This window comes from Leucoraja erinacea, chromosome 3 (assembly GCF_028641065.1).
Source record: "Leucoraja erinacea ecotype New England chromosome 3, Leri_hhj_1, whole genome shotgun sequence".
Lineage (NCBI taxonomy): Eukaryota > Metazoa > Chordata > Chondrichthyes > Rajiformes > Rajidae > Leucoraja > Leucoraja erinaceus.
The window spans coordinates 21,793,185-21,937,363 of record NC_073379.1 but is presented as its reverse complement, the minus strand read 5'-3'; the positions used below and the strand labels follow the sequence as shown (position 1 = coordinate 21,937,363).

General features: G+C 43.4%; 2 protein-coding genes across 3 annotated transcripts; one reads left to right on the top strand and one right to left on the bottom strand.

Moving 5' to 3' along the window:
• Positions 1-4,665: 4,665 nt before the first annotated feature.
• LOC129695365 (sialic acid-binding Ig-like lectin 15) lies at positions 4,666-20,892 on the bottom strand. The gene is made up of 6 exons (XM_055632251.1): positions 20,407-20,892; positions 16,013-16,420; positions 13,467-13,850; positions 11,818-11,848; positions 9,412-9,476; positions 4,666-9,018 (listed from the first exon to the last, which is right to left on the bottom strand). Exons 1-6 carry the CDS (start codon positions 20,714-20,716, stop codon positions 8,948-8,950), a joined length of 1,269 nt encoding a protein of 422 aa, XP_055488226.1. The 5' UTR covers positions 20,717-20,892; the 3' UTR covers positions 4,666-8,947.
• A 19,003-nt stretch (positions 20,893-39,895) lies between these two features.
• uba6 (ubiquitin like modifier activating enzyme 6) lies at positions 39,896-125,138 on the top strand. Of its 2 annotated transcripts, none has more exons than XM_055632250.1 (33): positions 39,896-40,091; positions 43,603-43,666; positions 45,273-45,367; positions 56,243-56,271; positions 57,129-57,223; positions 62,713-62,824; positions 65,609-65,689; positions 68,293-68,415; positions 70,152-70,275; positions 71,726-71,829; positions 73,770-73,832; positions 75,592-75,668; positions 76,881-76,947; positions 77,951-78,094; positions 78,173-78,240; positions 80,896-80,974; positions 84,554-84,634; positions 87,395-87,472; positions 89,954-90,135; positions 91,224-91,329; positions 92,445-92,534; positions 92,628-92,708; positions 95,114-95,242; positions 100,686-100,737; positions 102,000-102,063; positions 102,880-102,949; positions 107,355-107,426; positions 110,114-110,234; positions 113,586-113,779; positions 116,735-116,862; positions 119,136-119,223; positions 122,988-123,082; positions 124,846-125,138. In XM_055632250.1, exons 2-33 carry the CDS (start codon positions 43,626-43,628, stop codon positions 124,979-124,981), a joined length of 3,069 nt encoding a protein of 1,022 aa, XP_055488225.1. In that variant the 5' UTR covers positions 39,896-40,091; positions 43,603-43,625; the 3' UTR covers positions 124,982-125,138. The 2 variants fall into 2 exon arrangements, with proteins under 2 accessions (XP_055488225.1, XP_055488224.1); XM_055632249.1 differs by having other exon boundaries at positions 110,111-110,234.
• Positions 125,139-144,179: the final 19,041 nt, after the last annotated feature.

Here is a 144,179-nt window from a genome sequence, read left to right as displayed (position 1 = left end):
AGAACGATTTATTCATAGATATTCCCTCTAATTTTAAAACAAAGGTTAAAGGAGAGTGATCTGAAATCGCATTAATGTGGTATTTAGGATTCATAGTGTGTGTAATTAATTTTGTATCCACAAGAAAATAATCTATCCGTGAATATGTTTTATGCACTGTTGAATAGAACGAGTAGTCCCTTCCCGTCGGATTTGCAATCCTCCATACATCTGCTATATTTGTGTTTTCCATATATGTATGTAAGAGTTCACTGGTTTTAGATTTCATATTACCTTTTTGTTTTTGCATCGATTTATCTAAATAAGGGTCTAAAACACAGTTGAAGTCTCCTCCGATTATAACATTTTGATAATTAAATTCGGCAATTTTATTCAAAATTTTATTAAAAAATTGAGGGTTATCAAAGTTGGGCGCATATATATTTACCAGCGTAATTGGCATATTATTGATCTCTCCTGCTACTATAAGATATCTCCCTTCCTTATCTGAAATAATATTCTTTGATTTAAATGGAATTCCTTTACGGATAATAATTGCAGTACCTCTAGATTTAGAAGTGAATGAAGAGTGAAATGTTTGGCCTATCCAGTTAGCCCTCAATCTCGTCTGATCTTGATGTTTAAGATGAGTTTCCTGTAGGAACGAAATGTCCGTGTTGTATGCTTTCAACTGAGCTAGTATCTTGCCCCTTTTAATAGGTTCATTAATACCCCTTATATTCCAACTACATAGTGTGACTCCTCCCATTTTCCTTTGATTGTCGTCATACATTTTTACCAATTTTAATGACCGTACTTATTATGGTGCATCCATACCTCAGGACTCTGGTTATTTTGGAAGCATTTATATTATAGACTTTCTTGGTAGTTCCCCTCTGCGATTGTCCTTGAAAAAAAAACACATAAATGTGACATATTGTAGTAAAAAAAAAAAGTATATAAAATAAATGTACGGTGTCTGGATTTCCGACACCGTAGTGAGTGGCCCACTCGTCTGTGGGATATGACATCAATATTGCTTCCGGCGTAGCTGTTATGAGGTTAGCCCCGCTGAATTTATTGCTCATAACCTAGGGGGTAGGTACCGTTTCCAAATCAGTTCTATTTCACCCCATTGCAGTATATATATATATATATGTTTCATTCCGACTTATCAAATCTAATCAATTATTCAGTTACACATATTCCTCTCTCTTTATCTCTTAACTATTTGTAATTGGTTTTAGTATTGTTAAAAGTGAGCTGTTCGTTGAAAGGGTTAACCAGAGTCAGGCTCCTGGAATTAAGCCAGGTGTCTGAGTTTCTTCCCCTCCCCACTCGAGCTGCGGAACCTGTGAGATTACAATGTTATCTACGTTATAACACATATTTATCAATAACAGTTTATGTATTATGTATTAGTATTGTTAGTAATTAATTAGTAATAATTCTCTATATTTTGTAACAGTCTGTGAAAATATGTAGGCCATGTGATGTTTTTCACTCTCTCTCAGCTTCGGCAGATCTGCATACTTCTGTTATCCTGGCTTAAACATCGCATGTCCTTGAATTAAATTCGAGAGAAGATTATAATGTCTAGACAAGTCTCATGGAAAATCTGTTGCAAATAGCCATTTTTAAATCTTGATGTTATTCACTTTTTACATTTTCTACTAATATTCTTGTTGGGGGAATAAGCACATTAATTAGTTCATGACGTCTGGTGATCAATCTTCTTCTGCAGCTGCCTTAGCAACGATTTCTTTAGCGTATTTAAGGGATTCTACCGGATTAGTAAATGTTTTTGAGATTCCCTTAAAAGTGATACGCATCCTAGCCGGATAAAACACTCCAGATATGACGCCCTTGACACCGTAGAGAGCTTCTCTGGTCTGTGAGAACTTTCTTCTCTTTAGCACAATCTCATAAGGGTAGTCCCGTAGAAGTTTAATAGAATCATTTCCATATATCATCTTCTCTCCGTATTTAATTTTTTTCAACAGCGCTTCCACTGTTGGGATATCCCGAAGTTTGACTATAATCTGTCGTGGGTAGGCTTGTTCTCCTTGGAATCTTGGTTTAAATCTAGGTAGTCGATGTGCTTCTTCAATTACTGGTGCTTCAGGTAAATTGAGTACATGTTTAATTAAATTGGCAGTGTACTCACGAGCGTTTTCCCCCTCAGCTCCCTCTTTCACTCCACGTATTCGTATATTTTGACGTCTTGAGCGAGCTTCTAGTTCAACACATTTATCAGATATTTTTGTAAATTGGCTCTTAAGGCTGTGTAATTCTGACTTCATTGCCTCCATTTCTCCAGCCATCTCTTCCACAACAGCTTCCAAATCTTTCACTGCATTTGCATTTGCGGAAATAGTTTCATGCACAGCCTCAAACATCTTTGTGGACTCTTCTGCCACCTTAGTAATTTTCCCCGTTAGCTCTTCTTGCACATCATCAACTTTTTTTTGCAGAGCGCCAATGCCCGCGAGTATTTTTTCATTACCAGCAATCAAGTTTAAATTTCCAGCTTTCACATCCTCTTTCAAATCTCTTACCGAGTTCCTTAATTCCTCCATTTCAGTTTTCTCTTTTGTGATCAACTCAGTCTTAGATCGTGTAGCCATTCCAGAATCCACTCCAGAGGTTAGTGTTGCAGTTTCTTGGTGTTCCTTAGTCTTCAGAAGTTGTTTTATCACTTTCCTCTGAGGGCTCTGACCTGTAGCTGTATTTTTCATTTAAAATCGGTTTCCCTCCGTTAAATCCACGGCACTTACTAATGACGTCATCAGCACCGCGACATGAAACTCCGGTAAGTCTTTAAGATCGGTCCCGACCTCCAGACCCGATTTAACGCGAAAAATCGCGATTTTTTCAGCGGAGCTAAAAGGTTTGCGACTGCTAGCAAAGCATGCCGCCACCGGAAGTCGTGCTTGACTTGTATTAACCTTCTGGTGTTGGAATAAGATTAACATAAGCAAAACGTATGTTATGTCTAATGAAATAATTGATCTCCATGAGGTAGATAATATATTTTCATATGGCTGAATATAACAAAATACAAACATTGTTTATTGCACAGTATAACTGTCGGCCATTTCTGCTGTGAAGTCAGACATTTCTGCCACCGTCTCTCCATGATATCATGCAATAAGGTCTCTTGAAGCAAACCTGCAAAGTCTATAACTTTGTGTTTTTCCTTTTATTTCCCTCTAAATTAATCTGCCACAGGTATGAATCGTGAATTCTCCAATTTTAGCTAACACCCCCCCCCCACCCCTCTTTTTACCCTCTCTTTGCCCTATCCCAGTGCGCACACATATTTCCCATTTCCACCCACCGTCCCCTTCCACATACATCCCTTCCTCTGGCTTCACGTTGCACTTTTCTTCTCTCCTCATCTGCCATCCTATTGTTTCCTTTTCCTCTCTAGCCATTGTCACTTATACCCACCTGTCAATGAACCCGACCTCTCACCTGTATCCACCTCTCATTTACCAGGTGTAGAAACAAAGAACTGCAAATCTCGTGAATACGCAAAAAGGACCCAAGTACTGGAGTAAGTCAGGTAGTATCGCTGGAATTCATGGATAGGTGACGTTTCGGTCTGAAAAAAATGTCCCGACCTGAAACATTATCTGTCCATGTTCTCCAGAGATGCTGTCTGACCTGCTGAGTTTCACCGGCACTTTGTCTCGCTTACCATACTTATCCTGCCTCTTTATCCTGCCCTTCCAGCTTTCTCTCCCACCCACACAAGATACAAGATACAATTTGTTTGTCATTTGGACCCCTTGAGGTCCAAACGAAATGACGTTTCTGCAGCCAAACATTACAAACAAATAGACCCAAGACACAACATAATTTACATAAACATCCATCACATTGCTGTGATGGAAGGTCAAATAAACTTATCTCTCCACTGCACTCTCTCCCCCCCCATGTCAGAGTCAAAGACAAAGCCCCCGGCTGGCGATGGCGATTGTCCCGCGACCATTAAAGCCACGCCGGGTGATGCAAGGTCGCACGCCGGGTTCTTGATGTTAGAGCCCCCGGCGTGCGCTCGCAGAGTCCCGCGGCCATTCCAAGCCGCGCGGGGCGGTGATGTCAGGCCCCGCTCCAGGAGCTCTTCGACCCCGCAACTCGGGCGGGAGAAGTGGCCGTTGCGAGAGCCCTGAAAAGCGGTCTCCCTCCAGGGACCCGCGGGCTCCCGGTGCTGCCGTCCGCCAGACCCGCAGTTGCAGCCTCCGAATCTCCGGAGGTCGGGCCGCAGCAGCAGCAGCGCCCCACCACCGCTACACCCGCTCTGGACTCGACCAGCTCCGCGACGCGTCGGCACCAGAGCCCCCGGTCTTCCTGTTGGAGGCCACTCCTCGTTGCAGCCCCAACGACAACGGAGACCCGACAAAGAAAAGGTCGGGTCTCCCGTGAAGGGAGAGATTAAAGGTTACCCCCTCCCTCCCACCCCACCCCAACCCCCCCACACACATACCCCAACAAAAAATAACAAAAACTACATAAAAACATAGACAAAAAATAATAAAAATTCAGACGGGTTGCAGAGGCCGCTGCTGACGAGAGTCGCGCCGCCAACCGTCTACCCACACCCACACCAATCAGTCTGAAGATGGTTCCCAACCTGAAACGTCATCTATCCGTGTTCACCAGAGATGCTGCCTGACTTGCTTACTCCAGCACTGTGTTCTTTTAGTAAACCAGCATCCATAGTGTGCTGATTCCTCAAAAAAAAGTGTAATTTCCTTCTCTTCACGTGTCTTTTAGTACTAACTCGCCTTTACATATCGGTTAATGTTTTACACAGTGTGAACCAATAGCATTCTTTATTTATGTTAACCGATGATTGTTGACATAACAACGATACTCTGGCATGACCCATTCCCGGCAGCAATGCATTCACTCAGTAAAGTGGGCAGTGAGTGCAACGAGTTTAAAGTGCAACTGTGCATTACACTGTAGTGGATAAATCATCCACTGTGAATCACAGGACAGGAAACAAAAACAGAAAATAGGTGCAGGAGTAGGCCATTCGGCCCTTTGAGCCAGTACCACCATTCAATATGACCATGGCTGATCATCCAGTATCAGTACCCTGTTCCTGCTTTCCCCCCATATCCCTTGATTCCGTTAGCCCAAAGAGCTATATCCAACTCTCTCTTGAACACATCTAATGAATTTGCCTCCACTGCCTTCTGTGGCAGAGAATTCCACAGATTCACAATGGTCTGGATGAAAAAGATTTTCCCCATCTCAATCCTAAATGGCCAACCCCTTATTCTTAAACTGTGACCCCTGGTTCTGGACTCCCCCAACATCGGGGTTTTATTTTCCTGCATCTAGCATGTCCAATCCTTTAAGAATTTTATGTTTCTATAAGATCCCCTCTCATGCTTCTAAATTCCAGTGAATATAAGCCCAATCGATCCATTCTTTCATCATATGCCAGTCCCGCCGTCCCGTGAATTAACCTGGTGAACCTTTGCTGCACTCCCTCAATAGCAAGAATGTCCTTCCTCAAACTAGGAGATCAAAACTGCACACAATACTCCAGGTGCGGTCTCACCAGGGCCCTGTACAACTACAGAAGGACCTCCTTGCTGCTATATTCAAATCCTCTCGCTATGAAATTTGGATTTCATATGAAATATGAATTTCGATTCTGCACAAAGGATAGGCCTCTAAACAGAGATTCCATATTGTGCATTGCTTGGGAAGTCTTTTGTGAAAAGCTGAAAATCGCTCTGATTTTTATCCTCAATGCTGACTTACTGGAGTAAAGCAACAGTTGGAATACATGAAGGTAGATAAAAAACTCAGCGGGTGAGGCAGCATCTATGGAGCGAAGGAAATAGGCGTTTTGGGTCAAGACTCTTCTTCAGAATACTTAAATGCCATTCAACAGAAACATTAAAGAAAGGTTGCTGGAAATAATTTAATTCAATATCTTTCAATATCGTAGCTGATACAGTTATGACTGCCGAAAGACATTTGGATAGATACATGGGTAAGAAGGATTTGGAGGGCCATGTGTCAAATGCAGACAAATGTGAGCAGCTCAGTAAGCCAACTAGTTTGGCATGGACGAGGTTGTCCCAAGGATCTATTCCCATGCTGTACTCCTCTATGACTCTATTTTCACCACAGACTGACAGAACCCAAGAGAGGTAACGTTTATGGGTAGAGGGTGTAACAGTGGAGTTGACTCCAATATTGGATCATCGCTGAGTTTATTTACTGGTGATCCAGGCTTGAGAGGCCGACTGGCCAACTCCCATGTCTTAATCCCGTCCCACTTACGTGTCCTTGGCATGCTAATTACATGACCTTGTGGTCGCGTTGAGGCGTGACAGCCCCGCGCGACTTCATGCGCCCACACAGCCGTCTGGAGCGCATGACGTCAGTTGAAGATGGACACATAATGCAGGAGTAACTCAGCGGGACCGGCAGCATCTCTGGAGAAAAGCAATGGGTGATGTTTCGTGTCGAAACTCTTCTTCAGTCTGACCCGAAACGTCACCCATTCCTTCTCTCCAGAGATGCTGCCGGTCCTGCTGAGTTACTCCTGCATTTTGTGTCTATCTTCAATTTTCTTGGCCCTGCTCTGGGAGTAGTAGTGGGGGCGGATCCGGATCTGCAACGGCCGTGAGCCGCAGGCTGAGTTCGATGATCGTTTGCCTGCTTCTGCTGCTGTTGGAGGTGAGACGTTGCATCCCCCCAGGGTCTTGGGCCTGTCCCACTTTGGCCGTTAGTTACACATCAGGCCGGTGGCGTGCGAAGATTTTGTTTGCCACAAAATTTCGGAGCGCCTCGCGATACCGCGCACAACTCCATACCACTCTGCGCTTCTCAGTGGGACTGGCCCCGCGCAGCCATACGTTGCCCGTGTGCCTCAACGTGTAATTTGCTTGCCAATTTCACTTAAGTGGGACAGGGCCTTTAATATGAATCCCAAAGCACCAGTTCCACTGGTGGTTGCAAAGCATCCAGCGACTGGCGGGAATGTCCACCGAGGCTGGGGGAATCTGGGCTGTTGGAGTGACCAGACCATGGTGAACCTGCATCTCAACTCATCCCCCCCAAACCTAGCTCTGTCGATGCCATCACATGGCGATTGGGTCCCTGTGTAGCCCTGCGTTGATACCCATGTAGTGGTTACGTTTAGTTTAGAAATACAGTGTGAAAACAGGCCCTTCGGCCCACCGAGTCAGCACTGACCAGCGATCACCCTGTTCACGAGGGACAATTTACAGATGCTGATTAACCTGCTAACTCCCATGTCTTTGGAAGGCTGCTTTGATGGTTCTGCTGCCGTACCCTAGCAGGCCGCGGGGCCTGGTTCGCCTGCCGCGGGATCGTGAAACCCAGCCTAGAGTGGAAGGCTCATCTCCCGTTCGCCCCCGAAGACAGGGAAGCGTAGAGGTGGGTGGAAGGACGGCGACGTGGCGGATGCTGGAAAAAGGGCCAGTAAGAGAACTGGGGGAGGGGGGATCTTACCTTCCGCGCCCATAAGGTCGACTGCGGGAGATGCCCCCTTGGGCCATAAAGGCTAAAGATGGCTGGGCGAGGAGAGGGGCGACGGTTTGCTGGACTAGCTGGATGGAGGCCTTTATGGCCAGCTGCAGCTGGGACTTTGAAAGTAGCGCCAAAACCTGGCAACTCTTGCATACGGGCTATGTGGGCTGATTCCATGCATTATGTGAGTAATCGGGGATTTTACTTATGTGTGGGTATATGGTTACTAATCTATATGCAAAAAAAAAGAATGTCACTGCACCTTGACACCATGTGATGGTATAATGAACCATTGACTGCCTGCAGCCCAGTCTATTATCTTCAGAACTGAAGCCCTGAGCCCTATTCTTGCTATTGAGGGAGTTCACAAGGTTAATTCCCAGGATGCCGGGACTGTCATATGTTGATAGATTAGAGCGGCTGATTAGATTAAAACATAGAACATGATAGATTAGAACAGCCCTTCATGACCTCCAGTCCTGCCCCGCTGCACAAGGGGGCACGACCCCACAGTCTGAAGGCTCGCCGGCGTCTTCCCACCGGGACCAGGGGCTGCTGATCCCGTTGACTTTCGGCGCTGCAGATTGGTGCTTCCTTGTCCATGCGACACTGAGAGCAGGCGGCTGAAGCGGGGAGCGGAGCACACGGGAGCATGCGTTGTCGCTCCAAGCCTCCCTGTGTGCTGGACACATCGGCGGAATCTTTAAAGGCAGCAATTCATCCCGGGCACTCACTGCATTTCCACACACTCAAACTTACACACACCAGCATTCACACACGTAAACACTCACTGGCACGCACACACTTACTTGCGCACAGACAGACTAACACAGTCTGACACAGTAAACACTTTCACTGACAGATACACAGACATACACATTGACACACACTGTACATGGTGTTTGTCAGTAAGCACAATGACTCTCTCACTCAGACACACGTCACCCGTCCATATTCTCCACAGATGCTTCCTGGCCTGCTGAGTTACTCCAGCACTTTGTGTCTTTCCTTGGTAAACTGGCATCAGCAGTTCCTTGTTGCTACACATACACATGCACTGGTAAAACACACTCCTTGGAATATTTTCACTCTCTCACTCTCTCTCTCTCTCTCTCTCTCTCTCTCTCTCTCTCTCTCTCTCCCTCTTTGCCATCTCTCACGCATACTGACGCAAATGCTGGTAAAAACACACACTCCGCACAAACACACTCCTCACCTACACACACATTTAGACACACTAACACATACACACAGTGACATACAGACACACACTCAGTTGTATTCACACAATCACAACCTCTCGCCCGTACGCTCATCACTCAAACACTCAGTGGCCCCACACACACACACACACACTCAGACTCACACAAGACCGTTTGTTCTGAAAGTGAGTCTGTCCGATGAAGTGGGTTCCGAGCTGTGTTTCTCTGCTGCTGTGTTAACTCACGGTGCCAGCCTCTGGTACTTTATCGCTGCCCTCAGTGTCCTGCACTGACGCGCAGGGCACCACTGAAAGAGAGGCGTTCATTCCAGATCAACATCTTGAGCCCAGCAGCGATCACCACACCCCGCCCCCCCCCCTCCCCCTTGCCCCCGACACCCCTGAACCTCAGCTCCGGCCCCACCTCTGCCACCGAGTCCCAAAGTCCCAACCACCCTACTCCCAGTGGAACACACAAAACCAACAAGAACCCTGGTCAGTCCACCCTAAATCTCCCTGACTTATTGTGCCCCCCACCCGGGAACTCCCGTCCGCAATCCGCCCCTTCTTTGGAAATCTCTCGAGTGCACTCCGCTCGCCACGCAATTGCCCGCACGCATCCCAGCCAAATATTGTCCCTGTAGTTTCCGCCCCTGTAGTTTCTGCCCCAGTTCCGGTGGTTCCATTGATGGCCCAGTTACCTGATGGTATTTGCTGCTGCTGGCACAAGCTAACTGTTGAATACTGCTGCGAACTGCGCTGGGCCCTGTGGGAGGATAGCAAGAGATTGAGTTAGACAACTGTGATAACTAACACTGCAGCTCACTCATCACCCATCACCCCGAACCCAGTGCTAATTTGGGCTCATATAACCCACAGTTGGTCAACTCTCACCCCGTCAGTGGTGAGGACACATAACCATCTAAATAAGAAGGATCATAGCGCTATACAGCACGGAAACAAGCCCTTTGGCCCACCTTATCCTTGCCGACCACCAGTTTCAATTTATTGGCAGGTGTACCGATGTACAGTGCAAAGCTTTTGTTGCGTGCTGACCAGTCAGTGGAAAGGCTATACATTACAATCGCACCATTCCCAAAGAGCCATCAAGGATCACGCCATTCCCGAGAGTTAGATTTAGCTCTTAGGGCTACACGAATCAAGGGATATGGGGACAAAGCATGAACCGGGTACTGGTTTTAGATGATCAGCCATGATCTTATTGAATGGTGGTACTGGCTCGAAGGGTCGAATGGCCTACTCCTGCATCTGTTTTTCTATGTTTCCATTCACAGTGTACAGATACATGATAAGGGAATGATATTTAGTGCAAGATAAAGCCAGTAAAGTCTGATCAAAGATAGTCTGAGGGTCACCATTGAGGTAGATAGTGGTTTAGGACTGCTCTCTAGTTGTGGTAGGATGGGTCAGTCGCCAGACAACAGCTGGGAACTATTATCATACTTCTCTACCTTTTGCCCGATGGGAAAGGGGAGAAGAGGGAGATTTTGTCAGGGTGTGAATCATCATTGATTATGCTGCTGCCTTTCCTGAGGCAGCGTGAGGTATAAATGGATTCAATGGAAAGGAGGTAGGTTTGTTTGATTGTCCGGGCTACGTCCACAATTTGCTGAAATGTCCTGAGGTCTTGGACGGAGCTGTTCCCAAACCAAGCTGTGATGCATCCTGATACAATGCTTTACATACCAAGCTGGTATTCTGGGTTAGTCCCATTTGCCTGCATTGGACCCATAGCCCTTCAAAGCTTTCATATCCAATGTGCCCAAATGTCCTTTAAAAATCCAATTTGTATCCGCATTTATAGCTTCCTCTATCCCCAGGAAAGGGACGTGAAAGGATTGCCCATAAGCTCCCTACTCTCTCTCTCTCTCTCTCTCTCTCTCTCTCTCTCTCTCTCTCTCTCTCTCTCTCTCTCTCTCTCTCTCTCTCTCTCTCTCTCCCTCTCTCTCTCTCGGAGATGGACCATGCCATTTAGTTTAAGAATCCTCTACCGTGGGGAAAATACAGTCAACTTTCACTTCATCCATGCTCATGGTCTTCTACACCTCAACAAGGTTTCCACTCAGCCTCCTATGCTCCAAAGAAAACAGTCTTAACCTATCCAATCTTTCCCTATAACTCAACCCTGCAAATCTGGGGAACATCTTCATGAATGTATTCTCCACCCTTTCCAAAAACGACATCCTTCCAGTAGTTGGATGACCAAAGCTCCCAAGTGCGGTCTCACTAATGATTTGTACATCTGCATCATGACGTCCCAACATTTGCACTCATTTCGAAGGAAGGTGATTTAGATTCTGTGGAAGGCCAATGGTGACATTGGGAGATGATTGCTCCATTAACAACCCAACTGGTCGCTATTACGGAACAAGCAAGTATCGAAGGGCTCTTTCACCATGCTTCTACTTAGTGTCTCTACTTCTACATTTATCCTCTAGTTAGAGTCATGGAGCCATTCAGAATGGAAACAGGCCCTTCAGCCCAACTTGTTCATGCCAACTAATGGCATTAGTCCCATTGGCCACCGTTTGACCTATATCCCATTAACCATTTCCTATCAATGTACCTGTCCAAATGTATTTTTTCCACCCGCAGTCATGTGTGGCCTCATCACACTTATGTATGCTCTCCATTATTCCCACCAATTTTGCCCTGTAAGGCAAGGTTCCCAATCTGGGGTAAATTTACCCCCAGGGGATAAATTTGTTGATTCTGGATTTGTACATACTTTTTCTCATTGACTGATTGTGTTTGGTTCTGTTATACCGGTATCTGTTCATCATTAGTTGTTCATAAATAAATGAAATAACATTGTTATGTGCTATTAAAGATTCCAGGGGTGAACAGGACAGAAAAGGTTGGGAACCCCTGCTGTAAGATATTCTCCACATGATTTGTCCATTTCCCTTAGTGTGCTGATCCCACCAACATGCCCCTTTCCTGATCCTGCGAGGCAGTATTTCCCATTCCCATAAAGCTTGTAGTTTAAGAGGTTATTCTGGCAAAATCATAATAAAGTATATTAATTTAGCATTAAGATCAGTTTGGTGTGCTGAGATGGGAGAGACTGTAGGGTTGCGTCATACCTTTTGCTGGTTGGGTTAAACTCTGCCTTTCCTAAAAGAAGAAAGAAAAAAGAGATGTATTGTGAGAATCGTTCCATTGTTGATCAGGCATTTCAGTCACAGGTAGTACTGCTATAACAGTTGCATTCCAGTTGCCTCAGGTGGATGGAGTTTCCATCCAAGTTATGAGGCATACTGATCGATCACTCAGCATCATTTTATAGTCTCCTCCACCCTTACCCCTTTATCCCTCCCTTCCATCACTGCCACTGCCATCTCCCATTTCCTCCAGATCTTCGCCCACCACTGCGGCTCTGTCTCCTACTTATTCCCCCTCTGGGTCTTTCCAGTTCTTGAAACATAGAAACATAGAAAATGGGTGCAGGAGTAGGCCATTCGGCCCTTCGAGCCTGCACCGCCATTCAATATGATCATGGCTGATCATCCAACTCAGTATCCCATCCCTTCCTTCTCTCCATACCCCCTGACCCCTTTAGCCACAAGGGCCGCATCTAACTCCCTCTTAAATATAGCCAATGAACTTGCCTCAACTACCTTCTGTGGCAGAGTATTCCACAGATTCACCGTGTAAAAAATGATTTTCTCATCTAGGTCCTAAAAGACTTCCCTCTTATCCTTAAACTGTGACCCCTAGTTTTGGACTTTCCCAACATCAGGAACAATCTTCCTGCATCTAGCCTGTCCAACCCCTTAAAAATGTTGTAAGTTTCCATAAGAAACCTAGTGATAATTCCTCCCTCTAACTCCTGCACATTCATCTCCACCTTTCTTCCTGTTGGTGGTCAACTATTTCTCATCCCCATTCATGCCTCTGTTCCCAACCATCCCAAGACCTTTCCTTAGTTTACTTTAGAGCAACAGAGTGGAAACAGGCCCTTCAGCCCACATAGTCGCCACTGACCAGCGATCCCCGTAAACAAGTTCTCTCCTCCACACAAGGGACAATTTATAGAAGCCAATTAACCTACAAACCTGTAAGTCATCGCAATGTGGGAGGAAATCCATGTAGTCACAGGGAGTTCGTACACACTCTGTACAGACAGTACCTGTTGTCAGGATTGAATCCGGGTCTCTGGCGCTATGAGGCAGCAACTCTACCGCTGCGCCCTCACTTGGTCTCTCCCTCCCATCTCTCATCCCTGGATCTCCTCCTCCCAATCGCCATTTTGTCTATTCCTCCCCAGTCTCTTCTTTCCACATCCTCCAACCAAAGAATCATACAGCATGTAAACAGGCCCTTCGGCCCAACTCATCCAAGCTGACTAAGAAGCTCCAACATAACATGTCCATTTGCCCGCATTTGGCATATACCTCTTTAAACCTATCCTATCCTTGTAGTGTCTTTTAAATGTCATTAATGTACTTGTCCGAATGCCCCTCTGCATGAATAAGTTGCCCCTCACGTTCCTATTAAGCCTCCCCACCCCCCCCCTCTCACCTTAATCACAGAACATAAACATAGAGATGCACACCTTCACTTTGACTTCAACTACTACAGTAACTTGGGGTTGTGAGATTTTCTCCTTTCTAAACCTTATGTGGCATCTAAAATGTATCTTTGTAATAAATGCAATATAACTTGATAACATTTATCTACTCCACCAGTGACCCCCCCCACTTCCTCCCTCTTCCCTCACAAAGAAACTCACCTCTCTTTCTCCTCTGCATCAGTAAGAGAATAACAACCAGGATAACCAGAATGACACTTCCAACTAGGATCCCAATGATGTAAAGCAGCAGATGCCGGACTTGCCCCTTGCTGGGCAGATAGATAGATCGGCTGCTGTTTCCTTGGTCACTGACCACCACACATGTGTAGGTCCCCCCAAACTTTGGGTTACGCAGTTCTCCCAAGATCTGATACTTCCCCGGCCCCGACGTTACTGAGGTGTCGCTGCTGTTCGCAGGAAGCTTGTTATTTTGGGGATCAATCCATATGATTTTCGGGAAGGGTTGTCCCTCTGCCAGGCACTGCACAATAGGCTGCGTGGTATTAATGGCTTTAACAGATACCCGGAGGATGATGGGTGAGCCTGGGAACAAAGAATCAAAGCAAAGGTTAAAGGAAGTTGCAATGTTCTGTGGTGGGGTTGGTTTATTAAACAGGAACCCGTGGATGTGGGAACAAGCAAGTGACCAAAACTAGAGCTCAAAGAAAGGGAAGTTACAGAACACAAGAGAATTAAGCTCATTATTGAGGCTGACACTTCAGCACAGAAGTGTGGCAGATGCAGCATACAACTGATGCCTCATCCACCATCAGTTTAAGGTTACAGGGGAACGATTTAATAGGAACCTGAGGGGCAACTTATGTACACAGAGGGAGGTGGGTGTATGGAACGTGCTGGTAGTTATCTCTGACCTCCCTCCCCTTTCTGGATCTCACCGTCTCCATTACTGGAGCCAGACAGTCGACTGACATCTATTATAAACCCACCATCTCCCACAACGATCTGAACTACACTTCTTCCCACCCTGCCTCCTCCAAAGACTCTATCCAATTCCTCTGTCTATGTCGCATATGTGCCCAAGATGAGGTGTTCCATACCAGGACGTCCGAGGTCCTCATTCTTCAGGGAACAGGGATTCTCCTCTTCCATCATAGATGAGGCCATCACATGTGTCTCTTCATTATCCCGCAGCTCCACTCTTGCTCCCCCTCCCCCCCCAGTCGCAACAGGGACAGTGTCCCCATAGTCCTCACCTTTCACCCCATCCTTTTGGAGGAGCCGGCATGCTTTGTAACTTGGTCAGTGTATTTACATTCATTGGTTATGCAGCAAAGATTCTCACTGTGCCTAGTCACATGTAACAATAAAGTATTCCTATTCCATATATTGATAAGGTTATGGAACCACAAACATTCCTGTGTGAGTGACTAGATACAAGACGGGGGAAGTTAGTGAGGTGGACATCACTGATGCAGAAGCAAAGGATCAGAGACTTGCTCTACTGAGAGACAAAGTGTTGCAGTGGCTCAGTGGGTCAGACCATCTGACCTGGGGATTTACTCCAGTGATCTGTGTCTTCTTTTGTAAACCAGCATCTGCAACTCCTTATTTCTATATTTCACTGCTCCACTGTGAAATCTCCTCGGGGTATGTCTATGAAGAAATTCTCCTCCTCTATCCAACAGTTCTGTGATTCCTTCTCTCACGGCTCCCTCCTGTGATGTTCTCCACAGATGCCGCCTGACCCGCTGAGCTACTCCAGCCCCCTGTCTTCACTGGCTCTATTGACATTAGTTCAACATCACCCTGGCTGCTGAGAAATTGAAATTGTTAATTAATTAAATCTGGACTAAAAAGCCATTTATGACCATGAAACAAATGGATTGTTGATGAACTCAGTCTAGATTACTAATGTCTGATGGTGGAGGAAGCGTTCTTTCCATTCTCAGCTTTGAGGAGCTCATGTGGAGCCTTTAAAGACTTTGGGCCTGTACTTGCTGGATTTTTAGAAGGGTGAGGTGGTGCCTCATTGATATCTAACATATAATGAAATTCCTAGATAGAGTGGACATGGAATGGATGTTTCCGATAAGGGGAGAGGCCAGAACCAGAGGACACAGCCTCAGAATAAAAAGTGGTACCTTTAGGATGGAGGTGAGGAGGAACTTCTTCAAGTTGAAGTTCAAGTTCAAGTTCACATTTATTGTCACATGCACCACTGTCTTTAGCCAGACGGTGGTGAATCTGTGGAATTCATTGCTTGTGGAGGCCAAGTTATTGGGTAGCTGATTGATAGCTTCTTGATTAGGAAGGGCATCAGAGGTTTTGTGGCGAAGGCAGGAGAATGAGGTTGAGAGGGAAAAACATACCATGGACAATTTACAATTTAACCAAAGTGGCACATCTTTGGAGTGTGGTAGGAGCATCCGGAGAAAACCCACATGGTCAATGTTATGATTGAATGGCGCAGTAGACCGGATGGGCCGAATGGCCTACTTCTAATTGTATGTCTTATGCAATTCCTTCTTACACAGATGGGAAAGCGAGTCTGAAAGCAGGAGAGACTTATAGGAGCAGTATAAGAAAGGGTAAGAGAGAGCGAAAAGAGGATGGGGACAATACAACAGAAATAGAGAGAGGGACCAACAGAGAGACTGACAAGAGGAGAGACAAAAGCAATAAATAGAGGGGAGAGATAAACTGACAGAGACAGTGGTAAACTGAGTGGTGCTTGTGGTTTTTACCTATAATTTCCAGGGTGACTCCAGGGTTGGACTCGTGCATGAACGCGCGTAATCCCTGGCGTTTGATTTCGACGCGGCAGAAGTATTGATCGCTGTCACCCAGTGTAACATTCTCCACCTCCAGCGAGGCGACCCTCTGCCTCGGGTCCCCGGCCAGTTTGTAGCGGCCATTGACATTTGTGTGAACTTCGTCCACGAAGTCCTTGCCGCCATTGCTCCTGTTGGTCACGTTGAACAAAACCGAGCCGGTGTAAAACACCTTCACCTTCCAGATGACAGTAATGTCCATGGTCGTGTAGTCGGAGTAGTCGGATTTGAAATTGCAGGGCAATACCACGGAGCTTCCGACAGTACTGGTCACCCTGTCCCGGACATGCACTAACACGGCCACCGGCTCCCCCATGCCTCCTGCGGGAAGAGAGAGAGTCAAAGAATGGTCTATCCGACAATCTACATCACTGTATCAAATCCGTCTGGAAATCAAAAGCCTCCAACGCAAAAGAGAATACAATGCCAGTGGCGACATAGGGGTCGGTGGTAGATTTGCTGCATGGCAGTGCCAGAGACCCGGGTTCAATCCTGACTACGGGTGCTGTCTGTATGAAGTTTGTACGTTTTACCCGTGACCTGCGTGGGTATTCTCCATGTGCTCCGGTTTTCTCCCACACTCCAAAGACGTACCACTTTGGTGAAATTGTAAATTGCCCCTGGTGTGTAGGATAGTGCTAGTGTACGGGGTGATCGCGGGTCGACGCAGACTTGGCGGGCCAAAGTCTGAAGAAGGATCTGCCTTACAGCGCAAGTTTGATCCTGAGTATGGACGCTGTCAGTGTGGAGTTTTTACATTCTACCTGTGACCCCGTGGGTTTTTCCCGGGTGCTCCAGGTTTCTCGCATATTCAAAAGACTTGTAGGTTAATTGCCTTCTGTAAATTGTCCCTAGTATGTGGGATAAAACTAGCGTACCTTTGATAGCTCGTTGGAGTTGGACTTGGTGGACCAATGGGCCTGTTTCCACACTGTATCACTAAACTAAACTAAACAATCACCCTTTATCTTAACGGTATGAGCCCAATGCACCAAGATCAATGATGCATTATTGTCACATGTACCAAGGTACAGTGAAATTCTTTGTTTGTGCATACAATACATAGGTATGTTACAAAACTTACCTTCAGCGGCGCTGCAATTCTGCCGCTGGCCGTGTGCGCGATTTGGGCGCGTTTAAGGGGGGGGGGGGGGGGGACGGGCGGGGTTAAAACGGGGTTTTTTTCCGACCTGGTCCTGAATTACATTTTTGTTGGAGTGCAAGATGTTGCTAAAGAATTGTTCCTACAGCCATTCTGTGTGTTTTTTAAAAAAAATTCACCCGACAAGTTAATCGCTGGAATGATTTTAAAATCAGCTTCTGAAGCCATCAATGCCGACAACTGGGACGGATTTTATGGAGGACCAGGTAAAAAGAAAGTAGTTTATTTTTATGTATAAAAGTGTTTCTTAAGATGTATTTAATTCACATTTTATGTTGCAAAACGGTATTTTTCTCCCCGAAGAACTGGCAGTGTATTTGCTGCCGATATGGGGGCTAAATTCACCGCATCCTGAACGTTCCAAATGGTCCCGTTCCAGAAAATCCTACTCGCAAGCTGATTTAAATGGCCATTAATTTACAGGTATTAAACATTAAATTCTTTCCATTTGGCCTATAAACCCATGACAATGAGATTTAAAAATTATGTTATATTCTGAATTATTGTGTGAATGTTATTTGGACACTTAGGCTATTTAAAAATGTTAATCTATTCTTAAGAAATGGATAGATGTTTAGATCTAGTAATTGAATTTTGTAATTAGCTACAATTAGGCAACTAACTAATTATATGCTTTAATTTCAAGTCATCTAAGTAAGATTGTTTCATATTTGTTTCAGAATGGATCAATCTACAATAACTGAAAATTTCTTTCAGTTCTCTTAAATTTTAAGAAAGTTATCGGCTTTTAAATGTTCTCGATCACAGCTTTTGTGTTAAGCCAATGGAAAATCAATAGGGAACAAGATGCTTATTTCCGAGTATGAAAATGGCCATAACCTTTTTAATACAGAAGATATATATATATACGAGAGGGTGTGATCTATAGGGAGAGGTTGAGGAGGCTGGGTCTCTATTCCATGGAGTGCAGGAGGATGAGGGGAGATCTTATAGAGACATACAAAATCGTGAGAGGAAGAGATCGGATAGATGCACAGAGTCTTTTGCCCAGCGTATGAGAATCGAAGACCAGAGGACCAAGGTTCAAGGTGAAGGGGAAAAGATTTAATAGGAACCTGAGGGGTAACCTTTTCACACAAAAGTGGTGGGTGAATGGAACAAGCTGCCAGATGAGGTAGTTGAGGCTGGGACTATCCCATCGTTTAAGAAACAGTTACACAATTACATGGATAGGACAGTTTTGGGGGGTTATGGACTAAGCGCAGGGAAGTGAGACTAGTGTAGCTGGGACATTGTTGGCCGGTGTGGGCGAGTTGGGCCGAAGGGGCCGTTTCCACACTGTGTCACTCCATGACTCTCCATGACTCTCCATATGCAAGTGAATTAGGTGTCAAATTAAACTTCTTTTTATGCTTTATCTGATGGGATAACTTAAAGACTTGATTTTTTTTATCTCAAAATTTTGTAACATTGCTACAATACACATAGCGCGCAAATAGTCACCACGTATCCAGTGCCAACAAGGTTACAAAGTACTAATTAGAGTCCCGGTTGACCCTGTTTGTTCTCGGCGGCAAAGGATTGAGTGTAGATAGGCAATGTGGACAACATGGACTCGGTAGGTCAATGGGTCTGTTTCTGGGCTGTCGCATTGTACACGAGTCATAAACGACACAGTGAAAGAATGAATCAAAGGGAAGTTGTGATGATCTCATGATGGACAGCTGACGCCACATGTAGTGCACTTTACTCATCAGCCAGCCCCGGTGAATGACTGGGAGTCAGTTATCACAAGGTATGTACAGGCGGGAACCCCCCACAAATTCCAATCCACATCATCACCGCCCACCCGGGGGGACTGAAATCATTCGGCCAGCGACTCTCTTGAGGAAAGGATTTTCCCTCCGGCTCTCACCATAATTCCCCTCACAAACCATTTAGATCTTAGAACACAGAACACTGGAACAGCACAGCACCACTGAGCCCCATTTCAGCACAGCGGGGGAAAGAAACAGAGAGAGAGAGAGAAAGAAACAAAAAAACAGAAACAGGGGGATAAACAGAGACAGAGAAAAAACGAGAGAATGACGGGGAGACAGCGGGAGAGAGAAAGAAAAGAGAGACATAAAGGGAAGACAATAATGAGCAAAAAGCAGAGAGAGATACAGAGGGAGATGACAGAGGGAAGAGACTTCGAATTTTGCAACACTTTTAACAGAGAACAGAAGGGCACAGAAACGGACCCTTATATTCACAATGTCTGTGGTGAACATGTTGCTGTTAAATTAATCTCCTCTGTCTGCACATCATTCATATCCCTCCACTCCCTGCCTCTCCATGTGTCTATCCTGTCAAAAAAAAAAGTATCTTAACCACCACTACCGCATCTACCTCCACCACCACCCCCAGCAGTGTGATCCAGGCACTCATCACCCTCAGTATAAAAAAAAACTTGCCCCACACATCTCCTTTAAACTTTGCTCCTCTCACCTCTAGTCTTTGATATTTCCACCCTGGGGGAAAAAAACACGTTCTGACTGTCTGATCCCTTCAATGCATAATTTTGGAATTCTTGTTTCTCAACTGAACTTACTTTTTCACCTCTCCAAAGCCAGAGGATACATAATTTCTCGCTGTCTACCTTCCTGTCTCAGAAGGAACAGGAAACGCGGTGAGGTGAGATCTTAAAGGAGTTTAAAGTAGTATAACTCAGCGGTTCAGGCAGCATCGCTGGCAGACGTGGATAGGTGACATTTCGGGTCAGGGCCCTTGTTCAGACTGATGGTAGTAAGAGATGAGTGATGCAGTGTTTAATTGCCACGGGACTGACACTGGAGCAATAACAATTCTTAAAAAAGACACCAAGTGCTGGAATAACTCAGCAGGCCAGACAGCATCTCTGGAGAACATGAATAGGTGAGGTTTCGGGTAGAGACCCTTCTTCAGACCCATGGCACACTTTTTAAGCCGCCGAAAGTTTGCAGCGTTTACTAATACATTGAACTCGGTACAGTCCTCTAAATGGAAAACGATATGACAGGATTGTAAAATGGTTGAGCGTCTGAGAGAGAGAGAGAGAGAGAGGTAGCTAGCCAAGGATCCCCTAGTCTTGTGGGTCGGTTGACCTAACCCGGACCGAGCCCAGCCGTTAGCCTGCGATGGAGAGAAGGGAACGGGACATTACCGGAGACAGCGACCGCCGATAACAGCAACAAGAAGACCAAGAGGGAGCGGGACACCATCCTCACGCCGGGCACGCTGCCTCGAAGGCCGGATCGAGCAGAAAAACGCATCGCTTCCTCCTTAGTCGCAGAAGTGAAAGTGAGACTGTTGTACTTTCCGCGCCAGCAGTACCAAATCTCGGGGAACCATAGAAGGCTCCGCCCCGCACTGGTTCCGGGGGGGAGCTGGAGGTGAGGGCCGAGGGTGGAGGGAGGGAGGTGAGTGCCGAGCCTTCTCCTCAGAGATCGCCTAGATACAATCTCCCTCCACATTCGCCACTGGCGGAGGATCGGCGCCTCTTCCCGGTCCGCGGCTCGTTGTAGTTATATTATAATACCCAGGGGGTGGTGTGCAGTCACTTTCATTGGACACAGAACAGTACTGACTGAGGAAGGGTCCCGACCCGAAACGTCACCTTATCCATGTCGCCCAGAGATGCTGCCTGGCCCGCTGAGTTACGTTGTGTTCAGCATAGAACAGCACAGCACTAGAACGGGTCAAGCTGTCAAGTCAATTTTATTTCCATAGCACGTTTAAAACAACTCTCGTTGACCAAAGTGCTTTACATTGGTGCAGACACTAACGTGCTACAAACAGCGGTACATGGATCAACAATACATACATAGATACATACATACACCGCTCCCTAAGAGGACCTCAAGAAAGGCTTGAGAGTAGAAATAAGTTTTAAGTCTAGACTTAAAAGAGTCGATGGAGGGGGCAGTTCTGATGGGAAGAGGGATGCTGTTCCGTAATTTAGGAGCTGCAACCGCAAAAGCGCGGTCGCCCTGAGCTTATGTCTGGACCTGGGATGGACAGTAACCCCAAGTCGGCCGATCTGAGGGACCTGGAGGTGGTGTGGTGGGTTAGCAGATTTTTCATGTAGGTGGGGGCAAGCCCGTTGAGGGCTTTGTTTACATAGAAGGAGCTTGAAATTGATTCGGAACCGCACAGGGAGCCAGTGGAGAGAGGCCAGAATCGGTGTGATGTGGTCCCTTTTTCGGGTGCCCGTCAGGAGTTTTGCTGCGGCGTTTTGGACCATTGCAGGGAAGATTGGCTGATGCCAGTGTAATGGGAATTGCAGTAATCAAGGTGGGAGGAGATAAATGTGAGGATGATACAAACATAGAAACATAGAAAATAGGTGCAGGAGTAGGCCATTCGGCCCTTCGAGCCTGTACCACCATTCAATATGATCATGGCTGATCATCCAACTCAGTATCCTGTACCTGCCTTCTCTCCATACCCCCTGATCCATTTAGCCACAAGGGCCACATCTAACTCCCTCTTAAATATAGCCAATGAACTGGCTGCAACTACCTTCTGTGGCAGAGAATTCCAGAGATTCCATGATCTTTTTGAGGTCATCAAATTGGAGAAATTGTTTTATTTTAGCTATCGTCGAAAGCTGGAAGAAGCTAGCTTTTACCACAGCATTGACTTGTTTGTCAAATTTCATCACGGAGTCAAATACCACGCCAAGGTTTTCGACATGAGGTTTGAGTAATGGGGTAAGGCTTCCAAGGCTGCCTGCTATCGTTTTGATTGAGTCAGAGGGGCCGAGTAGGATGACCTCAGACTTACTCTCGTTTAGTTGGAGGAAGTTCTGAGCCATCCAACACTTTATATCCTCGAGGCAGTGGATAAGGCTGAGTAGATTAGAACGGTTGTTGGGCTTCAGGGGGAGATAGAGTTGGGTATCGTCTGCATAGCAGTGGAAAGAAATGCTGTGCCTTTGAATGACTTGGCCGAAGGGGAACATATACAGAGAGAAGAGAATGGGGCCTAGGATGGAGCCTTGTGGAACCCCACAGCAAAGGCTAGCTAGGGAGGAGAAAGAGTTGCCTATGTTTGTACAGAAACTCCTATCTTTGAGGTAGGAGACGAACCAGCTCAGGGCAATGCCATCAATACCAATCCCGTACCGGAGAAGGCCAATTAGGATGGTGTGGTCCACTTTATCAAATGCTGTGCTGAGGTCGATAAGGAGCCGGAGTCAATGGTGGGAAGTAGTTCATTATGTACCTTCAACAAGGTAGACTCTGTGCTGTGGTGGGCCCTGAAACCTGATTGGAAAGTTTCAAGGATGGTATTTTGGTGAAGATAAGGCATGTTGACAAAATTGTCTTTTCAAGGACTTTTTGAAAAAAATGCAGTTTGGAAATAGGTCTGTAGTTGCTGGGCAAGGTGGGGTCTAGGTTAGGTTTTTTCAGGAGAGGCTGGACCACCGCATGCTTGAAGCAGGTAGGAACAGTGCCAGTGGCCAGAGAATTGTTGATGATGGCGAGGATGCTGGGACCGGCTATTGCAATGATATCCATCAGAAGGGCAGAGGGGACAGTGACCTTCGGCCCACAATGTCTGCTCTGAAAATGATACATAAAGTCATGAGGAATAAGGGTACTTAGGCCATTCGGCCCATCTATCTCTCCCTCCTAACCCCATTATCCTGCTTTCTCCCCTTAACCTCTGATACCTGTCCCATTCAAGATACCAAGATAACGGAAACTACTCTGTCCGCACGTGATTCATATCACACCATTCCCTGTATATTCATGTGCCATCTAAAAGCCCCTTCATTGTCAATATCGTATTTGGCTTCACCACCACCCCTTCAACGCACGCACCACTCTCTTTGCAAAAACAAAACAAAATCTCGCCCTGCACATCTGTTTACCCCCCACCCCCCACACCGCATCCAATTGACATTACCCGACTGGGGAAACAAAGTTCAGACTCTATTTATGCCTCTCATAATTTTATACTTCTTTCGGCTCGACGGGGTAATCTGGCCGTCTATAGACACAAAATGCCAGAGTATCTGAGCGGGTCAGGCAGCATCTCTGGAGAGAAAGAATGGGTGACGTTTTTGTGTCGAAACCCTTCTTCAGACTAGCTCGCCTCAGCTATCTACCCCTTCTGATGGGAAATATACCCTATCTCCCACGAGTGGTAAATCCGAGTGGAAGATCCTTCTTCCCTGTGGCTATCAAACTTTACATCTCCTCCCCCTTATGTCGTGGGGTAGACTGAGACTGACCCCCCCCCCCCCCCCCCCTTCCAATCTTTGCACATCCCCCAAGCCTTTCCAATCGTCACTTTAATTTCATGTTTCGTGTATCTTGTGTTTTAATGACTGTTGGCAGATCAATTTCCCTCCTGGGATAAATAAAGTTCTATCGTATGGTATCGTCATCTAGCCAGACCGAGAGTCAATGTGATCCCCATTTCATCTGTCCCCTCGGCAACTCCCAGGGAATAATATTCTTCAAAGACACGAGGCCAACAAGCGTTAGCAGAGGAATGGAGAAACATATCCCCGGTAATATTCGCTCACTTTGTTCTGTGGAACTTGGTGTCGTGGGGAGAATCCCTCGGAAGATAGTGAATGTTGGAGGAAGGGCATTTTTGTGTCATTGGAGACTGGATAGATAGGCTGGGGTTTTCTACATGGGAGGCTGAGGGGTGACCTAATGGAGGTTTATAAAATCATGAGGGGTATACATAACATGGACGCCCACAGTCCACCCCTCAGGGCAAAATATTAAGGTAATGGGGATAATGGCATTCCGCGTTATCAGGAGACGTGGACGTGTTAAGTTTGGTCAGCAGATTCCCGTCTATTATCGCTTGGCGTTGGAAAGCAGAATCAGACGCGTGTGCTGTGACTCGGGCACTTTGGCCGAATCCCCAGAGGGGAATTCCGTTCTCCGCGGGCTCCAGGAAGCTGAGCTGCGTGCAATCCCCGCCCTGCCAAACAAAGATCCGCTCTAAGATCTTTGCTGCCAAACATCACAAAGCAAAGATCCTATAGCAAAGCTTTGCTATAGGATCTTTGTCACAAAGCGCTGGAGTAATTCAGCGGAAGCAGCATCTCTGGAGAACGTGAATATGTGACATTTGGGATTGGGACTTCTGAATAGGCTGTTTGATGACGGGTCCTGGCCCGAAATGCCACATATCCATGCACCGCAGGGATGCTGCCTGACCCGCATTATTACTTCAGCACTTTGTGGCTTCTTTTTGTAAACCAGCATCTGCAGTTCCTTGTCTTTACAGCCCCGAAACATCGTCTGTCCATCCCTCCACAGATGCTGTCTGACCCGCTGAGTTCCTCCTGCATTTTGTGCTTTGCTCTGTGAATAAAGATAGGAAGGATGCAACAGAGCTAGGGCTTTTAGTCCACGTCTAGTTCACCTCGGTCAACTAATTGTAACCTGGAGATTTCAGCTTCTGGCAACATAATTGCTGTGGTCACCATCTGCTTATTTTTTCTGAAAGTTGTTGAGTCATAGAGTGATACAGTGTAGAAACAGGCCCTTCGGCCAACTTGCCCACATCGGCCAACATGTCCCAGCTACACTATTCCCACCTGCCTGAGTTTGGTCCAAATCCCTCCAATCCTGTCCTATCCATGTACCTGTCTGTTTCTTAAACATTGCAATAGACTCAGCCTCAACTACCTCCTCTGGCAGCTCATTCCATACATCCACCACCCTTTGTGTGAAAAGGTTACCCCTCAGATTCCTATTAAATCTTTTCCCCTTCACCTTAAACCTATGTCATCTGGTCCCAGAGTCACTTACTTGGTCCTCGATTCACCTAATATCTATTCATCAGGGGTGCCGGGGCGATGGCTGCCTTGCCGGCAGTCTGTTTGTTTTTTCATTCTTCTTGTTATTTTTTAGTGTGTTAAAAGTTTGTTTTAATGTTCTTCGGTTTGTTTTATGTGGGGGGGAGAGGGAGGGGATCGGGGGAAACTTTTTTTCAAGTTCTTACCTTGCCGGAGTTGTGATTAATTTTCGGATCACATTCTCCGGGCGCTCTGCGGCCTACCATCGATGGAGCTGGAAGCCTCCTCCGACTGACTTTGAGCCCTATCGTGGGGTGTGGACTTAACATCGGAGCTGATCCCTTGCCTGGGATCACTCCCACCGCGGCCACCGCAGACTTTACCATCTCAGTTGGGAGAGGCTAGTCGGGAAGCTCCAACGTTGCGGAAGGTTCGACCAGTCTTGAGGCGAGGTTTGATCGCCCGGCGCGGGGAGCTGACATCCCCCCGATGCGGGAGCTGATTGCCTCGATGTGGAGGGCCCGAACGCCGCCGGCTATGGGAGTCAAGATCGTCCCGTCAATGGGGGCTCGAGGCCCACGACCGAGGAAGAACTAAGGGAAGGACTTGAACTTTATTTCGCCTTCCATCACAGTGAGGAATGTGAGGAGTCAAGGGCCTGTCCCACTTGGGCGTCATTTGCGCGTTACGCAGATGTCGCGCAAAGATTTTGTACATCCCAAAATCCTGGGGCAGCACGCGTGACCGCACGTCACTGCTTACGTCACCACACACCATGCACGTGTAATGCACGCGTTGTGTGTCGTGACGCGCAAATTACGCCCAAGTGGGACAGGCCCTTCACTGTGGTTGATGTTCATGTTAAAATGTGTTTTTGAGTGATCTGTTGCTTTTAATTGTATGACTGACCTGGCCAATGAAATTCCTTGTATGTTACATACTTGTTTGGAAACTAGCAAAACTAGTTTTAAATTTGAGGTTAAATGTGGGGGAAGTTCATGCAAGCGCAGGGAACTTCCTGAAATGTAATGACTCACGGACTAATACCTAAAGGAATTAACTGTCTGTGGAGGAATTGTTTATAGATTTATAAATTTCACAATGAGCTCATGTAACAGATGAAAGGGGCAAAGTTCAAACGTGATGTACAGGGCAAGTTTTTTTTAACACCGCAGAGGGTGGTGAGTGCCTGGAACACATTGCCAAGGGTGGTGGTTGAGGCATATAGTGGCGTTTGTGAAGTTTTCACATAGGCACAAGGATATGCAGGGAATGGAAGAATGTGAAATACGTGCAGGCAGAGGGAATTAGTTTAACTACTCAAGTCCGTTATTGGACATTATGTGTGTACTGTGCTGCACTGTTCCATGTTTTATGTGTCACATCATGACAATGAGGGAATTTGCTCAACCTAGAACTGCATCAGTACCAAAGCGGGAAGTTCTACCACTGTGTAAGAAGGAACCACAGATGCTGGTTTATACTGAAGATAGACACAAAATGCTGGAGTAACTCAGCCGGTCAAGCAAAAGGAGAAAATGAAAAGGTGAAACGTTTCAGATCGAGAGCCTTCATTAGACATGGTCAGGGAGGGTGAAACTAGAGGTATGGGAAGGTACAGAACCTGTTTTGGGTCGAGACCCTTCATCAGACTGAGAGTCAGGGAGGGGGAAATGAGGTATGTGAAGTTACCTCCTCCATACCTCTAGCTCCCCCCTCCCTGACTCTCAGTCTGATGAAGGGTCTCGACCCGAAACGTCACCTATTCCTTTTCTCCAGAGATGCTGCCTGACCCGCTGAGTTACTCCAGTATTTTGTGTCTATCTTTAGTGCTAGCACTGATTTGGGAAGTCCCTGCCCACAAAAGGTAGTCGTGCGCTGGTGCCTTATGGAAATGGTAATACAGTGGCCTGGACTAAAATAGAGAACTGAATCTGACTTACACCACAGCAGCTGCAAAATTTGCATTCAGTTAATTAACTTGAATTTACTAGTCAACAGCATTGATAACTTCAAGAAATGTTTGTTGTAAAATCCATCTGGTTCACTTAACACCTTCAGTAGAGGACATCTGCCCAGCATTACCTAATGGGGTAGAATTTATTTAGTCATAGGGTGGTGATTCATTGCCACAAAAGGCTGTGGAGGCCAAGTCAATGGATATTTTTAAGGTGGACTGACAGATTTTTTATTAGTATGAGTGTCAGAGGTTATGAGGAAAAGACGAAAGAATGGGGTTGAGAGGGAAAGATAGATCAGCCATGATTTAATGATGGAGTAGTAGACTTGATGGGCTGAATGGCTTAAGTCTGCTCCTAGAACTTATGAACCCGGGCAGAGGTTCTTGTGTCTCCAAACCTACTTCTTCTTCTTGCGTATGGCGTGCACAGACTAAAGTTGTAGGACAACTTGTTCTATTTGATCTTATTTGATTGTGCACACCAGGCTGATTGCATTCATTGAAACAGGGTGGACCACGTGAAGGTTGCAATCTCCCAACCCTCCAAACCTACTCAATGCTGTTGAAAGGCACAACGTGCCGGAATAATTTAACACATCAGGCAGCATCTCTGGAGAAAGAAGAAATGTCCCAACCTGAAACGTCATCTCTTCTTTTTCTTGAGAGATGCCGCCTAACCCAGTGAGTTACTCCTACACTGTGTCTATATCTGGTATAAACCACAATCTACAGTTCTTTGTTTCTACACCAATGCTGTTGACTGTTAAATACCATATGACTGACTAGCAATTCCCTCTTGGAGAGCAATAAGGAAGGGACAATATTTGCCAGGCTTTGTGATGATGCCAAGGTCCTGAAGAATGGGTAAATAAAATGTGGGGCTTCATACGTAGGCTCAGTATCGTAGGGGATCGAGAGGGGCGGTGGCGGTGTAGAAGGCAGTCTTCGTAATACATATTGACATTGGTTTATAGCTGTCAGGTATGGCAAGATACAGTGAATAGCTTTGTTTACATCTAATCACACCATACATGCGTTCAATCAAGCCATATACAAGTACAAGCATTCAAAAAAGTTCTGCATGGTTGGCTGTCCCGAAAGGTTAGATCGCATGGGATCAAAACAGAGTTAGCTGAATGGATAGAAAATTGGCTTAATGGAAGGAATGGTGGAAGGTTGCTTTTCAGGGGCCTGTGACTAGTGGTGTTCCTCACGGTTCAATGTTGGGCCCATTACTGCTTGTCTTCTATACCAATTATTTGGATGAGAACGTACAAGGCATGATCAGCAAGTTTGCTGATGGCACAAAAGTGGGTGGAAATGTAGATAATAAAAATGGTTGTCAAAAATTACAGCAAGATCTTGATCGGATGGGCTGAGGAATGGTTAATAGAATTTATTACAGAAAAGGGAGAGGTGTTGCAGTTTACATGATGTAAACTCACTTATTTAATGTATCTCATGAAGTTGAATCAATTGGATTAATTTATTTGATTGTACTACCTTGCCCTGAAAAGTTATTGCAAGATTTATGGAAGTGAATGTTGTTTACTGCAAACAGACTTATTTAGTGTTTCCAAAACTGTAGTTATGTTCCATATTTAGACCTCTAGTTAGAGATATATTAAAGTTATATAGTTAGTAATAACCTGTTGAAAACAAACTTTTCTAATGTATCAAATGAAGGTGAATCGATTGGAGTCATTTCTTTGATTGTCGCACCTTGCCTTGAAAAGTCACTACTAAATTCATGGAAGTGAATGCTGCTTTCTGCAAAGAGATTCATTCAGCGTTTCCAACGCTCAAGAGATATTTTCCATATATCAACTGCTAACTAAATAGTTAGTCATACCATGTTGTAAACCAACATTTTTAATGTATCTCATGAGGCTGAATCGATTGGTGGCATTTAGTTATAGTAGCAACTTGTAAATTTATTGCAGGATTCATAGAAATTAATGCTGCCTGCTGAAAATAGACTCATTCAGTGTTTCGAATGGAATGCGAAACCTAGGTTTGAACGAAATTACATTTACTAGTTTTTTACATTACAAAAAAACCCAAGGCCCACACTTAACACAGGTTACATAAACATCCATCACAGTGAGTCTCCAACACCTCCTCACTGTGATGGAAGGCAAAGCCTTATCTCTTCCCTTTATTCTTCACCCGCGGTCTAACTGCAGTGTCTAGGCGAACTGGGGCTCCGATGTTAAAGACGATGGCAAGTCCTGTGGCCATTTAGCCACGCCAGGCGATGTTAGGCCCCAGCCTCGTGTCCTTTAAACCCCGCGGATCAAGCAGACCAACCAGTCCAGCAGTCCAACTGTAGCGTCTAGGAGAACCGGCGGGTGATGGTAAGTCCCGTGGCCACTAATCAGCACCGGGCGATGTTAGGCCACGCTTCGTGTCCTTTCAACCCCGCGATTCCAGCGGGAGAAGCTGCCGTTGCGGGAGCTCCGAAAAGCCGTCTCCCCCCAGGGACCTGGAGCTCCCGATGTTCCTGTCCATCGGGCCTGCAGCCGGAGCTTCCGACGCTCCAAAGTCGGGTCGCAACCACGCATCACCACAGCTCTCCCCGCTCTGAAGTTGGCCAGCTTTGCGTTGTCTGGTCCACAGGCTCCGCGACTGGATCCCCCGGTTGGTCCCGGCCGGAGTCCGCCGACGGCTCCTCAGTGTTAGGCCCAACGACACCGGAGACCCGACAGGGAAAAGTCAGGTCCCCGTACAGGGAAGAGATTAAACGGTTTCCCCCACATCCCCCCCTTCCGCCCCACCTCACCCCACTCACATATACACAGCTAAATGTATGTTTTGAGCTTAGTTTTTATTAAGCTCAAAACATCCATTTAACAAGACAAAAATAAAAAAAAGATGGACGACTGTAGTCGAGCCGCTGCCGTTAGGCGCCGCCACCAACCAATGCTGTTGTTATTTTCCATATATAGGCTTCGACATAAAATGCAATTAGTAATAACATGTTGTACCTTAACGTTTCTGACGTATCTCATCAAGCTGACTCGATTGGTGTTATTTCTTTGATTGCAGCAACTTGCCTTGAAAAGTTATTGCCAGATTCATGGAAGTGAATACTACTTCAGCAAACAGACACATTCAGTATTTACAAAGCTGTAGACTTATTTTCCATATATATCAGCTTCTAACTAAAATTAAGTTAGTAATAACATGTTGTAAACTAACTTTTTTTAATGTATCTGATGAGGCTGAATTTATTAGTGTAATTTATTTGATTGTAGCACATTGCCTTGAAAAGGTATTGCAGGATTTATGGAAGTGAACATTGCTTGCTGTAGAGCGTGTCTTTTTTGGTAAACCAGAATCTGCAGTTCCTTCTGTCTCTCTCTTAATTAAGCATTAATTATAATATTGATATAATATCAAGGAGGTGGGGGGGAGGGGGGTTAGTGTGTGTGTGTGTGTGTTGGGGGTGGTTAGTGTGTGTGTATGCTCCAACAGGCTGCCCCCCCCCTGCAACTGCGCGTTGACAGGACGGGACCCAATAGGCCCCACTTGGCCTAGTTTTCTATATATCTGCCTCAAAATAAAATATAGTTAGTAATAATGTTGTAAACTAACTTTTCTAATGTATCTCATGAGGCTGAATTGATTGGAGTAAGTTCTTTAATTGTAGCACCTTACTTGGTTATTGCTGGTATAATGAAGAGAATGTTGCTTCCTGCAGACTAATTCAGTTTCTAAAGCAGCAGTTATTTCCCATATATCTGCTTGAACAAGCATAGTTAGTTATAACGTTGTAAAGTAACCTTTTTTTTAATGTATGTCATGAAGCTGAACTGATTGGTGTCATTTATTTGATTGTAACAACCTGCTTGTTATTGCCCAAGACTAATTCAGTGTTTGCAAAGCTCTAGAAGTATTTAGACAATAGACAATAGGCGCAGTAGTGGGCCATTCGGCCCTTCGAGCCAGCACTGCCATTCAATGGCTGATCATCCCCAATCAGTACCCCTTTCCTGCCTTCTCCCCATATCCCCGACTCCACTATATTTAACAGCCCCATCTAGCTCTCTCTTGAAAGTATCCAGAGAACTGGCCTCCACCTCCTCTGAGGCAGAGAATTCCACACACAACTCAATCGGCTTCTAAATAAAAATTTAGTTAGTAACAACATCTTGTAATCTTAGTTTTCCGATATATCTCGTGAAGCTACATTGAATGGTGTTATTCATTTGATGGTAGCCCCTTGCCCTGCAAGGTTACTGCATGATTCATGGAAGTGAATGCTGCTTTCTGCTAACAGACTAATTCGGTGTTTCCAACGCCGTAGAAGTATTTTCCATATATCGCCCGCTAACTAAAACGTAGTTAGTAATAACCTGTCGTAAACTAATCTTTCTGATGTATCTCATGAAGCTGACTCGACTGGTGTTATTTCTTTGATTGTAGCTCCTTCCCTTGAACTGCAAGGTTCATAGAAGTGAGTGTACACAAAAATGCTGGAGAAACTCAGCGGGTGCAGCAGCATCTATGGAGCGAAGGAAATAGGCAACGTTTCGGGCAGAAACCCTTCTTCAGACTTGAAGTGAGTGTTGTTTTCTGCAGACTAATTCAGTATTTCCAAAGCTGTAGTTATTTTCCATATATCGGCCTCTAACTAAAATGTAGTTAGTAATAACATATTGTAATCTTACTTTTCAAATGAAGCTGAATTGATCGGTGACATTTATTTGATTGTAACTCCTTGCCCAAGGTTATTGGAAGTCAATGCTGCTTTCCACAAACAGACTAATTCAGTCTTTCCAAAGCTGCAGAGGTATTTTCCATTAATCGGTTTCTAACTGAAATGTAGTTAGTAATAACATGTTGTAAACCAACCTTTCTAATGTATCTCATGAGGCTGAATTGATTGGTCATTTAGTTATTGTCGCTCTTTGCCCTGAAAAGTTATTTCAGGAGTAATGGTAGCGAATGCGTTATCTGCAAACAGACAAATCCAGTATTTCCAAAGCTGTAGTTATTTACATATGTCTCCGGTCCACCCAGGTCGGGACCCCCTTTGTTCTCGGCGATATGTCCCGACCTCCAGGATCCGACCCGATCTCGACTGCGGGGACTCCGCCTCAACCTCGAGGCTCCGTCTTGACGATCTCACTTCGACCACTCGCTCTGCGCCAGCTTCTCTGTCGGCAGCGGCGCCCTGTGGGGCGAATCCTCCTCTACAGTCTGACTGCGGCTGGTGTCCCGGCCCGCTGCTGGCATGGAAGCGAATGCTGCTTCTTGCAAATAGACTGAGGCAGTGTTGCCAAAGCTATAGAGTGCTTTTCCATATATCGACCTCTAACTAACATGTAGTTAGTAATAACGTGGTGTGAACTAACTTTTCTGATGTATCTTAGGCAGCTGAATAGATTGGAGTCATTTATTTGATTGTAGCACCTTGCACTGAAAAGTTGTTGCAAGATTCATGGAAGTGAACGTTGCTTGTTGCAAACAGACTAATTCAGATTTTCCAAAGCTGTATTATTTTCCATACATCATCCTCTATCGCACATGCTGTCAGTAATACTGGGTTGTAAACTAAATTTTCAGAGAACTCATGAAGCCGAATCATTGGATTCATCTATTTTATTATAGCACCTTGCCCTGAAAAGTGATTGCAAGATTCAAAGAAGTGAATGCTACTTGCTGCAAACAGACTAATTCAGTGATTTCTAAGCAGTAGTGTTATTTTTCATACATTGGCCTTGGATTACCATGTAGTTAGTAATAACGTGTTGTAAACTAACCATTCTGATGTATCTCATGAAGCTGAATCGATTGGAGTCAACAAAATAGAGAGAGTACAGAGGAGATTTACTAGAATGTTGTGTTCAAGAAGGAACTGCAGATGCTGGAAGATCGAAGGTACACAAAATTGCTGGAGAAACTCAGCGGGTGCAGCAGCATCTATGGAGCGAAGGAAATAGACGGCGTTTTGGGCCAAAACCCTTCTTCAGACTGACGTGTTGATGATGCAACAGTCTGAAGAAGGGTTTCGGCCCAAAACGTCGCCTATTTCCTTCGCTCCATAGATGCTGCTGCACCCGCTGAGTTTCTTCAGCAAATTTGTGTACCTTTTTACTAGAATGTTGCCTGGGTTTCAGCAACTAAGTTACAGAGAAAGGTTGAACAAGTTAGGGCTTTATTCTTTGGAGCGCAGAAGGTTAAGGGGGACTTGATAGAGGTCTTTAAAATGATGAAAGGGATAGACTGAGTTGACGTGGATAAGCTTTTCCCACTGAGAGTAGGGAAGATTCAAACAAGGGGATATGACTTGAGAATTAAGGGACAGAAGTTTAGGGGTAACATGAGGGGGAACTTCTTTACTCAGAGAGTGGTGGCTGTGTGGAATGAGCTTCCAGTGAAGGTGGTGGAGGCAGGTTCGTTTTTATCATTTAAAAATAAATTGGATAGTTATATGGACGGGAAAGGAATGGAGGGTTATGGTCTGAGCGCAGGTATATGGGACTAGGGGAGAATACGTGTTCGGCACGGAATAGAAGGGTCGAGATGGCCTGTTTCCGTGCTGTAATTGTTAATATGGTTATATGGAGTCGTTTATTTGATTGCAGCACATTGCCCTGAAAAGTTATTGGAAGATTCATGGAAGTGAACGCTGCTTGCTGTAAACAGAGTAAGTCAGTGTTTCCAAAGCTGTTATATTTCAAATTATTGATAGACAATGTGAAGAGTAGCTGAACCAACACTAACCCTTGCAGAACACCACTAGTAACTGGCAGCCAACAAGGAAAAAGCCCCCTTTATTGCCAATCTTTGCCTTCTGCCATTCAGCCAACCTGCTATCCATACTAGTACCTTCCCTCTCATACCACGGGCTCTCATCTTCTTTAGCTGCCTCACGTGCAGCACCTTATTAAAGGCATGAAAATCTAGGTAAAGCACATCCACCGACTCTCCTTTGTCTATCCTTGTCTACACTTAGTGCATGCAGACTGGTTAGTCATAGCAATACAAAGTAGCTATACCACATGCAATTGGCTTTATTTCATTAGACCTTCTAAATAACCTCTTGCAAACAAGTTTAGTTGATGTAATGCATGGTGCAGAATGGATTGTAACATTTATTTGATTGTACACCATTCTGCCCTTAGTCTCAACAATATATAGGAGTCCACACTTGGAACAACGGATCCAGTAGATGCTCAGTCCGCCTTGGCCTACGCCATCTCCCTGTTGCTTTTTTTTAACTTCCTTTCCCTTTTCTATAGTGACCTTTCTGTCCTGGGCCTCCTCCACAGAGAGATGCCACCCTCAGTTTTTAAGAGGGAACTGCAGATGCTGGAGAATCGAAGGTTACACAAAAAAGCTGGAGAAACTCAGCGGGTGCAGCAGCATCTATGGAGCGAAGGAAATAGGCAACGTTTCGGGCCGAAACCCTTCTAGATGCCACACTCAAATTGGAGGAACAGCACCTCATATTTCGCTTGGGTAGCTTACAACCCAGTGGTGTGAATATTGATTTCTCTGATTGCATTCACGCTCTCTCAGTCCCTCCCCCGTCCTAGTTGTCCTGCTAATTTAACTGCTCATGTCCCCTCATTATCACCTCTTCCGCAGCCAACAAAGGACCATTATGGGCTCTTTGGTCATCGGTGCCGCCTCTGACCTATTCATGTACCTTTTCATACCTCTAGTTTCCCTCTCAGTCTGATGAAGGGTGGCGACCCAAAACGTCACCTATTCCTTTTTTCCAGAGATGCTGCCTGAGTTACTCTAGCATTTTGCATCTACCTCTTGCAAACATGTCTATTTGATGTCGCCCATGCTGCGTATTCGACTCCTAACATGTATTTGGTTGTATGGTTATTGCCTGCCGTATGGAAACATTTTCTACTTAGTGCAAGCAGTCTAGTCAGCCATTTCCAAAACTGTGAAGCTATGTCACATTCAATTGCCTTTATTTCAGCAGACTTTCACAAAAAACTCTGCAACTTACCTGCCTGGTGTAATTCATGGTTCCGAATTGAATTGTAACTTGTATAGTACAACCTTCCTAGAAAAAGTTATTGCCAACTGTATGGAAAAGTTTTCTATTTAGTGCAAGCAGTTAGGTATTTCCCCATACAGTGTAATATTTCACATTCAATTGCCTTTATTTAATCAGACCTTCACAATAATCTGTTGCAAACATGTTTACTTGATGTCATTCATGATCCTTAATCAAATGGTATTATTTATTTAGACAATAGACAATAGGTGCAGTAGTAGGCCATTCGGCCCTTCAAGACACCACCGCCATTCAATGTGATCATGGCTGATTTGGTGTACAACCTTCCAAGGAAAAGTTATTGCTATACCGTATGGAAAAGCGTTCTACTCGGTCCAAGCAGTTTAGGCATTTCCAATAGGCAGTAGCTGCGTCACATTCAATCACCTTATTTCAGCAGACTTTCACAATACCCTGTTGCAAACAATTGTAGTTGATGTAATTCATCGTGCTGAGTCGATTGGTAACATTTATTTGTAACATTTAAGGTAAGCTTCCTTGGAAAAATGATTGCCAACCGTATGGAAAAATGTTTTACTTACTGCAAGAAGTCTATGCAGGCATTGCCAATATAGAGTGTCTTTGTCACATTCAATAGTCCCAGCGGCCGTTCCAGGGTTCCCAGGCCGCTGGGAGGACTCTTCCGATGCCGGAGCAACATCACCCGGCGAGAACGGCCAGGAACATCGGGCCTCCGTAGAGGCAACTGTGGAGGCCTCAATAGGCCCGACCATGGGTGAACTGGGGTTGGGGACTGGACTTTGTGCCTTCCCTCATGGTGGGAGCCATTGTGGGGGGATGTTCTATGTGTTTAAGACTCCCATTGGTGTTATGTCTGTATTCTTTTTGTGTGTGCTGCAAAATGGCAAAAAGCATTTCACTTCACTACTCCTGGGCTCCACAGCTGTCTGTGGCAATGGATTCCACAGATTCACCACCCTCTGCCAAAATAAATTCCTCCTCATCTCTTTTCTAAAGGCGCGTCCTTTTATTCTGAGGCTATGTCCTCTGGTCCTAGTATGTGAATGTGACTATTAAAAAAAATACCTTTGATTATTTCAGTAGGGCATCATAATAATGTGGTGGAAGGGGAATAATTCGGCTGAAGGTCTTAACGTGGATGGGTTAGTTAGAAAGTTTGCAAACGGCACCAATATTGTCGGGGTTGAGAATTGTGAAAAATGCTGACAAAAATGTACAGTGGGATAATGATCAGCTACCGAAACGGGTGGAGAAATGGCAGATGGGAGTTTAATCCGAGCAAATGTGAGGTGTTGCACTTTGGAAGGTCGAATGCAGGGGGAAAATATACAATTAATGGTAAGTTCTTTGACAGCAGCATTGATGTACAGAGGGATCTTGGGTCCCAAGTCCATTACTCCATGAAGGTGCCAACCCAGGTATAGTGATGAAACCAAGGCAGATGTTATGCTTGCTTTTAAAGGTCTGGGCATCGAGTATAAGAGCCAGGAAGACTTGAATGCACCTTTATAGGCCATTCGCCCCATCAAATCCCACTCTCCAGCCTTCTCTCCATAACCCTTGACACCCTTACTAATGAAGAATCCGTTATTCTTCAGCCTAAAAATACCTAATGATTTGGGCTCCACAGCTGTCTGTGGCAATGGATTCCACAGATACACCACCCTCTGCCAAAATAAATTCTTCCTCATCTCTTTTCTAAAGGCACGTCCTTTTATTCTGAGGCTATGTCCTCTGGTCCTAGACTCTCCCGCTAGTAGAAAAATCCTCTCAGCAACCACTCAATCCAGGCATTTCACGATTCAGTACGTTTCAATGAGGTCTCCCCCCCCCCCTTATCCTTCTAAACGTCAGCAAGTACAGGCCCAGTGCAGTCAAAAGCTCATCATATGTTAACCCAATTATCCTCGGGATCATTCTCATAAACCATACCTGGACCCTCTCCAACACCAGCACATCCTTCCTCAGATATGGGGACCAAAACAGCTCACCATACTCCAGATGTGGCCTGACCAGCACCTTGTAGAGGCTCAGCATCACATCCCTGTTTTTATACTCTGTCCTCTCGAAATAAATATTAACATTGCATTTGCCTTCCTTACTACCGATTCATCTTGCAAATTAACCTTTTGGTAATCCTGCACCAGCACTCTCAAGTCCCTTTGCACCTCCGATTTCTGAATCCTCTCCCCATTTTAAAAAGTCTATGCCTTTAGTCCTACTACCAAAACGCACAACTCCACACTTTGCTAGATTATATTCCATCTGCCACTTCTTAGCCCATTCTCCCAACCTGTCCAAGTTCTTCTGCAGAGTCCCTGCTTTCGCTACACTACTCGCCCTCCCCCTATCTTTGTATAATCCATAAACATGGCCACAAAGCCTTCAATTCCCTCATTCAAATCACTGATATATAACGTGAAGAGTAGTGGCCTCAGAACCGACCCGTTGCAGAACACCGCTAGTCACTGGCAGCCATCCAGGAAAAGCCCTCACTCAGTAACAATCCAAACTTGTGGACAAGTATCATTTTAATATGGCAGGCTGACCATTAGAGGCCAGATGCCAACTGTCAGACATCTCTTCATAACTACTACTGGACTATGACCCTACAGACAAAATAGATACATTCTTTCTGCTTGCTCCTGTCCCATAGAACTCGTATCCAAATAGCTTGATTCCATCTTGTTCCCCATGTCCAGAATCTTCCGACCTACATTCGAGACACCTCACATGTCTTCAACAATTTAATATCTTTCAATTCTTAGGCCCCCATTGATTCATCTATACCATGGAAGTAGCCATGGGCATGGGTCACAGCTATGCCTTTTTGTTGGTTACGTGGCAGTCCATGTTCCAAATGTAAACGAGCACCACCCCCAAATCAACTATGTCAATGGCTGCATCAGGGCTGCCTCCTGTACCCATGCAGAATTCATTCACATTTTCACTAATTTTTACCCTGCCTTCAAATTCTCTTGGAGCATCCTTGGCACATCTCTCCCATTTTTTTCTCTCTCTCCAACAAAGGGGACAGACTATTGATGGACGTCCACTGTAATCCCACTGACTCCCACAGATAGCATTATCTGACACCACCCCCTTCCTATTTCTCCGCTAGTTTAATGATTGCGTTGGGGCTCATCCGGGCAGAACTAGTTTATTTCATTAACTTTACCACAAACTTCCACCCAGTCCTCAGATTCACTTGGGCTATCTCTGACACTGGGGACAGAATATCAACTGACGTCTACCATAAATCCACTGAATCCTACAATTATCTGGACTATACCTTCTCCCAACCTACCTCTTGCAAAGATGCCATTCCCTACTCTCAGTTCTAGGTCTCTTCTGCATTTGCTCCCAAGGTGACCCTTTCACCTCGAGGACATCTGAGATGTTTCTTTAGCAAACATGAATTCCCCTCTGCTGTTGAAGATGGATCCCTCATTCACATGTCTTCTGTATCTTGTAGCTCAGCTCTCGCTCCCCCTCCCCCAGACAGAACAAGGATAAAGCTTTCATTTACCCCCACCAGCTTCTGCATCCTACATCATTCTGTTATTTTCACCACCTTCAATGTGATCCCACTACCAGTTACATCTTCCCATCACCATACGTTTCCGCTTCCCACAGAGACCATTTACTCCGCCACTCCTTGGTTCACTCATCCCTTCCCACCCAAAGCACTCTCTCGCAGGTACTTTCCCATGCAACTGGAGGAGACCTACCACCTGTTCTTACCCACCTCCCTCACATCCATCCATGTACCCCAGCAGCCCTTCCAGGTGAGACAGAAGTTCACAAGTGGCTCTTCTTACACATCTAGTGCATTAGATGCTCTCAAAGTGGCCTATTTTACATTGGCAAGACCAAGCTTACCTTAGGCCACTGTTTGGATGAATACTTGTGCTCTATCTGCCAAGGCCTCCTCCCATCCTTGAGGTGAGCCCGAGGAAAAGTAGTTTGAAAGACCAGAGTTGTGTAGGAATGAACTGCAAATGCTGGTTTACACCATACACACAAAATACTGGAGTAACTCAACGGGACAGATAGCATCTCTGGAGCGAAGGAGTGGGTGATGTTTTGGGTCAACACCCTTCTTCAGACTCCTAGGTTAAAACGTGGTGGTGGAGCTTAAGAACAGGAGGAATCACAGAGGGGAAGCAGCGAGAGAGGGAGTTGCAGAAGTCTGGACTGAGAGAGGAGGAGAACCTCTTTGAAATAGGTTTGCCCTGAGGAGAGACGCAGACAAAATGTATAGGAAGGACACATTTTCACCCAGAGTTGGGAATCTGTGAAATTCTCTGTCTCAGAAGGCAGCGGAGGCCGATTCTCTGGATGCTTTCAAGAGAGAGTTTTATAGCTCTTAAAGATAGCGGAGTCAGGGGATATGGGGAGAAGGCAGGAACAGGGTACTGAAGGGGATGATCACAGTGAATGGCGGTGCTGGCTCGAAGGGCCGAATGGCCTACTCCTGCCCCTATTGTCTATTAAGACAGACACAAAATGCTGGAGTAACTCTGGGCCAGGCAGCATCTCTGGAGAGAAGGACCGACGTTTCTGGGGTCGAGACCCTTCTTCAGACTAAATGTGTAGGAAGGAACTGCGGATGTTGGTCCGGCATTTTGTGTCTATCTTCTGCAGACTGTCTGCAAGACAGGGAACACCAGCAGGTCAAAGTGTCGCCACTTCAGGCCAAAGATTATAAAGGAGCATCTCTAGTATATTTGCTTCAGGCCCCGCTCCCCGCCGCCATTGAACGTCGCTCACCCTTTGGTCACCCCGGCCTCGTAACACGTCCGGGTCAATGGCGGAGGGGGCGGGACAGGCACGGCACGACAGGAGAGGAGAAGACCGGCTCGGCTGCAGCAGTGCGGGGCACGACACGACAGGACAGGACAGGACCAAAGATTATCCGGCTCCTCTGTAATCTTCGGACAGGACAGACCAGGACCGGACCGGACCGGCTGCAGCAGCAACAGCAGCAGCAACAAGCGGCGGGACACCACACCACACGACAGGCCGGGCCGGGCCGGGCCTCGCCTCTGCGGGCGGCGACTACACTGTCGCTGGGCTCCTTCGTGGTGTCACCGTCGTCCGGTGAGTTGGGGTTGGTGGAGCACGAGTGGGCCCGGAATGGAGAGGAAAGGAGAGATGGCAGGGGAGAGGAGAGGAGGGGAGGGAGGAAACTGGAAGGAGAGGGGGAAGGAAAGAAGAGGAGGAGGAAGACTGGAAGGAGAGGGGGAAGGAAAGGAGAGGAGGGAGGGGGAAAAGAAGGAGAGGGAGTGGGGGAAGGGGAAAGGAGAGGAGGGAGGGAGAAAATGAGGAAAGGAGGGAGAGGAGGAAGGAAGGAGACTAGAGGGAGGAGAGGGAAGATCCACGCTCTCCAGAGATGCTGAATAACCTGCTGAATCACTCCAGCACTTTGAGTAATTGTGTGTCCATACACTTGGGGACAAGGAGACAGACGCAGAGACAGAGGCATGTCGTCAGGTGCACACTCAGAAGGGTAGATGGAGAGTGCAGACTCATTCACATCAATATCCCTGGTGTTGCTCGGTCCCGTCATTTTGGTGCAAACCCACCCACGGACGTGACAGATTTCCGTGTGGTCTCGCCGTTATCATAAGGTTGAACGGTTGGCGGCGTCAATGCCGGCGAACGAGTGAGGCCAAACGCAAATTGGAGGAACGGTACCTCGTATTTCATTTCAGTTTACAACCCAGCGATATGACATGGTTTCTTTAACTTCAAGTAACCCTCCCTACATCACCTCTCCCTCTGTCCCTCCTCCATCCTAGTTCTCTTCCCAGTTTCACTGTCTTCCTGATTATTTTTACTGTTTGTATACCTGGTTGTCACCTTCCTCTCGGCCAACAATACATTTCCTAGATCGTCGTCTGCTTTGATCTGTTCTTTTCACACCTTACATTCACTTTGTACCCTTCCATATCTCCAGTTTTCCCCTTCTCTGACTCAGTCTGAAAAAAACACCATTCCTTCTCTCCAGAGATGCTGCCTGATCTGCTGAGTTACTCCAACATTGTGTCCATCTTTGGTATAACCCAGTATCTGCAGTTCCTTGCCATTGACATCACTGGTGTCAGTGAAATTGCATCTTTGGGATATGGGACAAACCAGTACACCATGAGGAAGCCCGCACACCCACAGCAAAAATGTATAAACTACAATCACCAGAGGTCTGGATTGAACCCAGGTTACGAGAGTTGTGCGTGAGTTATTCTGTGGAGTCAGTTGCAAAGGTTCTCCTTTGAAAGGTCAGATAGAGGCGCATAGAGAACTAAAAGATTATAGGACATAGCATATTTTCAATAATAATCCTCAGCAGCAATCCTATGTGCTTCTTTAAGATGGTATGTAAGTTGATTGGCCTGTGTAAATTGCCCCTAGTGTGTCAGGAGTGGATGAGAAATTGGAATAACATAGAACTAGTATGAACTAGTGATGGTTGGTGTCGATTCGGTGGACCGAGGGACCTATTTCCATCCTGCATCTTTCAATTCAACAGTTACTCTGAATTTTATTTTCAGCTCAATGGTGAATCCTTTTGTTAAATGTTATTGCTAACCATACAAATATTTTCTGTTGAACATAGAACAGTATTGCACAAGAACAGACTTTTTGGCCCATAATCACTGGGCCGAACATGATGCCAAGACAACTCTTATCTGCCTGCACATAACCCATATACCGCCATTGTACTCCTAGGATTATAGGTATATAGTTAGTTGAAAGTGGCATCACAGGTAGATAGGGTAGTCAAAAAGGCTTTTTGCATATTGGCCTTTATCAGACAGAGCATAGAGGTTGGGAGGTCGTGTTGCAGTTGTATAAGACGTTGGTGAGGCTGCATTTAGAGTATTGTGTTCAGGTTTGGGCATCATTTTATAGGAAAGATGTTGTCAAGCTGGAAAGGGTTTGGCTAAGATTTATGAGGATGTTGCCAGGACTCGAGGACCTGAGCTATAGGGAGAGGCTTGGCAGGCTCGGGCTATTCCTTGGAGTGTAGGAGGATGAAGGGTGTATAAAATCATGAGAGGAATAGATTGAGTAGACGCACAGAGTCTCTTACCCATAGTAGGGTAATCGAGAACCAGACGACATAGGTTTAAAGTGAGAGGGGAAAGATTTTATAGCAATCTGAGGAGTCACTTTTTCATGTAAAGGGTGGTAGGTGTATGGAATGAGCTGCCGGAGGAAGTAGTTGAAAAACTCTATGGCATAGCTTTCAAGATGAGAGTCATAGTCATACAGCATGGAAACAGGCCCTTTGGCCCAACTTGCCCATATCCGTTAACTTGTCCCATCTACACTAGTCCCGCATGCCTGCGTTTGGCCCACATCTCTGCAAACCTGCCCTATTCATGTACCTGGTTAATTGTTTCTTAAACATTGCAATAGTCCCTGGCTCAACTACCCCCATGGCAGCTCGTTACATACACCCAGTGGTATATATGCCTTTGGCAGCCCAGGGACAAATTTGAAAATCTCCTCCCAACACTTTTGTCTTTCCCCTCTCACTCGCACACTGTAACTTTTAGTTTTTGACTATTTGTCCAAGGATATCCCTTCAAAGAGTGATTACTGGTAGAAACGTGCATGTCATAAATCTTTGGTTAAGCCACCAATGGAGTATTGTGTGCAGTTCCGGTTGGCACAGGATCGGAAGGACATGATTACTACAAAAAGTAGTAAACACTGCCCAGTCCATCATCGGCTCTGACCTCCCTTCCATCGAGGGGATCTATCGCAGTCGCTGTCTCAAAAAGGCTAGCAGTATCATCAAGGACCCACACCATCCTGGCCATACACTCATCTCCCCGCTACCTTCAGGTAGAAGGTACAGGAGCCTGAAAACTGCAACAACCAGGGTCAGGAATAGCTACTTCCCCTCAGCCATCAGGCTATTAACTTTGGTTCGGACAAAACTCTGAACATTAATAACCCATTATCTGTTTATTTGCACTTTATCAGTTTATTTATTCATGTGTATATATATTTATATAATGGTATATGGCCACACTGATCTCTTCTGTAGTCATGCCTACTATGTTCTGTTGTGCTGAAGCAAAGCAATAATTTAATTGTCCTATCAGGGACACATGACAATAAACTCTTTAAATCTTGATTGCATTGGAAATGGTGTAAAGGAGATTTACTTGGATGCTGCCTGGGATAGAATGTTTCAGTTTTGAGGTTTGAATGTTTGTCTTGCAGCAGAGGAGTCCATGCATACCATTCCCATCTCTTCCATTGATACCCTCTAAATATCATGTCCCTTAACATGAGCCTATGGCCTCTAATTATCGACACCTCTGCTCTGGGGGAAAAAAATGTTTCTTACTATCCTTTCTAAAAGAGCTCATAATTCTATAACCGTGTGAAATATAAAATTGACATGCTTTTCTATTTTAATTTTTGTTTTTGTTTGCAGTTCTTATTTCCTTTTCTCTGAACTGAGTGTGTTATTTGAGAATATTTGTTCTAAGTTCTGAAAATTTAAAGGCTGGGGAGACTAAGCTAGGGAAGTAGATTATTTTAAAAGAGCAGAAAATAGGGATTAATTATTTTTAAATTTCTTATTTTGCAGATTTTGATAAACATCAACAGAAAATGGCAACTGACAATATGGAAATTGATGATTCCTTATACAGGTAAATCTTGAACATTCGACACTGAGGAAGCAAAATATTCCTGATTTGGTGAATTAGTAATGGGTATTTTCCCACTAGGTATATTGTGATTCTGGTTCCTCCAATTAAACAGAGGAACTCAAAATGCAGGAGGAACTTAGTGGGTCAGACAGCATCTTTGAAGGACATGGTTAGGCAATATTTCATGGGAGAGGAAAGGTGGGGTGAGATTGTAGGAGAAATGGGTATGCATTGAGGTGAGGGACACAGGGAGAGAGAGTGTGGGGATACCCTTCACCTTCTGGCTATTACCCAGAGGCTCCTGCACATCTGGGCCTCGCTCATCTCCATCAACTCCAGTTCATGCTCTGTCAGATCCACACCTCCAATCAATGCTTTAACCTGATCATCAGCAGGTACAGTGGCGCAGCGGTAAAGTTGCTGCCTTGCAGCACCAGGGTTTTGAGTTCGATCCTGACAATGGGTACTTGTCTGTAGGGAGTTTTCACGTTCTCCCTGTGACCCTTTTCTCAATGTCAGCAAGACAAAGGGAAAAGTGATTGACTTAAGGAAGCGAAGTGGTAGACGTTTACAGTGCCGAAGTAGAGATGGGTGAAAGCTTCAAGTTCCTAGCAGCAAATATCACCCGCAACCTGTCCTGGTCTAGCCATATCGAAGCAATGGCCAAGAAAACCCATCAATGCCTCTACTTCCTTAGAAGGCTTACGAAGTTCGACATGTCCCAAACAACTCGCATCAACTTTGACAGATGCATCGTAGAAAGCATTTTATCAGGATGCATCACAGCATGGTTTGGGAACAGCTCCATCTAAGACAGGAAGAATTTGCAGCGAATTGTGAATGCAACCCAGAGCATCACACAAACCAACCTCCCTTCCATTGACTCATCTACACTTCATGCTGCCATCAGCATAATCAAGGACAAGTCTCAACCCTGGCCATTCCCTCTTCTCCCCACTCCAATCAGGCAAGAGGTACAGAAGTGTACAAATGCTTACCTCCAGATTCAGGGACAGTTTCTTCCCAGCTGTTATCAGCAGACTGAACCATTCTATCACCAACTACTGAGTGGTTCTGACCTACCAGCTACCCAATTGTAGACCCTCTGAATATCTTCATTCAGACTTTTCTGGTCTTTATCTTGCACTGAACGTTATTCCCTTTATCCTGTATCTGTTCACTGTGGGTGGCTTGATAGTAATCATGTATAGTCTTTCCACTGATTGGATAGCACACAACAACAAAAAGCTTTTCACTGTACCTTGGTACACGTGACAATAAACTAAACTAAACTATGTTGAGAGCTGTTTTCCCTGGAAAGTCTTAACTAGACAAACATATTTGCAGTTTAAGAATCTGCCAAATGATACTAAAATGAAAAATGTCTTCTCTAAGGTAGGTGAGGAATCTTAAGAATTCTCTGCCCTAGTGGTCGGTGGATGTTCAGTCATTTAGTTTTATTGTACATATCATAGACTTTGGACTTGAGGAAGATCAGGGAACATGGGAATTGAGTAGGAAATTTAATTTCAATGCAGCATTTTATCAAGTGACAAGGATCTTTATGGCCTGGGCCTGTTTCTTATGTTCTTCCTTTTTATTGCAGTCGTCAACGCTATGTCCTCGGAGACCATGCAATGTGTCAGATGGCTCAGTCTTATGTTTTCCTAAGTGGTATTGGTGGACTAGGCATTGAGATTGGTAAGTAACATTTTGATGGATTAAAAAAATATATATTGGAAGCTTAATTTCAAAATGTTTATATCAAGATAAGCCAGCTTTTTCTACTACATCTGAAAATTGCAGTTCTTGGCTGCCCATGTATAGCTTACTGGTCATTGACTTCTTCTAATTCATTCATTTGATGGGTAGCAAGACCCATTTATCGGCCATAACCAATTTCCCACAATGATTGGCACTCACTGTGAGCCTTTGGTAAATATATTTCTGTTCCACTAATGTCTCGAGTTCTAGGATTTAAAAGCAGCAGATCGTTGATGCATTTCTAAATGATATATAATTTAGTTGGGGATCTGCAGCTAGTTGTTTTTCCATATTAATGTGGCCCTCCTTGGATGTAAGAGTTCTTGGATTTGGAGGGTGGGGTTAGGTGTTGGTTATTTGTTGAGCTAGTGTGGATGAGTAACTTGTGCATGAGGTAGATGCAACATGTGGTAGATGCAACATGTGGTGGCAACCGCATGCCTGTGCTGAAGTGATGTTTTGTGGACGCCAGTCTAATTAGTCTGCTCTGTTTTGGATGCTATTGCATTTCTTGAGTTCTTCTAGCGTATGGCGTGCACAGCCTAAAGTTGTAGGTCAACTTGTTCTATTTGATCTATTTGTTTGTGCATGTTGGGTTGATGTCATTAGTCGAAACAGGGTGGACCATGTGAAGGTTGCAATCTCCCACCCCATTTCTTGAGTTATAGAATCGTAGAATTCATACAGCCTGGAAATAGGCCCGTCGGCCCAACTTGCCCACACTGGCCAATATGTCCCAGCTACACCAGTCCCACATGCCTGCATTTGGCTCGTATCCCTCCAAACCTGTCCTATCCATGTACCTGTTTAATTATTTCCTAAACATTGGGATAGTCCCTGCCTCTGACAGCTTGTTCCATGCACCCACTACCCTTTTAGTGAAAAAGTTACCCCTCCGATTCCTATTGAATCTTTTCCCCCTTCACTTTATGTTGGAGGTGCACTTTTCACATGCTTTTTGATGGGAGAAGAAAATGGTGGTGAATCACTTGCTGCAAGATGCCTAACTTCTGACTTGTTCTTGTAGCCATAGAACCTCTGTGTCTAGCTCAGTTGAGTTTCTAGTCAATAGTGACCACCAGGATGTTGCTGATAGGAATCTTGGAGATGCTAATGCTGTTGAATATGGAACATCTACGGGGCTGGCTGGTCGACGTGGACCTCGTTGGGCCAAAGGGCCTGTGTCCACGCTGTATCTCTAATCCTAAATATGGAAATATTGTTAGGCACTCTCTTGTTGGAGATGTTTAAGAGAGAACTGCAGATGCTGGAAAAATCGAAGGTACGAAGGACGAAAATCTGGAGAAACTCAGCGGGTGAGGCAGCATCTATGGAGCAAATGAATGGGTGACGTTTTGGGTCGAGACCCTTCTTCAGACTGATATTCTCCAACCTCTTGTTGGAGATGATCACTGGCTGAGACTTGTGTGACATGAATGTTAGTTGGCACCCAGATCCATTTTCCAAGATGTTGCAGGTTATGCAAATTATCAGCAGTAGGAAAGGTGCGATTTAGCTGAAAAGAGTGAAGATAAGTTTTATATTGTCAGGATACAAGGGCCCAAGTTAAATGAAGTGGCGCAGCGGTGGAGCTGCTGCCTACAGCACCAGAGACCCGAGTTCGATCCTGACTAAGGGTGCTATCTCTGTGGAGTTTGTACATTCTCCCTGTGACCGCGTGGGTCTTTGGGTGCTCCATTTTCCTCAAACATTCGAAAGATGTGAAAGTTTGTAGGTTAATTGGCTTCTACAAATTCACCCTAGAGTGTAGGAATTCAAAGTGGGATAACATGGTATATGGGTGATTGATGGGCGACGTGGACACAATGAGCTGAAGAGCCTGTTTCTATGCTGTATCACTAAATTTCTTAGAGTCCACATCACAAGATTAGAAATTGTTCAGCCAGAGCTGAACACACTTCTTGGCAAATGCATGCAGTTGCGTCTTGCGCTTCTTGTGCGTGGTGGTGGAAAGCTTGGTGGAAACAGGACCGCGACATGAACACTCTTTCCTTGACCCCATCACTAAACTAAATAAGAGATTGCACAGGCTAGATTTAATTCCTTGCATTACATGAGGCTGAGAAGAGGTTCATAAAATTATGAGGGGAATAGATATGAACATCCTCTTTTTTGCATGGTAGGACAATAAAGAGGACAAAAGGGCATAAGTTTAAGGTCAAAGGGGAAATAATTAATAGGAGCGTGTGGGGCAACGTTTTCACACAGAGTGGTGGGTATATGGTATAAGCTACCAGAGGAAATAGTTGAAGCACGTTAAATAAGACCATTCAAAAGATATTTGGACAGATATATTGAATGGAAAGGCTTATGGGGCTGTCCCACTGTACGAGCTAATTCAAGTTCTCCCAAGTTTCCCCTGATTCGAACTCGGAGAATTACGGTAATAGCTGCTCGTAGGTACTCGGGGCTCTCATGGACATTTTCCAACATGTTGAAAAAATCTTCACGAGTCTTCCCGAGCTTACCGCGTTTCCAGAGTACCTGCCGTTAGCGTTACGAGCCGCTAAGAGATGTCCCGGGCTCCGACGTACCTGCAACGTACATTATACGTGCTTACCATGAGTTTGATTTTTTTTTTAAACTTGGGAAAGCTCTTGAATTAGCTTGTAGTGGGACAGCCCCATAAGAGGGATAAGGGGCCAATGTGAGTAAATGCAACAAGCTGAGATGGGGCATTTTGTTTGCATGATGAGTTGGGTTGAAAGGTCTGCTACGTGCTATGTGGCGCTATGACTCTATTAGTTGAATTGTATGAATTTCAAAATATTCTGTGGATAGTATTAAACAGTTTTGTGGATTGGATAAACTAGTCTTAAATATTATACATTATCAACCTGTAGAATAGTGCAGTATGTGTTGTAGTGAAAAGGTTGCAGCATTTGCACCATAGATTATTCTGATGTCGAAATTCAAAGGACAAAAATGCTGGAAACTCTGATAGTCAGATTTAGTTGTAGACTAAATCTGTTTTTATAGAGTAGGGTTGCCATGGTGATGAGCTATGGATATGGAATTCTTCAGTTGACAGATTAATGAGGGCATCAGAGAGAAAGGAACATAAACACCATGAAATGAAGCAAGGGGGAGAGGAGGGGGTGGGGAGTGGGTTAAATTGAGATAGAGATATATTTAATCTGTAAAATGCCGAGCTAAAGGAAACATCCAGCAGGTCACTTTCAGATAATGGAGGGAGTACTTCTGAAGCAGTAAACTAGGTAAATAACCAAGAGGAAAACAGGCTTTGGTAATGGGGAGTTAGATCGGCTGGGACTGTTTTCTTTAGAGTGTAGAAGACCATGAGTGCATGGATAAAGTGAACGCTCGCAGTCTTTTTTCCAGGGTAGAGGATTCTAAAATTAAAGGGCATAGGCTTAAGGTGAGCCGAGAGAGATGGGACCTCCGCTCGGTTTTTACTCAGGGTGGTCCGTATCTGGAATGAGCTGCCAGAGGACACGGTTACGACCTTTAAAAAAACATTTCAACAGAAATATGGATACAAAGGTTTTAGTGGTCTATTGGCCAAATGCAGACAAATAGGACTAGTCTGCAATGTTAACGGTTGGCATGGGCAAGGTGAGCCGAAAAGCATGTTTCCCTGCTTTAATGCGCCAATGCCTCTGATTCCGTAAAAGGTAGTTACATAAGATATTGGAATCGGATATTGAGCCTGGAAGGTTAGAACTTCCCCTGGTGAACGATAAGATGCTGTTCCTGAAGCTTTCATTGGGCCATTTCATGACATTGCAGGAATCCATCGACAAATGGGTCAGAGTGGCAATGAGATGGGGAATGAATGTGGCAAACACAGGTAGCACAGATCACAGGTATTCCATCAATTATTGCCACACTCTCTGATAAATATTCTCTTTGATTTGTCCTTCCCTCCCCACACTCTCTGTAATTGTTTTTTTCTCTTCCACAGTTTGGGAGTAGAGTATTCAGCATGAAGCATTAATCCTGTTGAGAAACAAGGAACTGCAATTGCTGAAAACATGAGCAAAACATAAAGTGGTGGATTAACTCAATGGGATAGGAGCATTTCTGAAGCATGTGGCAAGATAATAATAATAATAATAAATTTAATTTTTATAGCACTTTTCTAAGACTCAAAGTCGCTTTACAATAGTAACAGACAATAGCAAACGGAGAAGCGGCGAACAAACAGCGATAGCGTCCTCTCCGTGCAGCACATGAAGAAAGAATACAGACATAACAATAAAAAAGACATTTAAACATAAAAACATCCTCCCACAATGGTTCCCATTATGAGGGAAGGCACAAAGTCCAGTCCCCATCCCCAGTTCACCCATGGTCGGGCCCATTCAGGCCTCCACAGTTGCCTCCACGGAGGCCCGATGTTCCAGGCCGTTCTCGCCGGGTGATGGCGTCGGGAGAATCCTCTCAGCGGCATGTGAATCCTGGAACGGCCGCTTCCGTACTGGAGACTGCGGCATCCGAAGCCAACAAGGCTGCGCCGGATGGAGCTCCACAACTGGTGATCTCGTCGAGAGATCCCAGGCTCCCGATGTAAAGTCAGCGCCACCGCCCGCAGCTGGCCACTCCTCAGACCCGCAGCTCCGCGATGTTTTTTATCGCCGGTCCCAGCTGGTTCCAGCGTGGCGACCTGTGTTTATAAAGCCTATTTCGCCATGACGCACACCGCGATACTCGCTGTGCCGCCGCTGGTTCTCTTAAGAGAGCTCTCAGCCGTGATACGTTGGGCTGTTTATCCCCGACAGTGCCAATGAACGCCGACTCCAGAAACCCGCTGGTAGGACATCAGAGGACCGGGTACCAAAGCTGGAACATCCCGGAGAAAGAGAGCTGAGCCTCTCCGACTGCAAAACACCAAGGAAGACACTCAACCCCCAACAAAAATCAGGTAGGGAGGAAGATCTCCTGAAGGACAGTTCTCTCTAAAAAAAAAAGTAAATCCCCAAACACCTGTCCGACAGATCAGAAACATTCTTCAGGGGTCAGGTGCGGATTTGTCAATGGCCACTGTCCGCAGAAGACTTCATGAACAGAAATACAGAGGCTACACTGCAAGATGCAAACTGCTGGTTAGCTGCAAAAATAGGATGGCCAAGTTACAGTTTGCCAAGAAGTATGTAAAAGAGCAATCATAGTTTTGGAAAAAGATTTTGTGAACTGATGAGATGAAGATTAACTTATATCAGAGTGATGGCAAGAGCAAAGTATGGAGGAGAGAAGGATCCAAAGCATACCACCTGATCTGTGAAACCCAGTGGTGGGGGTGGTATGGCCTGGGCTTGTATAGCTGCTGAAGGAACTTGCTTATTGTCATTGATGATACAACTGCTGATGGTAGTAGTATAATGAATTCTGAAGTGTATAGACACATCCTATCTGCTCAAGTTCAAACAAATGCCTTAAAACATTGGCTGGCGATTAACTCTACAGCAAGCCAATGAGCCCAAACGTACTGCTCAAGCAACAAAGGAGTTTTTCAAAGCTAAGAAATGGTCAATTCTTGTGCGGCCAAGGCAATCACCCAATCTGAACCCAATTGAGCATGCCTTTTATATGCTGAAGAGAAAACTGGAGAGGACTAGCCCCCAAAACAAGCTGAAGCTAAAGATGGCTGCAATACAGGCCTGGCAGAGCATCACCAGAGAAGACACCCAGCAACTGGTGATGTCCATGAATCACAGACTTCAAGCAGTCATTGCATACAAAGGATATGCAGCAAAATACTAAACCTGTCTACTTTCATTTACATGACATTGCTGTGTTCCAAACATTATGGTGTCTTGAAATGGGGGGACTATGTATAAACACAGCTGTAATTTCTACATGGTGAAACCAAACTATCAAAATGGCCTTTATTAAAATCTGACAATGTGAACTTTAACCACATGTGTTTTTTTTAATTACAATTCTCAAATTGTGGAGTACAGAGGCAAATAAATAAATGATGGGTCTTTGTCCCAAACATTATGGAGGGCATTGTGTGCATGTCCTCCAGAGATGCTGCCTAACCAGCGTAGTAGTTACTCCAGCACTTTATGCTTTGGACATTAATTTTGTTTCTCTTTCCATAGATTGACCTGTTGAGTGTTCCCAGCATTTACTGTTTTCATTTCAGATTTCCATTGGTTACAGTTTTGACAGATTTTTAAGTGTAATACTGTAAGCATAAACATTGATTGTGAATAGGACAGTGTTTTTTAGTATCATAATAAATATTGTGACTAATAACAGGTTATTGTGACCTTGACCGTTCTTGGTTAAGTTACGATCATTTATGCTGATATGCTTTGCATGAGAACATGGAACAGTGCAACATAGCAACGGGTCCTACAACCCACAATATTTACTAGACTAAGTGGAACCCGTTGGGTCCCAACATCACACAGGAGGGCTGGTCATCCAACGCAATATTCCACCTCTCCACCAATTCTAATATTGGTGGCCAGTTGTGGGGGAGGGGGGCTTTCTGGAGCACTAGTATGGGTGTTGTGGGCTGAAGGGACTGGTTTCCAGAGGGTTAGTATGCAAATTGTGTGCCAAATGGATTCTTAGGCTGGCGTCTTAGTCAATCAAGCTTGTTGTGCTGGCAACTCACTCACTCACTCACGGCTGCTGGGCTGCTAGTTGACTCGCGGCTAATTCTTGAAATTCTATTTCAATCGGGGTATAAGGCCACCAAATTCAAGTGCAGTTTCTTACCACTTCTAGCAGGGTGCAAGGCCACCAAATTCAAGTGCAGTTTCATACCATTTGAAGTAGGGTGCAAAGCCACTAAAGACAGCGAGTTGTGTCCTCTCCCTCCTCCATTTTGCAGAGACTGAGCCACACCCACATTTCTGGGTTTTATAACCCCTCCCCCCCCCACCAGAAAAGGTGTGGCTTTCATGGATTGATTGACAGGAGAGAGATTCTCAACATTTAAAAAAAAACTAATAACACTTTTATTTTTCATTGATGGGAAGAATTCTCTGCACCTGCTCAGCGGAGGGGGGACTGAGTAAGATGGCCAAAAATCACAGCTGTAAGTGGTAGCGTTTTATCTAAAATCAATATACAGTGCAAACAGGAAGTAAATGCATTTACAGTAGTGCCTTTCAACTTCAAGCCAATGCACCCACGCCACCATTTGCAGTAAGTAGTGCATTTCAACATCATGCCACCATTTGCAGTAAGTGGTTCCTTTCAACTTCAAGCCAATGCACCCACACCACCATTTGCAGTAAGTAGTGCCTTTTAACTTCAAGCCATTGCATCCAAGCCACACCAAGCCACCATTTGCAGCAAGGGGTGCCTTTTAACTTCAAGCCATTGCATCCAAGCCACCATTTGCAGTAAGTAGTGCCTTTCAACTCCAAACCACACCCAAGCCACCATTAGCAGTAAGAGGTGCCTTTCAACTTCAAGTCAAAGCTCCCAAGCCACCATTTGCAGTAAGTAGTGCCTTCAAACTTCATGCCACCATTTGCAGTGCCTTTCAACTTAATGCCAAAGCACCCAAGCTACAATTTGCAGTAAGTAGTGCCTTTCAACTTCAAGCCACAACAATGCCAAAGCACCCAAGCCACCATTTGCAGTAAGTAGTGCCTTTCAAAGTCAAACCTCAATTTGCAGTAAGTAGTGCCTTTCAACTTCAAGCCACAGCTCCCAAGCCACCATTTGCAGTAGATAATGTCTTTCAACTTCAAGCCAAAGCACCAATCCACCATTTGCAGTAAGTAGTGCATTTCAACTTAATGCCACCATTTGCAGTTAGTGGTGTTTTTCAACTTCAAGCCACACCCAAGCCACCATTTGCAGTAAGTAGTCCCTTTCAACTTCAAGCCACCATTTGCAGTAAGTAATGCCTTTCAACTTCAAGCCAATGCACCCACGCCCCCCATTTGCAGTAATTAGTGCCTTTCAACTTCAAGCCACACCCATGCCAACATTTGCAGAAAGTAGTGCCTTTCAACTTCAAGCCACAATTTGCAGTAAGTAGTGCCTTTCAATTTCAAGACACACACAAGCCAAGCCAACCAGGGGAGGGGAGGGGGGCACTTTCTGGAGCGCTAGTATGAACCATTTTAGAACCAATAGACATTTTTTTTGCAAGCTTTAGAACCAATGAACATTTTTGCAAGCTTTAGAACATTTTTTTGCAAGCTTGAGAACCAATAGACATTTTTTTTGCAAGCTTGAGAACCAATAGACATTTTTTTGCAAGCTTGAGAACCAATAGTCATTTTTTGCAAGCTTTAGAACCAATAGACATTTTTTTGCAAGCTTTAGAACCAATAGACATTTTTTGCAAGCTTTAGAACCAATAGACATTTTTTTTGCAAGCTATAGAACCAATAGACATTTTTTTTGCAAGCTTTAGAACCAATAGACATTTTTTTTGCAAGCTTTAGAACCAATAGACATTTTTTTGGCAAGCTTTAGAACCAATAGACATTTTTTGCAAGCTTTAGAACCAATAGAGACATTTTTTGCAAGCTTTAGAACCAATAGATATTTTTTTTGCAAGCTTTAGAACCAATAGAGACATTTTTTGCAAGCTTTAGAACCAATAGAGACATTTTTTGCAAGCTTTAGAACCAATAGACTTTTTTTCCAACCTTTAGAACCAATAGACATTTTTTGCAAGCTTTTGAACCAATAGGCACTTGTTTGCAAGTTTAGAACCAATAGACACATTATGCAAGCATTTTAGAACCACTAAGGGCACTTACATTTGAGTAGACATGTGTTCAGTGTTATTCACAGCTCGGAGAAACGTGACCCACTGCCTTCCTCCATCTTGAAGAGACTGTGTGGCGCACCACTTCCTGGTTTTATAGTCCCTCCCCCTGCCTCCAGCGGGGGCAGCAGAGAGAATGGGGAATTTTGTAAAAACATTAATATCTCTGTCATTTTTAATCGACGGGAAAAATCCTTGGCACACATGCGGCGGAGGGGGGCTCTGAGCAAGGTGGCCATAAATGACGGCCGTAGGTGGCGGCGTTCTCGGAAATCGCAGCACAGATGACCAAAACCGGACAAGAACAGACTTTTAGTAATATTGATGCCGAACATGATGCAAATGTTAAACTGATCTCATCTGCCTGTGCATGATTCATCTCCCTCTTCCTTGCACTTCCATGTGCTTATCTAAACACCACTATCGTATCTGCCTCCACCACCATCCCTGGCAATGTGTTCCAGGCCTCTGCTTAAAGAAACCCTACCCAGTACATCTCCATTAAACATTCCCCCTCTCGCCAATAACTAGTGTTGGACATCTCCACCCTGGGGAAAAAGGTTCTGACTGTCTACCTTATCAATGTCTCTCATAATTTTATATACTATCAAATCTCCCCTCAACCTCAGACGTTCCAGAGAAAACAAAGCAAGCCTGTCCAATCTCTCCCTGAAGCTGAAATCATCCAGCAGCATTATGGTAAACTTCCTCTGCATCCTCTTCAAAGCTTCCACATCTTTCCTGTAATGGGGTGAAATAAAACTGCACGCTGTACTCCAAATGTGGCCCAACCAAAGTCCTATAGAGCTGCATCATGACTTTCTGACCCTTGTATTCAATGCCATTAGCAATGAAGGCAAGCATACCACATGCCTTCTTTACCACCCTATCTACATGTGCTGCCTATCTCCAAATTCTTCCACCGCAACATCAGTCACCTGGCCAGGCTTGTTTCCCAATACAAGGTCCAGTATTGTCCATCTTCGAGTTGGACTAGCCACATACTACTTAAGGAAACCTTGGATACACCTAATAACTTTTGCCTCATCTACATCTCTGGCCCTCAGTAGGTCCCTGTCAATATTGGGGAAGTTAAAGTCACCCACTACAAAAACTGCAGATCTTGTGTCCTTCTGTAATCTGTCTACATATCTGATCCTCCATCTCTGGCTGGATATTGGGTGGCCTATAATATCATCCCATTAGAGTAATAGCTCCTTTCTTATTTTTTAGCTCAGCCCATGTTGCCCTTCATCTGATCACACCCAGCAAATGTTGCCCCATCTAATCCTCTTGCCCTGAGTAAGTCCCAGTCAATGTTGGGGAAGTTAGACCCGCTACAACTCTGTAGGTTCTTGCATCTTTCTGTAATCTGTCTACATGTTTGATCCTGTATATCCTGCTGGCTTTAGGGTGGCTATAATATAATTCCATTAAAGTAATTGCTCCTTTCTTTTTTTGAGGTCAGTAGACGTATCCTCTAACCGTGACTGTCCTCGATTAGCAAAACAAATCTTCCATTTTTACCCCTTCCCCCCCATCTCATCTGAAACATCAAAACTTGGGTATGTTGAGCGGCCAGTCATATCCCTCTCGCAACCTAGTTTCCCTAAAGGCCACAACATCATAATCCTAAATCTGAGTAGATGGGGTGGGCAAAAAAGGTCACAGGTAGATGGGGTGGTAAAAAAATGCAATCAAATGATGAGAGGACTAGATTGGGTGGATGTACAGAATTTCTTGAATTCAAACAAAATGTATTCTCTTAGCATGGAAGTACTGATCATATTGAACCCAGCTATTCAAACATTTTGGATTTGGTCTCTCTTGCCAAGGGATATTGATGGGGATGTGTAAATTGAGATTTCAAATTCAATTGAATTATTTGGAGGATGTGTTACAAGATTGAAAAAAAGATAGGGAGAAGTAATCTAAGTGTATGCTTTACCATCAATTTTTCAATTAAATATTATTTGTGCATTACAATTGCTACATATTATTGTCAAAATAAATCCACTGACCTGTTGTGTTAAAATTATTTAAGACAAAATAACGGATCTCTTTTCTTTTGGCAGCAAAGAACATTATTCTTGCGGGTATAAAGGTAGGGTCAATCTCAGTAATTTATAAACACTCTCTTCATTCAGTGAATACATAAATTATTTGTTTGAATTATTAGGTGCCTGTGTTGCAAATATTATTGTGCAGTTCCAATAAATTGCATGTCAGATCAATGATATGTAAATTTAATATTAAGGTGAAAAAAACACTACATTTTCCATTTGATTATTCACCTGTCACTTGCCAGGCTTTGTTCTGTGCCCACCTCCCTTTTCCAGTTGTCTTCCCTCACTACTATTGGTCTGAGTAGAGTCCTGACTTGAAACGTCACTTGCCCATTCTCTCTGCAGGTGTTGCCTGACCTATTGAGTTGCAGCATTTTGTGTTTCTTTAAGGCAGTAAAAGAAGCTATTGCAACGAGATATGAGCGGGTTTTGAGGATTTCGAAGAATGATGATGGAAGAACACACAAACAATATAAAGTTCATAGAAAAAAATGACTAAAACTATTGTAACATTTCAATTCAAACAATGATTTAACAAAGCAACAAATAAACACATTCAACTGCAAAAGTTCGTAAAAGCTTGTTGAGAACTTGTAACAATTTATAGTCTGTAGGCCCTGGCGTCATTCAGAAATCATGGGCATGATCCACATGACCGGATTCTATGTGCCTTTCTAAAAGCCTCTTGAACACCATTATCGTATGCTTCTACCACCACCCTATGCCTTCCAGGCACCCACATAATTTCTACAGCTCAAGTTTTTTTTGGAACACGTATTACATTAGAGCAGATCTGTTTGTACTGATAACATAGAAAATATAAATAATTCATAGTAATTTTTTTTATTTATACTGCTGATTATATAATGACATTTTTTTTTCCACTCTGTACCAGGCACTTACCATCCATGATACCAAACTATCTGAAACTTGGGATCTAGGGTCTAATTTCTTTTTGCATGAGGATGACATTGCCAGTCAAAGAAACAGGTGAGAATTGTGAGCGTGATATAAAATCTCTGAACTTAGCAAAAATAAACATTCATTTAATTTCAGCAACACACAATTTATTTTGGAATATGTGTCCTAATGCATAAAATGTGATTTTCCAAAATCATTGTATACAATTTTATATTCACATTTTCTCATGAGACAAGAAGTTATCCATCTCATGAAGTATGTGCAAGTTTGCAAAGCACCCCCATCAGCCCTCCCTTCACTTATCTCCTAGCAACCATTTCTCTCTTACCATCCGATCAACTAGAAAAATAGTTAAATTACTCAATAAGGGCAAGGCCTTTGATAAGGTTCCACACGGTAGGCTGATTTGGAAGGGAGAATCGCATGGGAACCAGGGAGAGCGAACTAACTGGATTCCCGATGGCTCAGCACCAACTCCCCCTCCCATTCCTAATCTGACCTTTCTGTCCTGGCCCCCATCCATTGTCAGAATGAGTCCCAGCACAAATTGGAGGAACAGCGTCTCATATTTCACTTGGGTAGTTTACACCCCAGAGTTATGAACATTCTCTAACTTCAGATAGCCCTTGCTTTCTCTCTCCATCCCCTCCCCTTCCATGTTCTCCCATTAGCCTTACTGTCTCCGACTACATTCTATCTTTGTCCTGCCCTCTCTCCTGACATCAGTCTGATGAAGGTTCTCGACCCGAAAGGTCACCAATTCCTTCTCTCCAGAGATGCTGCCTGTCCCGCTGAGTTACTCTAGTATTTTGTGTCTAACTGGACACAGAACTGGCTTCATGTAAGGAAGTGGAAGGTGGTGGTGAAGGGTGTTTTTCAGACAGGAGGCTGTGGTGTGCCTCAAATCGGTGTTAGTCCCATTGCTATTTGTGGTTTATTTCAACACTTTGGATGAGAACATACATGGTATGATTAGTAAGTTTAGTAAGTACATTAAATAGGTAGATTCGTAGACAGTGAAGATGGTTATCACAAATTACAGAAGGATCTTGATCATAGAAACAAAGAAAAATAGGTGCAGGAGAAGACTATTTGGCCCTTCGAGCCAGCATTGCCATACAATATGATCATGGCTGATCATCTAAAATCAGTCCCCCATTCTGGCTTTTTCCCCATAACCCTTGATTCCTTTAGCCCTAAGAGCTATATCGAACTCTCCCGAATACATCAAGTGAATTGGCCTCCACTGCCTTGTGTTGGAGAATTCCACAGATTCACATCTCTGCGTGATAACGTTTTTCCTCATCTCAGTCCTAAATGGCCTACCGCTTATTCTTAAACTGTGACCCCGGTTCTGGACTACCCTAACATTGGGAACAATTTTCCCTACATCTCATCTGTCCAATCCTTTAAGAATTTTATGTTTCTATAAGATTGCCTCTCATCCTTCTAAATTCGAGTGAATACAAGCCAAGTCTACCCATTCTTTCCTCATGTCTGTTCCGCCATCCCAGGAATTAACCTGGTGAATCTATACTGCACTCCCTCAATAGCAATAACGCCTTCCTCAAATAAGGAGACCAAAATTGCACACAATACTCCAGGTGCGATCTCACCAGGGCCCTATACAACTGCAGCAGGACCTCCTTGTTCCTAAACTCAAATCCTCTTGCAATAGCAATCAACGTACCTTGCTTACTTTCAGTGAAATAAGGACTGATGTACAAGTTGCACTTCCCCCTTTCCAAATTGCACCACAGATAATATCTCCATGTGCTAATTTAAATCTTTTATTTGAATTTTCTTCACCAGCAATTTGGCATACCTATACAACTCAGGCATAATTAGCAGTATGTAAACGACCCTCAATCCTTTGCTCCTCGATAAATCAGGTCGGGACCAAACGGGGAGAAACAACACTTCGTTCACAAAATCCCTAATAAACTACGGGGGGAAAAAAAAAAAATCACGCAATAAGAAAGCAGTGATAGAGGGCACTCAGTTTAGGAGGAAACTATAGTTGGACGAAAGCTCATGTATCTAGGAATGTCTTGGTAAGCCTTTGAAGAGAACCTAGTTTTTCAAGCTTTAAATTGTAGAGAAAAATGCGGGGGACATCCATAAGCAAGATCTTAAGCTTAGCCGATGAGGTTTGGTGTTACCAAAAATGACGGTAATAGGCTTTGCTTCACGTTTTTTGGTAGTTAAGTTTATAACCAGAGTACGCACCGAACCGTTCTAAAATATTCGTAATCACAGGGAGAGAGCAAACTGGATTCGAGATGTACAGGAGCAGGTCATCCGCATACAATGAGACTTTATGAATTGTGTCAAACCGTGTGATACCTTTAAAGCCCTTCTCTGAGCGTAACCAAACCGCCAAGGGCTCTATCGCGACAGCAAACAGGAGTGGTGATAATGGGCAACCAAATCTGACACCATTCAGATAATAATCTGCCTTCATGTTCTTACCAAAATGGATAACCTCACATTTATCCACGTTATACTGCATCTGCCCACTCGCCCAACCTATCCAAGTCACCCTGCAACCCCATAGCATCCTCCTCGCAGCTCACACTGCCACCCAGCTTTGTGTCATCCGCAAACTTGGAGATGTTACATATAATTCCCTCGCCAAAATCGTTAATATATGTTGTAAATAACTGGGGTCCCAGCACCAAGTCGTGCTGCACCCCACTAGTCACTGCCTGCCATTCTGAAAAGGAGCTGTTAATTCCTACCATTTGCTTCCGGTCTGCCACCCAGTTCTCTATTCATATCAATACCCTACCCCCAATACCATGTGCTCTAATTTTGTACACTAATCTCTTGTGTGGGACCTTGTCAAAGGCTTTTTGATAATCCAGATACATCACACCCATTGGCTCTTCCTTATCCATTCTACTTGTTACATCCTCAAAACATTCCAGACGATTAGTCAAGCATGATTTCCCCATCATAAATCCATGCTGACTGACCAATCCTGTCACTCCTTTACAAATGCGCTGCTAAACATCTTTAATAATCGACTCCAGCATCTTCCCCATGACTGATGTAAGGCTAATTGGCCTATAATTCCCCATGTTTTCTACAAGGGCACCACATTCCATCAGCAGGGCAAGTGGGCTGAGGAATGGCTGATGGAGCTTAATGCAAATAAATGTGAGGCATTGCATTTTGGGAAGTCAAACCAGGACAGGGCCTTCACAGTGAATGTCAGGGCCCTGCTGAGTGTTGTAGTGCAAGGGGATATGTGAGTGCAGGTACATAGTACCTTGAAAGTTGCGTCACTGGTAGACTTGGTCATCAACATCATCATCGTTGAAAACATCAACGGGCGCGGTGCCTTACAATGCTATGTACGACAGTGATCGCAACTTCTACTGAAGTGTGGCTGGCCGTTGGCTCGCTAGGAGCTCATCCGCCCTTTGACAGGTCTTGTTTTCGGTCCTGCTGAGGGTCCACAGCCCCCTCCTCACCTGGCAAACCAGGTGGGGAGACGATTTAGTCGCCGACTATCCGACCATTGAGCAGGTAGCACGGGATTACATAGTACCCGTGGCGGGGGGGATCTCCCCCGACCTGAGATGGTGGTCAAGGCTTTCAGTACATTGGCCTTCATTTGTAAGGGTATTGATTTTACAAGTTGTAATGTTATGTTACAGTTGTACAAAACATTGGCGAGGCCACATTTGGAGTATTGTGTTCAGTTTTAGTCACCCTCCTATGCGAGGGATGTTGTTAAGATGGAAAGATTGCAGGGAACATTTATTGCCTTTACTTAAAGGCCTGAGCTATTGGGAGAGGTTGTGCAGGCTAGAACTTTATTCCTTGGTGCAGGAGGATTTTGAGGCAGGTACTCTAACAGCATTAAAAAGACACATGGATAGGAAATGTTTAGAAGGATTTGGGCTAACCATAGGCAAATTAACTGGTTTCGATGGTACATCTTGGCGGGCATGAACAAGTTGGGCCGAAAGGCCTGTTATTATTCTGTGTGACTCTATGACCAGTACTTGCCCTGTGGCCATCTATGTCTTGGTAAAGCAGATGCTCATGTGGATACTTGTTCAGTGTTGTTAATCTCTGCCAGTCAGGTTGTGTGTTCCACAGTCCCAACACTCTCCAAGTAAGGTTCTACCTCTGATCTTTTCAAAACTTCCTGCTCCTTGACTTAAACCTATTCCCTCTGTATTCAGACATCTCTGTTAAGGGGAAGAGTATCTTACTGACTTATCATATCCATGCTCATCACAATGTTGTATGTCTATTAGTTTACTTTAGTTTAGAGATACAGAGCGGAAACAGGCCCTTTGGCCCACCGAGTCCGCGCCGATAAGCGATGGGGGAAAATAGTCTGACTATCCCTCAGCCTACTTGCTACCAGTGGAAACTAGGCCAACCTATTCAATCCCTCACCATAACTAAAGTCCTATGATCTAAGCAAGGGAGAACCTCCTTTCACCCTCTCCGTTTGTCTTGCTCCGTAACATCCAGAATAGTCGAAGTACAACATGATAAGTCTGAAGAAGGGTCTCGGCCCGAAATGTCACCCATTCCTTCTCTCCAGAGATGCTGCCTGACCCCCTGAGTTTTGATTTAAACCAGCATCTGTAGTTTTTTCATACACATGATAAGTCCTGAACTATGAAGGCAAGACAGCTCACATTTAGAGGAGTGTGGGCTAATTAGGGACAGTAAGCTAATTAGTCATGGTCAGCAGGTCATGTCTTACTAACTTGTGGGCACCGTGTTATAGGAAAGATGTTTGACAGGCTGGAAATGGTACAAAGAAGATTTACGAGGATGTTGCCAGGACGAGAGGGTCTGAGCTATAGGGAGAGGTTGAGTAGGCTGGGACTATTCCGTGGAGCGCAGGAGGATGAGGGGGTGATCTTATAGAGGTGTATAAGACCATGCGAGGAAAAGATCGGGTAGATGCACAGTCTCTTGTCCAGAGTAGGTGAATCGAGGACCAGAGGACATAGGTTTAAGATGAAGGGGAAAAGATTTAATAGGAATCTGAGGGGTAACCTTTTCACACAAAAGGTAGTGGATGTATGGAACAAGCTGCCAGAGGAGGTAGTTGAGGCAGAGACTATCCCAACATTTATGAAGCAGTTAGACAAATACATGGATAGGACAAGTTTGGAGGGATATGGACTAAATGCTGGCAGGTGGGACTAGTGTAGCTGGGGCATGTTGGCCAGTGTGGGCAAGTTGGGCCGAAGGACCTGTTTCTACACTGCATCACCCTCTGTGACTCTATCACCCTAACCTGTAAGTAAGACTTTCATTGTTCAGTTTTGGTACGGATGACAATGAAACATTCAGATACATGTTTCTTTTCCTTCCAGTGAATGTTTTTTTAATTGAATGATTGTGAAGCTGATTATTCTTGTTCTTTTGCTCTGGATCAAGATCATATTTTGTATTCATTCCTGTCTTAATGTGTTAATATCGTTTTGCATATTAGAAATACAACAAAAGTGCAAGCAAAAAAAAAAAGTTAATTAATTTGTTCTGAAAGGTAATGAGTTTCTTTATTTTATTTGTAGAGCCAAGGCCAGCATGTTACAACTTGCTGAGCTGAATCCTTACGTCCAGGTCAATTCTTCCAACATCCTTTTGGATGAAAATACAGATCTTAGTTTTCTGCAGCATTATCAGGTAATTCAGGCAATTTTTAACATGTTTAGACAGTTAGCCAATCATAGTTATACATCAGGGAAAAGGGCCCTTTGGCTCAAGTCATTCATTCCAACCAAAATGTAAATACAAAACAGAGAATTCACTGTGATATGTCACATTGTGATAAAACAGTTTCATTCATTCTGAGCTTGTTACATTTCAATCAGCATTTTCACAAAAAGACTGTAGTTCATTTCTTACCTTGACCCCACTTTAGACAATTCGGAATTTTACTTTACTGGCTTCTATCTAAGATGATCTAGGACTTTATGCTATTCCAACATAGATAGTATTGTTAAAAGAAAGACACATGCTATGTATGGCCACCGTGAAAATGTAGTGGGCAGATACCCTTTCAGTGTACCAGACACAAATTTGTGTTTGAGATGGACACAAACTGCTGGAGTAACAGCAGGACAGGCAGCATCTCTGGAGAGAAGGAATGGCTGACGTTTCAGGTCGAGTCCCTTCTTCAAACTGAAGTCAGGGGAGTGGGCTGTACAGAGATAAAATCTAGTCGGAGAGAGTAAGACTGGTGGGAGAACTGGGAAGGCGGACGGGATGGAGAGAGAAGGAAAGCAAAGGCTACTTGAAGTTAGAGAAGTAAATGTTCATACCGTTGGGGTGTGAGCTGCCCAAGCGAAAATATGAGGTGCTGTTCCTCTAATTTGCGCTGGGCCTCATTCTGACAATGGAGGGGGCCCAGAGCGGAGGTGTTCAGTGAAACTATTGCCGAGCCTTCGTTGGATCTCACCGATTTACAGGAGTTGACACCTGGAACAGCGGATACAGTAGATGAGGTTGGAGGAGGTGCAAGTGAACCTCTGTGTTACCTGTAAAGACTGTCGGGGTCCTTGGACGGAGTCGAGGTGGGAGGTAAAGGGACAGGTGTTGCATCTCCTGCGTTTGCAGGGAAAGTACCTGGGTGGAGATGGGAAGATGTGGCTAGTAGTGGGATCCTTTTAGAGGTGGCCAAAATGTCGGAGGATTATGTGCTGTATGCGATGGCTGATGGGGTGGAAGGTGAGGACAAGGGGGACTCTGTTACGAATGGAGGGAGCGGGAGCAAGAGTGGAGCTGCGGGATATTGGGGAGACACTAGTGAGGGCCTCATCTATGATGGAAGAGGTGAACCCCCATCCCCTAAAGAATGAGGACATCTCAGATGACCTGGTATGGAAAACCTCATCCTGGGTGCAGATGCGGCGTAGACGGAGGAATTGGGAATGGGGCGGATAGAGTCTTTACAGGAAGCAGGGTGGGAAGAAGTGTAATCTAGATAGCTATGGGAGTCATTGGGTTTGTAATAGATGTCAGTCGATGGTCTGTCTCCTGTGATGGAGACGGTGAGACCTAGAAACGGTAAGGAGATGTCGCAGATGGTCCAAGTGAATTTAATGTCTGAGATCTTGGATTTCATCATGCTTTATCCACAAAAGAATTTATGTGGACAATGATGAATTGGAAAATGCGGATAAGATTCAACTTATCTCTTGTCTTCGATTGCAAGGAGCAGTGCAAAAATGTGGAATCAATAGGAGTACAGGAGAGTTATTTGAGGTGTTCTGAAGTACTTGTGTGGATGCAGGAATGGAAGTGTGAGGATAACCGAGGAAGAGATGTGTGGTCAACCGTATTAAGGATTGTGCGTAAGCCAAATAGGATGTAGATGGTTTGTGTAGCTAATTTAGGGATTAGAAATGGGCCGTAACAAATCATCTTAATTATCACAACAAATAAATCCCATGAGTTCTTTGAAGACTAGAAATTGTGAGAAAGCCTAAGAGTAACTAAATGGCCAAAGATTATTTTGCACTTCTGGATGTCGAGAACATAAGAAATTTTACCCCAAAAGTTCAGAATCCAGTTAACTACATTAGAGTCATGGCAAAACACTTTTTCATATGGCTATTTTAAAATAAGTTATGAAGAGGCACTGTGATTGATTGACTTGCAAGGCAACTTCAAAGTGTCTTCAGTGTGATCAGGTGATCAGGATGTGAACAATAGCCCGATAATATTTGCAAGCTGGGAACATCATTGAGAAAAGAGGGTGGTGCTATTGCGATTCCTACATATACAGAAAATATTAAGAAGCAAAAATTAGACACTTGCTCAGATCAAACTCCCACCTGCCATTTCTGCAGCTGATCGATATCCCCTGTATCTTCTAATAGCCTTCCTTACTGTCTGCAACTCCTCCCATGTTAGTGTTGTCTGCAAACTCACTCACCAACACATCTTTCTTTACATCCAGGTCATTTATATTTGTCACAACAGCAGAGGTCTAAGCACTGATCACTGTGGAACTCCACTGGGTCACAGCCCATCACAACCCTCTATCTAATGCATAAGCCAGATCTGAATCCATACAACCAAGTCACCGTGAATCTTATGCATCTTAACCTCCTAGATCAGCCTACCATGTGGAATTTTATCAAAAGCTTTACTAAAATCCATATATGCAACATCTACTGCCTTCTATTCATCAATCCCCTTCATCACTTCCTCAAAAATCTCAATCAATATAGTAAAGCACGACCTGTTGTGTATGAAGCCATGCTGGCTATGGAGGGATGTGGATTTCAGATAAGAGTGGTCTTGCTACGACATTGTGGACCAAATAGCTAGCCCCTTTGCTGTATTCTATTTTCTAAGCATGTCACAGTGTCTGAAGTGCCTGTTTCTGTGCTGTATGACTCTTACTGTGGCATTGTACCTTGTGGTAATTATATTAATTGGAGCCTTTTATTTCATTTGTAGTGTGTGGTATTAACAGAGACTAGACTATCGCTTCAAAAGAAGATTAATAACTTTTGCCGTTCTCATCAGCCACCCATCAAGGTATGTTTTGCTCGTGATTCAATTCAATTCAATTCAACTTTAATGTCATCGCACAAATACAAGTATGAGTATAACGAAATGCAGTTTTGATGTACAGGGCGTGAACTTTCCATCAACCTTTAATTGATCACTGTAAATTTGCAACTGGTCTTAATGTTGTAGTCTAAGTGTGCAATATTGCAAGACAAGAAATAATTATTCCTCACCTTTTGTTGGATAACAGAACCAAGCAGAATATCTATTTGCTTTTGGATACTATTCTGCTGTAAACTAATATAAAAATAGTACATGCAGTGAGCATGAATTGTTTCTAAACTGTATTGTACCTACCAGGTTATTCCAGATGTCACACTATTGGTTTGCTGTTTCCTGATTCTTGTATTCAATACTCCTAGCAAAGAAGGCATACACCCTTCTTTACCACCCTGTCTACTTGTGCTGCCACCTTCAGTGATCTGTGAACTTGAGCATGAAGATCCCTCTCCACAACAACACTGTCAAAGGTCTTGCCATTAACTACATTCTCTCCTTGCATTCAATCTGTAAAAGTGCAACACCTCGCACTTGCTCAGGTTAAACTCCATCTGCCATTTCTCTGCCCATTTTTGCAGCTGAGCTATATCCCGTTGTATCTTCTGACTGGCTTCCTCACTGTCTGCAACTCCTCCAATTTTGATGTCGTCAGCAAACTTACTCACCAACCCATCTACTTTTGCGTCTTGGTCATTTATATATGTCCCAAACAGCAGAGTTGCAGCACAGACCCCTGTGGAACTGCACTGGTCACAGACCTCCAACCAGAATATCTACCTTCCACCACAACCCCATGTCTTCTGTGAATAAGCCAGTTCCAAATCCATAAAACCAAGTCATCATGGATCCTATACATCTTAATTTACTGGATTGGCCTACCATGAAGGACCTTATCACTAGCCTTACTAAAATCCATGTTTTTAAATTCCACCACCCTACCTTCATCAATCTCCTTTGTCACCTCCTCAAAAAACTGATTCAAGTTAGTGAACGACAACTTGCCACGTACAATTCTGTGCTGCCTATCGCTAATTATCCCATTCGCTTCCAAATGGGAGTAAATCCTATCTCAATGAATTCTCTCCAATAGTTACCCTATCACTGGCATGAGGCTCTCCGGACTATAGTTCCCTGGATTCTCTCCTAAACAAAGGATTGACATTGGTCACACTCCAGTCCTTTGGGACCTTGCCTGTAGCTAGATTCATTCATTCATCAGCGTTGAAAACATTAGCGACGCAATGGTTTCCGATGTGAACGGTGACGGACGCACCACACATCTCTGTCCTCCAGTTCCTACGGTTTTTCGCCGCTGGAAGTATAGGATTTTGGTGTGTGTGTGCTTTATCATCACTCCTTACAATGCTCTGCACGACAGTGATCGCAACTTCCACTGAAGTGTGGATGGCCGTTGGCTCGCTAGAAGCTCATTCGCCCTTTGACGGGTCTGGTTTTTGGTCCTGCTGGTGGTCCACAGCCCCCTCCTCAGATGGTTTAGTCGCCGACTATCCGACCATGGAGCAGGTAGCGCGGGATTACATGGTACCCGAGGTGGGGGGAACCCCCCCTCCCCTGACCTGATAAGAGGCTAGAGAAGAATCAAAAATCCTTGTCAAGACCCCCGCAATTTATTTTCTTGCCTCCCTCACTATTCACGATGTGCCTGAAGCCTCACATTGCAAAATGCACCTTTATTTGTCCAATATTCAGTGTGATGCTTTGGGAAAGTTATGTTAATCTGCCAATAAATGCATGATGTAATAAGAACCATTAAAAACACAGATCAATATTGCATTTCTGTTCTAACAAGAAAACCAACGAGCACGTGTTCTTTTGTACTAAAATGCATCAAAGAAGTTAAATTGAAGAGATTTTATTCAAAAAATGATTCTAGCAGTTCTCAATCAGGCTTGCAGAGATTTTATGATGCAATCTTATCATTTCTGGCTTAACAGTCATGATTGTCTACTGAGATTCATGGAGAAGGCTTGGGGTGCGAGATTGCAATCTTCACGCAGTCCGCCCTGTTTCGATGAATGCAATTAATCTGGCGTGCACAATCAAATAAGATCAAATAAAACAAGTTGTCCTACAACTTTAGGCTGTGCACGCCATACGCAAGAAGAAGATGGAGAAGGTTAAACAGCATCTGCTCACGACAACCCAAGATGCTCTCTTGTTAGGATTGTTCATACTCTAAGAGCTATTTTAATACAAACTCATTTGAATTTGCTTCCTTTTATCCCTTACTTCTGTCGTTGTGCATGGATTTTCTTTACTTCTCCTTCCCATTTTCCTACAGTGTTGTCTCAATATCTCAAATTATTGTTGCCACTAACAAATTTGTGATTTGTTGGGTTAAGACTCAAAATTGGACTTTATTCCTTGAATTAAAGAAACTCGGGCTGCAAAAAAAAAAAAAGGCCAATGAAACAACTTTATGTGGGGCCCATGGTGTATCACCTGCTCACAATTTCAAGGAGATCTTTCCTTTTCAGCTCTGTTGCATCCCCTGAAGATACATGTATGGAAGATGTAGGGTTGTTAACTTTATGTATCTCCATTTCCAGTTCATTAGTGCTGATGTCTATGGAGTGTTCTGTCGCGTATTCTGTGATTTTGGAGACCATTTTGATGTATCGGACCCAAGTGGAGAAGAACCTAAGGAAATCTTCATTCAGAGTATCACACAGGTAATATCCACAGATGATAATCACTTTCATTGGTATTTCACATTATCTAGCAACAACCTCAATTTATTCTGGAATCATAGAATGTTCACAGCTCAAGTCTATAGAGCCCTTACCAGCTCCATGTATGAGATCCATTTAATCCCAATATATCCCGCCATCACCCTCTACTCCCGCATTATGGGAAATACTGTGCAAAAATGATTGTGCATGCTCAACACACGCATATCACAATCTGCTCTGTGAGTGAATTAAGTTAAACCCATTGGTAAATAACAAAGAGAGGATTTTAGATATTAGTATATCAAACACTTTTAAGGTCGGGTGTATCGGAGGCTGAGCAGAGACCTAATAGAAATATATACAACTATGAGTGGCAGATCAAGTAGACGGAACCATTTTTCCAGGCTGGAAATGTCAAAGTCGAGAAGGCAGAGCTTTAAGTTCTGAGGGAAAAGTTTAAAGGAGATGTGCACGGTATCTTTCTTTATACAAAGAGTGGTGGGTGGCTGGAATGTGCTGCCAGGCGTGGCAGTGAAAGCAGATAAGATACTGCCATTTAAGAAGCTGTTAGATTGGCACAGGGATATGCAGGGAATGGACGGATGAAATGAAATGAAATGAAATGATTCAATTTATTGTCATTGTCAGTGTACAGTACAGAGACAACGAAATGCATTTTTAGCATCTCCCTTGAAAGGGAGACACAGGGCGTCGCGGTGTGCCCGCGCCTGCCGCCGTAATTACAATGAATGAATTACAATGGATGACGGATGTGGATCACATGCAATTAGAGGAGATTAGTTTAACTTGGTATGTGTTCATCACATTGTGGGCCAAATGGCCTGTTCCTCTGTTACATGTTACATAGAAACATAGAACTTAGGTGCAGGAGTAGGCCATTTGACCCTTCGAGCCTGCACCGCCATTCAATATGATCATGGCTGATCATCCCACTCAGTATCCCGTACCTGCCTTTCTCTCCAAACCCCCTGATCCCCTTAGCCACAAGGGCCACATCTAACTCCCTCAATATAGCCAATGACTGGCCTCAACTACCCTCTGTGGCAGAGAGTTCCAGAGATGTCACCACTCTCTGTGTGAAAAAAGTTCTTCTCATCTCGGTTTTAAAGGATTTCCCCCTTATCCTTAAGCTGTGACCCCTTGTCCTGGACTTCCCTAACATCGGGAACAATCTTCCCGCAAATGTTTCCACTGGGTAAATGTAGTTAACTGCAAGTAAATGCTCCCAATCTATCTTTGCCTTCCCCAACTTAAGACCTCCATCCCTATCTTTTCTCATAACAACTTTAAAATGTACTGAGCTTTTGTTACTACCTCCAAAATGGTTCCGTACCAATGCTCCCTCCAACTGACCAGATACATTCCCAACCAGGCTCCAGTAATGCTCCTTCCCTTGACGGTCTATCTACAGACTGCAACAAAGCTCTTCTGGACAGGCCTCAAAAATTCCACCCCTCCGAGCCTTTACCACAGTTTTTCACTTTATTTGAATGGAATAAGTTATGCTTTTCAAGTGCCAGATTCTTACATTTTATTAATCGCTCTTGTTTATATGTAGTAAATTCATTCGTGCTTGAGACCAACAGCTTGTTTCAAACAAGACGCAGCTGTCTTGTTCTTAAACTCCCCGGAGAATGAGGCTGTCAAAATATAAACTATGGATGACCTAACTGGATACATACATGATTAAATGCCTGTAATCTATTCATTTACAGTCTAATCCTGGAATCGTAACATGCATGGATAACGCTAACCATGGATTGGAAACAGGACAATTTGTAACGTTTCGGGAAATCAACGGGATGACAGAGTTAAATGGATCTGTTCTGCAAGTAACAGGTATGCTCTTTATTTTGAGTGATCCATCTTCAAATATTTCAGTGCAAAATAGAGAATAAATAACTTTTATCGTAAAATGAGTAACATGAATCGCAGATGTTGGTTTACAAAATTACAAGGAACTGCAGCTGCTGGTTTATAAAAATGTCCCCAGCAGTTCGTCCATGTTTTACCAGGGACTCCAGCAGTCCTTCCAGGTGAGACAAAGGTTCACGTGCTTCCCTGTAAACCTCATGCGGTGCATCTGGTGTTCCTGATATGCCCTCCTTTACATTGGTTAGTCCAAGCATAGACTCGGCGATGGTTTTGATGAACACTTGTGCTCGGTCTGCTAAGCCCTACTGGATCTCCCCGTTACTAACCATTTTAACTCTCCTTCCCATTCCCATACTGACCTTCTGTTCTGGGCCTCCTCCACATGCAAACTGGAGGAACAGCACCTCATGTGTTAGTTTACAACCCAACAGTGTGACCATTGAATTTTCCAATTTTGGTGAAGGGGTTGTAGGTTAGCTGACTAACCTACAACCACCCCCACCCCCCAACACTTCCACCTCTCCTCATGCAACCCCTACTCCCTTTCCTCTGCCTTCATAATTCACACTTTTTCTACCTTAATCTCACACCATTTGCTGTTTCTTCTCGGGCTATAGTCCAACCACCACCACCTGCTTATTAAACCTTCCCCTCACCTGCATCCACCTGTCACCTGCCAGGCTTTTCCCTGTCCCTCCCCTCATCCTGCTTTCTCCCCCCTTCCCCCTTCTTCCCACTGTCAGTCTGAAGAGGGTTCTCGACCCAAAGCATCGCAATCCATGTTCTCCAGAGATGCTGCCTGACATCGCTGAGTTACTTCAGCACTTTGCGTCCTATTTATGCAACATTGCCTTCTGGTGGCAATAAATGTAACACTTGGATGAGCATAATGGTGCTACCTATCAAGATGCAATACAGTTTGGATTTAGCCCAATCCATGAGACAACCCAACATTGATAACATTGATTTCTCCAATTTTAGCTGACTAACCTGCAACCCCGCTCCCCCACCAACACTTCTCGCCGACTTTCTCCCTCCCGCCTCTCCTCTGTGCCCCACCAGGACACACAACTATTTCTCCCCTCCTCCTCCTCCACCCTTTCCTCTCGCTTCCCCCCCCTCCCTCTTTGACTCCATTTGCTCTTCACGTTGCCTCGAGAAAGTAGCCAACATAATCATGGACCATTCACACACTGGCCATTCCTCCTCCTCCTCCTCCCTCTTCCGTTTGGCAGTAGATACAAAAGCGTGAGAGCAGATGACGCTGTAATTGATGGTTCTGTGGACAGTTTAGTTTTAGTTTGTGAAACAATTTTAACCAATTTTGTTACCATTAAAGTGTGCTTTTTTGTAAAGTTAGTGTAGTATTGCATTCAAGTTTCTTGGTGCTTTTATTTGCCTTTGCCTTTTCCAGTTTTATCCCTATATTCATTCAGTATTGGAGATACTTCAAGCCTCGGCCCATATTTGCATGGAGGAATCGCTGTGCAGCTGAAAATGCCCAAAACCTTTACATTTGTGAGTATTTTTGTGTGATGCACCATGTATAGTATACAACTTAATATTGCTAGATCTGTAAGCCTCTATATTCTTGCGAGACCCATATAAAATGCCTACATTATCCAGCCCATCTTCCTATGTGTAAGTATTTGTTCTACTGATTATCAAAATAGACGTGTACTCGATCCTTTGAGATAAGGATGTAACTTGCCTGATTATAGACAATATTGATTGTATCCTAAACGGGAATTGCAATAATTCAAAACAGGAGCTTGTCACCTTCTCATGGGCCCCTTGAAGTCGGTAATAAATCCCAACCGAGCTGGTGATCCCATGACTGTATTTAAAAATTACAAATCTCAGCTGAAAACAATCTTGAGTGTACATTGGCATATCTGTATGAATCTTTCTTGTTTTTCTGGCCATTTTAATTTCCGTCGTCTTCTGCATCCGCTGCTCCCAATGTGGCCTCCTGTACATCCGCGAGACCAAGCATGACCATTTCTTCAAACATTGCGCTCGGTCCATCAAGGCCTAATGGATCTCCCACTTTATAACCATATTAACTCCTCTTCCCATACCCATCCTGACCTTTCTGTCCTGGGCCTCCTTCTTTGCTTGAATGAAGCCACACGTAAACTGGAGGAACAACACCTCCTATTCTGCCAGGGTAGCTTAAAACCTAATGTTATGAACATTGAATTCTCTAATTTTAGGTAAACAAACTCCCCCTCTCCTTCCCCCACCCATCCTTTCTACCCCCCCCCCCCCAACCCCCCCTCCCACCTCCATGCCCCACCTGGATTCACTGGTTTCCCTCCCCTCCCACCTACATTCTCTCCTTAAGCTTCACCATTCGCAACTCTTCATTCCTTTCTTTTCTCATCTTCTGTCTTTTCATCGCTAGTCTTTGTCCAACTATCAGCCTACCAAACCCCTCCTCATATCCACCTATTACTTGCCAGGCTTTGTCCTGCCTCTCTCTCTCTTTCTTCTTTCTTCCCCCCCCCCCCCCACCTTCCCCCCCCCCCCCCCCCACCACAATTAGTGTGAAGAAAGGTCCTTACATGAAACGTCACCTTTCCATGTTTTCCAGAGATGCTTCCTGACCCGCTGAGTGACTTCAGCACTTTGTGTCTTTTTAATAAATTATTCTTGATTATCACATTAAAGTATATAATTTACAATTACAGGCTATCCCAAGGTAATGAGTGCCAGACTTATGGGCATCCCTATAGAGGAAACAATTCCTGTATCTATCATTAAAGTTGAGTCATTTTTGTCCATATGCTCATTTATACAAATGACAGAACCAGTTTCTACTCTCTCCACTTTTTATAATTGTTCTTTCTGAATAGTCAAATATCCACTGGTACTTTAAGGCCATCACAACCAGCTATTGACTGTGTGTCTTCCTAATTTTATGCCATTATAACCCAGCAGTGGAAATCAATTAAAAAAAAAAAAACATTTTAATTGGCATCCATCCACATAATTGATTACAATACTGTGGCGGTATGGTTATCGTATCAGCCGACTTTATATATTTTCCAGCTTCTGGAAAGAATTGTCTTCTAGATTTCATAACCATATATGTTTAATTTTGACCATGTGTGGAGAGAAAGACTTAGCTGCACCATTTGAAGCAGAAATTTGGTTCAAAGAAGAAATAGATGTTAATGACCACCAAATAGTCGATCGACAAAAAGCAACATCTGGATTTTTGTTGTGCGCTCTTTACATTAAAAGTGCTGAATAATTGATTGTTTCTTGGGAATCTCCTCAATGCATGATTTTACAGCAAACAATTGAGCTGTTCTATTTAGTTAAACAATATTGTTAAAATTGCTTCAGCTTGTTTGGTTTGATTGAATTTGTTTCGCAGTTCCAATTAGTTGAACTTTTGCTATATTTTTGTAACTTGCATTGTTTTTGTTTAATTACCGTTCTGGTTGTAGGAAAATTTGGAGACTCAACTTTTAAATCCTCGATGCTTTAATGTGGACTTCAGCAAACCTGAGGTAAGATTTGTTTTATGTCTGAGATTTTGTTTCCATGTTGCACAGATACCTTTGTAAGATTCTGATTGTCTGACGAACCTTTGAGCTTATTTGGCTAGCTCTAAATTTAGATACATGAAAACAGTGAAATGGAAATACAGATAGTATTTGTTGAAATTCTGTTAGAGCCAGTGATTGATGAAACTGGGAAGATTAAAATATTATTTTGTTGAGTTGATGCATGCATGCAAGTGAGAAAATCAATGTGTTTACAATAAACAGCCCTGCCGTAGTTATACAGCATGGAAACAGGCCATTAGACCCAACTACCCACACTGACCAACGTGCCCCATCTGCACTAGTCTTGTATCCATCTAAAACTATCCTCTCTATGTACCCATCCAAATGTTTTTTTTAATTGTTATGACAGCACCTGTCTCACCTCTGTCCTCTGGCAGCTTGTTCCACACACCTACCAACCTTTGTTTAAAAAATGGTACTCCATAGGGTCTTGTTAAATCTTTCCCCCCTCACCTTAAACCGTCCACTGAATTATCTACTTTTCAGATATGCTTGCATTTTACTCCTCTTAACTCCAATATATGTTTAACATCATCTTTATTATTGCCTGTGGCGCTTTTTGTTCTGAAATTATTAGTTTGCATCTGGTTATAGTTCTATAGCTGCTGGAAGTCATTTGTTCAATGCCATGTTGCATTTTTCATCTGTGAAAGCATGTCCATTAACAATGGAGAATTTTATGTCCGAGTCATGTATTTTCCTCACGGGTACATTTACTGACAGGAGGGATAAGACCTTTTCTAATCCTTTTATTTTTGTTTACGAAAATCAAATGGTGTTCCTACCACTATATCCTTTGCTGAAATGTCCTGTGGTCGAAAGTTACTAGAGTGTATTCTGAGGGATAAGATATGCATACATTTAGATGGACAAAGGGTGATTAGGGATAGTCAGTGTGGCTTTGTACTGAAGATAGACACAAAATGGTGTAACTCAGCATGTCAGGCTGCATCTCAGGAGAAAGGAATAGGTGATGTTTTGAGTCGGAACTCTTCTTCAGACTTTCCTCCATTTTTCCTTCCTACACAGCATGGGTTTGTATGTGGGAGGTCATATCTCACAAATCTGGTTTTTGAAGATGTGACCTAAAAGGTTGATGAGGGCAGAGCTGTAAATGTTGTATATATGGATTTCAGCAAGGCATTTGCCAAGATTCCACATGGTAGGCTACTCTGGAAAGTTAGATCGCATAGGATCCAAGGAGAGATATGGATAGAAAATTGGCTTCATGGAAGGAAGCAGAGGATGATGGCGGAACGTTGCTTTTTGGACAGAGGGCCTGTGACTAGTGATGTGCCTCAGGGTTCAGTGCTGAACCCATTGCTGTTTGTCATCTATACTAATTATTTGGATGAGAACATACATGGCATGATTAGCAAGTTTGCAGATGACACAAGAGGGTAGTTTTGTAGATGGTGAAGATTGTTGTCAAAAATAGCAGCAGGATATTGATCAGTTGGGCATAAATGGGAGGTGTTACATCTTGGGAAGTCTAACATGGGCAGGACCTACATAGTGAATGGCTGGGCTCTGGTGAGTGTTGGAGAGCAGACGGATCTAGGAGTAAAGGAAAGTTATTTGATGAGCTGAGAGATTGTGGTTTCTTTATGTTTGACATAGATCAGTTTCACCCAAAAGTACTAAATTTTCTCTTGCACTATACAAAATAGACACCAATCCTATTTTTTTTTTTAAACAGGCACCCTTGCAGATTCACACAGCAATGCTGAGCTTGGATACATTTCAGGAGCAGCACAAACGCCTGCCGAACATAGGGTGATTATTTACTTTATCATCTTATATGAACAAATATAGAAATGTTAATAATGTGACAAATATAGGAAAAATTGAGAGAGATATGTGCCAAATATAGCCAAATAGGACTATCAGTTATAAAACCTGGTTGGCATAGAGTAGTTGGTCCGAATGGCCTGTTTCTGTGCTATATGACTATGGCACTATGGCCTGGTGAAATGAGAATCACAGGCTTCTGTGTGAGGCAAGGGGAGATTTTGCTGAGGCCCTGATGGAGATATTTTTTTTTAAATGAAGCAAAGTGCTGGAGTAACTCAGCGATTCAGGCAGCATCTCTGAATAGAATGGATAGGTGTCTTTTCGGGTCGGGACCCTTCAGACTGATTGTGGTGGAGGGAGAAAGCTGGAAGAGAAGAATGGCAGGACAAATTCTGACAAGCGATGGGTAGGTATAGGTGATGAGGGGGAGGGGGGGGGTAGGGTTGAAAAGCAGATGGTTGGACGGAGGTCAGAAATGGGAAGATAAAACGTGTGAGATAACATTAGAAGAAGTGTAAATTGTGAAACCAGAGAAGGAATTTTGGTGGAGGGGGACAAGAGAAATTGCTGCGTGTCTAGGTGGGGTACAGGGAAGGTAGGGTGAGGGGTGGGGGAAGGATGTTGGAAAAGGGAAAACGAGTCACCTAAATGTTCAATTCAATGTTCGCACCATTAGGTTATTAGCTACCCAAGGGGGAAATGAGTTGTGGTTCCTCCAGTTTGCCTGTGGTCTATCTTCAGTTTAAACCAGCATCTGCAGTTTCTTCCTACACATGATAATGAGAATTTGGTAGTGAGGAATATGAAAGTTAGTTGAATAGGTAAGTAGAAAATTACACTTGGTCAAGGCTAACAAAGTTACAGGAAAGGAAGTGGTTGAATTAAGCCAATAGCTGTGGAAACGTTTTAATGAATTGAGTGTCAAAGTTAGGAAGTTTAGAATTTGAAACAGTAGAACAGTGATTTTGTTTCTTACAAGGAAATGTGATTTGAAGGTTCCAGGAATGTGGATGGTGAAGAACAACAAGATTTGTTCAGCAATAATTTTGAAGGTATCTCTCTCTCTGTACTCTTCTATGTTCTATTTAATTTTTGATGTATGTTGACTATAACTGACTGCTTTTTGCATTATAATGTCGTTATGTTGATAGTAGCAGACTTAACAAAGCTGGATTATTATATATTTGCAAAAAGGTGTCTTCAGGATGCAGAGGAAGTGATGAAATTGGCTGTAACTTTAAATGAAACACTGAAAAATAAGGTGAGTGATTATTTTCAACAGGAGCATCTTTTTTGCTTAATTAACACCAAAATATAGTTTGTGTAGTCTAAGCCATTGGTTTTTATGCCAACATTATTTACACCTTCCATTGCTGACCCTACTGTATACAACATGGACACTCTTCTGTCTGACCACATGCACCTGTACCCCTAGATATCTCTGTACCACAACACTCTCCAGGGCTTTGTAATTGGTTTGCCATGCGAAGGTGCAACACCACTCACTAGCTATGCCTTGAGATACCTTCCCAACTGACCTAGATCCCATTGTAAGCTAAGATATTTTTCCATTTACTAACAATGTTAATTACATTGTCATCCCAAGTGTTAATGTAGATAACTAACAACAGTGGACCTAGCACAAGCCCTGCGGCACACCACTAGTCATAGACTTCCAATCGGGAGAAATGAATGCTCCACATGCTTCCTTTGATTCCTTCCTCCATGTCAATTTGAATCCAATTACTGGCTTACCCTGGATTCCATTTGATTTAACCTTCCAGACCATCCCACCATGGGGGACCATGTTATAAGCTTTGCGAAAGTCCACATAGACAATGTCCACAGCCCAGTCCTCATTGCAGTTTTGACAAAGTGATCATGATGCTTATCTGTGAGACGTTTTGCTAGATTTCAGTGACTTCTGAACTAGAAACGGAAAGAGAATTAAATTGTCAACATAAAGACTCAAAGCGCTGGAGTAACTCAGCGGGTCAAGCAGCATCTCTGGAGAACACGGCTAGATGGCATTTCAGAGCGGGACCCTACTTCATCCTATCCACGTTCTCCAGAGATGTTGCCTGACCTGCTGAGTTGCTCCAACACTTTTTGCCTTTATTTGTAAACCAGCATCTGCAGTTCCGTTCATCCCGTAACTTTTCAACATGATTGGCAGCATCTGCAGAGAGCGAGAAGCAATCTTGGCATTTACTGTAAGTGTCTGGCAATAATGAATATTTTACTTGCATTTTTCTGTATTGCAGACTACAGTTAATCAGGCTGTTGTAAAGTGGCTCTCGTGGACAGCAAGAGGATGTCTGGCCCCTCTTACTGCTGCTTTTGGCGGAATTGTTAGTCAGGAAGTCTTGAAAGCCCTAACAGGAAAATTTTCTCCTCTTCAGCAGTGGGTTAGTTTTTCACTGATTACTTTAAAAAAAAACATTTCAAGGGAGTTTATTGATTAACAAAATGTTACCTTTTTTTAGCTATATTTTGATACAATGGAGATATTTGAGACTCTAGACAGCACGAACAGTGATCAGTTCCAACCACGGTAGGTGTGACATATTAGTTTGTACTCGTATGTATAATTGATGGATTGGTAAATTCAAGATAAATGTGTTTTTGGAAATTAAAGATCCAACCCTTACTTGGAAATGTTGAATGATTTAAAGCCAATTTAGCAGGTGTGACTGAAAGTTGGAAGTGTGCAGATGACACAAAGCTGGAGTAACTCAGCGGGGTCTATGGAGAGAAGGAATGGGTGACTTTTTGGGATGAGACACTTCATCAGACTCGACCCGAAACGTCACCCATTCCTTCTCTCCAGAGATGCTGCTGGCCCCGCTGATTTACTCCAGCATTTTGTGTCTATCTTCGGTTTATACCAGCATCTACAGTTCATTCCTACACAGTATGCAGATGATATTTGTTTTATGATAGAGAGTGTGGTCATTGTAGGCAAAATCTATATTTATTTCCCCTTCCAAACTTCCCTTGAGAAAATGGTGACGAGTCGCCTTTGCATTGAAAGTGTTCCATGAAACACCAAGGACTGGAGCTGTTAGTATCTGGTTAGTTTTACAGTGAGTACACAGCTGAGTGGGTGCAGCGTGGGAGATTTAAAAGGGAACCATTATGAAAGGAAGTCTGATACTAGCAGAACGGCATTTTTGGGAGTGGCGGTGCCTGACATCCAAGTTCTGTGATTGAGGGTAAATGCCAAGGTTTTGACTGGAAAGGCTTCAGCGAAGAGGCTGAGTGGTAAAAAGTAAGATTCGGCTAAGTATTTTTTTCTCTTTAGTCTCCGTGCAGTGAAAATGACAATTAGGGCGGTGGAATGTTTATAAGTGATGGGAGCAGAATTAGGCCATTCGGCCCATCAAATCTACCCCGTCATAAAATCATGGTTGATCTCGCTTGCCCTCTCAAACCCATTCTCCTGCCTTCGCCCCATAACCTCTGACACCCTTACAAATCAAGAATCCGTCAATCTTAGCCTTAAAAATGTGAATTAACTTGGCTTACACAACCGTCTGCGGCAATGAGTGGCACAGATTCATCACCCTCTGAATAAGAAATTCCTCCTCATTTCCTTTTTAAATTCCTCCTACATCCATTAACTCTAAGCTTTGGCATCTGGTCCCAGTCTCTCCCACCAGTGGAAATATCCTCTCCACATTCATTCTATCCAGGCCTTTCACTATTCGGTATGTTTCAATTAGGTCTCCCCTCATACTTTTAAACTCCAGTGATAAAGGTCCAGTGCCTTCAAACGCTCATCTTATGTTAATCCAATCATTCCTGGTTTCATTCCTGTAAACCTCCTCTGGATCCTCTCCAATGCCAGCATATCCTTCCTCAGATATGGGGCCCTAAAATGCTCACTATACTTCAAATGCAGGCTGACCAGTGACTTACATCCCTGTTTTTATATTCTAGTTCTCTCAAAATAAATGTTAGCATTACATTTGCCTTCCTTACTAGCGATTCGACTTGCAAATTAACTTTTTAGGAATCCTGCATCAGCATTCAAGTCCCATTGCACTTCTAATTTCTAAATTCTCTCCCCATTTAGAAAATTAACTACACCTTTATTCCATCTACCAAAATGCATGACTGTGCACTTTGCTAAGCTTTTTCCATCTGCCACTTAGCCTACTCTCCCAACTTGTCCAAATCCTTCTCCAGACCCTGCTTCCTCTACACTACCTGCCCCTCTACTTACCTAACTATCATACACAAAGCCAACAAATCCATCATCTATATCATTAATTTACAATGTGAAAAAAGCAGACCCAACACCAACCCCTGCAGAACACCGCTAGTCGCTTGCGGTGACTAGACTATTTATTCCCACTGTTTGCCTTCTGGCATTCAGCCAACCTTCCGTCCAAGCAAGTATCTTCCCTCTCATACCATGGGTTCTCATCTTGTTTAGCAACCTCACATGTGACATTTTTATCAAAGGCCTTCTGAAAATCTATGTAAACAACATCCACTGACTCTCCTTTGTCTAACCTATTTACTTCCTCAAAGAATTCCAACAGATTTGTCTCGCAAGATCTAGCTTTCAGAAAACCATGCTGACTTCGGCCTATTTCATCATATGCGTCTAAGTTCGCTGAAACCTCACCCTTAATAATGGACTCTAAAATCTTACCAACCACTGTGGTCAGGCAATCTGGATGATAAAGTAACCAGGCGATTGTCAGCTGTGTGTTAGGTGAAAAAGAGTTACAGACAATGAGACTCAACAAGACGACTTTGAAGTTGGTACGAGTTGGGTGGGGGAGGGATGGAGATGCAAGGTTTATTTGAAGTTAGTGAAATCAAATATTCATACCACAGAGTTGTAAGCTGCCCAAGCGAAATATGAGATGCTGTTCCTCCAATTTGCATTTAGCTTGTAAGACTGGGCGATCGTTTAGCTGAACACCTTTGCTCAGTCCGCCTAGACCTACCTGATCTCCCGGTTGCCAAACACTTTAACTCCCATTCCCACACTGACCTTTCTGTCCTTGGCCTTCTCCATTGTCAGAGTGAGGCCAAAGGCAAATTGGAGGAACAGCATCTCATCTTTGGCTTGGGCAGCTTACAACCCAGTGGTATGACTATTGATTACTCTAACTTCAAGTAACATAGACATATGTGTCCATGATTCACGGTTATCTAATAGCTATTATAATTAATCTGTGCTTTCATACAGAGGAGATCGATATGATGCTCTGCGTGCATGTGTTGGAGAATCTATCTGTCATAAACTCAGGAACCTTAATGTTTTCATAGTAAGTATTTTTTTTATAAACAACATCATTCAACACTCAAGAGAAGAGTCCTTAATTTGTACTAGATTGTTAAGGAAAATATCAGTTAAGGCAGAGCAATGGCAATGGCAGCAAAATCTGCTTGGCTGTCCACTGAACTTGCTTCAATTTAGTTTTAGTTTAGAGAAACAACGTGGAAACAGGCTCTTCAGTCCACCAAGTCAGCGCCAACCAAAGATTACCCGTACAATAGTTGTTCCAGTTTCGCAACCTACACACTAGGGATAATTTACAGAAGCCAATTAACCTACAAACCTGCACATCTTTCTGCCCAGCAGGTGGACTGGATTGTAATGGAAAGAGAGGACTGCTCTCTGTGTAATATAGGAGCGACTCTCCTCTCACCAATATATCTCAATAACAAAAACTATAACAAAAATCCAATTATACATAGCACAATTAGAACATGGAAACAAATAAAACAGAATTTAAAATTAAGAAACCTATCTCTTTTAATACCAATAGTTAATAACCCATCATTTAAACCATCAATTATAGACAAATCATTTATACAATGGGACAGAATGGGAATTAAAACGCTCGAAGATCTGTATGAATTGGGAAAATTATTATCATTTCAACAACTACAACTGAAATACAATTTGAAAAATAATCAATATTTTAAATATCTTCAAATTCCTGATTATCTGAAAAAATACACAAAAGACTATCATAATATGCCTACAGACTTACTGGATGAAGCAATGAAGACAAAGGCTGAATCAGCGAATCTAATATCATACTTATATAACATCATCTTAAACATAGAAATACCCACAACTGATGGAATTAGAAGAGACTGGGAACAAGAATTAGCTATAAAAATTCCAAAAGAGAGCTGGGATAATCACTTATTACAGGTGCATAAATGTACGATCAACGTACGACATGCTCTCATCCAATTCAAAACATTACATAGACTATATTATTCAAAAACTAAAATAAATAAATTCTTCCCTAATGTCTCACCCATCTGTGATAAATGTCTGTGTCAAGAAGCTACCATAGCGCATTCTTTTGTTTTTTGTACAAAAATACAAAAATTCGGGAATGAAATATTTGACATCTTTACAAAATTAATTAAAATAAAACTGGTACCAAAACCAGAATGGATTATTTTTGGAATATCGGAAGGTAACCCTGAACTAAACATGTTTCAGAAGAATTTACTCAATTACGGGTTAATAACGGGAAAAAAGCTCATACTTAAATTCTGGAAAAATGCGCCGACACCAACAATAAAAATGTGGATATCAAATATGTCTGAAACACTACATGTGGAAGAGATGAGATTCCTCTTAGCAGGCAAACCAGACCACTTCCAAAAGACGTGGTCTACGTTTTTGGAATTATTACAAGCATAAGGTGCAATAGTAATCTTAAAAATAAATAAATAAATAAATAAAAGTTTCCAGGATCTGGTAATAAAAAACAAACAAACAACAAAAACAGACTTGGTTGGTAGTCCCCTTTCTGCGGAGTTTAATGTTATAATAGAGCGATTGTTTCTCCTTTCTTTTTCTTTCTTTTCTAGGGTCTAATTTCTTTCTTTACTTCCTTCTCTAACTTCTTTTCTAAGGGGCTTTCTTTTCTCAACACTCTCCTGCACCTTCACGACTCATGCGCACTTTCCTTACTTCCTTTACTTCTATCTTTTTCTCAAAGCTCAAAATATGAAGCGGTACAAAAAATGTATTAAGACATATGTGTTGTGTATTATTGTAATTTACCGTACTTCCAATCGAAATTAAATTTAAAAAAACCAAAAAAAACATCTTTGGAAGGTTTGAGGAAACCGATGCATCCGGAGAAAACCCATGTGTTCATAGTGAGCAAGTGCAGATGTGGTACAGACAGCTCCTGTGGGCAGGATTGAACCCCGGTCTCTGACGCTGTAAGACAGCAAATCTACCACTGCTCCATTGTGCCGCCTTTCTGCTGAGAAAATCTGTAGAGCTGTCTGCAATATATACTCTCTAGTAAATTCCCGACCACAGACCGCCTCACTGGCCTGTAGTTCCCACCCAGCAGTCATTCTTGAATAGAGGCATAGCATTTGCCACCCTCCAGTTTTCCAGCACCTCGTCTGTATTTAATGACGACTAATTAATCTCAGACGGGCGCCTCCAATTTCCTTTCTAGCTTCCCACAGTGTCCTTGGATATATCTGATCCGGCCTGGGAGATTTGTTTGCTTTCATAAGTGTCAGGACCTCTTCGACTGTAGTACTGACTGCTGTCAAGACACTTCCATTGACTGCCCCAAGTTTCTCAGTCCTCATGTTTTATGTTATATGATGAGAGTTTTGTCACCCCTAGGGTAGTCAATCGTTTGAATTAGTTATCCAATAAAACTAAATAAAAAATGGGTATCAATAGATCATTGGCTGTTAAGCGAATCACAGGATATGGGCTGACAACTGAGTGTTGACACTGAGGTAAATACCACCTTTGTGAATGGTTCCATGGATATGAGGGGAGCTGAACAACCTGGTTCTGAATGTATTTATTTTGTTCTAAGACAACATCAGGTCTTTGTTAGAACTGAAAATATTGCACATTTACAGCATTTGTGTACGTTTTACTAAAGTTCTTGCCTTCAAGAGTAATGAATATATAAAACAAATGCCCTTGCAGTTGGTAATCATAGAGTGTCATTTTTCAGTAAAAAAAACAATCCTTTCTGCTACTTACTATACCTGTTTTTATGTACTGCAACTATCATATCTTGGGCTAAATTTAAAAAAAAAGATATGATTGAGCCATGTTCTTGTGCTGCTTCACCATCTGATCTGATTTGAGACCATCATCAAAATCCAATAGTCAATAGACAATAAGTGCAGGAGTAGGCATTTGAACCAGCACCGCCATTCAATGTGATCATGGCTGATCATCCCCATTCAGTTCCTGCCTTTTCCCCATATCTCCTGACTCCGCTATCTTTAAGAGCCCTATCTAGCTCTCTCTTGAAAGTATCCAGAGAACCAGCCTCTGAGGCAGAGAATTCCACAGACTCTGAATTTATTTCAATCAAATTATATTCAGATGTGTACCTAAACAATTTTGTAAAATTCCTTTTATATTCTTGGAAGTACAGCCAACATATGTTACTTCATTCTAATCAGCTGTTTGCATGTGTTTGAGGGAATAGCAATGTTAGAGCTGACCAGATATTATTCAATTAAACGCCATACTAAAATTCAAAAGTACCCAGGTGTGTAACCTATAACAGTTGTAGTAATGATGGCACAGTAATGAAGTAAATAATTCCAATCATGCCTTATTTAAATTGTATTTTAACTACATACTGTAGTTGTAGTGCATGCACATGGCATCTATGGACAACGATACAGCTTTTATCTTGAACCTTTTCCTTTGAGTATTGCAGGATGCTGAATGGAAATTGAAATGTGCCTGTACTTTTCGTAATTTGTTTGTAAAGCATGAACTTGTGGCCATTTAAGATTTTTTTTCATTGAAAAACACTACTTATGGGATCCTGTGTGTGTGTGTGTGTATAATGAGGTTTTTACTTTTCTAGGTTGGATGTGGTGCAATTGGTTGTGAAATGCTTAAAAACTTTGCTCTGCTTGGGATTAGCACTGGTTCTGAACAGGGAATGGTAAGTTTGCAATTAAGGATGAATTATTTTAATGATCAGCACAGATATAAATTACATTTAGGTATTTGTTGTCTAGCATCGATGCAGAAGGCTAAAGGACCTGTTTTTGTTCTGTTTGTCTCGACTTTATGGAGTCATAGAGTCATACAGCATGGAAGCGGGCCCTTTGGCCCAACTTGCCTGTGCCAACCAAGATGCTCCATCTCTGCTGGTCCCACCTGCCAGCATTTAGACCACATTCTTCTAAACCTTTCCTATCCATGTTCCTGTCCAAATGTATTTTAAATGTTATAGTAGCTGCCTCAACTACCTCCTCTGGCAGTCCATTCCATTAAAAAAAAACACCCTTTATGTGGAACTGGTTGCCCCTCAGATTCCTATTAAATCTTTCCCCTCTAACCTTAAACCTATGTCCTCTGGTTCTTGATTTCCCAACGCTGGGTAAAAGACTGTGCATTTACCCTATCTGTTCCCCTCATGATCTTATACACCTCTATAAGATGACCCCACATTCTCCTGCATTCCAAAGAATAAGTCCAAACCCCTCCCTATAGCTAAAGGTTTGAGGATCTGGCAAAGTATTTGTAAATCTTTGCTGCACTTTTTCCAGCTAAATAACATATTTCCTATATAAAGGTGACCTAAATGAACACAATACTGCACATGTGGCCTCACTGTCATCATGTATAACTGTAACATAACATCCCATCTTCTATTCTCAATACTCTGACTGATGAAGTCCAATGTGCCAAAAGCCTCCTTGACCATCCTATCTACTTGATCATCCTATTTACTCGTGTATACGAGAGGAATATATCGGGTAGATGCACAGAATCTCTTGCCCAGAGAAGGGGAATCGAGGACCTGAAGACATATGTTCAAGTTGAGGGGGAAAAGATTTAATAGGAATCTGAGGGGTTTTTCCACACAAAGGGTGGTGGGTGTACGAAACAAGCTGCCAGAGGAGGTAGTTGAGGCTTGGACTATCCCAACGTTTAAGAAAAAGATAGATGGGTACTTGGATAGGACAAGTTTGGAGGGATATGAACCAAACGCGGGCAGGTGGAACCAGTGTAGTTGGGACATGTTGGCTGCTGTGGGCAAATTGGACCAAACGGCCTGTTTCCACACTGTATCACTTTATGACTCTTTATGACTATGATGTAACTTTCAAAGAATTATGTACCTGCACTCCTCTGCTCTACACTACTTCCCAGATTCCTGCCCTAGTTTGACTTCCCAAAATGTGAATACCTCGTACTACTTTGTATTAAACTACATTAACCATTCCTCAGCCCATCTGTCCAATTGAACAAGATCCTGCTGCCATTTTTGAGAAACCTCTTTAGTGTAATCTACAAAGTTACTAATCATACCTTGTACATTCTCATCCAAACTGTTGATATAAACCACAAACAGCAAGGGTCCTGCAGTGATCCCTGAGGCACATCACTGGTCATCAGCCTTCAATCTAAAAAACATCACCCTCTGCTTCCTTTCAAGAAGCCAATTCTTTATCCATTCATCTAGCTTTCCCTTGGTCCCATGCGATCTTACCTTCCAGAGCAGCCTTTCATGTGAAACCTTACCAATGCTTTGCTGAAGTGCATACAGGCTTTGCCCGCGTCAACTTTTTTTAATCACGTCTTCAAAAATCTCAATCAGACTTGTGATACAAAATTTCCCACGTACAAAACCATGCTGACTACTCCATCATTTTATGTCTACCTTCGATTTAAACCAGCATCTGCAGTTCTTTCCTACACATCCTATGCATATATATCTTGTTCCTCAGAGTATGCTCCAGTAACTTGTCTACCGCAGATGTTAGGCTCACTGGTCTATTGTTCCCAGGCGTTTCCTTGCAGTCCTTAAATAGGGACACATCAATAGCCACCTTCCAGTCTTCTGGCATCTTAGCATATATATTGATGGTTTGCACACCTCGGCCTGCAAGTTCTTCTCTAGGAACCCACAGTGTCTTTGAATATATCTGATCAGGGCCCAAAGAATTAGCTACCTTCAGATACCTTTAGACATTTAGCACCTGTAATACTGACTGTCCTCAAGACACTTCCATGTGATATTTCAGTTATTTCTTTTTAATTACTTTGCAAAAAATTCTGAACATCTGTTTTCGCATTTTTATTATGTGGTATTGCGTGCAGATCGATGATAAATAAAATTAAGGAAAAAGTGAATGGGTCTGAATACTTTCTGAATGCAACGTACATGCGGTGACAGTTGTGGTCTGAAATATAGTTTCATTTCCTCGCTGATCTATTGGGATGATGACCAGAGAGCCTGAAGAAGGGTTTCAGCCGAAACATTGCCTATTTCCTTCGCTCCATAGATGCTGCTGCACCCGCTGAGTTTCTCCAGCATTTCACCCTTAAGATTCTTCCTCGATTATGCATTTCACTTTGTCCCTTTAAATTTAATGTACATATAATTTCCTAGTTGTGACTAATTATGTAACTTATCTTGGATTTAAGAACTGATTGTTATTTGCACGTTATTTCAATGGTGTTTAAAGCAGACAGCAAAATTGAAGCAAAAATATTTTCCTTTAATAACCAGATAGCTTAGATGTTGGTGATTTGTTCTCACGTGACGGTTGGCTTTAAAGGATTCTCATTGGTAGTGCCAGCTACTGTACATAGTATAGTGGGGATGGGGGTGGGGTGAGGAAGAGGAATTTAATTAAATGCATGTGTAATGTCAAGTTTCCAAACTAATCTATGGTATGATCCCTTGCAGATTACCATCACTGACCCTGATTTAATTGAAAAATCGAATTTAAACAGACAATTTCTCTTCAGACCACAACACATACAGGTATGATAAAGAATCTGTTGCAACTACTTAATGCAGATGCCTGACCTGGAAATGTCGGTAGTCATACAGCATGGAAACAGGTTCTTTGTCCCAACTTGACCATGCCAACTGCATCTTAACTCTTCACACCTGCCTGGATTTGGCACAATGTTCTTTGGTTCTTGATTCCTTTACTTTGGGTAAAAGACTATCTATTCACCCAATCTATTGCCATCCTGATCTTGTACACCTCTATAAGATCACCCCTCAGCCTCCTGCGCTCCAAGAAATAAAGGAACTATGTACTGGTACTCTCAATTCTCTGCTCTACAACATTTCACATGGCACTGCCTTTCACTGTGAACATCCTGTCCTGGTTTGTTTTAAGTGCAATAGCTACCACATATCAGCACTAAACTGCATTAACCATTCCTTAGCTTACCTGTCCAACTGTTAAAGATGCTGCTGTAATTTCTGATAACTATATTTGCTATCTACAGTACCACCCACTTCAGTGTTATCTGACAACTTACTAATCATGCCTTCTGCATCCTCATCCAAATTGTTGTTCTGAACCACACACAGCAATGCGTCCAGCATCAATATCTGGCACACCACTAGCCACAGGCCTCCAGCCTGGAGAACATCCTTCTGCCATTACCCTCTGCTTCCATCCATGAAACAAATTATTTATCCAGTCAGCTAGCTCTCCCTAGATCCCATGCCTTCCAGAACAGCCTACCTTGCGGAACCTTATCAAATGCCTTGTTGAAGTTCATATAGACAATGTCTACGGCTTTGCCCTCATTAATCTTTTTAGTTTAGTTACTTAAGACATCAAATTCTTTAGACATGATTCCCCCACTTGTATAACCATGCTGAATCTCCAAAATCAGCCCATATCTATCTAAATGCATATGTATCTTATGCCGAGTATCCTCTCCAGTAACTTCAATAAACCTCGCAATATTTAAGGAAGAGGCAAATGTCACTGTATAACAAGGCTGAGAATCCATTGAATTTAATGGCGAGTCTTACTTGGCATTTCCTGCCCAGCAACAGACCACATGGAAACTAGCACCATCAGTAGTTAGACCTTTGTAGGAGAACCTTACCAGATTACCTGTGGTCATCCATGACAATCTGGGGGCAGAGGTGAAAGAAAGTTAGTGACCTCAGCAGTCGACCCTTCTGACTTCTGCCTCTTGTATCAATTAAGATCATATGAAAATCCACATATTGATTAAGATTTCCACTTTTATTTCACAAACTATCCGTTGCCTGAGCACCCATTTTATCTTGTGCCTCATTGACATTTATACTTGTGTGTGTATATATATGTGTATATATATGTGTGTATATATATATATCTTGTAGCAAAAATGTTTATGCTAAATTTTTGGGCATACCTAGATTTTCTTGCTGATTCTGAAAAGCTCAGGTATTTATTTTCTTGTATGCATGTTAGAAAATAAATGTTGCATAAATGTTGCTAGACCCGTTGCCATTTGTCACCTGTTTGAATGAGAATGTACAAGGCATAATTAGTAAGTTTGCAGATGACAGTAAAATAGGTGGTATCATAGACGGTGAAGATTGTTATCAAGAATGACAGTCAGATCTTGATCAGCTGGGCAAGTGGGCTGAAGAGTGGCAAATGGAGTTTAATTCAGATAAGTGTTCAGATCTGTTGCATTTTGGAATGCTAAACCAGGGTTGAACATCTGCAGGCAACGGTAGGTCCTGTGGAGTGTTGTATAGCAGAGGGATCAAGGAGCACATGGTTCCTGGAAAAGTGGCATTACAGACAGTTTGGGTGGTGTGGAAGGTTTTTGTCTCACTGACCTTGATCCGTGAGGAAATACAGTATGGAAATTTGTCACCCTGCAACAGGAAAGATACTATTAAGCTGGAAAATTGCAGAACAGATTTACAAGGATGTTGCCAGGACCTAAAGTGAGGTTAGTCAGTTGTGGACTTTATTCCTTGGAGTGCAATAGTCTGACAGGTGACCTTATTGAGGTGTATAAAGTTATGAAGAGCACAGATAGGGTGAATACAGAAAATCTCTTTTTACCATTGTAGGCCAAACAAGAACTAAAGGACATAGGTTTAAGATGATGGGGTGAAATTTAATAGGGAAATTAGGAACAACTTGAGGGTTGTGGGTATATGGACTTTGCCACAGGAAGTTGTTGAGGCAGACACAACATTTAAAAGACAGTTGGATAGGTAAATGGATAGGAAAGGTTTAGAGGAATATGAACCAAATGTGGACAATTGGGGCTAGATTGGGTGACGCTTCCTTCTGTGCTGTGTGCCTATGACAAGACAATTATCCTGACCCTGGTAAATCTATGGTGCAGTCACTGGTGAACTGTTGATATTCTTTCTCGACTGGTTTTACAGTTGAGCTTTGTAAAGTTATTGGAGCCTCATAGTTCATTTGATGTATTCCATGTTTTCCTTTGCAGTCATTTATATTTTATTTTTCTATATCAGAAACCAAAGAGTTACACTGCTGCAGCAGCCACCTTGACGATCAATCCCCAGATGAAAATAGACTCTCACCTGAACAAAGTGTGTCCATCTACTGAGAACATTTACAATGATAACTTTTATACCCAAGTCGATGTTGTGGTTACTGCATTGGATAATGTGGAAGCAAGGAGATATGTCGACAGGTAATGTAGAAACAAAGATGATGTTTGTTGACAGAGATAAAGGTTGATGCTCAATGATGACTTGAACACACCTCTGTCATTGGTTTACTGATAATCAAGTTGTCTTGAATTATGCAATCATTGTCATGTCATGTTATAGGAAAGTAGTTGTGAAGCTGGAAAGGGTATAGAGAAGATTTACGAGGAAGTTGCCAGGGCTAGAGGGCCTGAGCTATAGGGAGAGGTTGAGTAGGCTGGGTCTCTATTCCTTGGAGCGCAGGAGGATGAGGGATGATCTTATAGAGGTGTATAAAATCATGAGAGGAATAGATCGGGTAGGCACACAGAATCTCTTGCTCAGAGTGGGAGAATCGAGAACCAGAACACACAAGTTTAAGGTGAAGGGGAAAAGATTTAATAGGAATCTGTGGGGTAACTTTTTCACAGTGGTTGGTGTATGAAACAAGCTGCCAGAGGATGTAGTTGAGGCAGGGACAATTGCAACATTTAAGAAACAATTAGGATAGGACAGGTTTGGAGGGATATGGGCCAAATGCAGGCGGGTGGGACTAGTGTAAATGGGGCATGTTGGTCAGCATGCCCAAGTTGGGCCGAAGGGCCTGTTTCCACGCTGTATGTCTATATGGATCCTCCTATTACACTTAATCGATGATTAACTTTAATTTACAATTAAAATTCCATATTCTTTAAACTGCATTTTGGTATGTTTTCTGTGAAAATCCTTTGGAGTGTTCATCTAGAAGAACAACCAAAGTGTTTCTCTGTCGTTACATTACTTTTTGACAGACAATCACAGTCAGCAATTATGAAACCTTTGCCATTTGAATAATTCTGAGTTTTCTGACTCAAGACATCAATCGTCCCTTTGTTTCCACAGATTCTGCTGACTTGCTGAGTTACACCAGCAGTTTATATTTTGCTTGAAATCTTAACATTTGTGAAAAAAGTTTTGATATATGTAGCACCAGCTTATATGTAAATCTCATCTGTTGCATGATTTGTTCCTCTTAAATGTTTCATCATTGGTATCATTCTGTATTGTTTGAGTTATTGCTTATTCAGCTGAACAACTGTCCATCCATTTTCAGTCGATGTGTATCAAATCAATGTCCTCTTCTGGATTCAGGAACTATGGGTACAAAAGGACACACAGAGGTCATTGTGCCAAAATTGACAGAATCATACAACAGCCATGTAAGTGGACTAATACTGAGTGGTGAAACTGTCCCATTCATGCTTCTGGTCGGTCAAATTGGGGAAAACTGAAGAAATAATTATGCCAAGATGTGCATGAGGGTAAATTGTAAATGCTTGTAAGTGATAGGAGCAGAATGAGGCCATTCGGTCTATCAAGCCTACTCCACCATTCAATTGTGGCTGATTTATATTTCCCTCTTATCCCCGTTCTCCTGCCTTCTCCCCTTAGCCCCTGACACCTGTACTAATCAAAAATCTATCTATCGCTGCCTTAAAAATACCCATTGACTTGGCCTCCACGGCCTTCTGTGGCAATGAGGAAAATGGTGAGGAGGGAAATGTACAGTTCATTTCCCGTTAAGTATTGTCAATAGAACTATATAATGTTAGATATTGGCCATTCCTCCAATCAAGAAAAAAAAAAAGCTTAAAAGACAATATTCGTGTCATACCAAATTCTCCTCATCTTTATCTAATATCCATCTGACTTTGCTTGAAAAGGTGTTTAAAAGTAAAGTCTTCCCGCAGTCTTGCTCACTGAGCTCCTATTCATACTTGAGTTTAAGGCTGATCAACTATTTGTGGCACCTAATTGAAAACACATTTTCTGTCCAAGCGCATACACATCAATAGGGTAATCAACACAATTATCCTGACATTTACTTGCTAGATTTAAGAGCTGTAAAGCTGCTTCTGCTGACTATGATAAGCTAACAGGCAGTTACAACATTTTAGATCTGTTTTTAAGAGTTTCAAGATACATAATTGCAGGCAATATAGTCTGCTTCAGAAAAGTCAGATTTCAAGTATATTTCATAATTAGTTTACCAGGTCATACAATACCCATGAAAAATATAGTGCTCTTCATCATTGGGTTACTATTTAATTCATTATTATGTAATTCAAATTAGCCTAGGACAGATAGCAAAACATGGTAGCACAAACCTGGTTAGGCTCAGCAGGTTAAACTAATTAGTGTAGTAAAATATTGATTGGTAATATTTCTGTACTCTATACAAGCAGAAAATAAAAATTGGTGGAATAAACATTTGAGATGAAATGTATGTGTGTTATCAGTTATTAAACATATACATGTTTTGACATTTTGCCAGCGAGATCCTCCTGAAGAAGAAATCCCATTTTGTACATTGAAATCCTTCCCAGCATTAATTGAACACACAATACAATGGTCCAGAGACAAGGTATGCAGCAAGTGGACTATCTATAGTTTCAAGAGCTTTTTTTTAACAGCAAATTAATTCTAACAGAAATTTTTATTCCATTTCTTATTCCAGTTTGAAAGCTCCTTTTCATACAAACCTTCAATGTACAACAAGTTCTGGGATACATACATATCAATAGACAATGTTCTGAAGGTGAGACCAAGCTAGAGAACCTTACATTGTCTGATTCTAATGTTCATTAATCTGTGTGTTTTCTACATTTTAGTGGGCCTTCTTTTCCAAAGCCCTGATAGGGTTTGCAAAATAGGACATTTAATTGATGGAGTGGTTGATTACTTTTAAAGTTATTGCTCTAGCTTTACATGTCTGGTCATACATTCCCTGCCTTTCTGTTTGAATCACATTATTGTCACTAATGGAAAAAAACTCTGGACAGGGCACAGCACATAGAAAACTAGAAAATAGGTGCAGGAGTAGGTCATTCGGCCCTTCGGGCTATCGCTGCCATTCAATATGATCATGGCTGATCATCCAAAATCAGTACCCTGTTCCAGCTTTTTCCCCCATATCCCTTGATTCCCTTAGTTCTTAGAGCTAAATCTAACTCTCTTGAACACATCCAGTGAATTGGCCTCCACTGCCTTCTGTGACAGAGAATTCCACACATTCACAACTCTCTGGGTGTAAATGTTTTTCATCAACCCAGTCCTAAATGGACTACCCCTTATTCTTAAACTGTGGCCCATGGTTCTGGACTTCCCCCAACATGGGGAACATTTTTCCTGCATCTACCCTGTCCAATCCTCTAAGAATTTTATATACTTTCCCTCGGTTTCTGTTTAACCTCATCTTCCTTGGCAATAATTCCCTTCCACTTTTTTTTGTTGGAACTCTTGCTTTCCAGAGGGCACCAGCTAACTGACTGGCTAATGTTCATTATGGCTAATACACCAGCTAAGTGTACATTATGGCTAATACACCAGCTAAAGGGCTAATGTTCATTATGGCTAATACAAAAGTGCAGGCCAGACTTTTGTGTTCATGCCTGGACGGACAGTATTTATTTTGTAGACTGTTGTCTCTCTATCTCATTATTTTAAATGTTATTACTTTGTGATTCCCTTTGCATTGACTGCATATTGCTCTTGAATAAGGAGTGGCACACTCTCATTTGTACAACACTTGGCTGGCTCAGCGGATAATTATTGATTGTGTATTGTAGCTTTTTTTAATAATTCAAAATGGACTTTATGAGAAATGTCAAAGGTATGTAATGTACAACGTTCAAGTGAAAGATTTTCATAAAAGTCATGATGTTCCATCACTTAACATAAGCATGTCATCAGTTGTTAATACAGGATAATCTTAAAAGCAAATTATTCATGGGCTTTTAACACATTTCAACTAATAACTCTGCTATGCCAGGGGGAGCTGTAAACTGTGACCCTTCTTCATTCAGTTCTTGCAATGTTTGTATCCAGCTTCAATTAATAGTCCTGGGCCCTAGTGGGGTGATGGCTTCCCAGCAACTCCATGATGCACACAACATACCTGCCGACATCTAACTGAGCGATAGGCTCATCCACCTCGTGTCGTGTGTGTGTGTGCATTTCGATACAACGCCTTCAGTTCTCTATTCACCACCTCTCTTCTCAAATTGGTCCCCATTTTGCTTGACGTTAGACACTTGGCCCTTTCTAAACCTCCTGTCCTATTTGTCATTCTGGAGACTTTGGTAACCTCTCCTTCCTTTTAACACTTTCCCAATCAGTTTAATCATTCCCCCATCAACCCTCCACTATTAGTTTAAATCCCTGCCTTCTGCTACACGATTACACAAATTGCCAGGATTCTGGTCCTAGCAAGGTTCAGGTGGTGTCCCAGTGGAATAGCTCCATCCTTCCTCAATACTGATGCAATTATCCCACAAATTCAAACCTGCTTCTCCCACACGAATTCTTCAGCCACAACTGAAGGAACAGCAGATGCTGGTTTAAACCAAAGATAGACACAAAAGATAGGTCTGAAGAAAGGTCTTGACCCAAAACATCACCCACTCCTTCTCTCCAGAGATACTGCCTGTCCCGTTGAGTGACTCCAGCTTTATTTCATGCATACTTTGCCCACTCACCAATTATAACCAACAGATTATATTTTAAGCAAGAATAACGAACTACTAAAACAACTAGCATTTAACTAAAACTAAAAAGCTCAATTTTTCTTTTAAATTTCATCTCAAAGCAAATGTGGAACCAAAGTGGCAAGCCAATCAGAACATTTTGCTATTTTTTCATGTACGTTCAGTGAATATTCACTCCATTTATACTCATTTAAACAATTTCTTAACCTTGAAACTGGACTTTGCAATAACATACTTACAAAATGTTAAATCCAGGCAGGATCAAATTTTTCCAATTTTGTATTGATAACTAAAGACTGCCTAAGTGGCATGCTGCATTAAAATGGAAAAATAGTTGATATATGTGCCATCTTTTGCTCTATTCTGTTCGCATTATAGCAATGAGTATTTGATAAAATATTATAATACTGAATGTATAATGGGAGAAGTTACAATAGTTTTTTTTTGTATTTTACAGCGGATGGAAAAAGGAGAGAGCTTAGAAGGATCATTTCAAGCTGTTAAATTAATTAGTAGATGGCCTACAGACTGGCATCATTGTGTGTCATTGGCACGAGTAAAATTTGAAAAATACTTCCATCACAAGGTAAGATGATAAATATTTTACATTGTCCATCTGTTATTTACATATCATTTTAATGTATTCTTTGAAGAAAATGTCATTATCAAGGGATTACAGCATTGGAACGGGCTCTTTGACCCAATGAGTTCAAGTTCATCCTGCATGAATCCCACGTTTATGCTCAGCAACTCTCCCAGATTCTATAAGGGCAATTTACAATGTCTAATAGGTCTACCACTTGCACTTCTTTGTGATGTGAAAAGAAACCAGACCACCTGGAGTAAACCCACGTGGTCATAGTGAGAACATGTAAACACCATACATACAGTACCTGAGGTCAGGATTGAACCCGTCTCCAGTCTGTGAGACAGTGACTACACCAGCCGCACTGCCAGCTGTGCCACTGTACAACCTTGTGTTCTATTGTAATATACTGATATATACAATGCCCTCCATAATGTTTGGGAGAAAGACCCATCTTTGATTTATTTGCTACTGTACTCCACAATTTGAGTTTTGTAATAGAAAAAATCACACGTGGTTAAAGTGCACATTGTTAGATTTTATAAAAGTTTTTATTATTATACATTTTGGTTTCACCATGTCGAAATTACAGCTGTGTTTATACATAGTCCCTCCCCCCCCCCCCCCCCCCCCCCCCCCCCCCCCCCTTCTCAGGGCACCATAATGTTTGTGGAATAGCAATGTCATGCAAAAATGAAAGTAGTCATGTTTAGTATTTTGTTGCATATCCTTTGCCTGCAATGACTGCTTGAAGTTTGCGATTCATGGACATCACCAGTTGCTGGGTGTCTTCTCTGGTGATGCTCTGCCAGGCCTGTAATGCAGTCAACCTTAGCTTATGCTTGTTTGGGGGGCAATGGAAGATAACAGAAATGGTGACATAATTCATAATTTGCAAGCACTGTCTTGGAATTCAAATTGAAGTATTACAATAGATGTACAATGCCCTCCATAATGTTTGGGACAAAGGCCCATCATTTATTTATTTGCCTCTGTACTCCATATTGTAGACTTGTCCAGAAAGTTAGGATTCAATCTGTTTTGGCAAAATAGATCCAAAATTGGCTTGAAGATAGGAGGCAGAGTATAGTATTTAGAGATTTAGTTTAGAAATTCAGCTTGGAAATGGGCCCTTTGGCCAACCAAGTCCACATCACCTATCAAGCACTCTTCACACAAGTTCTCTGTTATCCCACTTTTGTATCCACTGCCTGCACACAAGGGGCAATTTACAGAGGCCAATTAACCTAAAAACCCACAGATCTTTGGGACATGGGAGGAAACTGGAGGAAACCTACACGGTCACAGGAAGAATGTGCAAACTGCACACAGACAGCATCCTGGGTCAGGATCAAACCCAGTAGCTCGACCAGTGGTAGAGAGTTGTCTGTGTGGCCGAATGTCTGCAAATGGTGGCTTGCTGCAGAGATTGGTAGGAGATTCTGTGGGAACAACGAGACTCCAGGATGGTGTGTTGCTTCTCTTGTGCCAGCGTCCGGAAGGTCTCGGAGTGGCCGCAGAAATTTCTCAAAGGAGAGGGAAAACAGCCACGTCATTTTCACAGTTAAAGAGAAGCGGTTCTGTTGAATGAATAGACCGAGTTAGTCAAAAGAGTAAAAAGCAGTAGTAATCTCCATGGTACCTATTTTTGTGGCTTAGAAATTGGTGCAGGGGGCTGGGTTTCAGATTTTTATATCATTGGGATCTCTTCTAGGGCAGAGGTAACCTGTACAAGAAGGACAGGTTGCACCTAAACTGTAGGAGGACCAATATCCTTGCAGGGAGGTTCATTGGTGCCACTTGGAAGAGTAAAGTGTGGCAGGGGGATGAGAACCAGGGTAGTAGATCTGCAAATGGAAGGACTGATGGGAAGGTAGTTAGGATCAGTAGGTCTCAAAGGAAGAACAGGCAGGGAGAGGTTAAGGAGTATGGTGAAGCTGATGGGCTGAAGGAGTATCACACAAGGAATATCATAAGGAAAACAAGAACTTGGAGGCTGGATCGGTGCTTGGGACTAAGATGTCCTGGTCATTGGCGGAAAACTTGTTGCAAGCATGACGTGACTGGCAGTTCAACGTTCCAGGGTTTCTAACATTGGAGGGAGGGAGGGAAAATAGGTGGAGGAATTGTTCTCATCAGGAAGGCTATCATAGCGGTACGCAGATACTAGGGATTTCATCTGCTGATTTAGAGCTCAAAAATAAGAAAGGATAGGATTGTACTACAGGCCTCCAATTGCCAACGGGAGATAGAGGGGCAGACATGTGGACGGATGACCAAAAGATGCCAACGCAACAAGCTTGTCTTAGAAGTGCCCCAATGTTTAGTTTGGTTTAATTTAGTTTAGAAATACAATGCGGAAACAGGCCCATTTGGCCCACTGGGTCTGCGCCGACCACTGATCCCCACACATTAACATTATCCTATACCCACTAGGGACGATTTTTACATTTACCAACCCAATTAACTTACAAGCCTGTACGTCTTTGGAGTGTGGGAGGAAACCAAAGATCTCAGAGAAAACCCATGCAGGTCACGGGGAGAACGATAAATTCCGTACAGACAGCACCCATAGTCGGGATCGAACCCGGGTTCCTTCGTGACAAAGGCTTAGATGGAGACAAATTCTTTAGGTGTAGCCAAGAGTTTTTTTTTTTTAATTGTACGTGGATATTTCAACCCGAAAAGGGAACAAACTGGATCTTCTGTTGGGAAACTGGCCTGGCCATGTGACCAGTGTTTCAGTGAAAGAGCATTTTGGGGATAGTGATCACAATACCTTAAGCTTCGAGACACAAAGTGCTGGAGTAACTCTGGCGAGACAGGCCAAATCTCTGGTGAACATATATATGTGACGATTTGGGACCCTTCTTCCGAGTCCACCTGACCTGCTGTGTTACTCCAGCACTTTGCATATTATTTTGCTAAACCATCTTCGGCTGTTCCCTGTGTCTCCATCGGTGCCAAGATTAATTCTGCCCGTAACCTTCGGCATTCCAGAGAAGAAAAAAAATCCAAATCTGTCCGACCTCTCCCCTTAAACCCTCTAATCCAAGGGTTCCCAACCTGGGGTAAATACCCAGGGGGTAAATTTTGCCAACCCAGGGGGTAAATTTGTTGATTCTGGATTTGTACATATTTTTTCTCATTGACTGACTGTGTTTGGTTCTGGAATCTGTTCACCATTAGTTGTTCATAAGTGAATAAGTTGTGAATAAGTGAAATAACATTGTTATGTGCTATTAACGTTGCCAGGGGTAAACGGGACGAAAAAGATTGGGAACCCCTGCTCTAATCCAAACATCACTCTAGTAAACTCCTCTACACACTTTCCAAAGCCACCACGTCCTTCCTGTAATGGGGCACCAGAATTGCACACAATACTCCAAATGCAGTCAAAAAAGTAATGACTTTTCAACGCTATCTACTTGTGCTGCCACTTTCAGGGAGTTATGGACTTGAACCCCAAGAACCCTTCGTACATCAACGCTGTTTAGAATCATGCAATTGATTCCCTTTACATATGACCTCCCAAAGTGTAACACCTCACACTTGCTTGGATTAAGCTCCATCTGCCTTTCTCCATCCATGTCTATAGGTGAACTATGTCCCACTAAACATTTCGACAACCTTCCTAACAGCAGTGATTTGTGTTGGGGCCGCTGCTGTTTAAATAACACAAACAGAATTCTACTGAACTCCACAGATCACACATGGACCTCCAACCTGAATATTGTCCTTCCACCACAACCCTCTTCAGCTTCAAATACTGTAGCACATCAGGGACGGGGAGAATTGCCAGGCAGTGTTAGCGGACCCTCAGGCCTTGAGCTTGTCTACCACGTCTAAGAATCTTGCTACCTGTGCAGACGAGTGTAGAGGCTGTAGGAAAAATGTGAAATCTAATGACACTGTGGATCAGGGCTTTAGCCTGTCCGATTAAAGAACATCTCAAGGCACACATATTAGAAACGAGGGTAAGCTAAGAGATCAGTCGAGGACACTGAGATTGATGTGGATAATACTATATGTTGGGTGGGTTTAAGATCAAGAAAGAGAAGATGATGGGGCACATGGAATGCATTATGGTGGATAAATCTCCAGGGCCTGATGGGATCTATCCCAGGTTATTAAGAGAGGCTAGAGAGAAGATTCCAGGTGCATTGACAAAGATTTTTGCATCTTGTCCAGTGGCTATTGCGTTCCTTTGTTTTAGAAGGGGAGTAGAGAGAATGCATGGAATTGTAGGGCAATGAGCCTCATGTCAGTGGTAGGAAACATGTTGGAGCAGATTCTTCAGGATAGGATTTATTCCCATTTGGAAGAGAATAGGATAAGTAGAGACAGTAAGCATGGTTTTATACATACAGGTCATGTCTTACTAACTTGATTGAGGGTTTTGAGGTGGTGATGAATGAGGGCAGAGTGAGGAGAGGATGCTGGATATTGTCTACACCGATTTTAGTAAAGAATTGTATGTAGTCCTGGATGATAGTCTGATCCAAAACGTGAAAATGCATGAAATTCGTTGTAATTTGGTCATATAGATTCAGACCTGGCTTCCTAATAGAAGTCAGAGGGTTGTGGTGGAAGAGCAATATTCAGGCTGGAGGTCCAAATCCATAACTCCCTGAAAGTAGCAAAACAAGTGGAAAGAGAGATAAAGAAGACGTGTGGTATTCCTGCATACATAGGTTGGTGCATTGAGTATGAGTTAGGAAGTAATGCTGTAGCTTTATAGGATTATGGTTCGACAGCATTTGGAGTATTGTGTGCAGTTGTGGTCGCCCCTTTTACAGGAAGGATGTGGAGGTTTGGAAAGGGTGCAGTGGGTGTTTACCAGAATGATGCCTGGATTAGGGGGTATTAGCTACAGGGAGAGGTTGGACATACTTGGATTGTTTTCTTGGAACGACGGGGGTTATGGGGAGACCCGATGGAAGCACATAAAAACATGAGAGGCATAAATAGGATACAGTCGGAACCTTTTTTCCCAGGATGGAAAAAAAATCAACAACTAGAGGGTATAGATTTAAGGTGAGAAGGGCAGAGTTTAAAGGAGATGTACAGGGCAACATTTTACACGGAGGGTGGAGAGTGCCTGGTGGGCACCACCAGGTTGGTTGTTGAGGCATATATTATAGTACATGGAGGCTGCTCTGGAAGGTTAGAGTGCACGGGATCCAAGAGATCGCTGAATTGATAGAATATTAGCTTCATGGAAGGAAGTAGGAACGTACAGTGCTCGCCATAATGTTTGGGACAAAGACCCATCATTTATTTATTTGCCTCTGTACTCCACTCATTTTGTGGATATATGTCACTTTCCAGAGAGCACTAGCCAACTGATGTGTTAATGTTCAATGTGACTGATTATAAAACTGTAGCAATCGATATCATAATCTGCTGCCTGAGAGTTATAGTACATCTTGTCCTCCTTCAGGCTGTACAACTTCTCCACTCATTCCCTTTGGACACCAAACTAAAAGATGGAAGTGAGTAAATTGTTGGTAATGTTTGCTCCTCTCGTTACAAGGAGGAGATATTTAACGCAAGCAATTGTAATTCGTGTTTGTGTATTTGTTCCCCTGCATTTTAAGCTGGTATTCGCAGTTGGGTTTTGGCATGAAATGACGATTTTCAAGATCAGATTAAAGCTATAGTAGACATATTTTTAGTCACACTGTTCATATCATAAGATAATAAAACACAGGAGCAGAAATAGGCCAATTAACTCATCATGTCTGCTCTGCCAGTCGATCATGGCTGATCTGTTTTTCCTGCTCAACACCATTCTCCTGCCTTCTCCCTGTAACCTTTGATGCCCTTGCTAATCAAGAACCTATCAATCTCCACTTCAAAAATACCCAACGACGGCCTTCACAACCGTCTATGGTAATGAATTCCACAGATTCACTCCCCCCAGTTAAAGAAACTCCTCCATCTCCATTCTAAAGGCACGTCTTTTTATTCTGAGGCTGTGCCCCTGGTCCTAGATTCTCCCACTACTGGAAACATCCTCCCCACATCCACTCTATCCAGGCCTTTCATTATTTGGTAGGTTTCGATTCCCCCGTGTCGTAGAGATGGCAGGAATGCACTTCCTCCTGGAAGTCAGGGACATTGAGCTCTTCTGATCACCCCTTATCATCCTGCTCTCCAGGGAATTGAGCCCCAGCCTGCTCAACCCTCCCTATAGCTCAGACCCTTGAGTCCAGGCTTTGATTTGTCAACTCGACCTTTCTTTGTTCATCGTTGCTGGCTTTGTTTTGTCTTCTTCTTCTTGGTTCTTGGTCCTCCAAAATATTCCAAATGGAATTTAAACTGGAGGTGGCGGAGGGTGGACTTAAGCCAAAAAGGGTTTTTGGAGAAGAAGTTCTTCTTGGAACATCTACAGGCCGTTCAGCCCACCGAGTCTGTGCCGACCAGCGACCCCCGCACACTATCCCACACGCGCTAGGAACAATTTACATCTATACCAAGCCAGTTAGCCTCCAAACCTGTACATCTTTGGAGTGTGGGAGGAAACCGGAGCTTCCCGGAGAAAACCAACGCAGGTCACAGGGAGAAGGTACAAACTCCGTACAGATAGCACCCGTAGACAGGATCGAACCCTACCACTGTGCCACCTTCCCACCCTGTTCTTGTGCTGTACGATGTTCTATAATCATGTTGTTGCCTTAAGTTTTATTGTACCACAAATTTATTGTACAGGCTGTTTTATTGTATCGCAAATATCGAAATGTTATGTTTGCAGGCTTATTTTGGCAGTCACCAAAAAGGCCGCCCTGTCCAATACAGTTCGACATAAATGATGAGTTGTAAGTAACCACCAGAATTTATAATTTGGTTTATTTTAGAGAAACAAATTTTATCACAATTACAAGTCCTGTTTTTAAAAACTGACCACTATTTTAAAACTGCAACAAAGGACAGCATACAAAAATATGATCATATAACTAGACCAGCCAGATGCATTTTTCGATCCTGTTTAATAATAAAATCAATGTGTCCTATTAACTTTGAAGACTGTGATAATTTGATACATAATGATTATTAAAATGATTACGACATCAGTAATTTTTTTGGACATTGGAATAAATGCAATTACACAAAATTATTTTTACCTTGCTTTGTCTACCATCTGAAAAACATTTGGTGTATTTTACTCAAACTCAATTATTCTTTCAATTGGTATTTACACATGATTAAATATAAATATTTTACTTTTACCAAAGTCAGAATGTGCCAGACATTTGGCGCCTCTTGTGTACTCCCTCAGTGTACCTACCAATCTTACACTCTTGTAATTATGTATGATTGTGCTTATATATAGTTGGATTTTTACTGAACTGTATGCAAAAAAATAATGTTGCTGTACCTGGGGACATGTAACAATAAAGTACTATTGAAATTAATGAGTGGTGCTAAGTAGGATGCAAGGGTTATATTCCGTAAATTATATAAGGACAATTGTTAATCAGTATGTATATAAATGCATGGTTTAAATATTTCTCAAAATCAAAATTGATCCTTGGTAATGATGATAATATTTGCACTAATTATGTCCTGTTTTATTTTCAGGTGCAGTATAATTCTATGGAGACCTCTAAATGTTTTTATTTCCATTATTTTAGGCATTACTCTTTTATCGCAAGTGCAGCAAGACTCTTTGCAGCTATTTACAGGATCCCTTATACAGAACAGGTAGGTTTTTAATATCAAATTAAGGTGATTGATTATCTTCAACATCAGGAGTATCTGTATGTACTTCTGTGGTGCAATTCATGTTCTGAAATATTCCAGGACAATTCACAGGGAAATATGTAGACATTAAAGAACCAATTAGACATTGGAACAAGGAATATCTTAAAAGAGGAATAAAAGAGAACCAGTGAATTAAGGAAGGTACACAAAAATGCTGGAGAAACTCAGCGGGTGTAGCAGCATCTATGGAGCGAAGGAAATAGGCGACGTTTCGGGCCGAACCCCTTCTTCAGACTGAAGGAATATGGGTGTTTCCGTAAATAAGGGTTCTTAAGGACCCCCTCGGTCTTGACTGACCATGGGTGATGCATCCTAGTTTGCAGGTGATGTGTGGTCGGATGCAAGCCAGGGCGATGTCATATGGAGGACAGGCTGTTGCCCATGCAACATGTCCCCCCCCCCCCCCCACGCGTTGCTGATTGATCCAAAGAAACAGCAAGGCCGTTACAGTTTGGTACCAGGGCCGTCGCTGTAGCTACCAGAGCGAGGTTGTGGACAACGACGAACTGCCTTATGGGCTCCGACTCCGAATTTTCTTGAGGTTTACTCCAGGGGCCTTTTCCATGTCTGGATATGGCCACAAGGCAGTGGAGATTTTAAGTCAGAGTTTTCCCATCTCCTAGATGGACTGCCTTCCCAGGCTGACGAGCACCATCTGCCCGAGACTAATGGGGGCGGGAGCGTCTACCTTCCCATGCAGGTCTATAGCACATGCCCACTGCCCAACCTGAGATATGGGTGGCCAAATTTAAAAGTTATTAAATCATAATGAAATACCACAGCATTAAAAATGGGCCTACCTATGATCCTTTTGATCACAATCGACCAACATTTGACCAAAATTTAATACTTTCAAAATTTAGAAAAAGAAACGAGAGAGAAAAAAAAAGATTTACAAGACATATGGGACACTAAAGGACCTGTCCCACTTGGCTGTCTTTCGCGCGCCATGTAGCGCGGGACGGGCGCATGGAGTGATGTGGAGTGGCGTGGAGGAGTGTGGACTTCGTCCTGAACGAACTCTTTGCGCGCCACCGGCCTGTCGCATAACTGACGGCCAAAGTGGGACAGGCCCAAGTCCTTGGCGCGGCGCAACATCTCAACTCCAACAACAGCAGAAGCAGGCAAACAATCGTCGAACTCGGCCTGGGGCTCACGGCCATTGCAGATCCGGATCCGCCCCTACTCCTACTCCCAGAGCGGGGCCAAGAAGATTGAAGATAGACACAAAATGCAGGAGTAACTCAGCGGGACCGGCAGCATCTCTGGAGAGAAGCAATGGCTGACGTTTCGGATGAAGACCCTTCTTTCAGACTGAAGAAGAGACTCGACCAGAAACATCGTCCATTCCTTCTCTCCAGAGATGCTGCCGGTCCCGCTGTGTTACTCCTGCATTTTGTGTCTATCTTCAATCTTCTTGGCCCCGCTCTGGGAGTAGGGGTGGGGGCGGATCCGGACCGATTGCTGCAGAGCTTATAACGAGGAAGTCTGAAAGGAAGGACAGGCAGGGAGACGTTCATGAATATTGGGATAAGGAAAGGCTGAAATGTTATGTCAATGCAAGGAGCATTGTGGGTAAAGCTGATTAATTTAGAGCCTGGATCAGTGTTTTGAATTGCGATGTTGTGGCCATTACGGAAACTTGGTTGTGAGAGGTACATAATTTGCGGCATAACGTGCCTGTGTTTCTGAGAAGATGCAGAGGAATACAGAGGATCATCACAGGTTATTGGGGGATGCAAGAAGGGAGATTATGGGAGCCTCCACGAGGATCTTTGTTTTTTCTCTAGCCGCAGGCAAGGTCCTGGATGACTGGTGTGGCCAATGTTGTCCCTTTCTTTAAGAAACTAAGTAGACAGAATCTAGGGAACTATAGGCCGGTGAGACCCCTGTCAGTTGTTGAGAAACTATTAGAGAGAATTCTACTAGATTTGATTTGCTCATTTTGGAAGAGAAAGGGCTAATTGGGTATAGCCACTGTTGAATGAGATAGAAATTATCCTAATTTCCACCGTATAGCCATTGTAGGAGGCAGGTCGTATCTCACTAACTTGATTGGCTTAGTCGAATGGATTCAGAACTGGCTTATACATAGTAGACAGGCTTGTGGTGGAAGGTAAATATTCTGGCTGGAGATCTGAGACTAGTGGAATTCCTCAGGGATCTGTACGGGGAACTCTACTGTTTGTGATATATGTAAATAGATAAGATGTAAAAGAGATAAGACTTTTGCCTTCCATCACAGTGAGGAGGTGTTGGAGATTCACTGTGATGGATGTTTGTGTAAATTGTGTTAAGTGTGGGTCTTGGTTTTTTTTGTAATGTTAAGACTGTAGAAATGCAATTTTGTTCAAACCAAGCCGTTTGAATGACAATAAAAGGCATTCTATTCTATTCTAAATGACCCAGCCGTAAATGTATTTGGGTACATTTGCTGACGGCATCAAAATTGGTTAAGTTGCAGACAGTGAGGAATGCTGTCAGAAGATACAACGGGATATAGCTCAGCTCCAGAAATAGGAGGAGAAATGGCAGATGGAGTTTAACTCTTGTGTGAGTTGTTGCACTTTGGGAGGCTAAATGTAAGGAGAGAGTATACAGTTAATAGCAAGACCCTTAATAGCAATGATGTGCAGTGGGATCTTGATCCAAGTTCACAGCTCACTGAAGTTGGGAATGCTAGTAGATAGTAGAAAAGGCATATGGTATGCTTGCCTTCATAAGGGCATTGAATATAAGAGTCAGGAAGTCATAATGCAGCTCTATAGGACTTTGGTTCAGGTGCATTAGGAGCATTGCAGGCAGTTCTGGTTGCCCCATTGCAGGAAAGATATGGAAGCTATGGAGAGGGTGCAGAGGGGGTTTGCCAGAAAGCTGCTTGCATTTATTGGTTTCAACTACAGGGAGAGGTTGGAAAGACTGGGATTGTTTTCTCTGGAATGTCAAAGGTTGAGGGAGACTTGATAGAAGTATATCAATTATGATAGGCATAGATATGATAGATAGTCAAACCTTTTTACCCAGGGTGGATATGTCCAACACTATGGCCATAGCTATAAGGTGAGGGGAGGGAGGTTTAATGGAGATGTGAGGGCAAGTTTTTTTTACACAGAGACTGACGGTGGCTTGGAACCAATTGCCAGGAGTGGTGATGGAGGCAGATACAATAGTGGCATTTACGAGGCTTGTACATAGACATGTGGAAGTGCAGGGAACAGCTATATGGATCATGTACAGGCATATGAGATCATTTTAGCTAGGCATCATGTTCGGCACAAACTTTGTGGACCGAAGGGCCCACGCCTGTAGTGTTTGATGTTCTATGTAATCCACTGAACTCTCACTCTACTCCACTGCACTCGCTTCCATCCAACCTACACAAGGAGTAAGTTGCACTCTGAAACAAACAGAAAGTGACAGAACAAACCTTATCCTGCAATCACCTTTCGTGGACTCCTCATGCTGAAGCCTCATGACCCAAAACCTCAATGTCTCACTTTTACCCTGCCCACTCCCACTTTGTCACTGCTTCACAGGCTTTCACTCCTTTTAGTGGCAGTTGTTAATTAGCTATTTAGCCAACCTGTGAGACTTATCTTTTTAAATTGCCCCATTCTTGCAAGGAAATCCTGACAACTGAGACCACCACTATGAGCCTTGACTGGGTTTTAAATGGCATCCTTGAAGGATATCTGAGTTTACAATGGGATCTAGATCAATTGGGGAAAAAGAACCATGGAATGGCAAATGGAGATTAACTCTGACATGTGTTAGTTGCGTAGAATAAAGGTGCTTGGTTCCCTGTAGGTGGCAAGTCAAGTGGACATAGTGGTGAGGTGTGCGTTCTATGGTCTGCATGAACAAGGTGGGGACTCTTTCCGTGCTATATGGCTCTATGATGTACAAGTCCCAACTATTTGTTTCACATAAGAGAGACACAAAATGCTGGAGTAACTCAGCAGGACAGGCAGCATCTCTGGAAAGAGGGAATGGGTGACGTTTCGGGTCGGACCTTTCACATTTTGTTTCAAATACATTGATAATACTCTATATCATTTTTGGTGGGAATTGAGATCGTCATTCGAGCAAGCATCTGTGTGCATATTCCTGTAATGATCAATAAATGATCTAATTTTAGCGTTTATCATCTGCTATCCATCTGGAGCCAAAGAGTTACTGTATAGTGCGTGGAAACTGGCCCTTCAGCTCAAATGGGCAATTAATCTGTCCTATCTTTTACTGTAATAGTAAAGTAAAAAATAGTTTACTTCACATGTGAATTGGTTTGTGTCACACCAGGAAATGTAAACCACAATTATAGGAGAATTGATTTGATGTTTTGCAGGATATATCTAAAGAAAGTGTTTCCCGGCTATTGTCTGAAGTTAAGATTCCAAAATTCACACCATCTGCAAAAGTAAGTAATTAACAAGACAAAGTCACATTTGGTGACACAGACTATCAGCGCTGTTACTGCTTGACACGTCTTGCACTATGGCTTTGTTTAAGCACATTTAATCCACGCGTATGAAATGAGAGCTTATTTTGTTACATCACATTGTTTAAAAAAAAAAAGAAAGACTCCATTATTCCTCTCATGATTTTATACACCTCTGTAAGATCACCCCTCATCCCCCTGCACTCACCTCTCCCTATAGCTCAGACCCTCTTGTCCTGGCAACATGCTCGTAAATCTTCTCTGAACCCTTCCAATCCTTGACAATATCTTTCCTATAACATGGTGCCCAGACCTGAACACAACACTTTAAATGCGGTCTCACCAACGTCTTATACAACTGCAACATGACATCCCAACTTCCATACTCAAGTTGATTCCTGGGATGTCAGGACTGTCTTATGAAGAAAGACTGGATAGACTTGGTTTATATTCTCTAGAATTTAGGAGATTGAGAAGGGATCTTATAGAAACTTACAAAATTCTTAAGGGGTTGGACAGGCTAGATGCAGGAAGATTGTTCCCGATGTTAGGGAAGTCCAGGACAAGGGGTCACAGCTTAAGGATAAGGGGGAAATCCTTTAAAACCGAGCTGAGAAGAACTTTTTTCACACGAGTGGTGAATCTCTGGAACTCTCTGCCACAGAGGGTAGTTGAGGACAGTTCATTGGCTATATTTAAGAGGGAGTTAGATGTGGCCCTTGTGGCTAAGGGGGATCAGGGGGTATGGAGAGAAGGCAGGTACGGGATACTGAGTTGGATGATCAGCCATGATCATATTGAATGGCGGTGCAGGCTCGAAGGGCCGAATGGCCTACTCCTGCACCTAATTTCTATGTTTCTAAGTTATAGTCTCTTTTGCTATAGGGAACATTTCTTACCATTTATGCCTCTCATTATTGTATACACTTCTATCAGGATTGCTTCAGTCTCCTCTGCTTCAAGCAAAACGTACCCAACCTTTCCAGTCTTTCCTCTTAGCTGAGACATTCATCCTGGAAAACGTCCTGGGAGATCTCTGCATCCTCTCTGTCCTATAGTGCGGTACATAAAACCGTTTACAATATATTCAGATGTACCTGATTCAATGGCATAAAACATTGTACATTGTACATTGTGCTCTTACATCAATGCTGGGTTTATGAATGCAAGCTTCTTGTACCATTGTGGCCACCTTCAGGGGTCTTCTGACTGTACAACAAGATCCCTTTGTACCTCAATGCTCTCTCAGGCCCTAATATTCATGGTATATATTCCTACTTTACTAGATCCCTTAAAATGCTTCTTCTCACACTTATCAGGATTAGTGGTAAGTTTCCAATGTGTTGGTTAAGGTTACATAAACTGCAAAAGCACCACCACCCCTGACAATGCAATCCAAGCACTCCTCACCTTGTCATAGTCATAGAGCATGGAAACGGGCCCTATGGCCCAACTTGCCCACATCAGCCAACATGCCCCATCCACCCATGTTCCACCTACCTGTGTTTGGCCAATACCCTTCTAGACCTGTCCTATCCATGTACCTGCCCAAATGTCTTTTAAATGTTGTGATAGTACCTGCCTCAATTACCTCCTCAGGCAGCTCATTCCATATGCTCACCACACTTTGTGTGAAAAAGTTGCCCCTCAGGTTCCTATTAAATCTTTCCCCTCTCATCTTAAACCTACGTCCTTTGGTAAAAGACTGCATTTTCCTTATCTCTTCCCCTCATGATTTTATACGCCCCTTATCCTCCTGCATTCCAAGGAATAAAGTCCTAGCCTGCTCAACCTCTCTCTATAGCTCAGGCCTCGTGTCCTGTCATCATTCTCGTAAATCTTCTCTGCACCTTTTCCAGTTTAACAGCATCTTTCTTATGGCAGTGTCCAAAACTAAACTTAATACAATCAGTACAATCAATACAATCAATTTTATTCGTCACATTGCACATAAAGTGCAAGTGAAATGAATTTGTCAGCAGCGGTACAATGATAAAGAACACACAATACACAATAAAAATTTAACACAAACATCCACCACAGCATTCATCACTGTGGTGGAAGGCACAAAATTTGGCCAGTACTGTAAAATCTAACGGGTTGCGCTGGGGGACCAGGCCTCCTATGGGTGAGTGGTGGAATATTGCGTTGGGGGAACGGGTTGCGTTGGAAGACCAGGCCTCTCGTGTGACAGGGACCCAACGGGTCCCACTTGGCCTAGTTTCCTTTAAACTTTGCCCCACTCACCCAAAGACTTTGCTCTATAGTATTTGATATTTCTATCTTGGAAGTAGGTGTCTAACCTATTTATTCCTCATAATTTATATACTTCTGTCGGGTCACCCTGCAACCTCTGATGTTCCTGAGAAAACAATTCAGCCTCTTCCTATAGCTAATACTCTCTCAGCCAGGCATCATTCTGTTAAACCTCCTCTGCATCCTTTCCAAAGGCTCCACGTCTTTCCTGTAATGAGGCAATCAAAAGCAATGCTCCAAATGCGGCCTCACCAAAGTGCTGCATCAATACTTTCTGACTTTGTACTCAATGCCCCAACCAGTGATGACAAGAAAAGGTACAATGCTTGTAAATACATTTGTATATATTTCTTAATGGAATTCTTGTTGGTGTTAACATGAAAAAAATCAACAATTTTTATTTGTAGCAGATCGAAACAGATGAGAATGTAAAGAAATCTGACCAGGCAAAACTTGCTGTAAGCAGTGAAGAGGAAAGAGTGGCCATTGAATTGTTAAACCAAGCCAGAAGAGTAGGGGTGGCAAATAAAGGTACGTGGCAACTAAGTCATAAAGTCATGTGATAAGAGTAGAATTAGGCCATTCGGCCCATCAAGTCATCTCTACCATTCAATCATGGCCTAGTGGGCGGTTGGCGGCACGACTCGTCTGCAGTCCGTCTGTCTTTTTGTTGTTTTTTGTCTCGTTTGAATGTAGTTTTTATTTTATTTTTTTGTGTATGTGTGTGGGGGGTGGGGGGGTGGGGGAAACTTTTAAAATCTATCCCCTGCACGGAGAACCCAACCTTTTCTCTGTCGGGTCTCCGTTGTCGTTGGGGCCTAGCACCGTGGAGCGGCCTCCAGCAGGAACGACCTGGGGCTCCAGTCGCGGAGCCTGCGGACCTACTCACCATCGCGGAGCTGGCCGAGTTCGGAGCGGGAGGAGCGGTGGTGGCGCGCTGCTGCAACCCGACCCCGGGGATTCGGAGGCTTACCGCAGGTCTGGTGGATGGTGACACCGGAGCCCGCGGGTCCCTGCTGGGAGACCGCTTTTCGGGGCTTCCGCAACGGCGACTTCACCCGCCTGAGTTGCGGGGTTGAAGAGTACCTGGAGCGGGGCCTTACATCATCGCCCGGCGTGGCTTGGAATGTCTGTGGGACTTTGCTAGTGCCCGCTGGGGGCTCCAACAACAAGACCCGGAGCGTGGCCTTGCATCACCCGGCGTGGCTTTAATGGCCGAGGGACAATTACCATCGCCCACCAGGGGCTTTGACTTTGACTCTGACATCAGGAGAGGAATGGGAAGTGCAGGGGAGAGAAGTCTTTGCCTTCCATCACAGCGAGGAGGAGATGCGCTGTGATGGATGTTTGTGTAAATTGTGTTGTGTCTTGGTTCTTTCTTGTGTGTATGAATGCAGAAACAACATTTTGTTTTAACCTCAATGGGGTTCAAATGACAAATATATTGTATTGTATTGTATCTATCTTCCCCTCTTAACCCCATTCTCCTGCCTTCTCCCATAACCTCTGACACTCGTACTAATCAAGAATCTATCTATTTCTGCCTTAAAAAGTGAGTGGCAACTAAGTGATGGTGTCTTCAAAGTAATCAATTGTGTGTTGAAGATGATTTTATTTTTCCTTGAGATTGCTTGCAATTAAATGAGTGATAAAGACTTTCAACTGCACCTAATATAATCCCCTGTTTAGCCTCAACCTTCCCAAGCCAAGGATATCCAGAGAAAATGTGCAGGAAGGTACTGCAGATGCTGATTTACACCAAAGTTAGACACAAAATGCTGGAGCAACTCCGTGGTACAGGCAGCATCTCTGGAGAGAAGGAATGGGGAGTTCATTCCTTCTCTGCAGAGATGCTGCCCATCCTGCTGAATTACTCCAGCATTTTGTGTCTATCATCGATATCCAGAGGAGATGTTGCACATTGGTATGTCAAAATAAAGGCAGGATTTTTTCCAGTAAATGGTTGAGCCTTGGAGAGTGTCGCAGAATGGATAGAGCTAGGAGTAGGGATGCATCGTCCCCTGAAAGTAACCAGTCAGATAGACTGTGTGATACAGGCATAAGTGATAAGAAGCTTGCCTTCATTGTGAAGGGTATTAAGTGCACATATAGGGATATTATGGGTACAAATACTGCTATCATGATGCAGCTGCAGCAGTCGTTGGCAGCCCCAACTTGGAGTAAGTCTGCAAATCTGATCATCCACCGATTGGAAGGATATCATTGAGCTGGAAAGGGTGCAGAAGAGATTCTCAAGGATGTTAGCTGAATTTGCATGTAGATAGATGCAGTGGCGCAGCAATAGAGTCGCTGCCTTACAGCGCCAGAGACCCGGGTTCAATCCTGACGACAGGTTCTGTCTGTACGGAGTTTGTGCGATCTCCCCGTGATTGCGTGGATTTTCTTGGGGTGCTCCAGTTTCCTCGCACATTCCAAAGACGTGCAGGTTTGCAGGCTAATTGGCATCTGTAGATTGTCCCTAGTGCGTTGGATAGAAACAGTGTACAGTTTGGCACAGACTTGAAGGGCCTGTTACCGCGGTGTATCTCTGAACTAAAAAACTAGACTGGGACTTTTTACTTTAGGAAATTGTAGTCTGAATGGTGCCCTTATTGAAGTTTATAAGATGATGAGGGGCATGCATTTTAAGTTTGCAGATGACACTAAAGTGGGTGGTATAATAAATAGCAAAGATGTTTTTTTTAAATTGCAGCAGGATCTTGATGGGTTCGGCAGGTGACATTAGTGTGTGATAAGACATTAGTGACGTCTCATTTAAAGTGTTCAGTTTTGGACACCCTATTATAGGAAAGATGTTGTTACCTGGAAAGAGTGCAGAAAAGCTTTACAACGATGTTGCGAGGTCTCGAGGGCATGAGCTATAGGGAGACGTTGAGCTGGCTCCAACTTTATTCCTAGGAACACAGAGGATGATGGGTTCCGAGCTGCATAGTGCAATTATAACCTTGTCTCCGAGCTGCATAGTGCAATTATAACCTTGTCTTCCTAAAGCCTCCTGTTTTTCCAAAATAAACTGTCCCAGTTTTCAAAGCCTGCCATTCTTGAATATTCCTTGACAGGGACTAGATGTTCCCACACATGGAATTATTAAAATTGAGTACCTGGCCTGCATACTAATGTGGTCGTGTTTTGAATTGCGTTAAGCAATTATTTTAGACCTAACCCCTTCGTCATATTTGTCATTCAATTGTGCGTGGTAATCCAATTCTGTCAGAGAAACAATGCCAGTCATGGGCATGAGGTTTGCTGTTGAGGCACAGAAGGTGGATGTATTATTTATTTATTTGTTTTATATTATTATTGTCTTTTACCTACCAATGTCACTTATCTTATTTTTTTTACCTTAATTATATCCTTGTAATATCATTGCTGAGGTGACCCGTTGTCTTGTCAAACACATTTCATTGTACCGTTGACCCTGTGTTAACCCACATATGACAAAAAAAAAACTGAACTGAACTGAACTCCAGGGACACAGGGGTTTGCGAGTAAGGAAGGCAGTTTGATTGCTCTCAGCATTGCTCTAGTAAAGAGCCAGAGGTTGGGTTGGAGGGAACAGTTTCCTTTTTGTTATGAGTGCTTGTGATTTTCTGTATTTGGTCATTCCATTAATGACACCCCAATTATGTGAGACGAAGATGAGGATAGGGTGATGTCCAAATTGGCAGCTGTCTTGTCTTATACAGGATAAATGATCAGTTGGATAAGATAACAATGATATTGAAGTGGTCCCCAGGACGTCAGTTCCTCGGAGAGGCAAATTCATTGGGAGACGTTTTGGGAAGGGAATAAGCTTTCAGATTTCAGCATTATGAAGAGAAAAATAAATCTGATGAACATTTGTTGGCCCTTGTATGCTAGATCATCTCCACATGATGCCAGTCTCCTTTGAAAAAGACAACGACATCAATGGGCATATTGACTTTATAACGGCAGCATCCAACATACGAGCAAAGATGTACAACATTGATACAGCAGACAGGTTAAAGACAAAGAGGATAGCTGGACGGATCATTCCTGCCATCGCAACTGCAACTGCTGCAGTATCGGGGCTGGTAAGAACTTCATTACTCAATTTGGTACAGGTTCTTAATCCAAGGAGCAGAAGTGTTTGATAATGGTAAAGGCTTAGTAAATCAGCTTATACACCTGTAGAAGATCACCCCTCATCCGCCTAAACTCCAAGGATTAAAGTCCTAGTTTGCCCAGCCTCCCTCTATAGCTTGACCCGAAATGTCACCTGAGATGCTGCCTGTCCCGCTGAGTTACTCCAGCATTTTGTGTCTATCTTCGATTTAAACCAGCATCTGCAGTTCCTTCCTACACACTCTCTCTCTATAGCTCATGCCCTCAAGATCTGGAACATCCTCATAATTCAGCTGTTTACCCCTTCCAGCTTAATGACATCCTTCCTATAGCAAGGTGACCAAAACTGAATCAATCCCCCAAATGTGGCCTCACCAATGTCTTGTACAACTGTAACATGACGTACCAACTCAAAGGTAGACAAAAATGCTGGTGAAACTCAGCGGGTGAGGCAGCATCTATGGAGCGAAGGAATAGGTGACGTTTCGGGTTGAGACCAGTCTTCTGAAGAAGGGTCTCGACCCAAAACGTCACCATTCCTTTTCTCCAGAGATGATTCTCTGTAAAGATCTTGACCTGGTTTGTTTTCCCAAAATGCAACACCTCGCTGTGGTGTCGGGGGATGTCGCCGGGTTTGGCAGTGACCAAATCAACACTCGCTGTAAGGTGAACTCACATGGTTTATTCTATTTACGGTGGTAAGAAATTCCTGGGCCACATGTGCCCTGTCTCCAGGACACGTGACCACACATGCCGTTAGAGCGCATGTGCGATGACGTTGGCAATCTCAGCCTTGTCCCAGCAGCTTAGTCATAAGGTCATAAATTCATAAGTGATAGGAGTAGAATTAGGCCATTTGGCCCATCTACTCCGCCATTCAATGATGGCTGATCTATATCTCCCTCTTAACCCCATTCTCCTGCCTTCTGCCCATTACCTCAGACACCCATACTAATCAAGAATCTATCTATCTGCCTTAAAAATATCCACTGATGGCCTCCTCAGCCTTCTGTGGCAAAGGATTCAACAGATTCACCACCCTCTGACTAAAGAAATTTCTCCTCATCTCCTTCCTAGAAGAACGTCCTTTAATTCTAAGGCTATGACTTCTAGTCCTAGACTCTCCCACTAATGGAAACATCCTCTCCACATCCACTTTATCCAAGCCTTTCTCTATTCTGTATAGTCATAGATTAATACAGTGTGGAAACAGGCCCTTCGGCCCAATTCGCCCATACCGGCCAACAATGTCCCAACTACCCTAGTCCCACTTGCCTGTGCTTGGTCCATAACCGTCCAAACCTGTCCTATCCATGTACCTGTCCAACTGTTTCTTAAACGATGGGATAGTCCCAGCCTCAACTACCTCCTCTGGCAGCTTGCTCCTTCTTGCGTATGGCGTGCACAGCCCAAAAATCAACTTTTCTATTTGATCTTGTTTGTGCACCTTGGGTTGGTTGCATTAGTTGAAACGGGATGTACCATGTGAAGGTTGCAATCTCCCACTCCAGCTTGTTCCATACACCCATCACCCTCTGTGAGGAAAAAGTTACCTCTCGGATTCCTATTAAATCTGTTCCCCTTCACCTCAAACCTATGTCCTCTGGTCCTCGATTTTCCTACTTTGGGTAAAAGAGTCTGTGCATCTACCTGATTTATTCCTCTCATGATTTTGTATACCTCTATAAGATCTCCCCTCATCCTCCTACGCTCTATGGAATAGAGACCCAGCCTACTCAACCTCTCCCTATAACTCACACCCTCTGGTCCTGGCAACATCCTCGTAAATCTTTTCTGAACCCTTTCAAGCTTTGTTTCAATGAAGCCCCCTTGTGTTCCTGATCTTCGAAGGAGACATGGCGATTTCAGGCTTCTTTTGCAGTTCATCCTTGCCTCGAGAGGAGTGGCTGACGGTACAGGTTTCTTCCTTGCAGCTCAACTTTTGGCTTGTCAAGGCGACACTGGCGGTTGCTGGATTATCCTGGCGGCCAGTCTTTGCCTGTGTGTGTGTGTGTGTGTGTCTGTGTCTGCCCTCGTTGTCATGCAGAGGTCTTCTGGCTTCTCAGGCCATGCAGACTTAGCCTCGGGTACAAGTGTGGGTTCTTTCCTGCAGTCCAGTGTTGACCACATGGTGGCGCTGGTACTCTTGGCTCTGTCCCAGTCGCTCAGTCATTCTCGTACCTGCGACGGGAACACAGCTCGGAGGGAGGAAGCCCACTTTGTCTCCCTTCCTCTCTCTCTCTCTCTTCTTTCTTCCTTCTTCTTTTAGACTTTAGAGACACAGTGCGGAAACAGGCCCTCTGGCCCACCAAAGCCGCACAACCAATGCTCACCCCTACATACTAGGGACAGTTTTACAACTTACTGAAGCCAATTGACCTACAAACCTGTATGTCTTTGGAGTGTGTGAGGACACCAGAGCACCTGTGCACCTCCCCTCCTTCCATTCCCCCTCCTTCCCTCACCCCATTTAACCTTGCTACGGTTTGACCTATCTTCCAATTTCTGTATTGAAAAACTTGTGGAAAAGGGACTAATTCAGAGATTACATCCTTCAACTCCTGCTCTTTAAACAACCGACTAAATCCACTTTGCAGGACCATATCCATCTTTTGGCCTTTGTCTCTATTGATGACATAAATCTCATCCTCTAGATCAGCCTGTCCTGCAACTACTCTGAGACATTTCTGACTCTGGCAACAAGAAGGCAATATACCAATCATGAGTCTATTTCATGGCCCCAGAAATGCCTGTCTGCTCCAGTTAGTGCTATAGATTTAGCCATTGTGTCTGTCTGTCTGCATCTTTCCTTCTCCCCCTCTCCCCCTCCCACTTTCCCCTCTTTCTCTCCCTTCCTGCAAAGAAAGTCTGCAAAGAAAGTATGAATTTTAAAAAAGGTCAATTTGTTTTTCTCTTTTCTCCAGGTTGCTCTCGAGGTAATCAAACTTGTTGGAAGCCATCCATTTGAAGCATATAGAAATTGTTTCTTTAATCTGGCTATTCCCATCATAGTATTTACTGAGCCAGCTGCTGTAAAGAGGACACAAATAAGGTAAAGGAACCCTGCACCTGATACAAACTGTGATAGGATTTTATCTTGTAAATAATAATGAATATAAAGCTGAAATATTTTCCAGCTGCCAGAAGCAACTTTTTTGTTACAATATTCACTCCATGAATTGCGTGCCAATGGGAGCTAAAGGTTAGTCCTATGGGGTTTATATTCAGATTAAACAAATCATTATCAATGAATAGTAGGACAGATGCATTACAAAATTTGTTTACTCTGTGTGCGATTAATTTACAATACGATACGATAAAACTTTATTCATTGTCAGTGGGAAATTGGTCTGGTGCCGACAGTCACAAGGTACACAAAAACGTGAAATTAAAAGTGAAAACAAATAGTAAAAGGACAAGTGACTGTTGGCTGGCTGCTGTTTGCACGGCGCCTTCATCAGAACAAATGAACAAACAAACGAACACAGACTTATACCCTGGACAGAGGATTCCAAAGTACAGTGCCCCCTCCCCCCTCTCCCACGCTTGGCCCCCCCTTTGTTCTCCCACTGTCCCTCACGGTGGTACCCCCACGCCAGGTCCGCCTTGTTCTTCACGGTGGTCCCCCCCACGCCGGATTCCCATTGTCTTCCCCTTCCCTCCCTCACGCTCATTGACCGCGAGGCCCCACTGCCGCGGAGGCACCAGCTGCCGCTGCCGAGTCTCCTGCTGCCGCTGCCGAGGCTCCCAACGCTGCCACCGCTGAGGCTCCTTCGGCCCAGACAGGCCTCGCCACCCGGCTTCACCGCAGTCACCTGGGAGGTATATGGGGCGAGTTGGGCCTGCCGGGGCGTTCTTCGGTTGTCGTTCTGGTTGGCGGCGGCGCAGTTGTCAGGCGGGTGGATCGGGCCCACGGAGCTCCCCGGGACACTCCTCAGTGTCCCACTTATTCCAGTTAGCACTCAATTAAAATGAATCCAGTCTTCCTACCAAAATGAATAATCTCTATTCAGTCATTTTACACATGACTTTCAAACTCTTGCATCTTTCTCTGAGTTTCCAGCCCCAAATTTCAGGTGAGATTACATGAAAAAGGATATCTAACTGGAATTTAAATTCAGAACTGGTATTAGTGTTACAGAACCGTAAAATCGTATAGCATGGAACAGGCCATTTGGCACCCTTCTGTAGTTCTGCCATCTCCCAGCTCCCAGTATTGGGTCCGTATCTTTCTATGCCAAGGCAATTCAAGTGCTCACTTGCACACTTCTTAAATGGTGGAAGTAACAAGTATTTTCTCAGCCGGGTGCTTGCCATCCTCTGTGAAGTAAACCCCCTCTTTTCTCCCTTCACCTATATCTGTGACCTCTGGATTGATCTGATATGAGGAAGGATTACTGCTAGGTTCAACATTTTCTCTTGACTTCCACTCCAGGAAGAACAGGCTTATCTTCTGCAGTTTTTCCTCATAACTCTATCTCAGGCAACATCCTAGTGAGTCTGCTTTATCTCCTCCAGCATTATCACATCCTTCCTATTGTACACTGATCAGAACTACACATTATACTCCAGTTAATGTCCTTTTGGAACCCATTGGGCACAAGAAACCAATAGCAAGGACAACCATGTACCATCACATCAGTCCCCTATTGCCAAGTACATTTTGGATCCAGTTTACCAATTTGCCCTAGATCCCTGGGTCCTCACCTTTTCAGCCATTCTCCCAATTGGAAAATTTTCAAAGGCTATACTAAAATCCACGTATATCACCATCACATCAACTGGTCTGCCCTCATCGATACGCTTTGTAACATCTTCAAACGTGTGGGTCGAAAGGCCTGTTTCCACACTGTATGACTGTCAGGGACTCTGAAACATTTCCAAAAATTACTTTTACCTGACCGATGAATATAAACTTATAAACTATGAACCTATTGGGTAGGCAGTCAGAACCTTATTCCCAGGGTATAAATGTCAAAGTCTAGAGGGCATAGCTTTAAGATGAGAGTGGCAAAGTTTTAAGAAGATGTGCAGGAAGATTTTTTTGCACAGAAAGTGGTAGGTGCTTGGAACTGACTGGTGGTGAAGCCAGACATGATAATGGCATTCAAGAAGCGTTTCGATAGGCACATGGACAGGCAGGGAATGGAAGGATATGGGTCACAGTAGGCAGAAGAGATTGTTCGCCAAAGGATCCGTTCCTGTGCTGTACTGTTCTATGCACTTATTACAGTAAACCAATGGATTTGAGCATGTTGCTTTCTAAATACAGCTGAATAAAAGCAACTATCCTAATATCTGACCCTTTTTTTTCTGTGGGAATAGGAATGACATTTCATTCACAATCTGGGATCGATGGACAATTTATGGAGCAGCAGACTTTACGCTATTAAATTTCATAGATGCTGTGAAAGTAAGTAACTTTATTGAACTTGTTTGTCAGTTTCCACATTATGTTAAGGTTTAATTTAAAGGCCCACTTATCATTACATGTTTTATGAAGCAGTTCCAACTTCAAAAAAATGCAGAAGTGAGGATGTTACTCCATGGACTCTTTATCTGGCTTCAGCATGAGTCCCAGTGGAAGATGCGTGACATCTGTCATATATATGTTCTTATGGCTGTTATCAAGCATAATTCTAGAAATGCTTGATGGCTGTAAAACACTCGGAAAATCACAGTACTTGGGCCAAATCTTTGGTTAATCACAGACTGAACCACGCTCCAGTGATTAATATTGAATTAAAAGCCATAAGCTCTTTCCTATTTTTTTTCTCCATCGTTCTGAAAAATGTTCCTTTTTGACTACAAATCCAGTTCGTCTTTGGAACTTGCAAAATCTGCTTCCACCAAAATGCATTTACAAATCATACTAACTTGTTATGGCAGAAGTAAATCATTGCCCTCCTCATATCTATAGAACTTTCTCTAGAATTGCAGCAGGCACATTTCCCTCATATCAACAGGGGAGAACGTACAAACTCCGAGCAGAAACAATCGCTAGTCGGCGCGGACTCAGTAGACCGAAGGGCCTATTTCCATGTTGTATTTCTAAACTAAACTAAAGACACCTGATGATTTTGAAACTAGCAGGAAAGTCAGAACTGCACCCAGTACTCCAGGTGTGGTCTCACCAACAACTTGTACAGCTACATCAAGATGTCCTACCTTTTGTACAAAACAACCTTCCCAATGAAAGCAAGCATACTAAAGGTCACCTTCACCATCCTGTTCCCTGACTGGCAACTTTCTGGCAATTGTGCATCTGTATTCCCAGTTCTCTCTGTTCCTCCACATGCTCCATGGCTTTGCTAAGTTACTGTGTAAATCCTGTCCTGGTTTGACAGAACAAAGTGCAACATCTAATTTTTGTCAGAGTTGAATCCCATTTGCCATTCCTTGGACTACCTCCCTAGATCCTAATGTAAACAGCTATCCTTCTTCACTGTCCACCATATCACAAATTTTGGGGCTATCAGCAAATTTACTAACAATGCTAACTCCATTCTCATTCAAATCATTAAGGTAACACAAAACAGTGGACACAGCATCAACCCCTGTGGCACACCACTGGTTACAGGCCAACATATAGAAAAATCCCCCTCCACAATTAATCTTGGACTCCTTCAAGCCAATATTGAATCCAATTGGCTAGCTCATTGGATTCCACGTGATCTAACCTTCCAGACCAGCCTGTCTTGCAGGATCTTGGCAAGAGTCTGCTCATTACATTAACTTCACGCCTTTGATATCATTCCTAAAGTGTGCTGTCTTAAGTTGGCACTGCACACCAGGTGAGACCTAACCAGTATTGACACTTCGAGTGGTACACAACACAGAAACCAGCTCATTGAGCCAATTCATCCATGCCTCCGTTTGCCCGCATTGGCTGAGATCCTTGATATGCACCTGTCTTTTAAACGTTGTAATTGTCCCAGCCTCTGCCATCTCCTTTGGAGTTCATTTCATGTATCCAGTGTGTGTGTGTGCGTGCGTGCGTGTCCTGCTTTCCCACTTGTGCACGCAATGTATAAAACGCTCCCATGCAGTTGAATGGAATGCAATGAATCGTGGCAAAATGTCTGAAATGCCGTTTGTGTCATTACAAATAAACCGCTGTTAAACAACTTTTGGGCAGGTACATGAATAGGGTCCTTTCGGAGGGAAATGGGGCAAATACAGGCAAATGGTTTTTGCTTAAATGTAGCATCTTGATTGGCTCGCACTAGTTGGGCCAAAGGGCATGTTTCTGTGCTGTGTCACTATGATTTTACTATTGCCCACTTCCAAAAAAATGCAATGCCATGCACTTGCTCACAGCTTCTTGAGTCTTCCTTGGGTTCCATTTCATGTGTGGAAATAAAAACTGCTGGCGAAGAAAGAGCATCTGTGGAAACGGAGACAATGAGTGTTTCACACTGGGCTTGATACAGGGACTTGACCCACATATCAACTATTTCTCTGACCCCCCCCCCCCCCCCCACTTGCTCATTGTCCCTTTGAGTTCCTCCAACAGTTTGCTTTTTTGAGATCCTGAAACCAGCATCTGCAGTCTCTCGTGTCTCATAGACTATACGTAGAACACAGAAAAACCCAGCAAAGTAACAGGCCCTAAAGTCCACATTGTCTGTGCTGAACACGATGCCAAGATGCACTAATCTTATCTGCCTGCACATGATCCATATCCCTCCAGCAGTTTGTTTTTTGATCCAGATTCCAGCATCTGCAGTCTCTCCTGTCTCATAGAATATACCTAGAGCAGCGGAGGAACAGACTCTGTGGCCGACAGTCTGTTGAACATGATGCCAAGATGCAATAATCTTATCTGCCTGCACATGATACATATCCCTCCATTCCCTCCATATCCATGTGCCGATATAAAAAGCCTCTTCAACACTGGGAAAGATTCTGACTGTCTACCCTACTTATGCCTCATAATTTTATTGACTTCTATCAGGTCTCTCCTCAACCTCCGGCATTCCAGGGAAAACAATCCAAGTCTATCCCACTTCCCGTTACAGGCAACCTTTTGGTAACATTTATCTGCACCTCTCCAAATACTACAATTTCTTCCTGTAATGAGTCGATCAGAACTGCCAGCAATGCTCCAAATGAGGCTTGACCAAAGTCCTATAAAACTGTACCATGGCTTCCTGACTCTTATACTCAGTGTCCCGACCAATGAAGGCGAGCATAACATATGCCTTCTTTATCACTCCATCAAGTTTGACAGCCTTCCCCACAGCTTGCACCTGCAGCAATTTTGATGTCTGCAAACTAACGAACCAACCCATGTGCATTTATGTCCAAATGTCTTCTGTGATGAGAGTTAGCATTCCATATCGTGCAAACAAAAACTTGCCGTATCATGTGGGTTTCTGTTTATAGTAGATCTGTGAATCCATGGATGTTATGCTGCATTTCATCATTTATGGTTTGATTACCTTCACCACAGTTATTTTGTTACAATGTAACCACACACTAATCTGTACCTGTGATCTGATTAATGTTGGATGCCAATTTCTCAACATCACCATCTTTTTGTATTCAGCACCCACCGTTGTCCAACTTTGTCTTGAGCATTAAGCTACACTAATATTTCATGCTTTCTGAAAGTCCAGACATAACATGTTCGCTTCATGTACTTTTACCTTTACACCCAGTAACTACTTCAAAGGTCTGATTAAACCAGCCGGGTAATGTTATGCTTTCCAACAGTTTTTCTACTGCTATTAACATGCATCCAGATTACTCTCCAATTACATGGCTTGTGTCCGTTTCATTTTTGGAATGCATCACTTTGACCTTTTATTTCAATTCATATTTTACCTAACTCCTCCTGCGTTCAAGTCTACAGAGTTGGATTGGAACCCACAACCTTCTATGGCGAGGGTGCCTACGCCTAATGATGTTATTTATCTGGATTAATTTGTTTGTCTCAGATGCCAGCATGCAATTTAATGGAATACAGGTATCTGGCTACTGCTAACAGGTAGTTGAGGCAGGGACTATTACAACGTTTAAGAAACAATTAAACCTACATGGGTAGGACAGGTTTAGAAGGATATGGACCAGACGCAGGCATGTGCGACTAGTGTTGGTTGGTGTAGGCAAGTTGGGCCGAAGGGCATGTTTCCATGACTCTAATATAATGAAGTATGTTCTTTTACACTGCAGGAAACTTATAAAGTTGAGCCAACAATGGTGGTACATGGAGTGAAGATGTTGTATGTGCCTGTCATGCCAGGGCATGTGAAACGACTGAAGTTAACGTAAGTAACTCCCAAAAGGTAATGGACTGTTGCCCAGTAAACAATTGATAGCTTAGTTTAGTTTAATTTAGAGATGCAGCACAAAAACAGGCCCTTCGGCCCACCGAGTCCACGCCGACCAGCGATCCGACCAGACACACTAATGCTATCCTACACACACTAGGAACAATTTACAATTATACCAAGCCAATTAACCTACAAACCTGTAAATTTTTGGAATGCGGGAGGAAATCGGAGATCCCAGAGAAAACCCACGCCGGTCACAGGGAGAATGTAGAAACTCCGTACAGACAAGCACCTATTGTCAGGATCGAACCCGGGTCTCTGGTGCTGTACAGCAGCAACTCTACCGCTGCTCCACCCTTGAATGTTTCTGTGCATTAGACTCTAGGCTGCCATTGTTTGAAAGCATGGGGTGGATTAGCCTCCCTAAGGTCAACCTAAGCTATCTATTCTGAATCGTGGTTTGATATCTACCCACTTATGGGATGTGACTTTCCTCCACCTTTGTCCTAAGGACTCATTGCATCCACTCTTGATTTTAGGGTAACTTGCACCAACTAATTAACACCTGCATATCTTTGGGATATGGCATGAAACGGGCGGGAACACAGGCAAAACCTGCACAGGATCAGATTAAACCCAGGTCGCTGGAGCTATGCAGCAGCAGCAGCAGCAGCAGCATCATTAACTGCTACATTACTGTGCCACACCATTCAATACAGCATTCATAGGCAATGCACAAGAGCCATGTAAACTAGTACAATTAATAATCTCACTTAGAAGCTGTGCAAGAGTGGCTGGTGTGAGAAATATCTCAAGCTGGTGCAGCTGGATTTCAGAGCTGAAGGATAATGTTTGTGTGTAATAGATAGTAGTATGTTTGCCCAATGTGTTTATTCATGAACTATAGAGTAAAGTATTCAAAGATCAGCATTATTTGTTCCAAATCAACTAAGATCACAATATTATTTTTTTTGGTGGAGTTAACCTTTGCTTATCTTTCTTTTATAGTAGTTAATAAATTGCTTGCTTATCACTCATGGAAATTCATTTTTTCATTTACATCTTTAATTGAATAAACATTAAAAATCTGCTCAGTAACTTTATACGTTAGGAAGTTCATAATTAGAAAAGCCTAGCTCAGATTCAGATTCAATTTTAATTGTCATTGTCAGTGTACAGTACAGAGACAACGAAATGCATTTAGCATCTCCCTGGAAGAGCGACATAGCAAACGATTTGAATAAATAATAATAAGTGTCCGGGGGGGGGGGGGGGGGGGGGGGGGGGGGGTGGTGATTGGCAGTCACCAAGGTACTTAGCCAGTAAGCTTTAACGTTTACACCTCAGTAAAGTACTGCTGGAGATTAATCATTTGGATAAATGATCATTAAAAAAACTGCAGTTACAGGAAATATGAAGTAAAAACAGAAAATGCTGGAAACCGTCGGCAGGTCAAACAGCACACACTGAAAGAGAAACTGAATAACTATTTCAGGTCAAATATGCTTCTGCTTATGTTTCACTATTTCTGATGAAGTGTCAAACCATGTCTCCATCTGTCCTTCTCTCATGAGGTTTTATGATCCGTGGTATCATTTGTAAAAGAGCAGCGCATTTTCCAGTCTTAACAGATGGAATGATGCATCTATGAAACACTTTTTGCACTGACTTCTGGCTGAGTTTGAGAAGGGCAGGAATGGGAAAGAATCCGTAGATAAATCCATGCTAACCATCATGTACATATATTTCCACTGCAGGATGCAGAAGCTCGTGAAACCAACAGTGGACAGAAAGTATGTAGACTTGACTGTATCATTTGCTGCCGAATCTGATGGTGATGAGGACTTACCAGGTCCTCCAGTGAGATATTATTTCAGACCCGAGGCAAATTGAGCCCAGCCTTGTTAAGGATGCTGCAAACCGTCTTACCAATTTCCACAGAGGATTAAAAGCACCCATTTAATTTACTTTACTGTGATGTAAATGGCTCTCTAATCTCTAGCATTTGTCTTTATGTGCAGACTGCCTTAATAAAATATGTGTTTTCAAATAGTTTGGTCAGCATATTGTATTCTGATGCAGTCAAGGTGGTTCATACTGATAATCATAATGGATATCTTTTTGTATCATTCATAATGAAAGAACTTTGTTAGTTGCTATTTCAGACTGAACAAGGTTTTTTTTTCCCTGTACCAAAGTCGAAGGCGTATGGTAAGCTTGCCTTCATTGCTAGGGGCATTGAGTATAAGACTCAACAACTCATGATGCAGCTCTCTTGGACTTTGATTAGGCCATATTTGGTTGTTGTGTTTTCTGCAATAAAAAACATTTCAAAGAGTATTTCATTTAATGGTAAGGCACTTGGAGATGACCATAAGTTGTTAAAGTTGATCTGTTTTGCTTGGATTCAAGAAATATTGGAAACATTTGCAGCATGCCATACAACTAAAACAATATTGAAGGGTGGTAGGCCACTGTAGAAATAGAACATAGAATTGTACAGGCACAGAGTATTTTGACCAGAGTTGGGAAATTGAGAACCAGAGGACATAGGTTTAAGGTGAGGAGGAGAGATTGAATAGGAACTTGAGGGGTAACTTTTTTTACACAAAGTGTGGTGGGTCCTGACAGGATATTCCCTAGGACATTGAGGGAAGTTAGTGTAGAAATAGCCGGGGCTATGACAGAAATATTTCAAATGTCATTAGAAACAGGAATAGTCCCCGAGGATTGGCGTACTGCGCATGTTGTTCCATTGTTTAAAATGGGTTCTAAGAGTAAACCTAGCAATTATAGACCTGTTAGTTTGACTTCAGTGGTGGGCAAATTAATGGAAAAGATACTTAGAGATAATATATATAAGCATCTAGATAAACAGGGTCTGATTAGGAACAGTCAACATGGATTTGTGCCTGGAAGGTCATGTTTGACTAATCTTCTTGAATTTTTTGAAGAGGTTACTAGGGAAATTGACGAGGGTAAAGCAGTGGATGTTGTCTATATGGACTTTAGTAAGGCCTTTGACAAGGTTCCTCATGGAAGGTTGGTTAAGAAGGTTCAACTGTTGGGTATAAATGCAGGAATAGCAAGATGGATTCAACAGTGGCTGAATGGGAGAAGCCAGAGGTTAATGGTGGATGGCTGTTTATCGGGTTGGAGGCAGGTGACTAGTGGTGCATCAGGGATCTGTGTTCAGAGGGTAAATGGGTTCTTGAATTTTTTTGAAGAGGTAAGGCATTTGAGGTTATTGAGAGGGTTAAGGGATGGATGTGTCTATATGGACCTTAGTAAGGCCTTTGACAAGGTTCCTCATGGAAGGTTGGTTAAGAAGGTTCAACTGTTGGGTATAAATGCAGGAATAGCAAGATGGATTCAACAGTGGCTGAATGGGAGAAGCCAGAGGATTTCCAATGGTGGATGGAGTGATTTAGGCCATTTGGAAAAATGGGCTGACTATGGCAGGGTTAATCAGATATCTGTTGGGTCCTTTGTTGTTGGCAGGACAAATCAAAATCTGGGATGAAGGTGTGGTAAATGGGATTATGAAGTATACAGTTGAACCAAGAGGGATCTGGGTATAACCGTGCATAGTTCCTTGAAGGTGGAATCTCACATAGATAGGGTGGTAAAGAAAGCTTTAGGTATGCTAGCCTTTATAAATCAGAGCAGCGAGTATAGAAGTTGGGATGTAATGTTAAATTGGTACAAGAGATTGGTGAGACCAAATCTGGAGTATGGTGTACAATTTTGGTAGCCCAATTATAGAAACATGTGAACAGAGGGATCCTGGGTATAACCGTGCATAGTTCCTTGAAGGTTGAATCTCATATAGATAACTAAGGTACAGAAAGATTTTGGTATGCTAGTCTTTATTCTCTGGAGAGCAGAAGGAGTATAGAACCTGATGGGATGTAATTTAAAATGATGTAGAGGGAATAGGCATTGGTGATGTGGACCAAATTTGGAGTATGGTGTACAAAGATTCGCCCATTATAGGACAGGATGTCAAGAAATAAGAGGACAGAAGTAATAGAGGGGATTTACTAGAATGTTGAGTGGTGGCGGTGTGGAATGAGCTCCCAGTGGAAGTTACAGAGGCAGGTCAGGTGGTATCATTTAAAGGTCTTTATAGGCATATATGGATGAGAAGGGAAGGTTAAGGACTGCAGGCACTGATACTAAGGTTTTAAAATGAAGACAGAGTGTGATGTGGACAAGCTTTTGAAGATTCAAACAAGAGGGACTTCAGAAGTTTAGGGGTACTTGAGGGGGAACTTCTTTACGCAGAGAGTGGTGGCGGTGTGGAATGAGCTGGAAGTGGTGGAGGCAGGTTCATTGGTATCATTTAAAAATAAATTGGATAGGCATATGGATGAGAAGGGAATGGAGGGTTATGGTACGAGTGCAGGCAGGTGGGACTAAGGGGAAAAAAAAAAAAATTTGTTCGGCATGGACTTGTAGGGCCGAGACATTTGCTGTAATTGTTATAGGTTATTATATGGTTATATGGAATGGGATTAGTGAGGAGGTATGAGGCAGGTACTATGGGAAACATGAGGTACATATATGTGTAGATGGCGGCATGAGACTTGGTAGATGGGGCAAGTTGGTCGGTGTGGGCAAGTTGGGCCGAAGGAACTTTTTCCAAGCTGTGTGACTATGAGCAGGCCTTTAGATCCGCAATGTCTGTGCCGATCATCATGCCAATGTATACTGATCCCATCTGCCTGCAAACTGTATATCTCTGTTCCCTGTCTGTTCATGTGCCTGCTTAAATGCTGCTTAAATATTGATATTATACTACCACCTCCCCTGCAGTGTTTTCCAGGCACCTACCCTTATGAAAAAAACTTGCCTCGCATCTCCTTTAAACTTTCCCTGTTCACTTTAAAGCCATGTCGACTGGTGTTTGATATTGCCACCTTGAGATAAAGAGTCTTATATCTACCCTAGTTATGCTTCTGATGATTTAATATTTTTTATCAGGTTGCCCCTCAGGCATTGATGCTCCAGAGGAAATATCCAAGTTTGGCCAAACTCTGTTTTTAGCTGATTCTTTCTAATCCAGGCAACATCCTTGTGAACAACATTTGTACCGCCTCCAAAACCTCAACATCCTCTAATAGAGCAACCAGAATCTGCAGTGTGAATGCTCTGAATTTAATTGAAATCGAATCAATGGAAGTAAGAAAGATATGGTTAAATAATGGCTGATCCACAAAGGCCAACATATCCTTAGCGCCAAGTTGAAACTCTATCCTAAAGTCCAAAGCAAATCCTAGAGAGACCAGGTACATTTTAAGTACGGTTTAAAATTGATTATTTCTACTGCAGAATGTGAAGAATCATGAATTCCTATCGTTATGTACATGAGGAGACGAAGGAGATTGATGAAGGTAGGGCTGTGGATGTTATATACAGAGATTGTAGTAAGACTTCTGGTAGTCTAAGAGATAAGTCAAGGATCAAGAGTATTTTATTGTTAAATTTCCCAAAGTGAAACAATGAAATTCTTACTTGCAGAGGCACAACAGATATGTAAACATAATATCCTGTAAACACTAATAAACAATTAAAAAATTCAGTATATTTATTAAAAAAAACAATAATAGCAGACAAAATCAATAAAAACAATGCCCCAGGTCTATGTAGTATGGAGCTTAGTTGGAGGTTGCAGTGCTTAATAGCCCAATGGTTGTTGGGAAGAAGGTTCTTCATGGTAAGCTGATCCATAAGATGCACGGGATTCATGATGACTTGGTCGTATGGATTCAGAACTGGCTGGAGATCTGTGACCAGTGGAGTTCTGCAGGGATCTATTCTGGGACCTCTGCTGTTTGATTATATGATTATATAAATGACCTGGATGTAAATGTAGTTGGTAAATATGTTTGCTGACAACACCAAATTTGGAGGAGATGTAGATAGTGAAGAAGGCTGCCAGAAGATACAGCTGCAGAAGTGGGCATTAAAACTGCAGTTGGAGTTTCACCCAAGCAAGTGTAAGGGGTTGCATTTGGGGAGGATAAATGTAAAGGGAAAGTATACAGTTCGCAGCAAGATACTTAACAGTATTGATGAGCAGAGATCTTGGAGGCCAAGTTCATAGCTCACTAAAGGTGGCCGGACAAGTAGATTGGATGATCACGAAGGCGTATGGTAAGCTTGCCTTCATTGCTAGGGGCATTAAGTATAAGACTCAACAACTCATGATGCAGCTCTCTTGGACTTTGATTAGGCCATATTTGGAATATTGTGCAGTTTTGGTCACCCCTTTGCAAGAAAGATACAATAGTCGTGTTTGGGGTTTATAGCTTGGTGCATGGAAGTGCATTGATTAGGGGGGTTAGCATCATGTTGTGCATAAATGTGGGCCGAGGGCCCCTTTCCTCTGATGTTGTTGTACATTCCATACGTAAATTGAATAGTCATGTTCCTTAAGTAGTAATGTGCACTTTTATCTGAATGAACCAAAACACTGAACAATAAACTTCCACCTAGCTTATTCGATCACTGGTCATAGTGGGAGCAATTTGGTTGCAACCAATGTACAAACTGCAACAATTTATTTTCTTTCTGTTCCTGTTAATCTCCTGCAAGTTGCTGTAAACTTAGTCAATCAACATGCTGCTGTGTTTCTCCTAATTCCCATTCGTATCCGTTACACATGTGCTTCTTAGATTTTCAGTTGAGCATGCATTCATTTTCAAATTTGCTTACTTGTTCAGCTGATTGAGTGATGCCAGGACGATAATCTTGTTCTCAATCTTAGCAAGACCAAGGAGCTGATTGTTGACTTCAGGAAGGAAAAGTCAGAAATACATTTATCACCAGGAGCATGGTGTAGAGAGTCAACAGCTTCTAACATGCATATCTCTGAAGATCTGTCCTACAATCGCTAAGAAAACCTGTCCCTTAGAATTTCACTACTTACCTTTTATAGACATAGTCTTAAGATCCTGTCCCACTTTTCCGAGTTACTCACGAAATCTCCCGAGTTTTCCTCTCGATTCGAACTCGGAGAATTACGGTAATAGCCATTTGTAGGTACTCGGGGCTATTTTTTTTTTAACTCTTGGACATTTTTCAACATGTTTTTCTTTTCTTTCTTGTTTTAGCTAAATTTTAGTTTATTAGGTTGCGTTATTGGGGGGGTGAAACATGTTTTTTTGTCTCTTCCTTCGGGGGAATGCGACTTTCTTGTCATATCCCCCTTCTCTGCCTCCGTCTGCGCTGAGGCCTGCTGGCGGAGCTGGCGGTCTCCAACTTGCGACCGACCTCGAGGCTCTGGAGGCAGAGCCAGCCAGGACCTACAACGCGAGGCTGGCCGACCGGGGCTGAGCCAGCGGTGGCCCGACTCGCTTATGTGGCGTTCCAGCTTTCGGCAGCGGCCAGGAGCTAAGGCTGCGGGACCCGGAGCTGGGCAGCGGCACCCGGAGCTGAGGCTGCGGGACCCGGAGCTGAGGCTGCGGGACCCGGAGCTGAGGCTGCGGGACCCGGAGCTGAGGCTGCGGGACCCGGAGCTGGGCAGCGGGACCCGGAGCTGAGGCAGCGGGACTCGGAGCTGAGGCAGCGGGACCCGGAGCTGAGGCAGCGGTGACCCGACTCGCTGATGCAGCGGGACGCGGAGCTGAGGCAGCGGTGGCCCGACTCGCTGAGGCGGTGTTCCAGCTTTTGGCAGCGGCACGACTCGGAGCTGAGGCTGTGGCGGGCCGATTCGGAGCGGAGACGGCGTTCTGGCTTTCGGCAGCGGCGACATCACCACGCAGTTCCGCTGGACTGGAGGGCGGCATCTTCGGCCTGGATCGCCTCAGCGCAAAGGGAGAACAAGGAGGGAAGAGACAGAGATTAAGACTTTTGCCTCCATCACAGTGAGGAGGTGCTTGGTGAACTCACTGTGGTGGATGTTAATTTGTGTTTATTGTATATTTTGTTATTTTTTATTATTGTGTATGACTGCAGGCAACAAAATTTCGTTCAGACCAGAAACGTCTGAATGACAATAAAGGAATCAAATCAAACCAAATCAAACCTGATGCCCCGAGTTCCTACGGGTGGCTTTATGAGCCGCTACGAAACATCTACAGACTCCTATGGCGTCCTACAAGCTCGCTGCTGACATTCCCCGACATTCCCCGAGTTCGAATCGAGGGGAAACCTCGGGAGAGTTCGTGAGTAACTGGGGAAAGCGGGACAGGGCTTTTACAGTGTAGTAACGTCCTTTGGCCCAACTTGCTCACACATGTCCCACTTACACTAGTCCCACCTGCCTGCATTTGGCCCGTATCCCTCTGAACCTGTACTATCCATGTACCTGTCTAAATGTCTCTTAAACATTGCGACAGTACCTGCCTCAACTACCTCCTCCAAGAGCTCGTTCCATACACCTACTACCCTTTGTGTGGAAAAAGTGACCCCTCGGGTTTTTTTCTCCACTCACCTTAAACCTATGTCCTCTGGTTCTTGATTCCTCTAGTCTGGGCAAGAGACTCTGTGTGTCTATCCGATCGATTCCTCCTGATTTTGTACACCTCCAATGGACAAAATCCTCCTCATCCACTATCCTAATAATTCGCCAAATTTAATTCATTTTTTACGGGGTATTCAGTCAATACGGGGTATTGAGTATGAGATCAGGATGTCATGCTGCAACTTTTTAAAACTTTTGTGATGCCACATTTGGAGCATTGTGAGGATAGTTTGTGAAGATTCGATTTTATTGCCTTCCATCACAGTGAGGAATGTGGGGAATCCGCTGTGGTAGATGTTTATGTTAATTTTTATGTAGTTGTGTATTTTGTTACTTTCTTTTAGTATGGCTGTATGGTAATTCAAACATCACTGTACCTTAATTGGTACACGTGACAATAAAAGACCTTTGAACCTTTAAAACACCGAAGATAGAAACAAAATGCTGGAGTAACTCAATGGGTCAGACAGCATAATTGAAGAAAAGGAATAGGTAATATTTTGGGTCGAGACCCCGGCCTCCTAAATGTGAAAACTGGCCAACTGATGCTGGCATCAGGTTCATCGTGTTATGGGCTCAGGTTCCTCGTGGAAAGGTTTGGATCATTTCAATTATTTGTTGCATTAGAAGAGGAAGTTAATTGCAAAACATCAGTTTGGATAGAATGAAGGGTTCAGCATTTCAGTATTGGAGGCAGTTTCCGGATGAGGGCAGCACAAAGTCATGTCAAGCTGGATAAGATCATCGTGCTGAAGACTGATTAGGGTTCATGAAACAAAATTGATCCACTGATGTTGCCTAACAATTATATTTATGTATTAGTTGTGATCAGTTCAAGTAACGCCATCGTTTCACTACATGGCTTCAATTGCTTAACTCTCATTTCACCACTGAGTTACCCTACACTTTAGTTTATTTTCACAACTTCCAAAACCCACCATCTGTATCTGCAAAGTAAGTTAGGACTTGCGTGAAGGCAATGTATTTGAGCTAAATATACACAATAGAGTTAGATTGATCTTTTTCTCTGCTGTGTGATCATGAAACAAGCGCATTCTTTATGTAAGGAGATGCTTGTCCTGGCTTGTATCTCCACAAAGTTTGATACCTTAAGGGCCTGTCCCACTTGATGGTGATGGTGCGCAAAGATTTTGTACATCCCAAAATCCTGGGGCGTTGCGCGCGACTGTGCATCACTGCCTACGTCACCAAGCACCGTGCACGCGTAATGCGCACCATGCGCACTTCGCATGCGCGTCACAATGTGCGCGCCGTGTGTCGTGATGCGTAAATGATGGCGCGTAAATTACGCACAAATGACGCCCAAGTGGGACAGGCCTTTTAGATGTGCTGTGTGATTTGTCCTACCAGGGGAGCAAGATGGGCACAAACCTATTTCACTGTCGGAGAATAAAAGGATTTTTTTTTTTTAAACGGTATCAAGTTTAGTTTTAGTTTAGTTTAGAGGTACAGCGCGGAAACAGACCCTTTGGCCCACTGAGTTTGCACAAAAACAACCAGCAACACATTAGGGATAATTTTACATTTATACCAAGCCAATTGACCTGCAAACTTGTACATCTTTGGAGTGTGGGAGGAAACTGAAGATCTCGGAGAAAACCCACCCAGGTCAAGGGGAGAACGTACAAACTCCATATTAACGTCACCCGTAGTCGGGATCGAAACCAGGACACTGGCGCTGTGAGGTAGCAACTCTACCGTTGTGCCACTGTGCTGCAATCAAGGATGGATAAATCTGGCCATTTCCTTCTTCTGCCATGGAAATCATCTGGGAAACGGCCATTGGTCTTCTTGGATTGCATTCAAGAGATATCTTTGTAATCTCAAGCTCAGACATCTGTGGGTGTTGATCTGAAGATTATATCTGAAACTGAGACTGACGGACTATTTAAGATACTGGGGAAATGCTGGTGAAAAGATGTTGACGTTCAGCCAAAATGTGAGTGGATGAAGAAATGTAGGCTTGATGGGATTTCAGTCCTTGTGTTCCTAAAGAAAACTGATACTCTGACTTCTGACACACAGTTAGGCCAAAGGGCATGTTTCTGTGCTGTATAACTGTGTTGGCAAGAAATGCAGATGCTGGTTTACACTGAAGACAGACAAAAAATGCTGTTGTAACTCAGCGGGACACGCAGCATCGCTGGAGAGAAGTTGTGGGGTTTGAAAAAAAAACTGTTTTGGGTCACAACCCTGCTTCAGTAGAATTAATTGTCTGTTGTGTGGTTTGCGGCAATATAGGTTTAAGGTAGATTTTATAGGAATCCAAGGTGTAGCTTTTACACACAAAGGGTGGCGTGTGTATAGAATGAGCTGCTGGAGGAAGTAGTTGAGGCAGGGACTATTGCAGTGTTTATGAGGCAATTAGACGGGTACAATCATTCTGAAGAAGGGTTTCGGCCCGAAACGTTGCCTATTTCCTTCGTTCCATAGATGCTGCTGCGCCCGCTGAGTTTCTCCAGCATTTTTGTCTACCTTAGACAGGTACATGGATAGGACATGTTTAGAGGGATATGGCCAAACACAGACAAGTCGGCCTAGTGTAGATGGGATATGTCGGTACCGGTGGGGGCGCTGCACTGGCAGCAGCCCTGTCAGCAGCGTGTTAGTCTTTTCAACTTTTGTTATTTTTTTAGTATGTCTTAAAGTCTGTTTTTAATGTTTCTTCGTGTGTTTTGTGTCGGGGTGTGTGTGTGTGGGGTGGGGGGGGGGGGTGTGTGGGGGGGGGGGGGGGGGGGGGGGGTGTTAGGAGGGAAACCGCTTCCGGTCGCCTCCTCCATGGAGAGGCGACTTTTTCCATGTCGCCTCCCCCGTGGCCTAACAGCGAGGATCGGCGCGGCCTTTCCCGGAGACGCGCCCGGGGCTCCGGCGGCGGGTGCAGCGTGGACTGTCAGCACGGAGCTGGGGCTCTCTGGAGGGGAGCGCTCCGTTCCGTTGGCCCGCAGCAGACGGCAGCCTGAAGCCGCGGTCTGCACAGCTCCAGCTGGCGCGGCGTCTACAGCCCGGGATCCCTCGTGGGGGACCCGGGGGGAAGAAGAAGCTTCCACCGCCGGCCCGCGGCCAACTTCTACCGCGGGTCGGGTATGGACTTAACATCACCCCTGGAGCGGAGCTTCGACCGCCGGCCCTGCAGACTGCGGTGCTTATGGCTGCGACGTGGAGGGAACTTTAAATCTTCGGCCGCCGGCCTGCGGCCTACACCAACTAAAAGCCGCGGTCTCCGGTGGGGATGAGCCGACTCTGGACTTACCTGGACTTGTACCTTGTCCTTACCATCTGGACGCCCGCAGCAACGGCTGCGGAGGGTTGAGGTCCCGACCACGGGGGAAAATGGAGGAGGGCTGGCCAAATTGTGTGCCTTCCACCACAGTGATGAATGCTGTGGTGGATGTTTGTGTTAAAATTTTATTGTGTTTTTGTGTGTGCCCTTTATCATTGTATCGCTGCTGACGTATCATTTCACTTGCACTTTTTGTGCAATGTGACAAATAAACCGTTGTAAGTTGTTGGTTGGTGTGGGCAAGTTGGGCCAGAGGGCCTGTTTCCACACTGTATGACTATGACTCTAATATCAGAATGTTGTTAAACACGTACGCTGTCCTCGTTTGAATGTTTTCATTTAAATATAATATAATAAACTTTATTACAGACTCAAGGTCCAGACAAGGGGCAACATTACATTAAAAATGCATTGCATATCAAATATCATAAAATACATATAAAATCTTGGTATATCACATAAAAACATCATAATATATATTAAAAAACACACAATACATAAGTTAAAAATCCAGATTAAAAGATGATCAATGTCCTACAACAATACCAGTGTCTCCACAACTGGGATTCGTAGCGTGTAGTGCTAACCCTTATGTTTGACAAGGCCACAATAAGCACACTTTTAGAGTCATTTATCCTGCAAATTAATTTATACATGTGATGTCTTAGGATAGCTTCTAAAGTACTGACTCCTGCAGCCACAAACATATTACTGACACTACACCATCTAGGTTGCCTTAGCAGTGTTTCCATGGCATCGTTATATGCCATCTTTAGTCTCTGCATACTTGTCTTTCCATAGTTCGACCACGGGTGCGCAGTGTAGAGGGGTGTGCAGTATGCTCTAAATAGCGACATCTTCACCACATCAGCACACACACCAAAGTTACGCAAGAGAATATTCGCCTGTACATACAGCATGCGTAGTTGCCTATAAATATCCTCATCATCTGTCATTTGTTCTGTAATAATATGCCCTAGATATTTTATCTTATTACTGACACTAAGATTATTGTCAGACAATTTAAAATCAGGATATTTTAGACATCCTCTTTGGTTCTACAGATCATAACAGCACTCTTACTAGCATTATATTTAATGTCATGTTCCACACCGAACATATAGTAAGGAACTGCTGGAGACCAGCGCTAGATAGACTAAAGACCACAAGATCATCTGCATACATAATATTTTAGAGTGGTGAATCTCTGGAACTCTCTGCCACAGAGGGTAGTTGAGGCCAGTTCATTGGCTATATTTAAGAGGGAGTTAGATGTGGCCCTTGTGGCCAAGGGGATCAGAGGGTATGGAGAGAAGGCAGGTACGGGATACTGAGTTGGATGATCAGCCATGATCATATTGAATGGCGGTGCAGGCTCGAAGGGCCGAATGGCCTACTCCTGCACCTAATTTCTATGTTTCTATATGATTCACTAAAATATTACCAATCACACACCCAGTGTTACAGGCTTTCAATTGTTTAGACAGATCATCAATATATAGATTAAAAAGGATTGTATATTTCCAGGTGGCTGCATTTCCAATTTGCAAACTGTCTGTGTTACAAACTGTTCTCAGGAACTGTCATATCCTGGGGAGAATGTATAATAGTAAACCCATGCTGGAGGATCAAGTTTCTGTAGAAGCCTTGAAGTCAGGTCAGGGTTCAACAGAAACACCCACTTTAATACCTGTGTAACAACGCTTGAAAAGCACCAAGAAATTGCACAATAGCAGCAATACCAATGCAAATCAATCATGAGCTAACCTGTAAATGGTTGGCAATGCCTTTGTTTACCAATGCTGTTGATTGGGATTGCCCTAACTGCATGTTCAGTTGTTTAAGGTTAAGAAAGAAAGTAAGCTGGAACGCCAAACTCAAAATAACAATTGGCGGCGCAGCGGTAGAGTTGCTGCCTTACAGTGCTTGCAGCACCGGCTACCCAGGTTCGATCCCGACCACGGGCGCTGTGTGTACGGAGTATGTACGTTCTCCCCGTGACCACCTGGGTTTTCTCCTAGTTCTGCGGTTTCATCCCACTGTTCAGGTATCTGGGTAAATTGGCTTGGTAAATGTTAAAAAATGTCTTTTGTGTGTGTAGGATAGTGTTAATGTGCAGGGATCGCTGGTCGGCGCGGATTGGTGGGCAGAAGGGCCTGTTTCCACGCGGTAAATTAAATCTAAACTAAATTAAACTAAACTCTTAACATCTGAGCAGTATTGCATATAGGTTTTGCTCAACGTCTTCCTGTCTGTGGTATAGGCAACACAAGAATTAAGGCTTTCACCACAGAGGTTTCCAGCGGGGCAGGCAGCCTCTGGAGAACATGAATAGGTGACATTTTGGGTCGGGACCCTTCTTCAGACTTCTATCCTTCTGAACCTTCTTGCAACATCATCACCCTGGAGGTTCTGGAACATGCTAAGTCTTATACGCTTATTATTAAACTAGTGGTGTATGCAGATGAGTGACTGCCTTCACCTTCAAAACGCCATTGTCCCCAAGGACATCCTGCACAGTGGACTGGTTATTTGGTCATGATCCACTGGCCACCCTTTACCACTGCTGCAAGGACAACTAACTGTAAGTGAGATGTGAACATGGCAGATGATGTTAAAACCAATTGTGTGATTGATGCCGCTGGTCAGGCTCTCTTGAAGATGATTATTCAGGAGAACATTGGAAGAGATGAGGAAGAATGGGAAGCTCAGCTGGCAACAAAGGTTGCCATTTCTCAACCTGCTACATTCAACTGCAACAAGTCTGACAAAACCTGCCATGCCAACCTAGGTCTCCTGACCTATATCAGAAGATGGATACACAAGGAAATGCAGACGTTGGAACCTTTCATAAAACACAAAGTGCTGGAGTAACTCAGCGGGTTACGCAGCATCCCTGGAGGACATAAATAGGCAAAGTTGGGACCCTTTGTCAGAACAAAATGTTACCCATCTATGAGAAGGAAGGAACTGCAGATACTGGTTTATACAACGATGGACCATAAAGCTGTAGTAACTAAGTGGGTCAGGCAGCATCTCTGGAGAAAAAGAATATGTGGGATTTTCGGTTGGAATCAGACTGAAAGTAGAGGGGTGGGGGGGGGGGGGGGAGATAAGACAAAAGAAAAGGCAAGAACAAATCAGGGCTGGTAAGAGATGATCTCAGGAAGTGTGGAGCCCATAATGGCCCAATGTTGGCTGGGGATGGTGTGATAACAAGAGGGATATAAGGATGTGAACAGTGGTACTGGTAGGATGACTAAGGTCATATGTGATAGGAACAGAATTAGGCTATTCGGCCCATCAAGTCTACTCCACCATTTGATCATGGCTGATCTATCTCTCCCTCCTAACCCCATTCTCCTGCCTTCCCCCCCTAATCTCTGACACCAATACTAATCAAGAATCTATCTCTGCCTTTAAAATATCCATTGACTTGGCCTCCACAGCCTTTTGTGGCAATGAATTCCACAGGTTCACCACCCTCTGACTAAAGAAATTCCTTCTCATCCCCTTCCTAAAGGAACACCCTTTAATTCTGAGGCTATAACTTCCAGTCCTGGACTCTCCCATTTGTTGAAACATCCTCTCCACATCCACTCTATCCAAGCCTTTCACTATTCTGTACATTTCAATGAGGTCCCCTCCTTATTTTTCTAAACTCCAGCGAGTACAGGCCCAGTGCTGTCAAACGCTTATCATATGTTAACCCACTCATTCCTGGGATCATTCTTGGTGGGGGAGGGAGGGGAGGGAATGCAGAAGTTACTTGAAGTTAGAGTAATCAATGTGTATGCTGCTGGGTTGTAAACTGCTTAAGCGAAAGCTGAGGTGTTGTTCCTCCAATTTCCATGTGGCCTCACTGACAGTGGAGGAGGCACAGCACAGTTCAGTGTGGGAACGGGAAGGGGAATGTTTGGCAAACGGGAGATCGCAAAAGCCAAGGCGGACTGAGCGATCTCCAGAGGTGCTGTCTGACCCGTTGATTAACTTCATCATTCCGTGTCTACCGATTCATGTCTTCCAGAGAAGCGGCCTGACCCTCTGCATTACTCCAGCACTTTCTGTTCTATAATCAGAAGGTGTTCAAACAGTAAAACTGAGAGTCCCACATAGAAGCAAAACCAGATCTTTCAGCTGATGCATCCGCTTGCAATTTTGAGAACAGTTTCACTTTAGGATGTGTATTATACAAAAGAAGCTGTATATGGGGATAACGTCATATTCTTGGATCCAGACATCCGATTAGACTTCTACATCACCAACTATGACAGCACAGAACTGGCAGAGACACTCAACTGGCCTTTGTCCAACCATCTGCCTATCAACCACCTCTCCCCTCACTTGTATCCACCTATCACTCGCCAGGCTTTATCTTACTCCTCCACTCTGTCCCTACCCACCACCATCAGTCTGAAGGGTGCCGACTCAAAACATCACCCTTCCACGCTCTCCTGAAATGTTGCCTGACCTGCTGAATTAATCCAGCACTTTGTGTCTTTTTTTTCTAACCAGCAGTTTTTGACCTTCTACAGTTTTTTTAATTGGCTTTTTTACTGTTCCACTGCGTAACCTCCTCAATATTTGGCCACTTTGGGTATTTGCTCCTCTGTCTGATGGGAGTTCTGTGAGACTCTCTCTCGCTGCTCCCCTCTTTGATTCCTGCTACTGTCCTGCTCTCATCTTTGGCTTTTGCTTTTTGTTGAACCATCTGCCTTGCAACACAGTATGGTGATATGTTGGTAATGGCTGGACCCATTGGAGTAAGTAAGTAAGTTTTATTTATATAGCACGTTTTAAGTCAACTGGCATTGACACCAAAGTGCTTTACATAAATTAAATAATAAGTTTCTATACAAACCATAGAAAAAGGTTAAAAAAATGAATAAAATGGACACAACACATAATAGAGTTCAACACAAACGTCCCCCCACAGCAGAATCAAAACTTTCCACTGTGGGGAAAGGCACCAGAAAGTTAAGTCCTCTTCCTCTGTGAAACACCCGAGGTCGGGGCCCATTTGTGGCCGCGCAGCCAGTCCGATGATTTTCAGGGCCCTCTTGCCGTGAAGATGGAACTTCGGCGTTGGAGTGAGGGTCGTGTAACAGACTTGAAGGAGAGCAAGTAGGTGGATCCAAGCATTAGATTCCACAGACTCTGACGGCCAAACAAGGCATCTTTAAGTTTTATTGAAACGGGTATCACAAGTACATGCAGGTACTATTGCAACGTTTAAGAAATAGTTAGACAGGTACATGGATGGAACCGGTTTAGAGGGATATGGATGAAATGCTGGCAGGTGGGACCAGTGTAGATGGGACATGTTGGCCAGGGTGGGCAAGTTGGGTGAAGGGTTGTGTTTCCATGCTGTATCACTCAATGACCCCATGAGTGGTGTATACCACTGGAGGTCACTGCACCTGTCTGGGCTACGCCACACATAAACATGCCATATACATAGAAGGACAAAAGCAATTTGATGAGTTTTGTGACTTGAAACTAGGCATGTGATCGTGCTTAGTGTTCTTGGTAAAATTATTTTGTCTAATGCACTTAAAACACAATGCCAGGGGTAATATATGCCAGTGACTTTATAGTTTTGATCTACAAGATTGCTGCTTTAAAACATCAGGAAGTTCAACACTTTCATTAATATGAGCAGATCTTGTGCAATAATCCTTTAACAAATATAGTAGGATAATAGTTGTTGTCACAGTGGCACAGCGTGCAGAGTTGCTGCTTTACAGCTAAATGCAGCGGCAGAGACGGTTCGGGTGCTGTCTGTATGGAGTTTGTACGTTCTCCCCATGATCTGCGTGGGTTTTCTCCGAGATCTTCGGTTTCTTCCCACACTCCAAAGACGTACAGGTTTGTAGGTTAATTGGCTTGATTATTTGGCTTGATTAAAAAAAATGTAAAATTGTCCAAGTTGGCGATCGGCAGAGTAATGCCCCGCCGACTACAAAATTCAGAAGGTTCTGAAGGTTTTACAATCCTGAGCCTTGGGCTAATGATTTACTTCAGGTAGATATTTAATTCCATATCAGGTGGATCATTTTTATATGGCGAATTAAATATACTAGGAATTTTCTTGAAGTTATATCAATAAAGATTTAATTATCTGGGATTACCTGGTCCATTGATGGCCTTCAGGAAAGTAAATCTCCTCTACTTGTCCAATCAGGTCTGCACCTGAGCCCAGACCAACAGAGAAGTAACTAGCATAACCGTCCCCATACAATCTTCCTAGAGAAGAGGGAGGTGCAATAAATAGTGGCTTTTTCCAGAAAATACCACATCCTGCAAATGAATAAATGAAATAACTGCAAACTGTAAAACTGAAGACGAGTTAGACAGCAGCACTGTTACTAAGGGCATGGTTGCAGTAAGTAGAGCAGCCCTAACCTCACTGTCGTGGGAGCTGGTGACACCTGGACTGTGTGAACCTAAACAAACAATTTTCAATCTTTTGCAGAAGAAAGTTTCCTCATTTTCACCAGTTTCATTTCCTCTTGTGGAATATGTTTAGAAGTGTAGCCACTCTGGGCAGCTGTATTACATTTGAAGTTTTCATTTTGTGTACTTCAATTATCAATGTGTTTTTCCAAATGTGATCATGTACTCATTTAATATGATCATAGTTGGTCCAGGTTTCAATGCTAGTTATCTGTCATGCCCTTGATTCCTGTTATTAATTCCCCAGGCTCACTCTTGGGATCCCACCCTTTATGCATCTCACAGACTCAACTTGGGTTTTTTTTTGTATCTCTTTCATTTCAGCGGGGTTGGGCTGGAGTGAACACTTGCTTAGTCAGCTTGGACCAGAAAATGTTCTTTGCTGGAATGTAACACATGAATATAATGGATATGTTTGGGGACACAATGTATGATTGGGTACAACAAATCTGCAGACATCACAGGGCTTGTCAATACAGGTCCTCCCCAGGTCCATGTGAACTGTTCATAATCCTGAATGGGGTGGGAGATTGCAACCTTCACGTGGTCCGCCTTGTTTCGACTAATGCAATCAACCCGACGTGCACAAACAAGATCAACTGAACAAGCTGACCTACAACTTTAGGCTGTGCACGCCATACGCAAGAAGAAGCAGCAGAAGATAATCCTGAACAGTTCACGTCAGAAATGCAACTGTAGACAAAGTTCCAACACAGCAGAAGATACCTCAGTCCCGCAGCAGCCGGCTAATCCATCCCACTGGTCTCCCAAACACTCGACCATATGTATGGGCTGTACCCAGGCTGGGCACTTGAACCTGGGGAGGGTCTGCTGGTAGGAATGGAAGCTTCCAGATTCAAATCCAGCGACTGAAGAAGGGTCTCGAACCGAAATATCACCCATTCCTTCTCTCCAGAGAAGCTGCCTGTTCCGCTGAGTCACTCCAGCGGTTTGTGTCTATCTTTGATTCAACCCAGCATCTGCAATTCTTTCCTGCCACTATTTCAAACTGTCCTCTCGGGCCTGATTTAATTGGAACAAAACGAGGCCTTATATATTGGCAACTGAACTAGGCAATCCTTTTCTCCTTAACCTGGGGAGTTCCTTTCCTGAAAATGCAGAGAATGTGATTAAGAGGAGGAGTAAATACTGGGTGGAGCATGTAGGTAAACTGGGCACCTGGTTGAATTCAGAAGTATCTCATCATTATGATTACCTTTGTGTATGGCTGCATCAGTGCAGACCAACTTTGAATATGCAAGCAACAAACTCCTTGTGCGCCAAGGTTTTATCTGTCCTCAGTGTTGCAAAGGATATATAAAATACTGCCTGTTTTACACAGAAAATATGTTCAGTAGAACTTGTTTAACAATAATAAGGGTCTGAAAAAGTGTCCTCTGGCTTTACAATTCATAACTCCAGCCTTTTGTCTCACACCTTGTCTTTTCAACTTTGACCTTTGTTGAACAATTTGCCTTTCAGAAATCCCCCTTGCCTGTGTTCACCAGTCATGCTTTGTGTCCCTCCTCTATGCCATCTTACTTTTCCCCTCTTCCACAATCAGCTGAGATGGGACCCCAACCTGAAATGTCACCTCTCCACGTTCTCTGGAGATGCTGCCTGACGGTCCACTGAGTTACTGCAGCATTTTGTGTCTTTTGTACGTTTCACAATAGGTCAAGCTGAAAGTAATCTGCACAGAATGCCATCAAAGCCCTTTGGGAAAGGAGACAGGACATCCTCTTGCAAGGATCGCCAAGCAGACTGTCAAAGCCATTTGGCCAGAATAAAATGCTCTGCTGGTGTGAAAACTCCCCTCAGTTAGATCTTTCATGTACAACCAGAATGTCATTGCCAGTGCACATTGCTCTAGAACTGGTTGTGCTGGGATTGAGATCCTAATCTATTCATCTTTAATAACACTATAAATTTACCAAACCTCATACATCTTCAACAGCAGTAAATGTATGCACTGATGACATCATTATAAGGATGTAAAATGGGGTGGGACAAGAGCGAGTGGTTTTTGTGGAAGTATGATTAATATTCCCGGTTACTCTGACTGACAAATCTCATGTTATCCCGTAGATTCTGGGACCAAAGGGACTGTTAAAGGTACTGGCAAATGTTGCAGTGACAAAATCAAAGACAACATTTTCACATGAAATGATTAGTCACAAGATTATCTTGCGTATTTACCCGTGCAAGACACTAATATTTTACCCAACAACAGAAGAAATCCAGTAAATAGTAAAATCACCCTAACTACCAGCACAAATATAGATGCTTCATAAAGAAAAACAAGGGACTTGTTCATTTCGGGACTTACCATCATATAACTAGATATCTTAGCATTACCGTCATAAATGTTTCGGCATCATATGACTTTCTAAGAAATGATGGTTGGTGAATTGACTTGAATCTTTTATTGGTTCAATTCTTACTGTTGTTTACTGGTTGTCCAAATTTAGTTTAACTTCCTGGACTGGTATCCTGTAGACAGGACCATTGATCGAGCAACGCATGTTCAAATCTGCCACGCTAGCCGGGAACTTAAGAATTATTGAAGTAAATCCGGAATTCAAAAGTAGAAGTTGCTATCTGTAACGATGACCATGCAGTTACTGGATTGTTCTTAAATCTTGTTTCGCAATGTCTTACATGAAGTACCACACCAACCAACATGGAAGCTCTTAACTGCCTCCTCAGTTCAGGGGTAATAAGGGATGAGCAGGAAATGCTGGCATTGCTGTAGATATTCTATGAACAAAAAGGAAACTTGATTGTATTGTCTGGTTTTAAATAACGGCCAAACCCAGTGTGAACTAATTTCTCTCATGCTACGCCTTTCCTCTCCTTTGTAC

Coding starts and splice junctions, on each gene's coding strand:
- LOC129695365 (XM_055632251.1), bottom strand. CDS start 20,716: ATGTGGAGGGAGATTGTATCTAGGCGATCTCTGAGGAGAAGGCTCGGC. Junction 16,421..20,406: donor ATCGGCGGTCGCTGTCTCCG/GTAATGTCCCGT, acceptor CTCTTCCCGCAG/GAGGCATGGGGGAGCCGGTG. Junction 9,019..9,411: donor GCAGCAGCAAATACCATCAG/GTAACTGGGCCA, acceptor CCTCTCTTTCAG/TGGTGCCCTGCGCGTCAGTG.
- uba6 (XM_055632249.1), top strand. CDS start 43,626: ATGGCAACTGACAATATGGAAATTGATGATTCCTTATACAG. Junction 110,235..113,585: donor AGTAGGGGTGGCAAATAAAG/GTACGTGGCAAC, acceptor CTTGTATGCTAG/ATCATCTCCACATGATGCCA. Junction 123,083..124,845: donor GTGAAACGACTGAAGTTAAC/GTAAGTAACTCC, acceptor TTTCCACTGCAG/GATGCAGAAGCTCGTGAAAC.